Source organism: Zingiber officinale, chromosome 1B (genome assembly GCF_018446385.1).
Source record: "Zingiber officinale cultivar Zhangliang chromosome 1B, Zo_v1.1, whole genome shotgun sequence".
Classification (NCBI taxonomy): Eukaryota; Viridiplantae; Streptophyta; class Magnoliopsida; order Zingiberales; family Zingiberaceae; genus Zingiber; species Zingiber officinale.
The window spans coordinates 129,269,428-129,413,606 of NC_055986.1; the positions used below are offsets into that span (position 1 = coordinate 129,269,428).

The following is a 144,179-nucleotide window of genomic DNA, read 5'->3' on the forward strand; positions in this document are numbered from 1 at the left end:
ACTTTTTATAAAATAATTTTTAATAATTCAGATAAAATTTTAAAAAAGTCAAACATTTTTATTATGATAGAGAACATCATGATTCATCAGAAAAAAATAAAAGTTTTGAAAAATATTTTGTAAAATATTTTTAATTTTTAAAATACTATTTTTATTAATGAATTCATAAAAAATAACTTAATGGTCATAAAATTATAAAAATAGTTATTTTGACAGAGAATAATATATTCTATCACATAAAAATAAAATTTTTAAAAAATAAGTCTAAGGAATAATTTTAAATTTTAAAATATAATCTTTGTTAATAATTTTATAGAAAATAACTCAACGGTCAAATTTTTTTTTTTAAAATATTTCTATTTGTAGATCATATTTGCATTTTGCACAAATAAAATTTTTAGCAAAGAATATCAACAGAAAAATTACTTAAAAATTATTTTTATATTTTAAATAATTTCTATCCTAGTAAATTAAAAATTAAGAAATTTAATCTAAAAAGAATTTTGAACCCAATATAGGTTCGGATTCACTAAAAATTTTGGTAGTACATAATTTCTAGGGATTTTCCTGATCTGTCTCTGGTGATTTCTAATGTACTAGTTGATTCTACTATACTTTCTAAATTTTAATTTTTGAAAATTGTTTGAACATGCATGGTCATTTTTTAATTTTTCTATTTATACTTTTAATTTTTTATTTTCTATTTTTAAATTATCTAACATATCTAAGGGGTATGAATTTGCTAAGTTTAATTTTAACTTAACACTATCTTTTTCTAATTGTACTATTTTTTTAAAGTATTTTAATAAATTCAAAAAACTGCTTGGGAGATAGTACGTATATCTCACTTACCTCATAGTTTGTTCCTCCCCCTTCATCACTACTTTCCTCTAAAGATCCTCCCCCTTCGTCGATGTTTATCTATAAGGAACTTTCGGCGTCCCTCTAGTGGTCTGCCATCAGGGCTAGTTTGGCGTACGCCTCGATCTCAGACTCAGAAGACGAAGATTTATCCTACATTGCCTTCAAATTCTTGTACTTCGATCTTATTAGTCTTTTGCCCTTGTCTTTCTCCTTTTTTTTCTTCAATTTCGGACAGTTGTCCTTGATGTGTCCTTCTTCTTGACAATTGTAACATCGAACCTTCCTTTTACTCCGAAAGTGTTTTTTCACCTGCGACTTATTAAATTTATTAGATTTAATAAACTTACTAAATTTTCTTACCATTATGGTCGCTTCTTCTTCATCGATTGATGCTTCGAAGTCTTGTTCATCCTTTTGGGCTTTCAGGGCAAGATTGTCGTTCGACTTCTAGGTTTCTTTGGGATTTACACATCGAGTTTTGTGAAGTTTGAAAGTTGAAAACAAGTTTTCTAGGGTACTTACTTCGAAATTCTTAGAGATGTAGTATGCATCTACTAAAGATGGCCATTCAGGAGTTCTCGGAAAAGCGTTGAGCGCGTATCGGATAGAATCACGATTCGTTACCGATTCTCTGAGATTGTTGAGCTGAGTGATGAGTTCTTTGATCCTTGATTGGAGTTGAGCTACCTTCTCTCCCTTGTTAATCTAGAGGTTCGTTAGCTGGGTTCGGAGGATGTCCCATCTTGCTAACTTGGCTTCCGAAGTGTCTTCATGTAGTTCTAGGAATTTCTCCCAAAGCTCTTTGGCGGAGTCATAGCCAATGGCAGATCCAGAAATTCTAGCATGGAGGGGTGATTTTTATGTGAAACAAGGGGCGATATCCTCTATCTCAACTAGTGGAACCCCATAATGCTAGGGGTTTCGCTGCCAGTAGGGGGGCGGCCGTCGATGTCATCCCCCCCCCCGCTGGATCCGCCCCTGGTCATAGTTGTCGATCTGATTGATCTCCTGGTGCGGAAGAATGTTCAACATATGGAACTCTGCTTCGCTGTTCGCCACGAAATTGGTTTGTTCTTTCTTTGTCCATGAGTATTCTTTTCAGTTCTTTGTTGGTCTTTGGGGGCTACAAAATCATATTTCCATGAAATCCTAAGTCGAACAGATACCTACTGTTCTCTCTTTGGGGAATGCATCTTCACCTACTCCTCTTAGGAGAGTTTACCTTATGTCAAACTGGTCCTTTAGACTATTTGGACTTTTTCTTAGCAATCTTGACTTGGGGCTTCAGTTGAACGTCAGATCCCCGACCTGTCCAGACTTTCGCCTGGTGTCCGCGACTCCTAGGGCTTCCATCTACTATCCTCGACATGTAGGATTTTTCGTCTGATGTCCTCGATCTTCTAAGACTTCTGTCCAGTCCTTTGAACCAGAACTTCCTTGCCTAGCTGCAGCTAGGGCTTTCCACATGCTTTCTTAAACTCACTTAGGACTTTCCTGCACACTTAGTCAGACTTATTAGAACCCATAATAACCCTTAACTTTGAACCTTTTCCATTATCAAAACTTAAGTTTGATCATCTAATACTTTCTGCACCAACAATCTCCTCCTTTTTTATTATGATAACATAATTCAAGGTTAAATAAAGCATAACTAGTTAAGAATACATGAAGACCTATACAAGTAAGAATTTTAAATTGCTTTTTCAAAGTTTAAAATTTCTAAGTATAGAATTCCCCAAAATGATAACTTTAAGCTCTCCTAAAAAATAGTACTTAATTTTGATAAATTTCTTTTCTTTTTGAAAAATACTTAGTTTTAAACTAGCAACTTAACTTTTAATCTTTTTTCTCCCCCTCTGACATATATTAAAAATAATTCATAAAGAAATGTAAAGAACTCCCCCTAAATTAATGCATTATAATTGTTCAATCCAAGTTAGGTAGAGCTTTTTCTATAGTCTTGGGTTCAATCTTGAAAATAAGGGCTATTTAACTTAAATTTCTATAGGATGACTGTGTTTAAACTCCTAGGTTTGGGTCACCCAAAATTTAGTCAAGTGGGTTGTTGGATCTTACCCTAGGTGTTCTTTTGTTAGAGTTAGCAATTGGTTCTTCTGATTTACTTGAGTCAAGTCAAATTTTGTCATCTTCTATGTTTCTAGTATTCCGATTATTTACATTAATTAAGTTAGATAGATTATTTTCTTCATTAAAGATTATATTAGTTGTTTCTTCAACTTTTAGGGTGCTTTTATTGTAGACTCTATAAAAAAGGTGGATTCGGTACCTTTACAACCCCTAGTGTTAACCCCATTGATATGGAGAGAGGTAAATGCAGGGACACAAGCATTAGACGCATGGTGAGGTAAACCCCAAGTCGTTGATTCTTGAGAATCGACCCCTGATCATTATGTCATAGATGTCATGCGTCCACCATCTACGCTACGCCTTGGGGGCTTTATTGTAAACTTGATAGGTCCTACTAGTTATGGAGTACCCTGGGAAAATACCAGTTGTTGATTTAGATGTAAATTTATCTACGTAATCTTTAGTGTTTAATATGTATACTTTACACCCAAATACTTTTAGATAACTTAAGTTGGGTATTTTATTATAATACATTTCATAAGGGGGTTTCTTGTAAAATTTATTAAAGAAAATTCTATTTTAAATATAACATGTTATATTTATTGCTTCTGTCCAAAATTGATTACTTAAGTTATATTCATTTAACATGATTCTAGCAACTCCTTGTAATGTCCTATTTTTCTTTCCACTAGTCCATTTTGTTGAGGGGTTCTAAGGCATGAAAATTCATGGTGATATCCATTTATTTGGAAAAATTTGGTAAACCTATGATTTTCAAATCCCCCCCCCCCCCATCACTTCTTATTCTTTTAATTTTTATATCTTTTTCATTTTCTATTAATTTATAGAAATTGTTGAAAATTTCAAAGGTTTCATCTTTAGTTTTTTAAAATTTTACCCATATAAATCTTGAGTAGTCATCAATTATTACTAAATAGTATTGGTTTCTGCTTAGTGACATAGCTCCGTGTGAATAAAAAAGGTCTAAATGTAAGAGCTCAAGTATTAAGTTGGTTTGATTTAGGTTTGTTGGTTTGTGAGTTGATTTGGTTTGTTTTACTCCTCCAATTACATTAGAGATAACACAAGAATATCTTGACTCACTACTCCCACTGATATGCAATATCCAAAATGTACAATATGAAAATCATATTGCTACTAATTGCATAGTAGCAATAACAGGAGGATCACTAACACTTTCCTCAAAAGATACTTCCCTGACTATTATCACTCCCACTATCCTCAATAAATTTGACATTTTTCATTTTGAAGAAGGATCTCTTAGAAGGATTGTAAAATTTATACCCCTTGATTTCTTAGAGTAACTTATAAAATTATAATTAATTGTTCTTAAATCCAGTTTCCTTTCGATAGGCCTATAAAGCCTAGCCTCAGCTGGACAACTCCAGACATGTAAATGTCTAATGCTAGGCTATCTATTCGTCTACATCTCGAATGAGGTTTTGATTTCTACCTTACTAGATACTCTATTGAGTAGGTAAACTACAGTCTTGAGTGTCTCACTCCATAAAAATTCCGGTAGAGAAGTAAAGGTCAACATACTTCTCACCATGTATTTTAGAATTTCATTATGACGCTCAGCTACACATTATGACTAGGTGTATCAAACATAGTATATTGAGGCACAATCTCACACTCAGCAAAGTAGTTTGCAAAAGGTCATGAATGTTGTTCACCTGATCCATCATATCGACCATAATATTCACTTCCACGGTTGGATCAGATGACTTTAATTTTCTTACCTAGTTGATTTTTAACTTTAGCTTTAAAAATTTTGAGCATGTCCAATGATTGTGACTTCTCGTGAATAAGGTATAGATAGTTGAATCGAGAGTAACCGTTTATGAAGCTAATAAAATATGTTTGATCATTCCAAGATGCATTAGGGAATGATCCATAAATATTCGTATGTATTCGCTCTAATATGTCACTACATTGATTTGCTCCCTTATTCATTTTGTTAGTTATTTTCCCCTTAACACATTCTATACAAACATCAAAGTCTGACATGTCAAGAGAATCAAAAATTCCATATAATATTATCCTTTCTACGCGTTGTTTGGATATATGTCCTAAATACCTGTGCCGCAACATGGACTAATTCTAGTCAGTCAATTTGCATTTCGTACCTATATTATGCATAATCATATTGTCAACCATAGGAGTTATGGTATTTAATTTATAAAGCTTATTACCATCAAGCATAAGTCGGCTCTTGAGACAACTTTGTATAGTGACATTTATGTAAATAGTAGTACTGATATCTATCCATCAAGTGTTAGTGGATACAATAGCCAAATTGACTTCTAAACTAACAAAATTAAAAAGTATATCTTTCTTTACATGCTAGTTGGTATATTTGGGACAATCTTTCTTCATATGGCATTTCTTCTTGTAGAAGAAATACGTGTACTCCTTATCCTGCCTTTTGCTTCTTATGGCCAAAATCCTTAGAATCTATAGTTTGCTTTCCCTTTCCTTTATTGATCCTCTCTTTCTTTTTTTTCCCCCAAACCTTGAAAACTAGATGCTAGTTGAACACTTTCAGGTGTCTCACGCCTCAGTCTTTCCTCCTCTTGCACACACTGAGCTATAAGCTCATTCAATATTCACTTTTCCTTTTAAGTATTATATGAAATTTTAAAAGTGGTGAACCATGTAGAAGAGACATAAAGAAGAAATGCACTAAAATAGATTCAAACATATCGAGTTTAAGTGCTTTCAGACTTGTGGCGATATTGGACATCTCTATAATATACTCCCTTATGTTCCTTTGTCGTTATACCGCATAGTTACTAACTTTGAAAGAAGTGTGGTAGTCTAAAACTTTTCATTTGCTATGAAATAGTTTGCTAATTGGCTAAGGAAACTCCTATCATCCTCTCCCTCAGTTATTGAGTCTTTAATTGGTACTAGAATAGAAAGTCTCATGATACTTAGACACATACAGTTCGATAGCTCCCACTTTTCAAATTCAGTCCTTTGCTCTATAGTGCTAGCACCGGTAAGGGTGTCAAACAATCATGTCTCAATACACAGTCCAAGTCCATGCAGCCTAAGACTACAAGAACGTATTCTTTCCACTTAACAAAATTTAAACCAATTAGTATGAGGATGTTATTCATACTAGTAGTAACAGATTGATTGTACTGAAATTAAAAAAGTATAGATTGTGTAAGTTCACGATTTAATTAAAGCTAAGAACATGAATAAGTAAAACATAAGATTATGTAAATAAAATAAAATTTTAAATATATATAAATGAGTTCTTTCTGAAATATCAAATATAACATTGTATTTTACTCTGTGAACTAAAATAAAATTTATTAGCGGTGTTTTCTAATATAACTCAACCTTTAATTGACCACATAATGAGTCTTCCTTTGGGTCGACTCATTATGTGCATAATTTGATACGTTATATGAGTTATAAATTGGTTCATAGCTTATAATAACTTTAATTTACCACATAATATACTTTCCTTTAGACCGATATATTTTATACATGAGCTAAAAAAAAAAACTATTATATAGTTGTAAGCTACCTAGAAACATATATCTGGTATAAAAGTAATTTTTCTTTGAATCAATTACTTTTAACATAGATATACGTCTACTGATATAAAATGTACTAAATCTACCTAAAATATTTTTCTTTGGGCCGACACATTAGTCTAATTTAGTAGCATATGTGTAGATAAATCCAAGAAACCTTAAGAACTTTAATCGAACATATAATTACTTAATTAATTTTAATACTTCAAAATTAGATTTATTAATTAATTAATATCATATAATAATTGATTGGTTTTACCAGATCAATTATTATAAGTAATTTGACAGTCTACTGTATGTAATTATCATTCTCATGCAATAATTGTTACAATTGTTTAATGCCAATTAATTATCATTCTCATGCTACAATTACTTTAATTGATTAATGTCATTTAACTGCCATTATCATTTCACATAGAAAGCAATTGTTAATCGATGTGAATAATTCTGATAGATTGATAATTAATTTTGTCACAAGTTTAAGGTTCAAATCGAGTAATCTTCTCAGGCAGCAATTATTACAATTGTTTAATTCCAAGTATTATTTCATGTAGAAAGTAATTGTTAATTGATGGGAATAATTCTAATCAATTGATAATTGATTTTTTTTTCATAAATTTAAGATTGTTAATCGATTGAATTTTTTTTTTAATTGATTAATATCATCAATCAATTAGACTGATTGATTTCAATCGATTAGGTTGATCGATCCAATTGATTTTATCATGATTTTCTTCTATTAATCGATTGGATAAAATTCCTAATCCATTGATGGTATCAATCCATTAAGCTAATCAATTCTAATTGATTTGTCGCAATTTTAAGTTGTTAATAGATTGACAAAAATTGCCAATCAATTGGTAACATGGAATCAATTGACCTAATTAATTAAAATTGATCTCATATTCAATCCAATCATGTTAATAGATTAGAGAAATTCACCAATCAATTGGTGTCAATTGAATCGATTGAGTAATCAATTCAGCTTAGTTCTGTTTGCAATTTCAGATTTGATAATCAATTAGTCGACTAAGTCAATCGATTAAACTATCACGACTTGATCTAAATTAGGTTAAACGTGATAGTTCTTCCTGAAAACGGTGGTAGTTCACTCGTTTTCTTTATGACAATCACTAAAAACTTGGAAAACAAGCATTTTTTAGGTTTTCTTACACAAGATTTTTGACAATCAAATACTAACAAGCCTAATCTAGCATGTAAACAAAGATCTATGAAAAACAAATAGTATTGTCATAATATCGAAGAAACAGAGTAGTGGCTCTGATATCAATTGAAAGGAATTTGTTTCTGTTGGATCGTGATCGTCGATAGAGGGGGTGAATATCGATAACAAAAAAATTGTTAAGTAAAGTACGCAGCAAAAAAATAAAAACAATGCTAACATAGGTCGATTTACTTGGTTCGGAGCCTGTGTCGACTCCTACTCCAAGGTCAGCACACAAAGGTGCTTTCGAAGGGCAATTCACTAGCAGTTCGAAAGTTATTACAAACTAAGTACAGATAAATGCCAATGAAAAATTAAAGCAATACCGACAAAGTAAGAGACTAAAAAGAGCAGTGCGTTTGTCGGAGCTTCGTAGCGTCGCAGGAGCACAGGAGAGCGAATTCTAAGTTGTATTGGAGCTTCAGCCTTGACCCTCCTTATATAGGAGGTTCGAGGGTGCCTAGAACCTTCAGGGCGCCCCGGTGTGACGTAGCTGGCCCAATCAGGAGCCTCCATGTCGCGTTGACGCTAAGGGGATAAAACTTTGCCTCCGGGCGCCTAGGTACCTCCCGGGCGCCCGGACCCAAGTTTTCCAGCAGACTTCTTCCTGCAAGAAACACGTTAGTCCGAGGTAATTATACCCTGCAAAACAAATTATTAGCACAATTCATTGTTTAACAGAAATGAGTATGACTTAGATTCCGTCTTTCCGAGACCGGAATCTAATCACGATCTCAACTTAAATTTTTGAAATGGATCTAAGTTGGATCAACGCCTAAGTTTCCTTCCCGGGAACGCGTCCTCACAGTCACTCCCCTCGAGTGACTTATCTTTACGTACCTGCCAGACACCCGGTCAGCCCTTCGACCCGTCTGGACTTCGCGCCAGCTATCCGGTCAGCCCGTTGACCTAGCTAGACTTCGTGTCAAACGTCTGGTCAGCCTGTCGACCCGTTTGAGCTTCGTGTCAGCTATCCGGTCGACCCGTTGACCTAGTTGGCCTTCGTGCCAGACATCAGGTCAGCCCGTCGACCTGTCTGAACTTCTCCTGCACACTCGATCAGAGTGTTAGATCATTTTTAAGTTAAAAAATTAAATTTAATTTAAAAATAAATTTTTAAGTTAAAAAACATTAAGTTTAATTTTAAAATAAGTTTTTAAGTTAAAAAAGTTAAGTTTAATTTTAAAATAAATTTTTAAGTTTAAAAAAAATTAAGTTTAATTTTAAAATAAGTTAAAAAAAACTAAGTTTAATAAATTTTAAATTTTAAAGAAAGATTAAAAAAAATTAAGTTTAAATTTTAAAAAATAAATTTAAGTTTTAAAAATAAAATTAAGTTTACTTTAATTTAATTTTCTTTGACTCAATTTAATTTTATTTCATTTGATTTAATTTAATTTAATTTAATTTTGATTTAATTTAATTTTATTTTTAATTCGATTTAATTTAATTTAATTTAATTTTATTTTATTTTTAATTCGATTTAATTTAATTTAATTTAATTTTTTTTGAATTTTAATTCGATTAATTTAATTTAATTTTATTTCGATTTAATTTAATTTTGATTTAATTTAATTTTATTTTATTTTGATTTAATTTAATTTGAATTTGAATTTAATTTAATTTAATTTAATTTAAATTGGGTCCTTAGTCATCTCACATGATCTACGTTTTCAATCAGGGAATCCTATAATTTTGTGAGATGAATTAGGTTCAATTTTAGGGTTTTGATTTTAACTTGTGCTAGATTCAGGTTTAGCTTTGGATTCAATAGATAGATATTCTCTGGATAAACTTCTGTGCTATGGTGAGTCACTTGGACATCATTAAAGTAACCATGCCTTCGAGGTTTTCCAAATAGTCCTATCCACTGGACTTAATACAAAACCTTGGTCTAATTGGTTATGATCCATAAAAGGTAGCTTCGGTCAGTTCCACTTAGCCAAATGCACCAAATCGAAGTCATATCTTCCTAAACATACATAGACTAAGCTTCCCTAACGTACTATCATCCAAAACCTCACCAGTACCATTTTTCAAGTTAAACTTGAGTCCCCTTCCTAATTGGTCCTAAGTACCCTGCCGGGTATTTTAGTTTGGGTTACCCTTCTAGGTACGTTAGTTTTGGAGGTGCCAGCTATTCTGGAGCCTCCCCCTGAATTATTGGCCTTTAATTTAATTTTTCGTTCTAGGTTTATGTCTATTTCTTTTATAGTTATAATTTACTTAGATGATAGTCTAAGTTTTGGTGAGTTTTAGAATATTTAGATTTTGAGTTTTTTTGTCTAGGTTTATATTCTGATTTTTTATTTGGTTTATTTGACTTTACATAATATATTTTATTTTTAGGTATGTAATATTGGTTAAGTCCTACTTGCGTGGTTAAGCACGCTTTCGAAACCCAAGCTTTTCTTGTTGGTTTATGTTGGGTTATTAATGACTTAAATATTTTATTTGAACTTGACTTATAGCCAAGTCTGGTTTTGTTGTAACTTGCTTTTTGATTATTTAAGATTAAGTCTAAATTTTTTGATCTTGTAGTAAATTTTTCTAACATACCTTTTAAATTGTTAATTTCTAATTTTAATGATGAATTCTCCTCCTCAAGTGTTAGATCTTGAGTTGGTTTGTTATTTGTGATTTGTTCCTTGAGGTTTTGATTTTCCTCAAGGAGCAATTTATGCTCTTTTTCAATTTTCATTAATTTATTATTTAGATACGAAATAATTTTAAAAAACTTATTGTTCAAATTAAAGTATACCTCTTCGGAACATTCGGAAACGAGTACGGACTCGTGGCTCGATTCGGGTTCAGACCCGTCTTCCAATTCTTCCTTCGACTCTGCTTCGCGGGCCATCAGCGCGAGGTAACTCTGGTTCTTCTGATCTTCGTCCTCTGATTCTTCCGAAGATGAGTCGTCCCACGTTGCTTTGAGGGCCTTCTTTTTTGGTCGGCTTCATTTTGTCGTTCTTCGATCTCAGACACTCATTCTTGTAGTGCCCTTTTTTGTTGCATCCGAAGCACGTCACGTTCCTCAATTCGGTTGGAGTGTTGATCTTCTGAAGATCCTTCTTGCTGAAGCTCCTTTTCTTCCTGGTGAACATCTTCCTTACTAGGTTCACCAGGTGATCTTCATCTTCGGAGTTCTGGTCAGAATCTTTTTCAGGTTCAGGCTTGTTCTTCTTTTCCTTGGAGGAACCTGCAAACAAAGCTATACCTTTCTCGGATCTAGCATTAGTTTGTTCGTGTAGTTCTAATTCACAAAAAAGTTCATCTAATTTTAGTTTAGATAAGTTTTTAGAAATCTTGTAGGCATCCACGATGGATGCCCACAAACTATTGCGTGGAAATGCGTTTAACGTGTACCTTATCAAATCTCTGTTATCCATCTGGTGGCCTATCGCGTGGAGCCCGTTGAGGATGTCCTTGATCCTCGCGTGAAGATGACTTGTCGTTTCTCCTTCCTGCATTTTTATATTAAATATTATATTTAATAGTAAATCTCGTTTCGTTACCTTTGCGTCACTGGTCCCTTCGTGCAGCTCGATCAACTTGTCCCGGTTCAGCGTTCTGGTGCGATCCTACCCGGTTCAGCTCTTCCCTTGTCAATCTGCATTGTAACGTGTTGATCGCCTTGTTCTCCGTTGACGCTTTCTTCTTTATGTCTGACGTCCATTGTTCTGGATCAAGAAGATTTCCGGAGTTGTCAACTGGCAGTTTGTAGGCTTTTGTGACGCTGAGCCATTGGTCGAAGTCTGTCTTCAGGTAGACCTCCATCCTTTTCTTCCAGTACGGAAAATCATCCCCGTTGAATAGCGGAGGACGCACCGTACTGAAGCCTTCGATCTGAGACATCCTGCACACAAGAGAGTAGATAGACACACAAAGTCCCAAGACTTGATCTTGGATTAGTAGTACGGGAGGAAATAGAAATAATAGAGAAAAACTAAATTGGTGTTGCACCAATTTAGATAAACTACAACGAGAAAATATTTCTAAAAAGGTAATAATACCAGTTTGAAATTATGCGAAAAACTGAAAAGCCGAGAAAAAAATGAAAAAAAATGTCACCCCTTGTCTGATTGGTGGTTGCACCAAATCAGAGCGGTACCTGCTCTGATACCACTTGTTGGATCGTGATCGTCGATAGAGGGGGGATGAATATCGATAACAAAAAAATTGTCGAGTAAAGTACGCAGCGGAAAAATAAAAACAATGCTAACACATGTCGATTTACTTGGTTCGGAGCCTGTGTCGACTCCTACTCCAAGGCCCGCACACAAGGGTGCTTTTGATTGGTAATTCACTAGCAGTTCGAAAGTTATTACAAACTAAGTACAGAGAAATGTCAATGAAAAATTAAAGCAATACCGACAAAGTAAGAGACTAAAAAGAGCAGTGTGTTTGTCGGAGCTTCGTAGCGTCGCAGGAGCACAAGAGAGCGAATTCTAAGTTGTATTGGAGCTTCAGCCTTGACCCTCCTTATATAGGAGGTTCGGGGCGCCTGGAACCTTCAGGGCGCCCCGGTGTGACGTAGCTGACCTAATCAGGAGCCTCCATGTCGCGTTGACGCTAAGGGGATAAAACTTTGCCTCCGGGCGCCCGGGTACCTCCGGGCGCCTAGGTACCTCCCGGGCGCCCAAACCCAAGTTTTCCAGCAGACTCCTTCCTGCAAGAAACACGTTAGTCCGAGGCAATTATACCCTGTAAAACAAATTATTAGCACAATTTATTGTTTAATAGAAATGAGTATGACTTAGATTCCGTCTTTCCGAGACCGGAATCTAGTCACGATCTCAACTTAGATTTCCGAAATGGATCTAAGTTGGATCAACGCCTAAGTTCCCTTCCCGGGAACGCGTCCTCACAGTCACTCCCCTCCAGTGACTTACCTTTACTTACCTACCAGACGCTCGGTCAGCCCTTCGACCCGTCTGGACTTCACGCCAGCTATCCGGTCAGCCCGTCGACCTAGCTGGACTTCGTGCCAAACGTCCGGTGAGCCTGTCGACCCGTTTGGACTTCGTGCCAACTATCCGGTCGACCCATTGACCTAGCTGGGCTTCGTGCCAGACATCAGGTCAGCCCGTCGACCTGTCTGGACTTCTCCTGCACACTCGGTCAGAGTGTTAGATCAACAACAAACTAACTTAACCTATTTTATTATTCATCAAAATCTGGGTTAGACCGTTAGTGCTAACCGCACCAACAGTTTCTTCTAACTACATGAATTCTAAGAACAAAAGGAATTCTACAGAGAAAATAATCCTATACATGAAGATCTAGTTTCATCGAAAATATGGCATAACAACGTTGATCTTGTCCGAAAATCATGGAAACGGAAAGCTAGGGATGTGGTTGCTACGTCGACTGGATGTAGACCACGCTTCGATCTACAATCACAAGAAATGTCAGTGTCGAGCCAGAGAATGGGTCTCCGACATTGGCCCTCCGACGCTTAAGTCAATCACCAGCATGAAGAAGAAGATGGAACAACAGTAGCACAAGCATAAATAGTGAATAATACGTACCTGCGCGGCATACGAACCCCCTTTTATATAATGCCCCGGTGGGCGATATATGCACTTTTTGAGGCATGAGCACGTTCTCCCACTGTTCGCGGACAAGTTCTCCAATTGGTCCTGGACACGTGGTCATGGGCACATTCTCCAATTGGTCATGGGCATGCATGTCCTCAGATTTATCGTCGTACAATCCGCCTATTGACCATGCCCTGTGTCAGCGCTCCCAAAAGGATATCCCAAGACACGTCAATGATCCCTCTGATCGGCTGAGCAAGGAAGCCGCTCGGCTGATACTCTTCCGCTCGGTTGACCTTTGTTGTAATTCCTTATGGTGATTGGGTATAGTAGCTTGTCTCCTTTCGCTCGGGCAAGCGCTCTGGTCTCCTTGGCATTCTACCGCTCCATACTGAGTGTTGGGAGATCTTACCATATTGTTTCGAGCTGGATGGGCGGTCAACTCAGACAGGCCTGTTACCGGTCAGACATAATTTGGCCTTATCGGCCATTGTAGTTGATCTCGGCTCGGCCTCCATAGGTGACAGGTCTCGGTAGTTAGTTTTCGCCCAACCGGACTAACGCTCCTGTCATACGCACACTCCTCTGCTTTGTGACGACCGTATAATGGTCTTAGCTGAATGGACGCTTCGCTTGGATCGACCCTTTGTCGATGACCACCTTGACTTTGACCTCCACATCGACTTCCCTATCCATCCTTTGACCCGCACTTAGTGGAATACCTTTTATAATTGTATTACAAGTCTTCCCCTCAATTCCAGTTGAAGGAGACTGCAAGTTTTGTCTGATTGACTATACAAGTAGGGTCTTCGTGATCTCCACGTTTGATCTGACCATCTGTGTCCTCGAGTTTCTGATTAACTTACATATCTTCACCGTTCAGCTTCATTTTGTTGTCTTGGGATTGTCGTTGCCGCTCGGGACATACCTCATAAGGCTGATGTGAATCGGCCATTCGGCTATGTGATAATTAAATATCTATGCCACTTGGGACGGTTGACGACTACAATTATTTTTCGAAGTATAATTCCCCGCTTTTCTGATCGTCAGTGTAGATACTCTCAAAGATTTCCTCATGCTCATTCCAACATAAGCCGAACGGTTGTATCATAGCGACGCGACCCTGCTTCGATCACTACTCGACCTGTTAACTTTACTTTATGACTCTAGGAAGTCACTCAACCTTGTTCATCATCGACTCAGTTTCAGAGTCATTGCTTGGCTGTTATTCATCATAGTCTCGAGTTTATAGTCGTTGCTTGGATGTTAATGAAGACAGGGTTTATAGTTATCGCTCGACTGTTGATGTAAACTAGGGTTTAAAGTCACCACTTGACTGTTGACATAAACAAGGGTTTATAGTCGCTGCTCGACTGTTGACGTAGACAAGGGTTTAAAGTCGTCGCTCAACTATTAGTGAAGACTAGGGTTTATAGTCGTCGCTTGACTATTGATGTAGATAGGGGTTTATAGTCGTCGCTCGACTGTTGACATAGATAAAGGTTTATAGTCGCAGCTCGACTGTTGACGTAGATAAGGGTTTAAAGTTGTCGCTCGACTATTGGTAAAGACTAGGATTTATAGTCGCCGCTCGACTGTTGACGTAGACGGGGGTTTATAGTCGCCACTCGACTGTTGACGTAGATAAGGGTTTATAGTCGTCACTCGACTGTTGACGTAGATAGGGGTTTATAGTCGCCACTCGACTGTTGGTGAAGACTAGGGTTTATAGTCGCCACTCGACTTTTAACTTAGCCGAACGACACAAGAGTCTGGAACACTTAGGATTTTTATTCATTGTCTTTCTGTATTCACAAGGCATACACTTACACAAGTACATTTAGATTTAACTACGCACCTCTCACCCGACCCTATATGGCTGGAGAAGGTTCGTGCTCCAAGGCTGCTCAAGCTTTCTCTCATCTTCGTCCTGTAAGTAGTAGGTTCCTGAGCGGAGATTCTGAAGGTGATGGCCTCCGATCGACTGGGATGAATCTGAACTTCTTCCTTTTCTTTGTAGACCAGCATGGGAGATTCTTCCCTGAAGGTGTTCACTTTGAATCACGGGGCCTTCTACGCGGCTCTTACTTCAAACTTGACTATCTCGACATAGCACCGCCAAGCGACCAGCTGATCACCTTTAATTTCGCCCACCTTGTTGTCCAAAGGAAACTTGATCTTCTGGCAGAAAGTGAACACTACCGCTCGGAACTCATTAAGGACAGGTCGACCTAATATAGCATTGTAGGCGGAAGACGCGTCCACCGCAATGAATTTTGTGGTCCTTGTCCTCTTGAGCGACTCTTCTCCGAGCGAAATGGCCAGCCGAATCTAGCCGATCGACAGTAATTCATTGCCTGTGAACCCATAGAGTGGGGTCGTCATTGGCTGCAAATCGCTTCGATCAATTTGTAGTTGGTCGAACGCCTTCTTGAATATAATATTCACTGAGCTTTCTGTATCAACAAAGGTTCGATGAATAGTATAATTAGCTATTACTGCTCAGATGATCAGGGCATCGTCGTGAGGGATCTCCGCTCCCTCTAGGTCTCAAGGGTCGAAACTGATCTCAGGCCTCTCGGCTTTTTCCTTACTACATCCGACAGTATGTATTTCTAGGCGTCGAGCGTGCGACTTCCTTGCTTGGTTTTAGTCACTGTCGGTCGACCCATCGACGATCATTCAAATCTCTCCCCGAGCAACATTTTTTTGATTCTCTTCTTCTCGAGTAGAGGGCCGACTTCGTTCAGCAGAAGCTCAGGCGGGACTCGTGTTGTTTCTCTTTTGAGGCTGATATGACGCCACTCAGATGCCACTCGATTGTCATCTTGCCACCCCACTGATCGGCGACTCTTATACTAATCAGATGATGGTGATCGACGGCGATATCCTCGAGGATCCAATTGGCTCGCAATTGGCGTCAGATTGTAGCAATCACATGTGTTGTGCGTTGCCAACTGATGGAACGAGCAGAACATTGATGCCCATAACTTGCCTTTTGCAACTTTTGGCAATCGACTGCTACATGATGTACAGTGTGTGTTCTAGGCTCCTGGTATTGCTGTGCTCCTCCCGCTCGAGGCCCCTTGGGTGGTTGATGGTTGCTCGGTGGTCACCGCTCGAGCGCTAATGTGGGCTCGACCGACGCCTCCTTTCTTCTTGATGCTTGGACTTCTTCCACGTTTATGTACTTTATGGCCCTCTTGAGTAGGCGTTCGAAGTCCTTCTGCGGCCTCCGGATGAGTGAGCGGAAGAACTCTCCTTCTGTAAGCCCCTGGCAAAGGCGTTCACTAATATTTCCAAGGAGATCGATAGAATATCCATGACCATCTGGTTGAAGCGCTTGATGTAGGTCCTTAGTGCCTCCTTGGGTCCTTGCTTCAAGGAGAATAGGTTAACGTTCGTCTTCTGGTAGCAGCGGCTACTAGCGAAGTGTTGTAAGAATGCCGCTCGGAAGTATTTAAAGCTATGACTCGAGCCGATCGACATTCGTCTGAACCAGCGCTACGTGAACCCGGAAAGTGTAGTGAGGAAGACTCAACACTTCACCCCGTCGGTGTACTGATGAAGTGTGGCCGCGTTATCAAACTGGGTCAGGTGGTCATCCGGATCGATAATTTCGTTGTACTCACCGATCATCAACGGGGTGTAGTACTTTGGCAGAGGGTCTTCCAAGATTCCCCGAGAGAACTGTTAATTAATTTGCTCGAGCGAATCATCATTCCTTGATTCTTTCCCTTTACACGTGTCTCGAATAGGCGCATCATCCGAGGAGAATCCTCGTTCCTTATCCGCTCGGCCTAGCTCCTCTACTGGAGTGTGGAACAGTACTTGATGGAAGAGGATCGACACGTGGGGCGCGTCTCCGCAGGTGCCAATCGGTTTCTTACTCTGTCCCCGAACAGATACATGATCCGCTTGGTCTCCATATCCGACTTGATGACCCGCTGTTAAGACCGTGTGCTCCTGTAACTAGTGATCGGCTAGCGCATGTTGCTGTTGTTATTCCACATTTTTTGCTATTCGGGCTTGTATCAGCATATCCAAGCCCTCCTTTGTTAAAGTAATTGTGGTAAGTCGTCCAGCGTCCTCCATCTTCTCATTTCGGATTCAGGCTATGTTCCCACAAACGGTGCTAATATGATCCTGTCCAAAAATCATGGAGACAAAAAGCTGGAAATATAACTGCTGCGTTGTCTAGATGTAAACCATTCTCCGATCTGCAAGTACAAGAAAAGTCAGTGCCAAGCCAGTGAAGGGGTCTCCGGCGTTGGCCCTCCGACGCTCAAGTCAATCACCGGCACGAAGAAGAAGATGAAAAAATAGTATCACAAGCATAAATAGTGAATAATGCGTACCTACGCCAATGTACGAACCCCCTTTATATAATGCCCTAGTGGGTGATGTGCGCGCTTTTTGAGACGTGAGCATGTTCTCCCATTGGTCACAGACACGTTCTCCAATTGGTTCTAGACACGTGGTCATGGACACGTTCTCCAATTGGTTCTAGACACGTGGTCATGGACACGTTCTCCAATTGGTCGTGGGCACGCCCTCCAATTTATCATCGTACGATCCGTCTGTTGACAATGTCTTGTGTCAGCACTCCCAAAAGGATATCCCGAGACACGTCAATGATCCCTCTGATTGGCCAAGCGAGGAAGTCGTTCGGCTGATACTCTTCCGCTCGATCGGCCTCGGTTGTTCTTCCTTGTGGTGATTGGGTATAGTAGCTTGTCTCCTTCCGCTCGGGCAAGCGCTCTGGTCTCCTTGGCATTCTGTCGCTCCGTACTGAGCGTCTAGCGATCTTATCATATTGTTCCAAGCTAGATAAGCAGTCAGCTCAGACAGGCCCGTTGCCGATCAGACATAATCTGGCCCAACTAGCTATTGTAGTCGACCTCCGCTCGGCCTCTATAGGCAACAGGTTTCGGTAGTTAGTTTCCGCCCGATCGGATAAACGCTCCGGTCATACGCACGCTCCTCTGCTTTGTGACGACCGTCTGATGGTCTTGGCTAAACGGGCGCTTCGCTTGGAGCGGCCCTTTGTCGATGACCACCTTAACTTTGCCCTCCACGTCGGCTACTCTATCCATCCTTTGACCCGCACTTAGTGGGCCCCCTTTATCACCACATCAAACGTAAAAGCATAAACCAACCATAAGGAACATGATTGAAAAGTCATGGTCTTTGTCTTTTAGTATCGTCAGCAATCCCTATGGAAGAAGATGAAGTGGAAGTAATAGGAGAAACCTTCCATGGGTGTTAGTGTTGACAACGCCGCAAACTCTCATTAATGGGAAATAAAGGTTTTGTCAAGATGATTCTTTAAATCCTTGGGACCTCTCCTTATATAAGACAGCAAATCCGTTATCAGTTTATAGATAATAATAGATCAGGATAAAAAGTTCTATATATTAACTCACATCTAATAATCTCAAATCTAATAACTTTAAGTTATATCACTTAAACAAATTTGATTCGCATTCATATGCATAGTTTAGCAATAATGAAAAAAAATGATAATTTTAGTTAGTCTCATTGACTATTTCTGGGGTGACCGGTCCAATCCCACGAAACCAAGAGTGTAATAACTTACAAATGTATTTTTTTTTTTTTGCATAACTTACAAATAAAAAAAATAATGATCCCAGTTAGCCTCATTGACTATCCTTGGGGGTGACCAACCCGACTCCATGGAAGTTTCCCATCAACCACCAGGGTAAATCGGGAAGCGCATGTGGTGGTTAGTCCAGAAGCCCAACATCCTTCGGTTACGCCCTCCCATTTGGAGGAAAAATTTCTACAAATACGTCGTAGCTGGGTTCAAACCGCGAGTGTCTGCGTGACAACCTAGATATCCTGCATAACTTACAAATAAAAAACTGATAATCCCAATTAGCCTCATTAACTATCCCTGGGAGTGACCGACCCGGTCCCATGAAAGTTTCCCACCGGCCACCAAGGTAAATCGAGAAGGGCACACGACGGCGAGCCCAGAAGCCTAGCATCCTTTGATTACGGCTCCCCCCATAATCCCAGTTAGCCTCATTAACTATCCCTGGGGTGACCGACCCGACCCCACGAAAGTTTCCACTAGTTGCCAGGGTAAATCGGGAATCGCACGCGACGGCTAACCCAGAAGCTCAGCATCCTTTGGTTACCCCCCCCCCCCATTTGGAGAAAAAATTCTTGCAAATACGCCATAATTGGGGTTCGAACCGCGGGTGTCTGGATGACAACCTGAATGTCCTACCGCGGCACCATAGCCTCGGGGATGCATAACTTACAAATAAAAAAATAATAATCCCAGTTAGTATCATTGATTATCTCTGGGGGTGATCGGTCAGACCCCACAGAATTTTCCCACGAGTCACCAGGGTAAATCGGGAAGCGCACGCGGTGGCCAGCCAGAAGCCCAGCATCCTTTGGTTACACCCCCCATTTAGAAGACAAATTTCTACAAATACATCATAGCTGGGGTTTGAACCGTGAATACCTGGATGACAACTTGAATGTCCTACCACGAGATCATAACTCCAAGGACCGCATAACTTACAAATAAGCTCATATGAAGAGTGTAATATCTAACATTATTAATATGAATAGTAATAAATCAAATTCTTGATTCATAGTCACTAGTCCATCGGTGCACGATGGAACCAAGAATTTCATATTAGAATGGTGAAAGATGTTTGTTTACGTTGAAACGAGCGCTCATGTTGTTGCCCATCATTCGCCCCTAATTTATATACCCCTACACACCAGAGGAGGCATGACGTGGAGGAACCTAGCAGCTGTACGATCACGTAAACGACGCACTGCCCCCTATCCTCGTATTACACCCTGTCCGTCACATGCTCGCTCGGATGTTGCGATTTACCTCCCTCGTGATGGCCTTGGGTCGGGTACGGCGGGGGCGCTAGGGGCGAGCGTTTCACCTTTTTGCCACAACGTAAACGACGCACTGGACTACCATTACGCGCCCTCCGGCCGCAAGCCCAATCGCCACGACCGGGTTCATGTGCCCGGCCAACACATCAAGGCCGACGACCGTCATCATCGCCTCTAACATCGCCTGCGCCGCCACCGTCTCCACAAGCCCCTTGATCGGTTCCTTCTCACTCGCCGCCTTCTCTGCCACCATCACCGATCGAATCTAACCAAGGCTCTTGAAATCGAAAGCAGCTGCTGTTAACTAATCACTCAACCACAGTCGCGGCAGCCGAAACGCTGACGAAGACAAAGAGAAAGGTGAGGAGCAGCTCGGAGACGACAGAGCGGAGCAAGTCTGGCTCTGCCAACTACATTGGGCAATCAACGCGGTGAGTGTTAAAATTGAACATAATTCTAAATGAGCTAATTTTGAATTTCAGATTCTCAGTTGTTCGAGTGTTCAGATTAAGACAGGATGTCATCTGTCGACTAGTTCAGTTGGTTAGATTCTTCTTGATTATTCAATGCATGAGATTTGAGATCAAACTTTTAACTTCATCATTTTTGATCTTGTCGATGCTCGTTTGAAGAAATCAGTGACAAGTGAAACAAGTTTGTTTTAATGTAGAAGTCACTGCAATTAGATTGATTGATCTTTCATCTGAAACAAGTTAGTTTGATGTTGGACGCCGGCGGCCGGCTTAGTTGACCTGCACCCAGACGCCATAGCTGGGCACGCCGCGGTTCACCACGAACAACAAGTAGTACCCGGGGGGAGCAAACACACCCGACGGCGGCGCAGCCACCACCAAGCGGTACCTTCCGATACCGTTGACGAAGAAGCGCTCGACGTTGAGCACCAGCATCCTCTGATTCATAGAGAAGCCGTGCGTGGTGAAGGGAGGCGCGTACAGGGTCACCCTGATGTCCGTCTCGACCACCAGCATGTCGAAGAGGGAGAATTCCATGTCGAACGGCTGGCCGTAGCTGATTCCGCGCACCGAGTCTTCCACGATCCGCGGCCGGTGCATCACCAGCAGAGGGTCGAAGTAGGGCGGGTAGAACTTCTCCACGCTCACCTCAGTCCGGAACATCACCTTGGTGTACTTGTAGCCGTCGTTGGGGTTACTGCCGGAGACGAGGATGCTGGTGTCGGGCAGCACGGCGCTGCTGGAGTGGTACATTCGCGGCGTGTTGCTGCCCTCCAGCACCTGGAACCTTCTCTTCTTCGGCGCGCTGAGGCGGTAGAGGACCGGCTCCAGCGCCGGCTCGCGGGCGAACCACCACGCGGAGCACCCCTTCTTGGCGCCGTTGATGATGAGCAAGTCGGCGGTGGGGAGGATGAGCATGTCGCCCATAATGCGCGGAATCGGCATCTTCTCCATCTTCCACTTGGCGTTGCGATCGGTGATGACCAGCCGTCCGCAGCTTGCCTCCGCCGGCTGGAACACGCCCTTCTCTGCCTTCGAGAAGGCGTCCTTAGTGCTACCGCCGCAGACGATGACCTCCGCGGGGACGGGGCCATTGCGGCCCACCGCTGGCGAAGCAATGGGGAGCAGCGCGGACATGCCGGAGGCGGGGTAGTTCCGGGAGCCTCCGGCGAGAACAGGGAACTTGCGAACGACCTTGTCGTTCTTGTAGTCGAGAAGGATGGCGCGGTTGTTGGCGAAGATGAAGAGGTTGCCGTCGGTGGAGAGATGGACGAAAGGGTAGAGATTGTTCTCAACGTTGTCAGTGGTGTCGACGAGGAACTGGAGGCGGAAGGCCTTGGGGTTGGTTTTCCCTGCCTTGGGGATGAATTCATAGCTGAACTGGTGGCGGCCGCCTACGGTAATAAACCCGCCGTCCGGTAGCGTCGCCTGAGTAGCGTACCATCGATCGACGGAGAAACTCTTGGGGTGCTCTTCCCAATCGCAGGTATCGCACAACTTGTACAATCTCACGGCGCGAGCTCCGTCCATAAATCCACCGGATTGGACGAGATTGCCGTCGGCGTCGAAGCCCCCCGACGAACACCACGTGTCCGTCAACACCTACGCGATGCACTTCGTTCGCATCAGAGAATCAAGAGAAAAGAACGATCGAATTGAATGGCGGAACAGATCGAGTACTCTGAGAGGACGGCTCTTCGCGGTTTCGAAATCGAATTCGACGGCGTGGACGCTGCAGTCGAGGGCGTTGGGATTATTCTTGGCGGGGGCAGAGCGGCAACGGCCGGCGGGGAGCTTGAGCGGGGGAACATTCATGATGGTGGAGTCGAACATGATGGCCTTGTTGTTGCGGGTGATGGCGAGGTGCATGGCCGACACTCCCGCGTTGGGGGTCACCAGCTTCCACTCGCCGCCGTAGTTAGTCTCGAAGTCCGGCTTCTGCCAGAACAAGTCGCCGAACAGAGACTGACCGGCGGCGGAGGAGGCTAAGAGGAAGAGGAGGAAGGCGAGGCGTAGGACAAGGTGGCGAGCCTTCGCCATGGCGATGATGAGGAGCTGCTCGACGCAATGCCTCCTGCCGTCTCCCCTCCTCCGTAGAGACTAACTTGCTTGCTCTTGCCGATTCCTCTCCCCCTCCTATTCATGCCGCCGCGGCTATGGCTATTTTAGTGACGCATGCTAAATTTAGAGGGTCGAGCTGTTGTTAGCTACGATCGTCGTCGAGCTTAAAATAGAATTTGCTAAAATTTGGGAGACAATTTAGATTCACTAAATCTTCTATAAACGCAGACAATACCAAACTTAGACTTTCTATACAAATCGGAGCATAGATCAAATCTCGAACACGCTACTACCACAACTGCTACGGGATCAGTAAGTAGCATCGGAAATACAATGAACACGCTAGTGCGTTAATAACAAGTTCACGGTTGGTTCATCTTTCATGGTTCATCATCTTGCTCTTAGTTCCTGATCTTGGACCCGATGGCCTTTGGAGCTGCAACACATTTACAAATACATTAATTAGCATACAAATAAAATAAAATAAATCTGAATGTTCTTCGAAGAAATTCTGACTACTTTTACCAATTCCAACTGTATCTGAACCTTTCATAATCCTCAGCCTCCTACAGGAGTCAGCAAACATACTGCAATGGAAAAGAATAGTGATTCTGAAAAGAAAAAAATTTTGTGCAACTGTGGAGTTGCATAGAAACAATTCCATTTGAACCACTCTGAGATTTTCACTTACAGCCACGGAACATCGCCAACGAGCATCCAATCCCCATCCTTGTCCTCGTAGGTAAGAACATGTTCAGATCCTTGAAGAAGCTCAGTAATCGTCTCTCTAGCACTCATTCCATTTGAACCACACTGGCCTGAAAATAACAAAGAAAGACTAGTGAAGTCATTTGATGAAATGAAAGAAAGAATGTCATGCAACATTAGTGTGTCCTAGTCTCAATCTTTTTTCTAAAATCATCAATCTCGTAGAAAATACAAGCATTCGCTGAATGAAATGTCGATAAAAAAGAGCTCACCAATGGTGAAGCTAGTAAACATCTCCTCCAGTGCTAGTGACAGCTCCTTGTAGTTGGAGTACATATTAAGGTTAACTTTTCTCAAATAGGGAGCTCCATCCATGCTGACCTTCACATAGTGGCATTCATTCCCTTGCTTCCTATCGGCATCATCTTCATCATTGTTCTTTGAAGTATTTGATGCGATTGTATTTTTTCGGTAACTATGGATCGGTGGCCAACCAACAATCTGTGTCCTGTCATATAAATTAATTTCAGAAGTTAATTTATGAGCAAGTGGGCAATGATTCCATATTTTGAAATCCATGAACATATGATACATCTAAGACATCAAGTAGTCAACATTGCCAAATTTTTAACCCAAGCGAGTTTTCTTCAATTAGACATCTTTAAGCACACTCCTACATTCCACTTCTATTCTTCTTTCTAAGCTCTCATTTGGTATATTTTTGTAAGGATAATTAATTTATATATATATATATCTTGAATTTACAGTTAGAATTGATGTCTTCATAGAAATAACAGCATGAACAAATCCTCAAAGAGATGAAAAATCAAATCAAGAATCGTAATAGAATTAACAATACGTGAGCTAAACGTCAGAAGTAACAAAAATTATTAAAAACTAATCTCGATAAGCATTATTTTTTTATGCATTTTCCAAACAATTTGCAGCCAAAACTAGTACCAAAAGGGGAAAGACTTACTTCGCCGCAGGAGGTAGTGGCGGCGGTGGCGTTTTGGTTGCTCCACCGGCACCGTCCCCTACCTCCGAGAAAGAATCCCCATGAATGACATCGGAGAAAACCCTTTTCGTGCCGCCCAATGTGAGGCCCACGGTGGCGCATTCGTCGACCAACCGGCCGTCGGAGCCAGGCAGGCCGAGCCGGAGCTCGGTATCCTTAGCACCCATGTAGTCGTGCTCCATTGGCGGCGTCATCGAATGAAACTATACAAGGGAGATTAGAGACAGCTGCCAGCTGAGACAGAGATGGAGAATAATGGTGAAGGAATCGAGTAGGAGGAAACCAGAGGCCGGTTCACTACATATTATGAATGCACTCGTTGTGAAATTTAGATGAAATGTTGAGAGCAGTTGAGTGTTGGAAAAAGAGAATACGCACACCTACCGACAAGGAATCTAATTTCCCGACAAGGTACCAGACAACTCCCAACTAAATATTTCTCAGCTGCTTTTCTTCCCCTCTTGCAGAATCTGACAGATACATTATTTTTTTTTTTCACCTCCAATCGACAGATTAATCTCTATGGGCATGAACAAAATTGAAGAAGGATCGAGTCTCCTGTGGGCATCGAAGGATTAAAAATTAGATGCTGCAGGCATTCATCAACTTGTCTTTGAGCACAGGCTACGGCAGTTTATCGAGTCAACCAATAAGTCCAATCCAGGTAGTGAAGAGCAGTCTACATCCTTGCTTGACCTGTTTTTAGTCAAGTCATCGATGCGGTTTGTCTTGGTTTCAGGCAGCAGAGCGTGGTGTCTGGCGACTCCCTTCAGGCTTCAGGTACAGTTCTATTGGTTCTCTTCCTATTTGTTTTCCTGTTCTGCAACACTCGCAGAATAAAGTCAGCAAAGATTCTATGTACGCATATCAAAGTTAAATCAAACAAAAACACACAAGGAGGACGAATCAGTAAGTCACGGACAAATGTGAGTGAGAGTGATGGGACGACATGCCCACCATAAGTTGTCTCTTTAATTCCAAGGCCTTATGTCCATGCCCAGGCAAAAGTTCCAATTCCAATTGTTGAAACAGATTATATAGAAATTAAGCATCATCATGTTGTATAGCACATAAATCTACCAATTTGAAAATGGTCGATAATAGTGTTCCACATTGCACAAATATGATATGTTTTTCCTTTTCATATTGTAGGATTCAGAGACCTGAGTCCTTCTTGAGTGCCAACGCATCTGAAGGTTATGTAGGCTTTTGACCTTCACAAAAATCTGCGAGTCAATTTACATGCAAGGGAAAACGACGCCCGTTTTAGCAATTTTTCCTTTATTTTGAAAAGGACAGACCGCAATTACTGTAATAAATATAAAAGAATAGATGGTTCTCTTCAAATGTCTAACTGCGAGAGGCTAAACAAGATTTATTAAAGAAAATGCTAGCTAGATAAGTTGATGGAGCAAGCGAGTAATCTTCGTGAGTATACTTGTGATATGCTCCAGCATCGGCCGCCGCTGATGAGTCAATCTGATCATAGTCGTTGTTCTAGTAATTTCCTCATGTCCTTCTTGTTTACCTGGAGAATTTTGGAGGAACCAAAAAGCAAAAGAACACAAGCGAAGAGCTTATTGTGGATATTCACGCAAAACACAGGCACACAAGGAACTCGATAGGGAGAATGTTAACCTTTCCCATAGCATTTCGAGGAAGAGAATCCCATAAGAACAGCTTTGTTGGTAGCTGAATGAATGCAAATAATATAAACCAATAAGAAATAGGCTTCACTGTTTAAAATCATAAGCTCAAACACTAATCACTCCTACTGTTCTACTATGGATCTATGCTAACATAGGATTAAATTATATTGACAGATATGATTAAGTATAATTGGCCAAGTATTATCAATTAATCTTTATATGACTAACACCGGAAAGACAGAGTAGAAAAAAAAAAATCCTAAACGATGCATTACTGAAGAACAAGTACCTTATATGGAGCAAGTTTCTCCTTGGCCCAATTACGTAGATCTTCTAGTGTAATAATTGGCTTTAGTTCTAGCTCTGCGCTTCTCTTTGCATCTGTGTGAGGCACAATTACCACACTCACAACTTCCCCATAATCCTCATCAGGTAAGCCCAGAACACAACACTCTAACACAGCCTCATGCTGGAGACAGAGCAAAACATTAATGTCAGAGCAACAATACAAAATCATAACAGCTAGATAAGCATTTGTCCAATGAACACATCTTTGGATGAATAGGTAACTTTACCTAAAAACGGAAAAGAGCAATTTTTTACAAAGAAAGTACAAAATAGGATGAATCAGATTAAAAAAAAATTAAATTCCCTCAAGAAAGAGAGGCTAGAGTGAATTTGCAAATTTGGAAGCCAAAGTTTTGAAATAGCATTCTCTCTCTTTGTGTGTTCAACTCCCTCAAGGCGAAGGAGGCAGGAGGGCACTGGAAAGACATTTGAAAAGTGCCAAAAACCAGAAATGTCAATGTTTAAGAAGCATTCAACCACATACCAAGATTTTCAGTGCCGAGCTTCATATATATTATTATGTTATTTGGTTCTATTTGAAAACCATATATATGAGTGTTATGTTCTTCTCTGATTGCAATGATATAATTTTAGCCCTCTCATCTGTAGCCAATCATATAAACACAATAGCAAGGTAACATTTTGATGATTTGAAGTGCAAAAAGAACAAGATGATTGGAGATGCACAGTGCACTAACTGGAAGATGGTTTATGTATGTTCCAAATGTAGCAAACTATTGTTATTCAAGATATGTGCGATTTACTTGCCTCTAACAGGACTGCTTCGATTTCTAGTGCTGATAACTTGTAACCACCAACTTTCATAATATCAGCATTAGTACCTGGAAAGAGTAAAAACGGATGCCATCATGATCTTTGCAGAGTAGGCTTAGAGCTTCTCTTAGAAATATGCTATAACACTTAGGACTTGACTTGCATGTCATTGTTATCAATATGGAGAAGAAAAAAATGAGTTTTTCCTATAACATTTTTGTCAAGACTAACAAAAGTTACTGCTTTGCATTGCTCAAAATGCTTGACAGGAATATCTTCTTTTGAATATGACACACATCTACAATCTTAATGAGAATAAAGCAAATTAACAGGTGGAAACAGGATGAAAATATCAGGTATAGAGACTATCTATCACCATTGATGAGGTGAGATTTTTTATGGTATATGTGTCAAGCATGTAGCATTTGTATATTGGCAAATGCAGCGTTTAGAATGCAATTCAGAATTATTTCGACTTTCTTTTCATGCACAGTGAATTTTGAAATGTGCAATTAAGGTTAGGTTCTAGCAAAATTGTTTTATGTTTGGTATAAAATAGTGTTTCTTGATATTCATATGGATTATTCTCAATTGAAATACAGTGAGACAATTTCAGTTGGCATTTGACAAAGCATGGTATCATGATCCTTAGTTTCGAGAATTATAGTGGAAATGAAGAAAAATCATCGCTGAATTAAATTGATGAAGAAGTGGAAACAGTGCACTGCTAAATTTTCATTGACTAGGCTTTTTCTCAACTTATGCTGCTAGTGTAGCATGGCCACATAACAAAAGGCCAAGAGAAACTCATTCACATTATGGAATATCTAGATTCTTTGCCAATCCTTTCTTGTGTTAAGCAATGATCATTCGAGAACTAAAAAAGTAACCAACACAATTAAATGAGTGAACCATCAAAAGAACTTCTTACGTCCCAAAATTATGTAATATCCATCTTCATCCACTGTGACTGTATCTCCAGTTTTGAAGAATCCATCATCAATAAATGAATCCTTATTTGCCTAAATCAAAATAGAAGAATCAAAAGATGAGAAAAAAAGGGTAAAGTCAATTACAGGAAAAGTATCTAAAAACTTTTAGTCAAACTTATTACCTGCTTTATTCAAAACTCCTACAAGATTAGTCATTTTTAAGTAAACTCAATCTACAAGTTCAAAAATCTCCTTGGCTTAACATGGTCATAGTGTATGTTAAGCAGAGGAGAACTTATAGCACAGCCATCAATGGAAGATAAACTCTGACAGTGAAAGAGAGAGGACAGAAGAGAAAGAATAGAGTGACTCCAAGGCAAAAGAAACCAACCACAAAATGCTGTACGGAATCCCCTCAAACTATGGTTAGTGAAAGAAAGCAGGTTCATGCTGTTAATACTATTTGATTATTCATGTAAAATAGATAATAATATTTAGAGGGAAGACATTAAGTGGTTCATAATATGACACCGGATGGGATAGCGATTATTACGGACTATTAAATCTGTTGATTCGTGAATGAATACCAGAAGCAATCTTCTACCACACATTAATTCAAAGAGGAATACCAAAAAATAAGAAAATAAACAGCACTGTCGAAAATATTATTAATCCAAAAACTTCCCTTACATCAACAGATAATTATTTATATAGACTACAAATCTTAAGACACTGAAAAAGGAGAGAAATCCTAAGACCTCAATTCATAAGATGCAAAAAAAAAGAAAGAAATCCTAATATAAAGGAAAAATTGTTAACAGACTCACAATCCTAAAATTCCTAAATGGACTCAAAATCTAAAAATCTAAAAGATAGAAATTACCAAAAATACCTAAAATACCAAAACCCAAAAATTACAAAAAAGAATAATTTACTAAAAAAATAAAAAAGATCCAATGAATCCTCCTGCATCAGTCGTCCCGAGTTGAAAAAAAACTCATCCTAGAATTTAGAATAGTATCAGGTGGTAGCCCAAGAGGAAGATGACATCCACGTGACAATCTTCAAAATAGCATTCTTCATAATCAACTTGGCAATCGTCAAAATAGTAGTCTTCATAATAAATTGGTCCAAACCAACCACGACCACCGTATTTCCACAAGGAACATTCTCCTCGGACTCTTGATTCTTGCCCATCCAGATAACAATTTTCCTCACACACTTAATGTCAAGGTTTAAAATCTCGACCCATGCCGAGGTTTCAGTCCCGGATTAAAATGATACAGTTTTGGTATCATCTCGTGTCGTGTCAATATAGTTTCAGTATTTTTTAAATATAAATATATATTAATATTTGAATATTAAAGATATTTTATATTTTGAGATGTTTTATATTTTAATATTTTCGCATAAGATAATGCCTACTAAAATTTTATAAAAATATTTTTAAAAAAATATTAATTCTTAAAATTCCAAACTAAATTTAAAAATATAAAAATAATTATAAAATAATTTGAAATTTTAAATTATTTTTTTAATATATTTGTAAATTTTAATTTTAAAAATAATAATAATAAATTATCAGAATATAAATGTAATTTTTTTGAAATTTTTAAATAAAATTTAAAATAGTAAAAATAATTTTCAGAATATTAATTAATAAAATTTATTTAATTTTTAAAATTTTAAATATATTTTTATATTTTTTGAGGATAATTTAATTAGAGTTTATAAAAGCCTCTTCGAAATATCACACCTAGTTGGAAAATGTTTGAATTATTTAAATCTTTTGTGTTTTTTTCGCTGAACAGAAACGCGAACATGCGACACAGGAGGCATCCCACGTTGTGTTCGGTGGCGTCGGAGGCGTCCGGCTACACTTCGGGCAACACTTCCGGCGGTGTCGGAGGCGTCCTGCGTCTCCTATTGTGGCGCCTACAACGCCACAACTCCGTGGCTTTCGCGATCAAAGGCGCCTTCGAGACACTTGGTCCCAACGCTTCGGCGGCTCCGGAGGAGTCCCGTGACATCTCCGAAGCCTCCAGTACGCCTCCATCGCCTCCGATAAGTCGCCTACTCGTTTAGGTTAGTGGCAGATCCAAGAATTCAAGCATAGAGGAGCGATCGCGATCTGAGCTAAGCATGGCCATTTTTTTTTTTTGAACGGTTAATAAATTATATGTAATTAAAAAAATATTTTTTAAATAACTTGGCATACAGGAGAAAAAGGTACAATATTATGAAAAACTCCGTACAATAATATTAAAGCAGTCTACTAACAAATACATGACAATTGCGTTCTTCGAAACTCCATGTTCCAAAAACGCTGCAAAATTGGCTCATTGTCTACCGTATTAAAAACATCTTTCTCGATATAGACTACCAAACTGTCATTCATCCATTCATCTCTAATCCTGTTTCGCAAATCTGTTTTGACAATATTCATTGCCGAAAACACGTTGTCAACCGTTACAATAGCAACAGGAAGAAGTAAGGCTAGCTCAATCATCCGATAAACAAAAGGAAGCACATGGTTCTCCATTGTTTCAATCATTTTCTTTGCAAGAGCTCCCAAATCTGAAATGCCTTCAAACCGTTCATCTGATCTGACATCATTAATTTATGTTTCAAGCTCTTGTTCAACCAACATACGCTCATTCCAAGAAAAACCATCCTCATAAAAATGAGTCAAACGCACTAACTTCTGTACATCAAATCTAGAGAATGAGTTCCTAAGGTCAAGGCATGACATATAAATCAGCAAATCTGCAGTTGTTTCAGAGAAACGACTATCCATCTCCTGTAGAATAATATCGATAACCTACAATTTAAAAACCAAACAACAAAAGTAAAAATTAATAAATATGTTACTGTTTAAAAGAATTTAATTGACTGTAAATAAAAAAAAGAATTATGAAGTTACCTCACAAAGATTTCAACATGGTAATAGTGATAAAAATTAACATTTTTTCCATCTCTCTTCAAATGACTATGGTTGTTGATGGTATCTGTCATATTAATTATTTCAATGAAATGAGTGTTACAAAACTTCTTCACATCCTCAAGTAAAAATCTCATCCAAAATCTCTCAACTTTTGCAAACGCATCGCATTCACAATATTTTGATCTTTCTCTTGTAGAACTGTTGACAAATGATTTGTGATTGCCAATATACGTTACATCAATAGTAGAATAAACACAAATTCATACCTCTCCATTCTTTCAACCAAAGTTCTCATCATCAATCAAATTTTGAAGAACCTCTATAACAGATGGCCACATTTGTTCTATACGACATAAAGTTGAATGATGAGACCCCCATCGTGTATCTCCAGGTCTAGCTAGACTAGTTTCTTGGTTTAGTCCTCTACCAGAACTAATCTCTCCTCTTTCAAGAAGTTCAACTTTTCTATCATGTTCAAGTTATCGAAGTTTGTCGGCCCGTTTGCAAGATGATGCAGATGTGCTCACAATCGAACCAACAATCCACATGAAATCACAAACATATTGATTTTCTTGAGTAATAGCTACAACCACTAGCTGGAGTTGACGAGCAAAACAATGAGCATACCTTGTATACGGATTTTCTTTCATTATCAGTGACTTTAAGCCATTAAATTCTCCAGACATATTTGAAGCACCATCGTATCCTTGACCCCTCATTCTCGCCACTGACAAACTGTACTTAACAAATAAAGAGTCGATTGCCTCCTTCAAACAAGCAGTTGTAGTTGTTGCAACATGAACTACAACCATAAATCGTTCAATCATCTCTCCATGTTTGTTCACATATTTAATAACAACTGTCATTTGCTCTTTATGAGCATCATCAAGTAGTAAAGTGAACCACCTATCTCCCAGATCAGCTAGAATAACATTTGTGGTCTCAACTACACAAGCATTCACCGGTTGCTTTTGAATTTTTGAGGCAATCATTTGATTATTTCAAGGTGCATTTATTCCAACAACTGCCGCAACTTTTGGACACTCTAAGTTATACCATTTGAGCAATTCTAAAAAATTGCCTCTATTGGATGATGTCGAAGACTCATCATGCCCCAAAAAGGCAATCCTTGTAGCAACAAAAATCGAATTACTTTTAAAATAGCAGCCTGGCATTTGCGATAAGCAACTTTAATCTCATGTTTCCCTGATGAAAATGAATACTCCACACTTTGTCTTTAATTCTTGAAACCCTCAAACTGTATTCTTGCCTCATTGTGCGCACTACCAACTCCACCTACATGCTCATTGAATTTTTCAATTAGTTTTTTCCAATTTACGAAACCAGATCTCGTAAACACATCATCTCCTCCAAACCCTATATTACTAGGTCTAAAAAGATAACACCAGAAACAAAAGACTGCATCCTTTGAAACACTATACTCCAACCAATCATGGTCTTTAAACCAAACCTCTCTGAAACATCTATTGTCTTTATTCATTTTTTTCTTGGAAAATTATGGCCTCGAGGTTTACAAGGACCCATAGCAACGTATTCTTTTTGAATATAATCTCTAACACCAACATCATACCCTTCAATCAGTTTTCGTAAACCAAGATTAGTAACAATTTCTACTTCACTACTCATATTTCCAATATTTTCAAATAAAATTTGCGGAGGAGAAGGAGGTGGTGGTTGTGGTGGAGTAGACTCTTTATCGGGAACACTAGACGATTCAATTGAACTCCTAGGCCTCTTTATAAAATATTTCAACATTTTCTACAAATTATAATATATGAGAAAAAATTATCAACATAAAGTATTATTTTTTACTAAACTTAATGTGAACAATTTAACAATAACACAATTAAATTATTTAGCATCATTCATCGACACAATTCTTTTAAAAAAATAAAATTAATTTAGCATAAATTATCAATATTCACAAATCACAATTAACTAACAACTAATAAAAAAAATTAATTACATCAGAGATTCTAAGTTTATACAAAAACTAAATTACAAATTATCCAACAATCAAATATACAAAATCTAAATTTTCAATAATCCAACAATCAAATATACAAAATCTAAATTTTCAATAATCCAACAATCAAATATACAAAAGCAACTAAACATTTAAACAATTAAACTTTTCAATTGCTAATTGTATATAAGATAAGAAGCAATCAAAAAATTAAAAATAAAATAAAATAAAACCCACTTACCTGAAGCTGCAACGATGCGTGTGGTCGGCAAGGGAGCTCCAGGACCAATAGCAGCTAGGAGGCGGTGGCACTACGGCGGCGCTGCGGCGACACAATAGCCTGCTAGCGGCGGCGAACAGTTTCTATCCACCGACTCCCTTACGTCAAGCGGCGGGGTTTGGTCGGAGATCCTGCTAGCCGACAAGAGCTGCTGGTCGGTAGGAGGTGGGTGGCGGCATCGTAGCAGAAAGGTGGCTTCACGACTTCACCTTTGGTTGATAGAAGAAAAAAAAGGGCAGACTTTTTCTTCGTGAGCGATGGAAAGCAAAAAGGAGAGAGAAAAAGGGGGGGAAAATCTAATTTATATATGTAACTTTGGTTCAAAATTTAAAAAGTGAAACTGTCTTAGTTATTTTTTCTTCGGCAGCTGGGAAGAGTTTTTTACAGCCCCAAATTTTTTTTCTGGTTCCGGGGGGGGGTGACCGCCGACCCCGCCCCTGGTTTAGGTTAAATTGAAATCATACTAGTTCGCCTCACCTCGCCATTGCCTCCCCTTTTGTCGCGATTCCTTCCGTTTGCGATGTGCGATCCTTTTATCGTGCAACGTGACGTGATTCGTGACGCGATTCTTTTGTCTTCTAAGTTCTATGATCTGTCCATGACGCACGAAATTACCCCGCCTCTTGTGACGGTTTTGCTCCGGAGGTGGAACGATAAAATCTGTCTATGCTGATGGCACGGAATAGTATTTTAATAGGTTGCTTAACGCACAAATCTTTCTTTTGACCTGGAACATAGTTGGGTCCCATAATCCTTACTTTCATACCCGTTGAAACATTCCTGAGAAAACTCGACCAAAAGCAAAGAACCTACCCTTGTCAGAAGTTAGAATCATCTTTGAGACATACAACATAAGAGGACCCTTTGGATCACAATTTCTGATTGCATTTGCATAAATATCATCAAGTGGACCTTCGTACAAGTTCTCCACATGCTACTTCTGTGCCTTGGAAGGAGAAGGAAGCTGGAAGATCGTCATTTCATGAATGGTGCTACTTGCCGGCAACCAAGTCTGCCCTCTTTATTAATGTCTTTCCAATCAACTCTTTCTCATCAGACTTCATGGTGACACCAAGCTTTTGCAACATTGGCTATAATTTATCCTTTTGATCATTCATGCAGGTGGCAATAATCTGCTTAATTTGCTCGTAAAAGAATTGAATGAATCCACGTTTACATGGGGGAGACCCACTACTCTTACTAGTCCATTTCTTAGTGGCCAGGTCAAAGAAGTTCTCACCCCAAAGCCTCTCCATCATCTTGGTCTCGTCAACTCCAAACTTAGTTGCGTACATCTCAGCAAAGTTAGTCAAAGTGAAAGCCCAACCATGCAATCCAGCAGAAAAGGCAACTATTCCCTTTTCTGGGTAAACTTGGACATCACCAAGAAGGGCATCCTCATAAGTAGCCATTATGACATTTGCATTCTCTGTCAATCACTCTAGGAAAAGTTTGATATGATTCTTCTCCATCAACAACTTATCGATAATTTCATCCACCTCATCATCGTCATAAACTAGCTCACTAGTTGACTCGGTCTCTCATCATAAATTTGATCATCAACTATTTCGATCTTGTTGTGCACATCTTTCTCAAGAAAATTTTTATCCAAATTAAAATAAAACAACTTACGACCTTTAAGATCTCGAGCACAACAATCACAGTGTGAGGTTGGAACTTGCCTGTCACAACCTCGACCACGTACATCACGATCTTCAAGATCTTGCGCCGCTATGCTAGGATAACTCCGTGAGTTGTCTCTATAGATCTTCAAGTATCTCGTCTTGGGTTCTATGATCACGGTGTGATGCTTCCTCAGTCAGAACCTGCACATCACGATCACAACTACGACGATCATCCATGGAATCTAAAAGAGCTCTAATACTTCAGAGTCCATGCCTCAGATTGCCAGCAGGATCTGACACTTCGTCAGAACCGGCTGGACGTCCTAGGGCATGTAGATTGTACACTTTTCTTGATGATATATAATTTACCTTTCATCAAAAAAATAAAAGAGCTCTAATACCAATTAACGTCGAGGGGGATAACGATTATCCCAAGGGCTATTGAATCTGTTAATTTGCGCATGAATATCGGAAGCAATCTTCTACCACCTATTGATTCGAAGAGGAATACAAAAAAATAGAAAAATAAACGACACTGCCGAAAATATTATTAATCCAAAAACTTCCCTTATATCAACCCAGACAATTGTTTATATAGACTCCAAACCCTAAGACATAAAAAAAGGAAAAAAATCCTAACATATAAACCCTCAATTCATAAGATACAAAAAAGGAAAGAAATCCTAACAAAAAATGAAAAAATTCTTAACGGACTCACAATTCTAAAATCCCTAAATGAACTAAAAATTCAAAATGTAAAAGATAGAAATTATCAAAAATAGCAAAAAAAATCCAAAAATTATAAAAAAATAATAATTTACTAAAAATAATAAAAAAAAATCTAATGAATCCTCCTGCATCATAATACTTGCTGGGAACAAATACAAAATCGAAAAGTGGGCAAAGGGCAAATTTCAATAACTTAAAATATGGTATTCATAATAACCACCAGCTCATATGACAATAGGCAATCACGGATGTCCCCTCGGATGGGTCTAGTGGCTAGTGCATGAGGTGTTGTCACAATGAGGTCTGAGGTTCGAATCTCGGCAAAGTCGAGGTAAATACCTCCCTTATGTGCTAGTCACTATTCCTAAGGTTAATAGCCGCCCGTAATTTACCTCCTCCATGTTAGCGGTGGGACGGGTTGGCGGGGGCGCTGGGGGCGAGCGTATTCGCCTTTTGCCACAATAGGCAATCACGGATACTCCATGATAACTATATTAATTATCAGAGTATGGACAAAGCAAATAACTAGCAAATTGCTTATAGGGGAACTGCATCTACATCAGCAAGCATGAAAAACCAATATATAACTGTCATCAAAACAAGAGCTAAAACTCAACAAACCTCAGGTTTTTTCCAGTATTCCTTGAATAAAGAGGGACTTCTTACACAAAGCTCTCCCACTCCATTTGCACCAACAGGACTACCATCTTCTGCAAGAATCTTGACCTAGACAGGAGCAGCCAGAGTTATGTTCAAATTGTTTGATATACATTTTTCTAAAAAATTACAGTACTACCATAAGATTAAGCAATATGTCCTCAGCAGTTAGGCAAAAGCTGATTAAGCAACAAAGTGTTACATATGTTAGTGGTTTTCCTTGGAGACCACAACGAGGAACCAACTAAAACCCAGAGGGAAGCATAATCCAGACAATCACATAAAAGAGATTGAATTGAAAGATAAGACAAAAAAGTACATGTAAAGTAATATCTCCAACTGCTAGAGGATTCTACTTCTAATTTCGAACAACTTTAAAAATTAGAATTCTGCTCAAACTTTGTGCCAAAGATAGTACTCGTACAAATTTACATCAAATTAAGTTAGACCATTTTTTCCATTGCAGTAAACAAAGAATTCCAATTCTGGCTCAACAATAAGTAACACTATCACCATAATAAAACATGCATGACATTCTTGTAATACAGAGAAACATGAAGTACTTCCATGTCCAACCTAATACTTCACATACCTCCACTCGAGGAAGGGGTTTCCCAACAGTGCCTGCCTTTCGTGCACCATGCAAAGGATTGGATAGTGCCATAACAAACTACAAAGTACCATAATAATCAGTACAAACCATAGCTTACACTTGTTGGCATTTATAAGGTTAGTGCAACTGATATAGATTAAAAACCATCTTTTAAGGAGTAAAATAGTAGGCTGGAAAACACAAAGGGAGAATGAATATGGAGAAAACCTCAGTCATTCCGTAGCGTTCTAGCAGGCGATGACCTGTAATATCTTCCCATTGTTTCATAACAGGATATGGAAGAGCTGAAGAACCGCACATCTAGATGAAAACTCGTGTAAATTCTCTATTAATAGATTTAATGTTTTTATTCTGATTTAAAATAAACATGCAAACATAGAAATGGAAAAAACTTAATCTTGGAGTCATGTATCTTCAAAGAGCAAGCCTACCTGAAATACATCCAAATTAAAACAAAAAAAAAATTACAAAAAACAAGGCAATCATACAATGTACTGCAAACACAAAATGAACTAAGCTGTTATAATCTCCACAGTCTATTCTTTCTTTTAGAATCCAATCAATAAACACAACTTTTTTACTTTAAATTTTTTGTATGCATATGAGTTACTTTTGGCAGATTCATAATTTTTTCTTGCATTTTTTCAGTTGGGAACAATTATGTATTTTTCACAAACTATCAAGTTCAGGAATTTCATTTAGAAATTGTATACAAAAAATAAGAAGAAAAAAAACAATTACCATTAAACGCAGTTGTTTAGCCGCAGAAGCAGCTGCCTTTTGCTGATCAGGATCCATAGTTTTATATCCTTGCAGTAGCCTGGCGTACATAGTTGGAACCTGAAATTTCACAATGCACATGAACTTGATCAGTAAAAGACAGATTCTGAGTTCAGAACTGCCACAAACACATTTTAATTCACACAACAAGTTGATTGATTTTTTTTTTTAAAAAAAAAGAAGAGATTAAAATAAAGTTAGACACTTTAACTCAAGAAACTGTACATTCTGTTAAAGGACAAATTCTAACTTACATTATGTTCACATACATAATTTTACAAGTTATTCTTATTTCTTAGGCCCTTTTGGTTGCTAAAGTTATAGTACTGAAGATAGTAGGACTGAAGATAATGAGCTTGTAGTAAAAATTGAATGTTTCAGATTGCAGGCCAAAATAGGATCTTTTATTTTCTGGGATATTATAAACTTGTGGTGTTGAAGTTGGAAACAAAAAAGGTCAGGAACCTTTCTAGATGCTTGAACTTATCCATCACAAGATTGTTGAAAAAGTATGTTTTCCTTTCATTAACTAGCATATCAAGCTTAAGGATATTGGATGTGCATATATAAAGAAAAAAAGGAAGTAACCCACATTTGTTCAGAATGCCAAAATTATAAAAATGTAGAATTATTCAAGATCTTTGACACGAAACAATTTGTTCATCCAATCTGGTAATTGTGTCAATGATTTACTATCTCCCAATTCAACTTTTTGCTATAAATAAAATGTCTGAAGGAAAGTTACAGAGATTTCACTTCTATAGTCAAGATTGCCATACTGTACTCAAGCAACCAGTTTGCAACTTTGTTTTCGTGGCACATACCTAATATTTCTGTTTAGAGATACCCAAAATCACTGTTCACAATCACATTTTTGTAGTAACACAATACAAACACATTCCTAAAGCATTACTACTTACTAATCTTGGCAATTATGAGAAACCTTTGGTATAAAATATGTAAAAACAGTAAACGAATAAATTATGTAAAGTACCTGTGCCTAATGCTTTTAGAATGACTGACTAATTCATTCAGTAGTTATTTCTATAAACAACAGAAATGGGGAATATGTCCTTTTCTTATTCTTTGTTTTTATGGCATGATTGCACTAGAATAGCTCCTCAATCTCAAAGCACCAGAGCCATCTGTCAGCTTTACATTCTGTCCTATAAGAAAGGAAACACTCTTGAGAAGCCAGAAATATTCATCCATCAATAAGACTGGTACCATATCTTGGGGTTCACTTGGAGGTTGCTATGAAGACAGTAGAAGAGGTGACTGTGGAGGGCACAAGTCCAACAGATGAAAGATCAAATCCTTAATAGTGTATTAGACAGTCTGACCAAACAGGACTCTTTGCATCTATGCACTTTCCATAACTTATTGAGGGGACAAAAAGTTTGCACAATAAGAACCTAGTAGCACTTCTTTTCTTCACTTTACAAAAAAAAACAATCATTGATTTCATGAGAATAATTATACAAAGAGCATAAGAGTTTCCGTTGGGTAAGTACTGCTTAATGAAAGTTGACCAAGGTCAAACTACTTTAGATGGCAATCAACAATCTGATACTTAAGTTACGAAGTTCATTTACATGTCTGATCATGTAATTGAACCAAAATTACAAAAACAATATAAGCCCAAGAACCTGTTGCTCTTCAAGGGCAGTGACTATTTCATCTTTAAGGTTGCTTTACTTAACTTCAATCAAATTGTGTTGCTCTCAGTAAAATTTAATCCATCGAATATATTAGTTCTGTTATTTTTACAAGAATCTGCAAATTGTAACTTTGTTTAATCGTACTTTTTTTAAATTTGCAACTAGCTATGTACACTTACACCGGTAAAGACAGTAATGGCATCTTCTGCTTTGCTTCCATCTTTAGGGTCTGAATCACACCATCTTTGCCACACACCTCGGACGCTAAATTTTGGCATAAACTCAACCTGTAAATTGGATATTAATAAGAAAAGCATTTCAACAAGATAAGATGATCAACACACATTTTTTAACCTAGATTTCCAAAGAAAAAAGATAGCATCCATTACAAAGAGTTCTTACTAATCTTTGTCACTGCATCTAGTGTCTAGATCATATTGTGCAAGTTATGACACTACCATTAACAGATGAAATTGTTTAAGACTACAGTTTAAACTACAGAAATGTTGGATTTGAATGTCAACCTAACATAATGAAATGCAGAATCTAGAGACCATTGTAATGACAGAAAGGATTATCGAGTAGACACCTACCACTGATCCCGCATAAAGAGGTGCAAATAAAGCATTGAAGAGGCCATGCACATGTAAACTACAGGTTAAGGAAGAAATAGAATGGTGTGCATAAAGTAATGAATCAACATGGTATACTCATAATTTGATGCATCATGGATAAAAGGGAAGCCGGTGCACGAAACTCCCACCAATACGAGACCTCATGGAAGGATCAAACCACATTAGGTCAGACAAGGTCACACGACAACAACTTTTCTATTGCACCAAGACTCCCCTTTGATGCATCGTGGATATTAGGAAATAATAAAGAGCATATGCTTGATGCTTTTGTATACAAGACTAAGCTGGAATTTAATGAACAAAATTTCAAACAAAGTTTCATATTATATCAACAAAAAGTAGACAAATTTGGATATGGTGCAATGGCAGGCAATGCATAAAGCGATCATGACATGTGTACTCCCAAGCTTCAGTCAGAATTTGAACCTGAAAAAAAACAAAAGGGAGCAGTTCATTTTGTCATGTCATAGAAATAGAAAGATAGAACATCACATCATTAAACTAGTTCAGAAAATTGTGCGAGAAAAAAATCTTCTAGAAAGAGAACAATCAACAATAGAAAAGTAAATCACAGAATTAGAGAATGGGTAGTAAAAGCATTGGTGCTATTTTTGTTGGGTTTGGTGGTGGTGCAATCTAAGTGCGGGCAGAATGATGGTATAACACCGTTTTGGCGAAGTCGAGGCTAGAGTTGGACTCTATCTCTTTAAGATGAATTTGCCCATCACTCTGCGCTCAGAATACAACAATCGTCTCCCAAGATACAATGACTTTATCTTGCAATAGCAGCACTGCAAATCCCAAGACCTTCGAACCGAAGAAACTTCTCGAACTCTCCAAATGCAAGTATGGAATACAATGCTTGTTTTGCTTTGAATTGGAATGAAAAATGAAAATGTGAGGGATCTTATTTATACCAAATGAAAGGGTATAAGAACCTCTTGGTTCAATTAGATCTCATCCATCCAACTTGAATTGGATAGTCTAGATTGCATCCCTTCCCAAGAGACACAATACCTCTTCATTAGATGCCTTCTTTTTTTGAAATCAATGGTTCAGATTGAACCAATGAAGAGGCACTTAAACCTTTCAAGATGGATGAACAAGATTTGTCAATCTTGATCCAACGACCTAGATTTAATTTCTCATTCACATTAAATTTCCAACAATCCCCCGCATGAATGAAAATTAATACATGCATGTTATCACCTAAGGAGAGTTTAATAAAAAAAAATTACATTAGGAGAGATAGCTTGTGGCTTTATACCTTCCATAGTAGAGTATCATCAGATTTACTAGGCTGCTTAGTGAATGTGATGTCTTGAACTATTTAGTTGTTCGTGTAAACTAAGACAATAGTACCTACACAAAAACATTGCTCACTTCTTTATAGTTTTCACTCTTTTGGCCGTTTTGGCCATGGACAATATCTTGGATTCATAAGTATTTCATTGAAGCAGTCCGTCTTCACACTTATATAGGTGACCTCCTATAAAGAGTATCATACCATACTCTACTTTTTCCAGTATAAAATCCATTAAAAGTTTATAACTTAACCTCACTATAGATTGTAGGTAGCACTTTTCCATCCTAGGAATGAGAGGGGAACTAGTTCAAATGCTTACACAAACTTTTATAATTTCGTTGTCCCATTGAACCAAGATCTTGGGATCTCCAATCAACAAGGTTGGATTACCATATGAATGTTCTTGTTTGCAGATTTTTAATCTCATTCCTCTTGATGTGCAGTAGATTTGATCTTTATTCAAACCTTTTGTAAATGGATCTGCCAAATTATCTTTTGATTTGACATAATCGACAGAGATAACTTCATTAAAAATCAACTGTCTAATGATATTGTATCGTCGATGAATATGTTGTGACTTACCATTATACATGTTATTTTATGCACTTGCAATTGCCGATTTATTATCACAATGTTTCATCACTGCAACTGCTTTTCCCAACATAGGATAACTTCTAAGAGATTACGAAGCCATTCAGCTTCTTCTGCATCTTTATCTAAGGCTATAAACTCAGATTTCATGATTGATCGAGCTATGCACGTTTGTTTCGTGGATTTCCATGACATGCTCCACCACCAATGGTAAATACATATCCATTGATGGATTTAGTGTCTTTTGTATTAGATATCCAATTTGCATCACAATAGCCTTCTAGTACCACTGGATATCTCATATAATATAATCCATACTCTTAGGTGTACCTTAAATATTTAAGAACCCTTATTAATGTCTTCCAATGGTCATCATTTGGATTACTTATAAAACTACTTAATTTGTTGACCGCATAGGCAATATCCGGACATGTGCAATTAGTGATATACATCAAGTTGCCAATTATCCTTGAATATTCCAATTGGGATACAGGTTCACCATGCCAAATGCAAGCTTAAATCCATTGGTATTTTTACAGAAGAAAGATCCTATGCATTAAATTTACTTAATACTATCTCAATATAATAAAACTATGAAAGAATAATTTCATCTAATGTCTTATCGATCTTAATTCCGAGTATAACGTCCGCTATACTCATATCTTTTATATCAAAGTTCTTAGTCAACATCTTCTTAGTAATCATGATTATATCATGATTACTACCCATGATAAGCATATCATCTAACGAGTTAGGTGTGCTTTTGATATATATGCATTTATAGCACTTGTTTATTTTAAATCCATTTGACATCATAGTTTTGTCAAATTTTTCGTACCACTATTTCGATGCTTGTTTTAGCCCATATAGTGACTTCACGAGTCTACACACCTTATTTTCTTGTCTTAGAATCACAAACCCTTCAGGTTGCTCCATATATATTTCTTCTTCTAATTCACCATTTAGAAAGGTTATTTTCACATCCATTTAATGTATCTCAAGGATATGTATTGTAGCAATAGCAATGAGTTCTCAAATGGATGTGATCCTTATTGCTGGTGAATAGGTATCAAAGAAGTCAAAGTCTTCCTTTTGTTCGAATTCCTTTGCCACTAGTCTTGCCTTGTACTTTTCAATAGTTCCATCAACCTTATATTTCTTCTTTAGGATCTATTTACATCCTAAAGGCTTGATTTCAAGTAGAATATCCACCAATTCCCAAGCATGGCAATGGAATTTATTTCACTATTAATGACTTCTTTCCAAAAGGGAGCCTCGGGACTTAATAAGGCTTCACTTATTGCCCTTGGTTCATTTTCCAACATATAAGTTATGAAATCAAGACCAAATGAATTTACTATTTTGGTTCTCTTACTGTGTCTTAGTTCTTCATTATTTCCAAGATTATCCATATTTGTAGTTTCATAAGTTCTTTTATTTAAACTTTCTTCCTTCCTATCTTTGAAAAGAAAGATATTTTCAAAAAATATAGCATTCATTGATTCAATTGTTGTTCCAATATGTACATCAAGAACTGCTAATTTATGTACCAAAAATCGATATGCGCTAGTATTATTGGCATATCCAATAAAAATGCAATCAATTATCTTTGGTCCTATTTTGGTTTGCTTTAGCTTAGGTACTTCCACCTTAACCAAACACCCTCACACTTTCAGATATTTATAAGAAGGCTTATAACTCTTCCATAACTCCTAAGGAGTTTTATCTTTCCTTTTATGAGGGATTTTATTTAGAATACGATTTGCCGATAAAATAACTTCCCCCACAAATTTTGGGGTAAGCCCAAACTTATCAATATAGCATTCATCATTTCTTTAAGAGTTTGATTTTTACGTTCGGTAATCTCATTTGATTGAGGAGAGTAAGGAGCTATCGTTTGATGAACAATGCCAGATTCCGCACAAAATTCAGCAAATGAACCATCATATTCTCCTCCTCGATCACTTCGAATTCTTTTAATTCGTTGACCAATTTGATTATCAACTTCATTCTTATAATTTTTTAATGTTTCTAAGGCTACATCTTTGTCTTTCAATAGATACACATAATATTATCTAATGCAATCATCAATAAGTAACAAAGTACTTTTTGCCTTCTCTAGTTGCACAAATTTTAAATCACATGTCACTGTGAATTAATACTAAAGGGGTCGTGCTCCTTTCCACTGAATAGAAAGATAACTTTGTCATTTTAGCTTCAACACATATTTAACATTTATGTGTTAGATCAACATTAAATGTTAGCAATAAATTTAAATTCACAAGTTGTCGTAAAGTGTTATAATTTACATGTTCAAGTCTAACATGCCATAAATTAGAACACTCAACCAAATAAGCAAAATTTAGTGTACAACCATTACATTCATTTTAAATAAACCATTCTCCATGAACCCTCTACTTATGAATTGACCATTTTTTTGTCAATACTGTTAGGACCAAAAGTAGCTAGAGGGGGGGTGAATAGCTCGTCGCGTGCCCGTTGTTCGGCGTTGCTTGTTTCTTCGAAGATGTGCAGCGGAAAATACAGAAACAACTCACGCAACGCTAACACGGTTGGTTTACTTGGTATCCACCTCACAAGAGGTGACTAGTCCAAGGATCCACACCTACACACACACCCTCCACTAAATAAAACTCTCCTTTATGGTAACTACCAAGGGCGGAGAAGCCCTACAAGACTCAATACAAGAAGAAGAAAGGGTAGTAAAGAAATACAAGCTTACAAGCTTACAATGAGTGTACAAACCCTAACCCTAGTTTCTTCTTCTTGCTTTGATCCGCCTCTTGACTTGGAAGAGCCTCCAAGAACCTTCAAGAGCTGGCGATCTCGAGCTTGAGAAGATCTGTGGAGGAGCTGGTGAAGATCTGAAATGAATCGGGGAAGAAGTGATGAAGACAACGCCGCGGCTCAAATACGACTCAACGGCCGGATCCCAATCGATTCGAAAACTCCCAATCGATCGGGGAGGCTTTGATCGATTCACGGATCGATCCGGAGCGCCTCTGCTCGAACGCTCGATCGATCCACGGATCGATCCAGCCATTCCGAAAGCGTCCCAATCGATCGGTGATCGATTGGGACCTCCGGATCGATCCACCGATCGATCTGGAGGGTCTCTGGGACCTTGACGTCCGCTGAGGGGGTGAATAGCGGCTCACCCAAATCGTTCGCTTCCTACGCTGTTAGCAGCAGAATAATACAAAAATAAACAAGCTAAACAAAATACAAGACAAGAAAGAATGCAAACCAAGCTACACGATCATTTACGTGGTTCGAGATAAAGCTCTACTCCACGGCGTCGTAAGGTGGACGATCCCTATCCGTCGGTGGATTACTCCCTGAAGACCTCCGGCTAGCTCAAACTCCTTGCGGGTGGAGAAACCTCACCACAAACTCACCAAGACCTCTTGGACACAAGGAAAACTCTTGAGCACTTGTAGACTACTAATTAGACCTTAACCAAGTCTAATTTCGTCAAACCAAGCTCCCAAATAGCTTGGAAATCAACTTCACCATCCTATTCGCGATGACATTATGTGTTTATATTACTAGGTGGAATTTTCGACTTTCACATATTCCTACGTGGCAATCAAGTTCTGTACTTGACTCTCAGCCTCCCAACGATTGCATCACAAAGGCACGAAAAAATCTCAAGGCAGCGCCACAAGAACGCCACAAGAAAGTCACAGCAAAGCAACACCAACGATTACGGGAAAACTCCCAACCTTTACTATCACAATAAAGGAATACAAGTGACCAATGTAGAGCCTCTTCCAAATCCCTCCAGATCCACCCATGCCCATCTTTCATGCCTTGCTCACACCTCGTCACAATCCGCCTTCACAAGAGGTCCCCAGACTTCATCCACAATGCTACACTCTTGCACACTACCTTGGCACACCCAAGCATCCTTGACTTCCTCTTGCCAAGACTCACCTCGACTTTTTCCTGCCAAGATCACACACTGTACCTGCATCCCGCACACTCACAACCGCATATCAAATACAACAATAAACCTAACTTAAACCTTTGCCCAAACATCAAACCTAGGGTCACTAGATCGCCCAACAATCTCCCTTTGATGTTTCGCAAACCGCTTAAGTTAGGGAAACAATATATCAATAATAATGCAAATAAACACGCAATCTACACATGATAAATCATGGAACCTAATCCTAGGCTCCCCTTCACCTAAGCTCCCTCGAGCTAGGAAACAATATATCAATAATAATGCAAATAAACATGCAATCTACACATGATATATCATGGAACCTAATCCTAGGCTCCCCTTCACCTAAGCTCCCCTCGAGTTAGATTTTCTGCAAAGGTAAACTTCTCCCTTTGCTAATAAATGAGCAATCGCTCCCCCTTCACCTAAGCTCCCCTCGAGCTAGGATTTCTTGCAAAGGTATGTAAGTTTCCCACTTAAACCTAAACTTCTCCCCCTTTGCCATACATCAAAAAGAGCTCCAATAATATCCCAATTATTAGACTCTTTGAATCTAATGACTATAAAATCATGTATTAATCCCCATAAGATTACATACATGTCCACCTCTCTTAGTCATTTCTAGTGCCGAAAACAATTTTAGACTCATATCATCGATCGCAAGAAGTACCAGTCGACCGCCTTATCGAAACGAGCTTACAGAGACATTCTGTGCTGGAATGTTGTTACCAATCGATCGGTAACTGTACCAATCGACCGGTACACTATTCTAGAAAAATCAGCCTTTTCTGGCCAACTTCAGAAATGCGCTAGAAATTCCACAGACCTCCAAAAATCCCCAAATTTTGTGGAGAGGTCTATTATATCAATATCTACTTGGGAAAAATATATATAAAAATATATCTATCACCAATCCCAAGATTGACACAAAACACAAAACTAGCTAAAAAGTTCAATTGAACCTTGACCTAAAGTCCTAGTTTTGGCTTCCTCTTGATGTATTTGCCCATACTAAACCATAATGCATCACTAGCATTAGTTTATATGGCATCTATATATTAAAAACTAATTTTCATGCAATATGAACCCAATTCATATTTCTATGCATGAAACTCAACTCAATTGTGCCAACCCACTATGTTAGAGACTTAAGTCCGTCTCCTAACCACTTGGCACATTTGATAACCCATCTACCATGGGTCCCAAAGACTCTTCCTAACCTTAGGAATCTTAACCTTAGTCACCTCCCTTGGTGACTCATCCACTATAGCTAGGTCACTTCGATGCACCTCGGGTGACACTTGGCCTACTAAACTCACCTTCTTAACCTTACACATTGTCTTTGATTAATTACTTCTTGTCCTTAATCTTGGACACCTCATCCTTGCTATAATTATATGCTACCCTAGCTTATTACTTCTTATTTGCCTTGGATGACTCTCCCTTGTCCTTTGCAACGCCTCCCATACCAATGTCATGTGCTACCTTAACATTTGACGTCCTTTTGGTCTTGGAAAAGATTTTTATGTTTTAAAGGAGTAACTCCCCCTAAAAACATGGTTAAACTTCTATCATTGCACCAACAATGACTTGGGGTTCCTAAATAATTAGGAAAGCCAAAACTTGAAGTTTTGAGGTTAAAAATTCAATAATGAAACTAACTTCAACCGAAACTTCACTTTGGTTTTTCTTAACCAAACCATACTTGTTTTCATCATGAAAACTCATGTAGACATTATTTAGATTATACTTTATCAAGGAAAAATAGTTTTCTATGAAAATACTTCCTATTTTCAAAGATTGACACAAATTTGAAAACTCTTGAAATTTCAATGTTTTCTCCTAGTTTGTGTCTAACTTTCCAATGATGATTACTATCAAAAGATAGTCTTCACCAAGGTTTTTCAAAAGTATTTTGAAATCATTTTTAAAACCAATATCCAACCATGTTCTTTGGGCTCAATGCACATGACTTGTACATTAGCTTTCCCAATGATTGGAAGACACATAACTATGTGTTTTGATGAACCTAAAACTCAACAAGATGCACTAGATCAACATTTTGAGTTTAGTTCACCATCTTAACATCTCACTTGTATATAACGTGTATTAAAACACATACAAGTCACCTTATAGTTCTTTGTGAGATGTATATTTGGTCTTGCCCTAAACTAAGGGATCATGCATCTCTATCTAGGCATTGTAAAAATCATGATCATCCATCTAGGATGCCACTTGATATAATCCCTCTTGTTGGGATATTTACCATTTATAATAGATGCCATTTGTCCTTAAATAACAAGGGAATTAAAGTAATGCATGATGTTACATGGCATACATCAAAATAAGTAATTTTCAAAATGAAAAGCAAGCTATAGCTACATGATGTATGTATGACATGACATGGTATTTTTGTATTTTTCATAATAAAATATGAATGCTAAATATAAATATGATGTCATGACATATGATAGGCAAACAAAACATGGCAAGTTAGCATAAATAAAATTTACCTAGATTACCTATCTAAGTATTCTTAACCCTAGCTAACTCAAAATTTAACCCTAAATTGCCCATGATTTTCCATGAAAATGCCAAAACCCAATTTTGACATTTATTTTTCCTTTCTAAATTTGTGCCATTTTAACTTAAACAAATTTCTCAAAGTATGGTACATTTTACTCTTTCCAAGTGTAAATGAAATCAAATTAAAACTTAGATTTGCCTTTTACCTTTTAAGAAAATATCAAAACCCCAACTTGGCATTTCTTATCCTTTTCTAAATGTGTCAATTTAAATTAAGTTCAAAACCTCAAAGTTTGACACATTTCACTCTTCCAAAGAGTGAACATCTTACATTATGACCTAGATTTTTCTTTAATTACTCTAAGAAGATACCAAAATCCCAATTTGATATTTCTTATGTTTTTCCACATTGCGCCAATTTAATTCAAACATAATTCCTTAAGATTTGCCACATGTTACTCTTTTCCAAGAGTGACAATTTGGATTAAGGTTTACATTTCCCTTAATTCCATAAGAAAATGTCGAATTCTAAATTTGGCATCACTTTTGCTTCTCTCTAGTGTGTCAATTTAAATTAGATTTAACTCCTCAAATTTTGACACATTTTACTCTTTCAAAGAGTAACACTTATCATCCTTTTCATTTTCAAAGGTTAACAATCACTTTGAAAATGCTCTCAAGTGTCAACTTTCCCAAGGTTGGGTTAACTACCTTTCCAATTGGAGTTGACACTCTCTAAACCCATCTAGGGTGTAGAGAATATGTTCCTAGGAACCCAATACCTATTGGTGCTCCTTGGATGCTCTAGGTACTCACTAGGGATGACTTCCCTAGATACCTTCCTAACGACCTTTCTTGGCTTCTTAGAAGCCTTGGTCACTTCCACTAGGTCACTTCTAGAGTTAACTCCCTTTGTAACCTTATTTGTGACTTTATTAGGCCTTTTTGGAGCCTTAGTCACATTGGTCTTGCCAAAAATACTCTTAGGGATTCCTTCCCTAGTATCTTTAACTTGACCTCTAAACCTAGGGTTGGTTCCATAACTATATGGAACCCTATGAAAGGAAGTCACATCCTTCTTGACTTTAGGTTTGTATCCCAAACCTCTATAGTCATTGGATGGCTCTTGTCTAGCTTTTCTTAGGTTATGCTCATTTTGACCCCTAAGAATATTTTCCATTCTTGTTAAGGTCCTTTCTAAATTATCAAGTCTTGTCCTCAAGACTTGATTTTCACCCCATAAATCTCTAGATTTTGGTTTTTCATTGAATCCTTGAGCATTTCTATTTTTAGGCATATATCTAAAATCCTTGGTGTTATTGCTTATGGTGTTATTTACCTTCCTAACCGTTGTTGTGGTGAAGCTAGCATAGGGAGGAATATATTTATCCTTAAGGTTATCATGCCTCCTATTCTCATGATAAATAGCATTAAGATGATAAGAGTTATTTCTAGCATGCTTTTATCATATGTCAACGGAATGGATTCATTAAACGATACCTTGGTTTTTACCTTGGAAGCTCCCCCTACTTCTCTTCCTCCAATTTCTTGAGCTCACCTCTCCTTGGGCACCTTGTGTGGTAATGAACCCACTCACCACATGTAAAGCACCTAATGTGCTTCTTCTCCTTCTTCTTCTTCCTACAACCCACATTAGTTTCTAAATTAACTTTAGTGAGTTTAGGGTTTACCTTCTTGAGCGAAGGACACCTACTCTTGTAGAAGTGCCCATCTTACCACACTCAAAACATTGACGTGGTCCTCAGGCTTCTGGTAGTTGAACTAGAGGGTTGAACTTCCAAGATCTCCTCTTCCTCGGATTTCTCTTCTTCCTCTTCACTTCGATGTGGACTCTTCCACTTCTTCATCTCTTGAGGATGTGGAAGATCTCCTCTTCCACCTCTTCCTTCTCTTCTTCCTCCTCTTCCTTTTCCTCCTCGAATGTCGACCTCTTGTCAACATCGGATGGTCCTTCTCTTCTTGGACCAACGAGCCATTTTCCTTGGGCTCTTCCACTTCTTGGATTTTTATAGGGTCTTCACGATAGGCAATGATCTTTTTCCAAAGATCACTTGCATTTGTGGTTTCACCTACACTCAACAAAATATTAGAAGGTAGCAAATTATTCAAAATTCTCATTACCTCCTTGTCGCCTCCGATTGCTCTCGTTGCTCTTCGGTCCAATGCCGAGGTCGGAGGCATTTACCCTTCTTGTCGTAGGAGCTTCAAATGGGTCACCAAGACAACCCATTGGTTCCAATCCATTTGGAACCATGTCTCCAACCGCTTCCTCCAATAAAGTCTTTGTCGTACGGAGGTGGAATTCGGATATCCCATCCGAGCGGTCCTTCGACTCCATCTTCTTCTTCCTCTAGCTTCTTGCTCTCTTGGCGGTTAAGTCGAAGCGACCCCGCTCCGATACCAATTGTTGGGACCTCGACGTCCGCTAGGGGGTGAATAGCGGCTCACCCAAATCGTTCGCTTCTACGTTGTTGTTCACAGTGAATAATACAAAAATAAACAAGCTAAACAAAATACAAGACAAGAAAGAATGCAAACCAAGCTACACGATGATTTACGTGGTTCGGAGATAAAGCTCCTACTCCACGGCTATCCGTAAGGTGGACGATCCCTATCCGTCGGTGGATTACTCCCCGGAAGACCTCCGCTAGCTCAAACCTCCTTGTGGGTGGAGAAACCTCACCACAAACTCACCAAGACCTCTTGGACACAAGGGAAACTCTTGAGCACTTGTAGACTACTAATTAGACCTTAACCAAGTCTAATTTAACTCAAACCAAGCTCCCAAGCTTGTTTTATAGCCCATGGTTGAAAACCCGCTTACCACCGATCGCTAAAACACGCAATGATCGCCTCCGTGGAAATTCGACCGCTACACCTCAACGGCTCGATTTCACACATTCTGCTCACGCCACCGATCGCCTCGCCGATCGCACCAATGATCGCTAAAACACGCAATGATCACATAAGATCGCTACAAGAACGCCACAAGATCGCTAAGAACGCCACAAGATCACATAAGATCTGCCACAAGAAACCCTAATTTTATATTTTACTCCGAGTACAATCTCTCAAGACTCGTCCTCGCCCGACCAACCTAGACCTAGCCTTCTAGCCTCCTCCATCGCCTTGCGTCCCTCGGATGCCTCCCCATCCTTCACGCCTTGCCTTGGAGCTTCCTTGTCATATTGTTGGGTCTTCCTTTGCCAAGAGGTCGCGCCTCCGAGACTTCATCCATTGCCAAGCTACACTTGGACTTACGTTGCCAAGACTACATGCTTGGACTTACACCGCCAAGACTCATCCTTGGACTTTCCTCCTTTGCCAAGATCACACTTGGACTTCCTTGTTGTACCTGTATCCTGCACACTCACACTGCATATCAAATACAACAATAAACCTAACTTAAACCTTTGCCCAAACATCAAAACCTAGGGTCACTAGATTGCTCCAACACTCTGTTCGCTAGAAAAGGCCTGGATCGATCCACTGATCGATCCAGCTCTTGATTGTTGCCCAAAACCAAGTCCCAAGCCTCTCAAACCAACATCCGGTCAACCTTGACCTGTTGGTACATCATACCTAGCATCTGGTCACTCCCTTGACCTGCCAGAAACCCCACCAAGTGTCCGGTCAATCCCTTTGACCCACTTGGACTTTTCTCTTCGTGCCAAGTATCCAGTCAATCCTTTGACCTACTTGGACTTCCCAACACCAGATGTCTGATCATCCTTGATCCATCTGGATTTTCCCTTGCCTAGCTTCACTCACCAGGGCTTTCACCTAGCTTCACTCACTAGGGTTTTCCATGTGCCTAGCTTCACCACTCAGACTTTCACCGCTTCACTCACCAGATTTCCTCCGCCTAGCTTCACCACTCAGACTTTCACCCCGCTCACTCACTGGTTTTCCATTCCGCCTAGCTTCACCACTAGGACTTTCACCGGCTTCACTCACCGTGATTTCCTTCCGCCTAACTTCACTCACTAGACTTTCACCGGCTCACTTACTGTGGTTTTCCATTCTGCCTAGCTTCACCACTAGGACTTTCACCGGCTTCACTCACCGTGATTTCCTCCACTGCATCAACCTTGACCTACCTGACTCTTCTTCATCCACACCGATCAGTCCCCGATCGGAACCTTCCCATACGAACACCTGCAATGTCCATGTGTGTCTACATGTATTGTCAAACATCGAAACTACACATCAAGACTCAAGCTTGGTCAAACCATCAACCTCGACCTAGGGATATTGCACCCTCTTTTTGATGTTTGACAATACCTTTAAATTTGGTCCATTCTGAGTTAAGCTAATCTCATAGCCTTAACTCCATTCATGCCAAAGTATGAATGTTGGTTCCCTTCATTCTCCCCCTATGACCTCCCCCATAGGTAATGAAGGCCTAACTTAAACCACACATTCTCCCCCTATTGGCACACATCAACCCATCTTTGAGCACACATCAACCCGTGCCTCAATTTTGGGCACACTTCAACAAATGCCCCATTGTTGAGAACTCTCCCCCTGAAGAGTTGCTCAGCTTTGTTCACAACTTCACTCGTTGTGACCAACACGATAATGAAAGACCCATTCCCTTCCTTTTTAAACAATGCTCGCCCTGGAGCATTAACATGGTCTAATGACCCAAATGAAGGTCACATACCCTTCATTTATCCTTTACCCTACATTCTCCCTCAATGTAGGCAACTGCCCATCCTTAAGCATTATCCACTTAACGGAAGGTTAACCACCTTCCAAGGTTCATGAAAAATAATTTTCATGCCTTTAAAGAGTCCCTCCCCCTAAAGACATGGTGGTAACTTCTGTCATTGCACCAACAATGACTTGGAATCCCTAATCCTTTAGGAAACCCCAAATTTAGAAGCTTTGAGGTTCAAATATTCAAAATTTGAAACAAACCTCACCATAGACTTCAATATAGTCTTCCTTAACCAATCCATCCTTGTTTTCAACACGAAACCACCCTTTTTATGTATACAGATGTATTTTGAGGGGTTTAGAATGGTTACCTAGACTAAAATAGGTTTAAAGATGCTGAAATCAGGCTTTCCCAGCCAAAATCAACAACTTGGATCGATTGGAGTTGGGTTCCAATCGATTGAACCTTTCTGAATCGATCCACTGATCGATTCAGACTTCCTGGATCGATCCAGCGAGCTTCTGCTCGCGGGAGACTTGCCTTCTGAATCGATCCATGGATCGATTCAGGCACTCCAATCGATCCATGGATCGATCGGAGCTATGATAGTTGCTGAATTTCAAAATCAGCCAACTTCAGAAACCCCTAGAAAATTCTACAAAAATCCAAAAATCATGAAATTTCGTGTAGGCATTATTTAGGGCATATACTATCAAGGAAAAATAGTTTTCTATGAAAATACTTCATATTTTCAAAGATTGACACAAACTTGAAAACTTGCAAAAACTTTAGTGTTTTCTTCAAGTTTGTGTCTAACTGTTCAATGGTGATTACTATCAAAAGATAGCCTTCACCAAGGTTTTCCAAAATCATTTTGAAAACATTTTCAAAACCAATATCCCACCATGTTCCTTGGGCTTAATGCACGACTTGTACATTAGCTTTCCCAATGATGGGAAAACACATAACTATGTGTTTTGATGAACTTAAAACTCAAAAGAATGCACTAAATCAACATATTGAGTTTTGTTCATCATCCTAACATCTCACTTGTATCTAATGTGCACTAAAACACATACAAGTCATCTTATAGGTCTTTGTGAGATGTGAGATTTTGGTTTTGCCCTATTCTAGGGATCATGCATATCTATCTAGGCATTTTAGAGATATTAGACATCCACCTAGGATGTCACTTGTTAATAAGTGTTGTTAAATGTCATTTGTCCTTAATTACAAGGAATTAAACTTAATGCATGATTATGTTATGGCATACATCAAAAGAAAATAATTTTTCAAAAGAAAATATCCTATAACTACATGATGTATGAATGTCATGACATGGTATTTTTGGATTTTTCATAATAAAACATGAATGCAAAAATAGACATGATGTCATGGCATATGATGGGCAAACAATCATAGCAAGGTTTAGCATAAATAAAATATACCTAGATTTCCTATCTAAGTATCCTTAACCACTTAGCTATTTCCACTTGTTTTAACTTAACACGTTAAACCTAGATTGCCCTAAATGCTTCAAAGAAGTGCCAAAACCTAAATTGGCATTTCTATTTCTCTTGATTTGTTTATGCCACTCAAAAATTAAGCATATCCTCAAATGTGGCATATTCCACTTTTCCTCAAGAGTAAACACTTTAAATTAAGGCTTAGATTTGCCTTAAATTCCTAAGACAATACCAAAGTCCCAATTTGGTATTTCTTAACACTTGATTTCTTGTGCCATTTAAAGTCATCTCAAATTTCTTCCTTTATAGCACATTTTACTCTTTCCAAGAGTAAATAATCATTTCATTTCATTTTCAAAGGTTAGCAAAAACCTTGAAAATGCTCCTTGAGTGTCAATTTCCTCAAAGTTGGGTTAACTACCCTTCTAATCGGAGTTGACACTCTCTAACCCATCTATGGGGTAGAGAAGATGCTCCTAGGAACCCAACACCTATTGGTGCTCCTTGGATGCTCTAGGTACTCACTAGGGATTACTTCCCTAGATACCTTCCTAGTGACCTTGTTGGGCTTCTTAAGCCTCGTCACATTTTCTAGGTCAACTCTAGGATAGCCTCCCTTGTGACCTTGTTAGTGACTTTCTTAGACTTTTGAAGTCTTAGTCACATTTATCGCAAAATACTCTTGGGATGACTTCCTAGTATTCTTGGCTCGACCATCGACTGGGTTTGCTCCATAACTATACGGAACTCTATGGTAAGAGGCACATCCTTCTTAGCCTTTGGTTTGTATCCCATGGCCATTGGATGGCTTTGATTTTCCTAGCCCTAGGTATTGCTCATTTTGCCCTCAGAGGATATTTTCCATCCTTTTAGGGTCTTTTCTATTTTATCAAGTCTTGACCTCAAGACTTGATTTTCTATCATTAAATCCTTAGGTTTTGGTCCATGAGCATTTTTGTTCTTGAGCTTGTATCTATTATCCTTAGTGTTATCTACCTTCTAACCTTAGGTTGGGTAGTTTTGGCATGTAGGGCCACATGCTTTTCCTTAAAGCCCTCATGCTTTCTATTCTTATGGTAAATTGCATTAAAATGATAAAAATTAGAACTATCATGCTTTTACCATAATGTAAAGGGGTAGGCTCAATAAAAGTTACCTTACATTTTCCCTTTGAAGCTCCTCCTTGACTTGAGCTTCCTCCTTTAACTTTGGCCACTTTCTTCCCCTTAGGACATTGGCTCTTGTAATGTCCCTTTCGATTGCAAGAGAAACACACAATGTGCTCCTTGCTCTTCTTTGTCATTAAAGCGGTCTCCTTGGGCTTCTCCTTGCCCTTTGGTGTCATTTGACCCTTCTTCTTGGCCAATTTAGGGCACTTACTCTTGCAGTGCCCATGTTCCCTACACTCAAAATATATAATATAATTTTTATTATTAATTGAACTACTTATACCTTCACGTATAAGGATGACACTTGATCCTCCATTTGATGTTTCTTAATTTTTGGAGGATGCCCCATCTTCCTCTTTATTTGACCTGGACGTGGAAGCTTTTTCTTCCTCCGGTGTCAACGAATGATGCTCCCCCTTAATCCTAGAGGTGGAGGACTCTTCATCTTCATCATCTTGTAAATGGAACAAAGAGTATGCTCCCTCTTTACCCTTCTCATTGCATTCCGTTGAGGATGAAGATTCTTCTTCTTCTTCTTCCGAGGTTGAGCATCTCTCAACCTCAGAGTCCTCCTCCTTTTGGTCTTGCTCCAAAGAGTCACCCTCTCCGGATTTCTCTTGCTTTGGTGTAGTGGAGGGATTCTCATGGACTTTAGCCAATTTGCTCCAAAACTCCTTCGTCTTCAAATTCTCCAATTTTGCAAAGGATGGTGCTTGGCAATAAATTTACCAAAAGCTTGGTCACTTTGTCATTGACCTCGCACCTTTGGACTTGCTCTGAGCTCCATTTGCTTTTCTTAAGAAGCTTGCCCTTGGAGTTTGTTGGAGCCTTGAAGCCTTCCATAAGAGCAAACCATTGCTCTATCTCCATCATAAGAAAATTTTCAATTCTTGATTTCCAAGAGTCGAAGCTCGTGGAAGTGTATGGTGGAGCCACCCTTGTGTCGAATCCGAGCCCATCTCGGAATTCCATTTGTAGAAGTTGAGCTTTTGAATTTCTTTGACTTTGACAATTTTGCTTCAACTTCTTCACCCTCTAGCTTTTCTTGTTATGCTTGACCCTTCCGGCGATGATATAGTGAAAAGTGTTAGGACCAAAAGTAGCTAGAGGGGGTGAATAGCTCGTCGCGTGCCCGTTGTTCGGCGTTGCTTGTTTCTTCGAAGATGTGCAGCGGAAAATACAGAAACAACTCACGCAACGCTAACACGGTTGGTTTACTTGGTATCCACCTCACAAGAGGTGACTAGTCCAAGGATCCACACCTACACACACACCCTCCACTAAATAAAACTCTCCTTTATGGTAACTACCAAGGGCGGAGAAGCCCTACAAGACTCAATACAAGAAGAAGAAAGGGTAGTAAAGAAATACAAGCTTACAAGCTTACAATGAGTGTACAAACCCTAACCCTAGTTTCTTCTTCTTGCTTTGATCCGCCTCTTGACTTGGAAGAGCCTCCAAGAACCTTCAAGAACTGGCGATCTCGAGCTTGAGAAGATCTGTGGAGGAGCTGGTGAAGATCTGAAATGAATCGGTGAAGAAGTGAGGAAGACAACGCTCGCCTGCGGCTCAAATACGACTCAACGGTCGAATCCCAATCGATTCGAAAACTCCCAATCGATCGGGGAGGCTTTGGATCGATTCACGGATCGATCCAGAGCGCCTCCCGCTAGCGCTGATCGATCCACGAATCGATCCAACTTATCGCTCGGAAGCCCCAATCGATCTCCGATCGATTGAGACTCTGATCGATCCACCGATCGATCTGGTGAGTCCCGGAAAGGCCGGATCGATCCATCGATCGATCCAGCTCTTGGTTTTGCCCAAACCAAGTCCTAAGCCTCTCAAACCAACATCCGTCAACCTCGACTGCTGGTACATCATACCCAGCATCCGGTCACCCTCGACCGCCAGAACCCCACCAAGTGTCCGGTCAATCCCTTTGACCCACTTGGACTTTTCTCTTCGTGTCAAGTATCCAGTCAATCCTTTGACCTACTTGGACTTCCCAACACCAGATGTCTGATCATCCTTGATCCATCTGGATTTTTCCTTGCCTAGCTTCACTCACCAGGGCTTTCACCTAGCTTCACTCACTAGGGTTTTCCATCTGCCTAGCTTCACTCACTAGGACTTTCACCTGGCTTCACTCACCAGGATTTCCTTCTGCCTAGCTTCACTCACTAGGACTTTCACCTGGCTTCACTCACCAGGGTTTTCCATTCTGCCTAGCTTCACTCACTAGGACTTTCACCTGGCTTCACTCACCATGATTTCCTTCCAGTCAGGTATCCGATCACTTTTGACCTACTTGACTCTTCTTCATCCACACTAATCAGTCCCTGATCAGAACCTTCCCATATGAACAACTGCAACTGCATTGTCCATGTGTCTACATGTATTGTCAAACATCGAAACTATGACCAAGACTCAAGCTTGGTCAAACCAGTCAACCTTGACCTAAGGGATATTGCACCAACAAATACATACTTATTTGACTCAAACACTGACATGAAACCAGCTTTGACAAGAGTTAACCCTGACACTAGATTCTTTCGGATGTTGGGAATATGAAGCACATCGATTAGTATCACTTCTTTGCCTGACATCATCTTCAATACCACCTTGCTAATACCAACAATGTTGGAAGTTGCAGAATTACCCATGATTAGTTTTCTCTCATTAACAGGTGTATAAGTTGAAAATTGGACCTTGCCAGAGTAAATGTGTCGTGTGGCACCAGTATCAACCCACCGCTCCTTAGATTGTCCACCAAGTTGGCTTCTAATTTTGGCATGTCTATTGGCACTAACTTATCTTCAGTCATGTGCACTTGAGTGGCTTTTTTTGGACATTAGCAGTCTTTGGCCTTATGATTCGATTTGCTTGTGACATGTTCCTTGGAACTTCTTGACCCTCCCTTGGCTCTGCCCTTTGCCAGGATACTTTCTCTTCTTGCCCATGTTTGGTTCCATCAAATTTGTCTTTGAAAATATAGGCATTTTTGTTGATTTTGATTGTTTGCGATTGTCTTCTTCAATCCACAGTCTTACAATCAGATCCTCAAGTCTCATCTCCTTTCACTTTAGCTTTAGATAATTTTTAAATTCCCTCCACAAAGGTGGAAGTTTCTCGATTATCATGACAACTTGAAAGGACTCATTCATTGTCATGCCCTCGGCATGCAAATTATACAAGGATCAATTGCAACTCTTGGAATTGAGTTGTCACAGTTTTGGAATCAATTATCTTGAAGTCTAAGAATTTGTCGACAATGAATTTATTCAATCTGGTATCTTCTGTTTTGTACTTCCTTTCGAGAGATTCTCATAACTCCTTTGCAGTTGACATTGGACTATACATGTTGTATAATGTGTTGTCCAAGCTATTAAGGACATAATTTCGATATAAGAAGTCATTATGGCCCCAAGCATCATATGTCGCTCTCTTTTCTTTATCAATCTCACCTTGAGATATCGAGGGGACATCTTCACGTAAGAGCCTCGCAAAGTTTAATGTGGTTAGGTAAAACAGCATCTTTTGCTGCCATCTCCAATTTTTCATCATGCGCCGGTGGAACAGGAGTCATCGATGATAAATCTATCAAGATTGCACAGAAAAGGTTCGTCTTAAAATTGTTGGGTCCGATGGTGGTGTAATCTAAGTGCGGGCAGAATGACGGTATAGCACCGCTTTAACGAATTCGTGGCTAGAGTTGAACTCTATCTCTTTAAGACCAATTTGCCGCGCACACGGTGCTCACGGAACACAGCAATCATCTCCCAAGATACAACTTTATCTTGCGATAGTAGTATTGCAAATTGCAAGACCTCCAGAAGAAGCTTCTCAAACTCTCTAAATGCAAATATGGAATGCAATGCTGTTTTACTTTGAATTGAAATGAAAAATGAGAATGTGAGGGATCTTATTTATACCAAATAAAAGGGTATAAGAATCTCTTGGTTCAATTAGATTTTATCCATCTAACTTGAATTAGATGGTCTAGATTGCATCTTTTTCCAAGAGACGCAATACCTCTTTATTAGATGCCTTCTTTTTTGAAATCAATGGTTCAGATTGAACCAATGAAGAGGCACTTAAAGCTTTCAAGTTGGATGAACAAGATTTGTTAATTTTGATCCAACGATCTAGATTTAAGTTCTCATTCACATTAAATTTCCAACAATTTTTGAAATGGAAAAAATTCATTTAATAATTGACAAGAAGCAAAGTTTTGAATGGTAAGACAGTGCCAATGCTATGGCATGTAGAGTAAAACTTAGCCTCTACAAACAAAATTGCGGCTTCATTTAGTGAAGTAGATATGGAAAAATGGATATTTTTCCTAATATTTCAGATTAGCCATCCCAAACATATCTTGCTACCATTGTTGTGGAGAGGAGCCTAACAATGTATGCCCATGGAAGTTGGGAGTCAATCAAAGAAAGGGGAGCAGAGACCCAACAAATAAGGCAAGGAAATGTTGGTAGGAAACAAATTTAGCCACTAGACTTTGGTTTACAAATAATAATACTTAAAAATATCATAAACATATTTAGCTCACAAATTAGAATTTTTGAAGCAGCAAAAATGAATTAAGATCACAAATAGCACATCAATAAACAATATTAACAGGCAATGGAGCTAAAGAAGTCTGAACTGTGGAACTTAACTAAACTCCCTAGTTAGTAAAAACAACCTCTCTATTACTTCTGAAAAAATAAAATCAGTTATTCTGCTTCATGACTTCCATATGCCACATTTATATCTAACAGTTGGATTCCTTAAAAATCAACAGTTACATATGAAAGCAAAATCCTTACTTGAGAAGTTATGCTGTTGTGAGTGTGGACAACACCTTTAGGTTTACCAGTTGTGCCACTTGTATAAAGAATCAGAGCAGGATCATCTCCTGAGTAATAAGAGTCAAGTGAACATGGAGAATTAAGAGAAAAGAGTCTAGAAGCTATCTACATCAGATGTTTAATAAGATCTATTGATGTGGGATAAACGATAAAAAAAATTATTAGAAAGCATATTAGCAATTGTCCAAAAGACTGAAAAAAACAGCAGTAAAAATACATAATCATCTAGATAAAATATATTAGATAGTTTTAACAAAATATACCCCAAAAAACAAAAACATAAACGGAATCTTCAGATGACTACATCATGGTGAAGACAAATAAACAAAAAGGATGGACAGCAAGAAATGTATTACCTTTCAGCTTGTTTGAATCCTCAATTTTTCTGATCACCTTAGCAACCAAATCAGCAGCCCTTTCCCCTGAATGTTCATTCAAACTATCTCTTAATGGCATACCGGTAAGTGTCGGAAGTAGGGAAAGATTAGCAAAGCACTTAGCAGCCACATTCTCCATGATTTTTTGATGGTCTTGAGTGCTAAGTATCATGGATATGTCCTGAAAACTAGAACAAGTTAAATCTCTTATGGTGTCATCAATATGCAACAAGTCATACAAAAAAAAGGAGAGAGATTGAGCGAGAGAGAGAAGAGAATGTGAGATTCACATAGTTTACCTACATAAGGAGAAATTTGTATGAAGTCATTCAAGAATAATAAGTACTCTAAGATTTTAGCTCACTTGAGGTTTTGAGCATAAGTAGGTCTACTTTTAGCAGACAATTCTTCTTCATTAGTGTTATTAATAACTAGCTATTGCACTAACATCACAGATTCACAGCACTACAGGTTGCAAGTCAGAGGTCATGCAACCAAGATGTCCATCTTGAACTTTCAGAGACACATAAATATAAATTAAATATTATTGGTTTATAGTTTAAAAGCCACTCACAGAATTAATGTAAAATATTTATAGAATAAAAGTGATTGACATATAACAGAAAAAACAGACACAAATACAGGATAAAGGGAGGGGAAAAAAAGATATGATGGCTTCTATTGTAACAGGAATAGTAGTCCCATCTCAAACTAAATTAAAATAATAGATAAATGAACTTTCACTAAACTTATTGTTTCTTCCAACTTTTAACTGGCAGAGAAATGAAACTTTTTTAACCAGGTACTAATTCATATGTACAAAAAAGAAGGGTATGAAACATACTGAATCATTCATCACATGCAAAATCTCTGATTCTGGATAGCTGAGTGCTAGAGGAACTGCAACTCCTCCACTAATCCATGTACCAAAGATTGCTGCAACAAATTCAGCAGAAGGTTTAGCCACAATCCCCACCCGAGCACCATGAAGACATTTTGGACCATTAACAGGTCCAATTGTTTTTCCACGCTCTTCTTTCACCTATATCAATGGCTAAACTTTAGCAAAGATTTTGTAGATCAACAACCAGCATTTCAAAAAATATTTGATCTCATTTAAACGGATTCAGTATCCATAGGCTGTCATCCATGTCAGGAGATGAAATAGAAACCTTAATGATTTATGCAAGGCAGCATAGGAACAATTCATAACATGACACTTACATTTATGGCATCTGCATCAAGCAATAAGTTTGAGATGTTTAAAGCAGAAGCAATGAGTTGAACATGGCTATAATTTTTCTGCTCAGCCCTTATAGCAGCACGTTCTTGAGTTGCAGAGCCATAGGTAAGAACTGCTTTAACAGCCTCCATGAATGTACGAGATGGTTTAGTAGCTTGAACTACACAAAGGACATTATAAACCTTAGAATTATGACATTTATGAGGATATATTATCATATGGTTAGTAAAATTGATGGTTAATCATCTCTAAGTTACCTTCTACAAAATTAAGAGTAATACATCAGATATAGAAATATTTTCCTTTTTTACAAAAAAAAAAAAAGAAGAAGAAGAAGAATAAGAAAAGAAAAAAGATATGACAAACATTGTACTCTGGTGTGGAAGAAAACTAAAATAAAACTGGACCAATTGAGTAAATTTAAGGGAAGATGAGGATTTCACTCCATATGTTTAAAGCATGGTGCTCCTTTCTAGTGGTTTATGATATAAATTGACCTATAAAACGACTAATTGCATGCATATTTCTTTAGCCGCTCAAACTCTATCTATTAGATATAAAACTCCAACAACAGTTGCAATGAATAAAAACTAATCCAAAAGTTCCATCTCCAGCCCGACAGGATCATGCAAACTGTGCAAAATGAAGTACTAACCTAATCAAGAACAAAGTAGCTCAGAGACAGAGAACAGCACGAGTGGAGAGCAACGGCAAGAGGTTTCTAGGTTGCAAGGAAAGTGAGTATAAAGAGAGAAGAGAGGTATGGCTGGAGGCTTTATACTGTTCCACTCACTTTTTTCACCAAAATTGTCTCCTGACGAAATGATGTAACCCTACAACAAAGAAGTTCAGTAACAGCTTAATGGCAACTGGGAAATTGCGGCAACAGCTGACAGTAATCGCCCACCACTTATTTTTTCCGCTCATTTATTCACCTCAACTGTCTAGTAAATGCAACACCGTAAGCCTATGATAAGGAAGTTCCTCTACAAGATTAAAATTGAACTTCTTTTCTCAATTTGCATAATCGAGAATCCTATCGCATATCGCATATTTCAGATTTCAGAAACGAGTAAGTATCTGATCAGTAGAGAAGTTCGCTTTCTTGGTCTTAAAAATATGTTCTTTTACTGCATTGTGACATAAAATCAATAAGCGATCACATAAAAAGACCAATCCAAATGCTTCTCGAACAAAAATCACAAATTTCTTAAACGCCAATATATCATTAACTCCGTCTCGAACAAAGCAGGGAAAGACGAAACATCCAATAACACGATCCCTAATCAGAATTAAGAAGCTCGCAACCCTAAGGAAAAAAAGGCTGATCGAGTGTGAATGCGCACCGGAGAAGAGGCGAGACCGAGAGAGGCAAGGCGAAGCGATTCCAGATCGCAAGCAGAGCAAGCTGGCGCGGTGACACGGGAGAGGAGAGGCACTGTTGGAAGCCAAGCTCAGAACGCATCCTATCGAAGCTGGCGCAGTAATCGTCCATCCACCTACTTTTCCACCCATTTATGGCTTGTTCACCAAATACAAAAAAGAGTCCCATCCCTCCGCCATTGCATTAAACAGACGTAACGAAGACCATGACAGACGAGGTAAAAAATCGAGAAAAACAAAAACGAGCGGCGGCGACCTTTGTCCACGCGCCGCGTGTTCGCAGGTTGCGTCCTGGTTCTTGGGTTCCAGCGGATTGGGAAGCAAAGTGAGAATTTTAGCTTTTAAAAAAAAAAATTAATTAATTAGATTGAATTTTCTAGACTGAATAAATTTAATATTTAAGTCAAACTGAATTTTTAAATTTTTTTTAAAAAAATTGAATTTTATTAAGTAAAACTGAATTTTTCATGCATACTTAAAAATTTTTAATTAATTTGTTTAATTTGATTTTTACTAAATTAATTAATATTTTATCAGTTCAATTTATTCAATTATTTTAAAAAATTTAATCCATTCGATTAGTAAAAATAAAATAAGTTCAATTTAATTGAATTCTATTTTAAATAAATAAATGAGAAGAGATGAAGCATAAAAGGTGAATTCGAATTCATAGACTAAGACCACTTAAAGAGGTTCATATTTTCTCTTACAATTTTTTAAAATTGTGACAAAAGGTGAATACATTTGTTCCCAGTGTTTCCTCGTCAACTTGTCCTAAGGTCAACATAGAGGAGGTAAATCACGGACGACTACTAACTTTTGAAATAGTGACTAGATTCGAACCCCAGATTTCATTATGGCAACACCTCATGCGCTAGCCACTAGACCCATCCGAAGGGATATACAGACAGTGGGTGATAATTTTTCTAATTAGCTTTGATACTTTTTAGAAATAAATCAGGCTCCTTTCCTATATAGAAATCAAAAGAGCCGCATTTTTATTAACAATAAACATATAAATAAATTTTAATTTAATATATTATACGTTTGAACTATATTGTTCCATATCAATTGTTCAAAAATATATTATTCAATATTACTATCTCCTATCACACGTATTAAATTTTGAACTGATTAATTAGTTGTATGAATAGGATGAATTCGTATTATAATAACTAAGAAATTATAGTTGTTACAAATGTTATATAGCAGCTATGATCTCCTAGATGCTATTGTGGTTATAGTAATTACAGTTTTGTAACTACTACAACATAAATATTGTTGAACAAGATAAATCTGTGTTATAACAATTATAAAAATATGAGGGGTGTATTCAATCAAGAAATTGAATGACTTTCATTGACTTTTTTTAAATGATAAATTTTTGTTGAGTTGATAGATTTTTAATGATAATTTTTTGTGGAATTGATAGATTTTTATAGAGTCTCACATAGTTGTGAAAAGAATTTTATCGAATTCTATAGACTTTTTTGCATGACTTTTACAAATATTTGTAAACTTCATAGAAATTGTATTCTTGACACAGTAGATAGTATTAACTCTGTTGATTCACACACGAATACCAGAATTTGATATCAACTAATGCAGTGGATACTATCGACTTCGTTGATTAACACATAAATACCGAAATTGATAGTTCAACAAACAGAATACTATGCAATAGAAAAAAAAAACCTAGTTCCAAGAGAGAGGCAACAACTCAAAATAGAATTAAACAAAAACTCTCTTTAAAATAACTAAACATGATGCATATATAGACTCCAGCAATAAATATGTAAAAGACTAAAATACCCTCAAAATCTAACTCGACAAATATAATAAAAAATAAAAAAATAATAAAAAAACTAAAATTACTCTTATGTTCCTCGAATTTAGAATAACATAAGATGATAGTCACATGTGACATTAACTTGATAAAATATACTGTTGACAGCTATTTAACTTTGGGATTCCTCATCAATCCACTGATGATCATGGCATATCGTAGATGTTGCACTTGTCCATCTTTGCAACCCTCAAGCACTTCTGCATTGGCTCCCTCACTTCTCATCTCCCAACCTTGGAGTACAAAGTCACCATGAGAAGGTGCACTCAAGTTCACTCTACGACAGGTGTTCAAAGGTAAGCCACCCGAGCTCAACATCACCATGTAGGGGTAGATCCTTCGGTCCACAAAAAAGTAGATCAAGGGATGAATCATTTGTAATTGCGGTCGAATCGTGATCGTGATTCAACCGTAATTGGTTGTGATCCCTCCCTGGGTTCACTGTCCCCCAGGTTCTAGTTTGGGTGGGGACGAATGGGTAAGGGGGTGGCCTAGCATCGAGCAACGTGCCCCAAGTCCAAGGAGTTGCCTTTGGGTCCAGTCATCCGCCCATACCCAAACTATAATATGAGGGATGGTGAAAACATAAAGGGATCACAATCAATTAAGACCAGATTACAGTCACGATCCGATCACAATTACAAATGATCCATCCCTTGATCTAATTTTTTTTTTTTTAATTCAAGAGATATGAGCTTCATCATGTACCGTTGCTCCATTGAGCAGCGCACCCAGGCCTTGCAGTTTGGCTCAATTGATCTTTTCAATGAACTCAGTAGCCTCTTTAACATATCTTTCAAGTAGGAGATGACATCTTTATGATGTCCATCAACAACAAGCAACTCTGCCAACGCTAATGTAACTCCTTAAAAGCCAAGTTCAAATCGTAGAGCAGATTCAAGTCTTAGGTTCATTCTGACCATTTTCTCTTTTCCCTGACATTAGCATGGTTCTGTTTTGGTATTATCTTTCTGGACATCTAATGTACCAACATCAACAATTTGAGTTTCCATTGTATTAAACTCGTGGGAACTAGTTGTGGCCCTCATGTCCTTGGGTCGAGATGTCAAACAAGCTAATTTCTTCATCTGTAGAAAATCATCCATAAGTTCCATATTTGTCTTTTTTCTGACTTTAATTGTGATTGATCTAGCAATAATATTGTTGCCAAAGATTCAGAATAAGTTGTATCCACATCAATTTCATCTTCAGACGTGAAGGTGAAGCTTCAAGGGTTGCATTCATATTAATACAAATTAATAGATTAATAGATAAACACAAATAATGAAATTCAAATGAGATGACCTAGAAAGAAAAACACACGTAAAGAGAGAAAAAAAATAGAGAAACTCAAAATGAAATATCCAAGCTCATGGATTATCGGGGTCAGCTATAGTAGGTTGTGAGTTGATGGAGAACGAATGATATAAATCAGTCCTTTAAGATTAAACAAATAATCAAAATCGAAAAGTGGAAAGAGAAACGACTTATTCATAAGAAATTAAGGTGATTTGAAAGTCTATAGAAATTTCAATGGTGAGGAGAAGACTTTTTATTTTATTTTTAAAGTTGTACTAAGTGTTTTGGAAAGCTTTCATTGATTACAATTTGTATTCAAAGAATTATAAAAGAATTCATAAAAATTTATTGAAATTTTGGATATAAAAAAATTTTCATAGAATTTTAAAAAGTTAAATTTGAATACCACGTGATTTTTTTAAAACTCTATAAAAGTCTAGATTGAATAGACCTAGACTTTTAAAATTCATAAAAATTATTTGAAGTAATTAAAAGTCTTAACATTTTAAATATACTAAGTCCAAATCGATTGAGTTCCATTTTAAATGAATAACAGTGAAAGTGAGAAGAGAGGAAGCATAAAAGGCGAATTCGAATTCATGGACTAAGGCTGACTTAAAGGATGTTCATATTTTCTCTTACGGTTTTGTAAAATGAGTCCGCGGATAATGAGTGATGCTTTTTCTAATTAGCTCAGATACATTTTAGAAATAAATCAAGCTCCTTTCCTATATGAAAATCAAAAGCACCGTATTTTTATTAACAATAAATCTATCAATAAATTTTAATTTAATATATTATACATTGAACTATGTTGTTCCGTATCAATTGTTCTAAAATATATTATTCAACATTACTATCTCCTATCACACTTATTAAATTTTGAACTGATTAACTAGTTGTATGAATAGGATGAATCCGCATGATAATGATTAAGAAATTATAATTGCTACAAATGTTATATAGTAATTATGATCTCGTAGTTGTTATCATAATTATAATAATTACAATTTTATAACTGTTATAATGTAAATATTATTGAACAACATACACCTATGTTATAACAGTTATAAAAACGTAATCGTTATAATATGAATATAATATGAACATGTCAAATTCATATTATAGTAATTATGATTTTATTTATGAAATATAATAATTATAAAATTATAGTTATTATAATATGAATGTTGTTGAATAGATTAAGTCGGACTAATTTAAGGTTTAAATCTAAAATTAACATTGTCAACGAATAAAAAGAGGCCGAACGTATACTCGAGGTTAAGTGTATTATTTCACGAGGATTAGGTTGCAGTGCTCTTGTGATAAAAAAACAAAAAAAAAACATCTAAGAGAGGGCGTTGATGATTAAAAAAGCAGGTACTAATTTGTCTTTGTCCTATTTTCAAAACGTCTTTTACTGAATCAGCCACTCTAAACATTTTCAAATTCGTAAAATAAACCTCCTCCGACTTTTTAAATTCTCAAAAGCATCCTTTTATCCAAAATACTTCAAATCTTTTTTTTTTAAAAAAAAATATCTATCCACAATGGATAAGCCAATCGTAACGCGGAACACATGGCACTTTGTCAGTGGTTGTTTGGTCGTGGCGCGCCATCCAGGACACTCGAATGCCACACAGCTTTGTGTCTGGGTCGGAGAAATCGCGGATAAAGATTCTCGCGGCAGCGTGAAGCGAGGCAAGGCTCGCAGCCGCCCCTCCGCTTAGCGAAGCAGCAGGAATGGCCTCCCTCACTGCCGTGGCAGCCGTGCAACCGGCGACCGTGAAGGGCCTCGCTGGGAGCTCCTTCGGCGGCAAGCGGCTCGCCGTCAAGCGCTCCTGCCTCGCCCCCTCTCGCGCCAACCTCAGGTGACTGCAAATTCTCTCATTTTCTTGTCGAATCCGCCTCCTGCATCTGCGGGACGAACAGGGTGTGATCAAGTGCCGTTCTTCATAGGTCCGGCGCGGTGGTAGCCAAGTACGGCGAGAACAGCGTGTACTTTGACCTCGATGACATTGGCAACACCACCGGGCAGTGGGACGTCTACGGAACCGATGCCTCCTCGCCTTACAACTCTCTTCAGGTAGGTCCAAAGCGAGCTGGATATTGTCCTTACTGTTTGCTCGTTAGCTCTTCAATTAATGCCGGCGAAGTGTCTGATAAATTGCAGAGCAAGTTCTTCGAGACGTTTGCAGCTCCTTTCACCAAGAGAGGTCTGTTGCTAAAGTTCTTGCTTCTCGGTGGTGCCTTCACGATAGCGTACCTGGGTTCCACTGCCTCGGGCGACCTGCTTCCCATCAAGAAAGGCCCTCAGCTACCACCAACAATAGGCCCTCGTGACAAGATATAAGTGGTCGCTGTTAATAAATCAAGTTTAGTTATTTTCTCGTTTCTATTGCTTATACCTACTTAATTATCTCTGTAATCTATTGGCATGTGTGATTATACAAGTATGATGCATAGAATTGAAGTTGATCTTAAACATGACTTCTTTTTTTGTTCAGTTCCTATACTCTGATTACCTCTTCTAGATCTCACCTATTAGTTTTTCTCCTCTGTTTCTCCTTTTTTATTTAAGAAACTATGATTGCCTGAATTTGATTTTAGTTGGTTGACGACTAATCTGTTGTGTTCTTGTCAATATACGAAACATTGGTGATTCAACTTCCAAGTTTTATTTATGCAATCTATCTTAACAAACCATTTCTTGTTTGAGCAATTGAGTTCACAGTTGAAGTATTCGCGAGAATCAACCTGTGCTGCATCTTTTAATTGTTACTGTGTCAAAACAATATAGCCACATTAGTTAAGGAAATTGCCTCCTTGGTTTATGTACTTGCATGATATCTCTCAGGTTTAATTTAACAAAGCAGTTACTGATCAATCGGTTTTTGCTTACTTCTATAATAAGTTCCTCAGTGAGGCAAAGGTTAAAATAGTTAAGTTCATCATAAGAAGATTATCCATCATTCCATCATCTTAACATTCTCTGAGCAAATGTTCATATATATATGTGTGTGTGTTCAAATACATATATGCCACTGTATTAGTTTAATTACTTTTTTCTAAACAAAATATCCTTGCATTATTTCATTGAACTTGACTTGCAATTTCTATGGAGTTTTTTGATGCAAAAGAACCTATAAAAGAAAGGAAAACACATGTACATAAAGTGATCTTTATGAAATAAGGAATTGATGTTTGTATTCTCATTGTCAGTCATTATGGTCATTATACAAAAATTCTATAGCTTTGGCTAGAGTTCGTTCAATAATCCAAAATTGCATGTCGCAACGGTATGAAATGTGTAAGTAATTACAAAACAACTACTATATCTTCGTTTGTTAGTCCTCCATATTTGTTCCTTCTGAGGTGCTTAAGCCTCACATGTCTCAAGTTTGAATATGCTGATAAATTTCTTGTTGACCATAATGTTAAGAGGCTTCCTCATGAATTTTTGGTCGTCTGACTTTGACACTTTCTCTCCATCAATTGTATCTTCCTTCTTATCTTGATCCATTTGCCAGCCCATGAAATCTGAAAGTGTCATGGCATTGTTTGCTTCCGATGTGTTGCCCTTGTCGACTTCGGATTGTGTTGAATCTATTGTTGAAGGCGGACCTCTAGCAAGAGCATCTGCACGGAGTACATCTTCTATCCGGGACATGACGGTGAAAGCTAAACTTTCTAGCACTCTAGAGTAGCTCTCCAAGATAGCAAATCCCACATCCTAATAGAGAAAGCGAAAATTCATCAGTGAATAAGAAATTTCAGTATATTTTCCAAGCAGTAGTTGGACATAGTTTTTCCAAGCAGTAGTTAGTTTGTCATTGATACCTTGTTATCTTGGATTTTACTGATATCCAAAGAAGATTGAGGAATACCAGGAAATCTATGCTTCATAATGAGCAATATAGTCTCTGCTCTATCTTCAAACTGTTCTCGTTTCTCCATGCTAATACCTGAACTCCATGATGATTTGGAATCTTTATTAATCATCTTTCTCCTCCAAATGACAACAGATGCTTCGATTCTGTCTTTGAGCTCTAGAATCTTGTGTTCATTTGATAAATCAATGGATGAGAGGAATCCCTCAGCATCAAAATCATCATCTGTGATGTTTTTATAGTGGGATTCTCCAAGGCTTGACCTTCCATTCTATCATGAGAACAATTAATGCCAATGGCAAGGTCAAATAGAGAGAAGAGGTTGATATTCAAACAAAGATATTGCTTCCAAAAGATTTAAGTGTTTCGATAAGAGCATCACAAGTGTTAGTGTTGCAAAATATGGTTGTTGAACACTGGCTAGTGTGGAATCATTGTTATGTTTCTTAATTATGTGTCATTTCATTTACTTTCTTGAACTAGTTAGTGACCAAAGAAATAATACTAATGTCTACCTTGGGAAGGTTCTCAATATAGTCTTCTGGAATTTCCATTTCCATAATAACATTAGCATTGATGGCCATAGCTGCTTTGAGCACTTGATTTACTAGTTCTTTCTGATGCTGGATCCATTTTCTTGATTGGTCTGATAACCCATTATCCGGTACTCTCACGGTCGGAAGCCACCACTTATGATCAGTCCTCTTTGCATTGCCCTTCTCAGATTCATCAGCATCTCTGGATACATACCAGAACTCATTCTTATCCTTAAAGTTGTCTAGATATTCCTGTATCATTAATCATAGTATCAGAACTGATTCAAGCTTTTTTTTTTCTTGCAAACCATATGATCTTTCTTACGATAAGCATGGCATCAAGCTTCCTTAAAGCAGGAATGTTCATGCGCAGATCTTTTCGTTGTTGATTTGTCATCACCTATAAAGAGAATTGTAAAAATGCTCATCACTTGACTAGATTCAACTTGGCATGGAATAACTAGGTAGAGGATTTAAGTATTACCTCCATTGTTCTTCCATCTTCTAATACTTGTTTGGAGGGGACAAATTCTACAATATGATCAGTGACACATAATAACCAATCAACTTCTCTTCTCCACCTCCCCTTTCTTTCTGCCGACATGGGTTCTAAGCGATACTGCTCTCCGAAAACAGAAGCTGAACAACAACAAATGGTGAACGTAGCCATCACAGAAAATATCAATAGATTATTTGAATGAAGTTGTAGGTGCCCATTTTATAGATGAATTATTTGATAAATATTAGATAGAACCTGCAAGATTGGTGATGGCATTAGAGAGAGCTAGAGAAGATGAAACTCCAGTTCCATGCCCTGACATGTCTTCACCCAACAGAAGTTTTGCAAACTTCTCCTTCATCATCTCCATTTCTGCCATGCATGGTTCAATCATCAATCTTAGATAACTGCACAACATCATCTCATTCATGAACAAATGCATCTATCTATATATTTTTTCTTAATTACCAGATGGCGGACCGCCTCTCTCCCTTGGCTTCGACTTGGGTCCTTCGTCATAGTTGAAGGTCGTGCTGGTTTGCTGGCCATCGTTGTGGCTTTTCGGCTCAGGACTCAGTCCTCCTGGACTCGGTAGTGGACTCGGTAGTGGGCTCGGTCCTGGACTCGGCGCCCGACTTGGTCCTGGACTTGGACCCTTGCTCTGTCCAGGACTCTTGAAGAGCCCATTCTCCTCTTTGAAATTAGCATTGCCATCTTCCCCGTCTAGAATTAAGCTATGAGCTCTACGCTTTATTCTGTCAAACATTGTCTCACGTAATGTGAACCTACGAAGGCTGTATGTTCTCCCCTTCTACAATGCAATGGTACGTTGAGCTCACAAGATTATGATCAGGTGACAGAGGAGCTGTGACAGATCTCTTTCTAGGCCAATTAAGAGAGGCGAGCTAGTTTTTACCTTCCAATTGGAGTAAAGAGGAAGGGAAACTAGCTCACCCCTCTGATGACAGAAAGAGATTGAAATGGGGATTGGGAGCTCAAGTCGACCTGCAACAGAATCAAGGAAGAAGAGGAAGTTGAAGGGAATGGAGGTTGGGTAATGCTAGGAACCGGGGCACATGTTCATGAGAGGAAGATTGGTCAGGGGAGGTATAAAATAGAAGAGAGGGGGGGATTAGGTGGATGGCTAACATCGTTGTCTCAAGAACTTGAGGATGAGAATTTCTCCTGAAAACATGGATTGGTAGAGAGATTGTGGTCTTTTTAGATTAATTATTCGAATATTAGTAGAGGAGAATGTTGGCAGAAGAGCATTTGTTATTCTTGGAGACTAATGAATGAATTTTATTTAAATAACCGAAGCAAACCGAATTAAATATTGCATTTGTTTTCGTTTTCATTTTTTAAAACAAATAATAATCGTATTTGTTGTCGTAACTTTCCATGCTGGCGTAGTTTCAGGAATTTTCTCATAATTCTTTTCCGAAAAAATTACATTGAAAAAACGTGCGAGGTTTTTTTAATTAAATAGGCTTCTACCGTTAGCATTTCGCAAACCGACCTTAGTTCAGTTGGTAGAGCGGAGGACTGTAGTGGTTGTAGATGATCCTTAGGTCGCTGGTTCGAATCCGGCAGGTCGGATTTTTAAAATTGTTTTTTTATATGTTACTACAATAGTTTCAGGAATTTTCTCATAATTCTTTTAAAAAACGTGCGCAGGTTTTTTAATTAAATGGGCTTCTACCGTTGCAATTTCGCAAGCCGACCTTAGCTCAGTTGGTAGAGCGGAGGACTGTAGTGGTTGCAGATGATCCTTAGGTCGCTGGTTCGAATCCGGCAGGTCGGATCTTTTTAATATGTTACTATTATATCAGGAATAATTCTTTTCGGAAAATTACATTGAAAAAACGTGCGCGGGTTTTTTAATTAAATGGGCTTCTAACGTTGCCATTTCGTAAACCGACCTTAGCTCAGTTGGTAGAGCGGAGGACTGTAGTGGTTGCAGATAATCCTTAGGTCGCTGGTTCGAATCCGGCAGGTCGGATTTTTAAAATTAATTTTTTATATGTTACTATTATATCAATCCCGCATCGTGAATAAAAGTTATGAAAAAAACAGTTTTTTAAAATCCGGGTATTCAGTTCGAATTACAAAGTTCGATATTTTTTTTATGTAGATATTCAGTTCGAATTATAAAAAAATTTCCTGCTTCCGGCATAATTCTAGCGTAATGAAATGTTCCCCAGTCCATCTAATAATAGGAATTTTATATATATATAATTTAGAAATATATGTAGTTTAATTGGACACAATATTTAAAATCAAGTATATATTTAATTTAATTAGACATAATTATCTAAGATTGTGCACATATAGTGAATTAAATAAATTAATATGGATTTGTAAGTTCAATAAATATTCTCTGACACATAGACTGATATCAAAATTAAAATTTTGCATGAAGATTTTAAGATAATTTACCGAATAAAAAAATGCTAGAGTTTAAATTATAAATACCATTAAATTATCACAGAAATTTCAACAGGTCAAATGCATGATTCATTTGTGTTGAAAATTAGTTTTCTTAATTAAATGATTCAATAGGAATATACATAAACTATATTAGAATAGACTCGTATGTTAATATCTGGAATGAGTGAAAAACTAAAATATAAAAAATATTAGAACGATGGATTAAACCGTGAGATTATCAGCTTGGCCTACCTTTATGGAATAAAAGCATGGGCATTGGTGCCAACTTGGTCAGAGATATGAATGTCAGGATTTTAAGTATGATACTTGTAGACTAGTAAATATGAAAATAAAAAATAGTAAAGGATCATATTAGTGAATAATGTAGGCCCAAATTTAAGATTCCCATGCCTTAATTTTGACTCTAAATCTCTGTTTACTCTGAATCATGGATAAGAAACAAAAAAAAAAAATTATAGGAAAAATTATCAAAACAGAAAAGAGAAAGGATGAAAAAATATCTTCTTTTATATATTTATTTATCTTGATAAAGAAAAATGGATACATGCAACATAATTTTATAAATAAAAAAAAGACACCAACGTCATTTGTTTAGGCACATAGTATAATTTTATGAGTTAAAAAAAATATTTTTAATTAAAAAGAACAATGTTCCTCGGATGAACATTTGTTTAGGCACATAGTCATTTAATTTTGAGGTGATAAATTTTGACTCTAAAATCAACCGTTGATGAATTTCATTTATCTTCCATCTAAAAATTTTAATGAAATAAACGATAAAAACTTTTTTCACTACGATTTTTTTTTTTCTTAAATTTTATGATTTTTTTTTAAAATTTTGATTTCCGCTTTCTCAAATAAACTGATCATAAAGTACACAGGCAAAAGTACAGTGAAATTCAACAATGTTCAATAAGGAACTAAGTGGATTTTGTTTTAAAAGCAGCAAATGACCATATCGTACAGTCAGATGCAAGCTTGTTGTGGATTGATCCTTGCATCCAAAGACATATCTTGAGGTAGCATAATTGTTCTTGAGCACTCCTTCACGGCGATTGATCCTTGGCTCAAAATAGTGAAGTAAATAGAAAGGGTAATAGAAATCAACTATTTCAATTTAAGCTTAAGAAATCGCAACTAAACCCCGGGAGCCAACAAAGCCAAGGACATTCTGTTTAGTGCTTATAGTCCAAGAAGCAGCGAGTAACAACGACACATCAACTGAGACATTTTCACGATGGAGGTACATATTACATAGCCATGTCTTTTATGCCTTAGTTGCAGACTGCAAGCAGTCAATGCCACTTGCTCTTCCAGAAGCTCACTTGTGACCATCCCCAAACAGAAATCCCAGGGATGAACCTCCTCCGGGAGCAGCTTGCACTTTAGTTGAAGGTCGTTCCTGCACAGGTAGGAATTCACAAATAGCTCCAAAATGTAGATGGAACAGCATGTGATACATCAACCAAGTGTAATTAGCCAGTCACTACTGTGTTTCTGTTACATTATGATTATTGAAGATCATGACATTAAAACTTAATGCAAAAATATGAGGTTGTTGTAGCCTATTGTTCAGCTAACTGCAATACCACTCCCTCCATCTGGAATATGGTTTTACTTGCATTGTTCTACATGTGACTTGTTGTAGCTACTTTAATCGGTTTGAGTGTGGAACACCAATATAGTACAGATTAATTGTGTTCTTCATTGCACAGCAATGAAATTTCAGTTATTGATGGAATCCTGCATAGCCTATTTGAAGTTGGGCAAGAGGGAGCAACAGTCCTAGTCAAAAGTTGATACTTGCAATATAAATTAACCTAAGTTCATCTAACACTGGTATACAGTTACAAAAATAAAAGTAAGCATCATTCTCCTCAGACCCTCCTGAACTGACTAGCTAAGCAAGTTTTATAGCTCCTCCCTTGTAACTCCCCTAGCTTCCTATCCACCACTCGCACCATCCTCAATATAACCCTTCACCACAATCTCCATCCAAATCACCAATGGCATCATCTATGCAACCATCTCCACTGGCACCCATTTTCTCTCACATCCACTCTTCTCTCTTTTTCTTGTAAATAAACTGCATATGGAAGCAAATTCCCATGTAGGCGAAAGTGGATTTAGAAATGAGGAATTTGCCCATGATAAGTTCGAGCTTGGAGAGAAATGGGAAGAAAGAAATTAGGGATGATAAAAAAATAACTTGTCAGGAATAGTTAGCTTTTCCCTCCCATTTCTCCAAGTAAAGGTGCCCTAAAAGATGGTCTGAAATAGTTAATGGCTCACATCCAAGCCCACAATAGGAGCTCAATCAATCCTTACTTGGTCTACAAGCTACATGGTATGACACACCTTGAACTCCTTGTTCGCCTCACGGGAATGGCCATGGTCAATTCTGATTTCAAGAACAGATGTGAAATAGACTATCCGTTACTGTGTTGTCCTGCAGAACTCAAATGCTGACTACTGAGCATCGCAAGTTGAAGGAACGGGGTTACGGATGTCTGACTTGAAGGTCATGTTTGTATTAGTATGGAATAAGCTTAGATTCAAATTAACTGGTGCGACTAATACAGTTAGCCAATCCATATCAGCAAGTCAAATTAGTAACTAACTGCTATTGACGCTGCGTATGGTTAAATAATCCAGCATAAAGCCAAAACCATGTTAGCCCCAATATTTGAGGTCATAACAAGGATCTTTTCCCTTCATTGATATCTTGATATCACTACTAATATTTAGATTCTTAAGTCAATTCCACCCATGTTAACTTCAACTTTCTTTGATCTACCATTACTTCTCATATCTTAAACTCAAATTGATTCAATACAAAAACATAGATTTTAGTACTATGATAAATGATACTTTAGCCTACTAACATTTCCATTTAAAAATAGTTACTTAAACTAAGGTACAAATGGAAAATGAAAAGTAACAATTACAATAGGTTCAAGCACAGGAAAGTAAAATATTGACAAGAAAGCACACGTTAAACCAACTATCATAGCTTATAAATATACAAAAAAATCCAATAAAGTTTATAAAAGAAGATAGAATTAAGAATCTCATAACTCATAATAAGAGCAAATAAAGCATAGGATGCTTACAGTGATAAAGTTTCCAGAGTTCTGCCCATCAGCTCTATGGTAATTGTTAGCTAGGTTCCCATGGATACCGGCAGGAATTTTCTTGTCATCAGCCTCTGTTGGAGGAGCTAGTTTCTGAACTGGTTCAGCAGCACGCTCAGCAGAAGACTTAGGAGCTTCACCACTACCAAATAAGTAGCCCAAAGAACTTTGACCACCTCCACAGCTTACTCCACGATGCATTTTCACCTTGCAATCTGCAGATTTAAGAGGATCCCATTTCCGTAAAACAATGGCAAATAATGCTCAGCTTTCATCAAAGTTATCTGTTTTAAAAGAATACTCAGAACCGTGCAAACCTAGTAACTTCATATGAACTAAGATAATGTTATTTATGCCACAACTTCATGACAACCATACAATCGGATGGATAGTCTCAAATTCCCAAAAAAATGTTTTTTTAAAAAATAAAAAATCAAACAAAAGCTAGTTTTTCCTCTTTGAAAAATGCATATGAATCTGTCCCTTTCGCTTCGAAATTCATACAGCACGAACGACCAAGGCCAGCACTATAGGACCTTAATCTTTTTAGACAATCATAGTGTTGCAGAAGAAAGTACCAAAAATCCATCCAAAGGAATCAACATTTTAGCTGATGACCGATTACCCTACCACAACGGCGAGCAGAAAAGCCCAAAAGCACGATTTCGAAGGTATCCGAGAGAAATCAAGATCCACATGCAACAAAAAAGAGAGGCAACAGCGACAAATCCGAGAGGCGGATTAATATATCTAAACTAGAGCTCCATTCCTCTTGCTTCACGATCTGGAAGGCTATCAAAACGCCCAAAAAAAAAAGGAAAAGGAAAACAAAATGCGAAAAATTAAACAAGAAACAAAAATTAGGGCTTCTGACCTCTTCCTCGCCGACTCCGATCTAACGGGGCTTCGATCGCTCGGCAGGTGGAGAATAAATGAACTGGCCCTCAGTTCGACTTCCTTTTCTTCTCTATTTATAGAGGGGAAATTTTTTTTTCTGATAGCGTAATCTCTAGCCCGCCTAAATAACCCAAAGTCTACACAGGGAAATTCGGGCCCCACTCAGTTTTTCGGACATAATCCAACAAAAGCAAGACTACGAACTTGGGTAGGCTGAGTGAGGAACGCGATGTTTGCTATTTATGAGATAAAAAAAATCCATGAGCTTTCGCATTTCATGCGCACTGCGCCGGCTCGGCTGATCTCGGTTCGGTTCGGTTCGGCTCGGTTCACCTCGGCTCGGCTCACCTCGGCTCTGTTGGTTGCTACTCGGAAAACCTAGAGGTTCCATTGTACAAAAATTTTGTACAAAGGTCTGAACCTTTTCCTAGCTACCATGTGTTCTTTTAAATTAAATTTTGGATCGCCTGCGGAACTTAACACGTTTGATCCAAAACTTAATCTATTTGTTCTTTAAGGTTTAGACTTGGATCTCCTGCGGAACTTAACACGTTTGATCCAAATCACCTAAGTTATTAATTCCATTAAATATTAATTTCCATAATTGGTTCCCAGTACTGACGTGGCGAGGCACATGACCTTCTTAGATATGGGAACAACCACCACCGACTAGACAAAATCTTTTATGGAAAGCTAATATTTAATTTCCTAAAATAACTTTAGGTCAACCAAAAAGAACAATCAAATCACAAGGAAAAGAAAAATAAAAGAACACAACTTCGAAAAACATATTCGAAATACTAGAATCGTAAGCCTCTTGTATTTGGTATTATTTCCATAAATAACTAGCATGATGCAGAAAGGAAAAATTACTAGTTATACCTTCTAAAAAGACCTCTTGATCTTCCGTATTCCTCTTCTAACCCTGGACGTTGTGTGGGCAACGATCTTCCGAGATGAGAACCACCACACCTTCTTCTTCCTTGCAGTTTCGGCCACCACATTCTCCAAGAAGTAGAGGTCCTAGCCACCACCAAGCTCAAGAGATGCAAGAAACAAAACCACCTTTCTCTCCTTCTTCTCCTAGCTAGAACCGCCACCATCAAGAGCTCCAAGAGAGGTTGCATAAGAAAGAGAAGAGAAGAGGAAGAAGCTAGGGCTGGCCACACCAAGGAGGAAAAGAGAGGAAGAAGAATAATAGAGTTGATCACCCTGAAGGCACCTCTACCCCTCTTTTATAATCCTTGGTCTTGACAAATAAGGAAATTTTAATAAAAGTTCCTTAATTCTTTTGTCATAAAAAAAAATTATTTTAATTAAAAACAATTTTCTTCTTTTAATAATAATGGTCGGCCACTTAATTCCCAAAACAAGGAAAATTTAATTCACACAAGAATTAAAACTTCCTAATTTGTTTCTAGAAATTTATAAAAATTTCTCCAATAATTTTATCCTTCATGATTGGTTAATAAAAAGGAAATTTTATAAATTGAAATTCTTCTTCTAAACATGTGGATAATTTTCAAAGGAAAGTTATCTCTAAAAATTAAAATCTCTTTTCAATCTACAAATAAGGAAGATATCAAATCTTTTCTTAATCTTTTGTAGAAACTAATAAAAGAGAATATTTAATTTTTAAACTTCTCTTTTAAATTATTATCATGGTCAAAAAGGAAAGTTTTTCTTAAAATAAAATCTCCTTTCAATCTACAAATAAGGAAAGATTTCAAATCTTTTCTTAATCTTTTGTAGAAAGCTTTAAAGGAAAGATTTAATTTTAAACTCTCTTTAAAACTATGATATCCACATAGAAATAATTTTAATAAAAATCCTTTTTAATATGATGTGGCCGGCCACCTAAACTTGGGCTCAAGCTATTGGCCGGCCACCTTAAGGCCAACCTTTAGGCTTGGCCGGCCCTAAGCTTCAAGCTTAGCTTGGCCGACCCCTATTGGTTGGGTAAGAATGTGGGTATGTGGTGGGTATAAATCTCTATATACAAGAGGCTACGATAGGGAGAGGAGGAATGGTTTTGGTCTCCAGGAAATTAAGCTTCCGTGTTGACACTGACTAATTCCATCAATAATAATTCATTCCACTAAAGAACTATTATTGAACTACGCACCAATCCCAAATTACATTTGGGCTCCTTCTTATTATGAGTGTGTTAGTCTCCTGTGTTTAAGATGTCAAATGTCCACTAATTAAGCGAGTTCTGACAACTCATTTAATTAATATCTTAGTCCAAGAGTAGTACCACTCAACCTTATCGTCATGTCGGACTAAGTCCACCTGCAGGGTTTAACATGACAATCCTTATGAGCTCCTCTTGAGGACATTCTCAACCTAGATCACTAGGACACAGTTTCCTTCTATAATCAACAATACACACTATAAGTGATATCATTTCCCAACTTATCGGGCTTATTGATTCATCGAACTAAATCTCACCCATTGATAAATTAAAGAAATAAATATAAAATATATGTGCTTGTTATTATATTAGGATTAAGAGCACACACTTCCATAATAACTGAGGTCTTTGTTTCTTTATAAAGTCAGTATAAAAGAAACGACCTCTAATGGTCCTACTCAATACACTCTAAGTGTACTAGTGTAATTATATAGTTAAGATAAACTAATACCTAATTATACTACGACCTTCCAATGGTTTGTTCCTTTCCATTATGGTTGTGAGTTACTGTTTATAATTTATAAGGTACTGATAACATGATCCTCTGTGTGTGACACCACACACCATGTTATCTACAATATAAATTAATTGAACAACTACATTTATCATAAATGTAGACATTTGACCAATGTGATTCTTATTTCTATATAAATGTTTATACCAAAAGGTAGGCTTTTAGTATACACTCTAACAGGCTCGGCTCGGCTCGGCTCGGCTCACCTCGGCTCGGCTCGGCTCGGCTCGGCTCGGCTCAAGTTTTTTAGCTCTTTTTATAGGCCGGTCAAATACAACGATAAATTTCTAAATACAAGGGATATATAGTGTTATTCGCTATAGTACTTTTGACTCGATCTGCCAATGCAAGTCGCAAAGTATTGAAATGTATACTTGAAGCTCACTAGATAGTGATAGATTTTTAAATCCCGATAGCAGAAGACTTGTACTGATCTAGACTTGATCATGATTCAAAATTGACGGTTCAATAATTTAGAATCATCGGTTCGACGATTTTAAAGAGGTCGACCCTTAATCTTAACCGTCCAAAACGGTTACACTTCACGGTTCGGAACCGCCGGTTCACGATTCGAAACCGTCGATTCACGGTTTGATTCACTGTTCGTCACGGTTCAAGATTATTATGTTAAAAAAAATTAAAATTAAAAATTAAACATTACAAATTACAAATTAAAAATTACAAATTAGAAATTAAAAATTAAAAATTAAAATTTATTGGAAAAAAGAGCTTGCACTTATTTAAGTTGTCTACGTATCCCTTTAGGGGAATCAAAGTCCACGTAGTTCTTTTACATTTTCACTCACTTACATTTCTTGTTCTTGTCGTATTTATTCCTTCAGTATCAAAATCTTCAGCTTCGTCATCTGAAAGTTGCATTGATTGGATTCTTTTCTCCACTCTGGTCCAATCGTTCAGTAATATTTGGACTTCCAATGAGTCGGGAGACAAAGTTGATCGTCGTTCATCTAATATGTTGTCGCTGACACTGAACGTCTGCTCCACAACAACAGTTGACACTAGACAAGCTAATATTTCTTTGGCGATCACGGAGAAGACGGGAAAACTTTGAGCCTTCTGTGACCACCACTTTAAGATATCGAAATTTTCACTATCTGCTTCATTAAAATCAAAAGAACTCGTAAAATAATTCTCAAGTTCCTGTGTGGAACTTGAGAATCCTCGCGGACATTTTGTCCGTTCTTTTTATAAGAGTTATGCTTTTGTAAGTTTTAAATTACTACTAGTAGTTTATTATATTTTAGAAATATTAATTTGTGTTCCATATTTTGTATAATATTGATTATAAATATTATATAAATAAATTCTAACATTATATATAATATTAACTGGATTAGGGAAGAAGAATCTTTAATTGAAATTAAAGCGTCATAATATTTAGTTAACATTTCTTGTAAAACTTCTAATTTAAATTTAGGATCTAAAGCAAATGTAATTAAATAAATTTCAGGAATTAAATAAAAATATTTTTCTCATTTAGTTTTCATAGCTAAGATGCAAGGAGATAAAGATTCATTGTTAATATGTTCATTTAAAACTAATACTATATTAGAAAAATTTTCTAAAACTAATTTACCAGTGAGATAATAAATACCGGAAAGTTGTTCGGTTGCATCATTAAATACTTTTAAAATTTCACAAATATTACTACAAATATTCCATTGTTGTGAAAATAAATATATATTAGTATTAGTATTTTGTAAAAAAAAATGAACATAATAATTCTTTATATTGAAATGAATCTTGTAATAATTGGTATGTTAAATTCCAACGTGTTGGTACATCACGTGGAAATTTTTTAGGTCTCATTCCATTAATTTTACAAAACATACCCCATTGTTTCATTATAGATGGATGACACCATAAATAAGAAATTACAATTCTAATTTGTTTAATATAACTTTCTAAAATTTTTAAATCATATTAAACGCATAAATTTAAAACATGGCATACACAACGAATATGAAAAAATAAACCGTCAATAATAGGTTGACAAACAAATTTTAGATCATCTATACAAGTTGTATTGGAACTAGCATTATCTAATGATATTGAAAATATTTTATGAGTTAAGTCATATTTTCTAAAATTAAACATAATAATTGTGCGATGTTATGAGCATTATGTGTTTCATCAAAAACTCTATAAGCTAACAATCTTTTTTGGAGATTCCAAGAGTTATCGATTCAATGGCAAGTCATACCCATATACAAATGTGTTTGCCAATGATCACTCAAAATATCAGAATATAAAGAAACTTTATTATCTAATTTATTAAATTCATCAATTAAATTCTTTTTTCCTTGTTTTACTAATTTTTTAATTGTATGAGTAAATGTAGTTCTAGGAACACGTTTAGCATATGGAGTAAGAGATTCTTTACAAAAATCTTCAAATGTGCATTAGATCCAAAAATAAAAGAAAAATGTTCTACGGAAACAAATTTAGCTAATGATTCTCTTAATTTATTATCCGAATATAAAAATAAACTGGAATCGGTACTACCGCTAGTTGAAGAAAATTTTGATAATTGTGTTTGAGAACGATCGAGTCCATATTCTATCGGATGCTTCGTTTCTACATGTCAGTGGAAATGAAATAAAGACAAGCACAAGGGATACCAAGATTTACTTGGTTCGGAGTCTTGGGCGACTCCTACTCCAAGACCCGCGATCGTTGATCGCATTCTGTGGGCAACAACTATAATCTTGGAAATCTTTTACAAGCAAGTATAATTACAGTAGTAAAAGTATACCAACGACACGAAAAATGGAAGATTATGAGCTCCGGGTCGTCGACGTCAAGTCGTAGCTTCGTCGGAACTTCTCGTTAGAAGCTCGTTGCAGAAAGATCGCTTTTCAATTGATGCCTTTAGCTGTTGGTCGAAGAAGCCTTAAATAGGCTGTTGGAGGCGCCTCCAATGCCCCATGGAGGCGCCTCAAACATAAAAGTCTATCCCTCTTCCTGCGCTTCGATAAGCCTTCGCTGCCTGCTGCTTATCCAGCCTGGAGGCGCCTCAATCAACCATCTGAGGCGCCTCAAAGGCAGTGTCCAAGGCGCCTCAGACTCCCTTGAGGCGCCTCCAGCTCCACTTCGCAACCTACTTACCCCTTTGCACCTGAGGCACCTCCAAGCTCTATATGTGACACAACGTGTTATCCGGCAGGGATTCCTCCCCGTCATCGTGTACCGGGAGTTGAGAGCATTGTGCTCCCCCATTTATGATTTGGGGTAGGAGGATAGGTGTACTCCGACAACATCCCGTCCACTCGGTCACTCATCAGGAGTAGTGACGACAGAGTGCACGGTTGTCACAGCCCTACCCACTCGGCCTCACTATTCTGTGAGGTGATCGACTGGCGTCGCTGCTGCCTTGGTGACCAGTTGATCATACAATGCATTTATTTCTTTATATCTCATATTGTTGCATGTTTTTGGATCCAAACTACCTTTGTTCGCAATTTGACCTTATACTCGGTCTGGTTAGTCTGTTTCTCTCTATTTTATGATGCATTTTATCTTTCTTATATCGAGTGTACGCATGATTAGTGCTAGGTGTTATTTCCTACTTTGTATATCAATTGTACTGCTGAGTGTTGGACTCACCCCTCCATTGTTGATATTTTGGTTGATCTTGTCAGGAGAGAGTTCGATTGTTGGTCCTCGGACCTCGAGGATATGATTGGTTTTCTTTTGGTTTTCTTTTCTGTTCTAGACTGTTTTGAACTTGTTATGTTTTGGATTATTTTACTTATGGACATTGTATGGATTTTATTATGTCGATGGATTTGGATTTGGATTTATTCTACTACATGCCTGCCTGGATGGCAAAAGAGGTGAGTTCGTCGGATTTGAGCTTTACGAGTGTAGTGGAGTAGGGTGGATTTGAGTCAGAGTACTATTGTTTTTGTTTACTATTATTAACTACATGGTTGTGACAGCCAGAGGCTGATTAAATTATATTAACTCCGTGGTGTTTGCTATTATTTATTATTATGATGCCAGCCGCCTGTGGCTGAGGTATATGTGTTATGTAGAAGTTTCAGATTGCCCGTCGTACAGGGGAGATGCTGCCGAAATTTCTTTGGACAGGGACTCCTCCGGGGCGTGACAATGGAGGCGCCTCGGATACTGTTCATCCGAGGGGAAACCTTGTTCTTTTGTACCTGCAAGACATGTTAGTCCCAAAACACAAACATATCCTGCAAAACAAAGTTAGCACATATAAATTTATTAAATGAATTGTTCGACAATCTCCAGACTGTCCGGTTCTGACTTCGAATTTCCAACCGGAAATCCTAGGTCTAACCGACGTCTACAGTTCCCTCTTCCGGGGAATGCGTCCTCACCTACTCCACTCAGGAGAGTTTACCTTTTGCTAGTTCGGTCCTCCAGACCGACTAGACTTTTGCTCGGCGCTCGAGTCTTCCGGTCTTCATGCTGGACGCCCGGTCCACGACCCGTCCAGTCTTCCACCCGGTTCGCGACACCAGGATTTCAACCTAGGGTTACCGCCCCCTAGGATTTTTGCCCGAAGACGTCGACCCGCCAAAGCTTTCCGCATAGGATTACCACCCCCTATGACCTAGGATTACCGCCCCCTAGGGTTTTCCACTTGCCTAACCGCAGTTAGGACTTTTGCCTAAGTACACTTAGGAATTTTCCTGCAATGCTCATTCAACATATTAGTAAACAAAACACTTTAACTTTGAACCCTTTGACATAATCAAAACATAGGTTCGATCATCGGATGCTTCCCGCGCCAACAGTTTCAATGACCCATAGCCGCCGTCGGCTTGGAATTTGTAGGAAGCATTGCAGTGCTTACATTTTGCACGCATTTCTCCCGACGAAAGAGTGACCTTCTCAAAATGTTTAGTGAAAATAGAAGACTTTATAGGAGGAAGTTCCTGAACCTTAGAAGTAATTGCTGTTGGTGCAATATTCCCCAGGTCAAGGTTGACCGTGTTGACTAAGCTTGAATTGAGTCAAGCTCGAGTCTTGATGTTGTGGTTTCGATGTTTGACAATTCAATACATGAAGATTGCAGTGCAATTGTTCATGTGTGAAGGAGAGTCAAGTAGGTCAAGGTTGACTAGATACTTGACGGGAAAATCCTGGTAAGTGAAGCCAGGTGAAAGACCTAGTGAGTGAAGCTAGGCAGAAGGAAATCCTAGTAAATGAAGCCAGGTGAAAATCCTGGTGAGTGAAGTCAGGTGAAAATCCTGGTGAGTGAAGTCAGGTGAAAGACCTAGTGAGTGAAGCTAGGCAGAAGGAAATCCTGGTGAGTGAAGCCAGGTGAAAATCCTGGTGAGTGAAGTCAGGTGAAAGACCTAGTGAGTGAAGCTAGGCAGAAGGAAACTCTGATGAGTGAAGCCAGGTGAAAGACCTAGTGAGTGAAGATAGGCAGAAGGAAACTCTGGTGAATGAAGCCAGGTGGAAGTCCTGGTGAGTGAAGTCAGGCACGAGGAAATCCAGATAGATCAAGGATGATCGAACATCTAGTGTTGAAAAGTCCAAGTAGGTCAAAGGGATTGACTGGATACTTGGCACAAGGAGAAAAGTCCAAGTAGGTCAAAGGGATTGACCGGACACTTGGTGAGGGTGTCCTAGCAGGTCAAGGGTTGACCAGATGTTGGTTTAGGAGGCTTTAGACTTGATTTTAGGAGAAATCATGAGCTGGATCGATCAGCCGATCGATTGGGTGAGTCTTCGCGACAAGCCTCCTCCCAATCGATCAGTGGATCGATTGGGAGCTGCGATTTCGCGCGATAAGCCTTGGATCGATCAACCGATCGATCCATGCAATTCCCGAGAGCACAGAGGCGCTCTGGATCGATCAACCGATCGATCCAAAGCCTCCCCGATCGATTGGGAGCAATCTAATCGATCGGGATCCGACCGTTGGCATCATATTTAGCTACAGGCGTTCGATTCCTTCGGTAGAACTTCCTGATTTCATTTCAGATCTTCACAGCAACTCGACAGATTCTCCAAAAAGTTCAGATCGCCAGTTCTTGAAAGTTCTTAGAGGTTTTTCCAAGTCAAGAGGCGGATCTACAACTGAAGAAGAAAGTTAGGGTTAGGGTTTCCGTGTGCAAACTTGTAAGCTCTTGCTTGTATTTTGTACCCTTTCTTTTCTTCTTATAGTGTGAACTTATAGGGCTTCTCCGCCTTCGGTAGTTACCGAAAAGGAGTGTTTTATTAGTGGAGGGTGCGTGAGTATGTGGATCCTTAGACTAGTCACCTTTTCTTGAGGTGGATACCAAGTAAATCCTTAGTGTTAGCGTTGTGTTTGTTTCCTTTGTTTTTCCGCCGCATATCTTTGAAGAAACAAGCAACGAAGAGCACGACGAGCGCACCGAGCTATTCACCCCCCTCTAACTACATAATCGGTTCCAACAAGTGGTATCAGAGCGAGTGGCTCTTCACCGGAATCATCGCCGGAAGGGTCAACAAGCTAGAGGGTGAAGAAGTTGGAGCAAAATTTTTTCAAGTCGAAGATTTCATCACAAGAAGCTCAACTTCAAATGGAATTCCAAGACAGGCTTGGATTCAATACAAGGGTGCCTCCATCATTTATTTCAACAAGCTTCGATTCTTGGAAATCAAGAATCAAAAATTTTCTTATGATCAAGATAGAGCAATTGTTTGCTCTCATGGAAGGATTTGAAGCTCCAACAAACTCCAAGGGCAAGCCTCTCAAGAAAAGCAAATGGAGTCAAGAGCAAGTTCAAAGGAGCAAGGCAAATGATAAAGTGACCAAGCTTTTGGTCAATTTATTGCCAAGCAATATTTTGGCTCAAGTTGGAGAATTCAAGGATGCCAAGGAGTTATGGAGCAAATTGGCATTGCTTCATGAAGAACCCTCCACTATACCAATTCAAAATAAATCCAAAGAGGGTGACTCATTGGAGCAAGACCAAGAGGAGGAGGACTCCGAGGTTGAGAGATGCTCAACTTCCGAAGAAGAAGTCCAAGAAGCTTCATCTTCAAAGGAGTACAATGAAAAGGACAAAGAGGGAGCATACTCTTTGTTCAATATACAAGACGAAGATGAAGAAGCCTCCACCTCTAGGATTGAGGGGGAGCAACTTTCATTGACACCGGATCAAGAAGAAGGAGAAGTTTCCACATCCGGGTCAAGAGGAGAAGAGGATGAAGAAGTTTCCACCTCCACGAGTCAAGTAAAATCAATGGGAGGAAAATCGTTTTCGGATCAAGAGGAAGTTTCTACCTCCAGATCAAAAGGCGAAGATGTCATCCCTACACATGAAGGTATAAATATTTCAATTAAAAATAAAAATCACATTATATGTTTTGAGTGTAGGGTGCATGGGCATTATAAGAGAAAATGCCTTAAATTGGCCAAGTGGCACCAAAGGGCAAGGAGAAGCCCAAAGAGACTGCTCCCTCAACAAAGAAGAGCAAGGAGCACATTGTGTGCTTTTTGTGCAACCAAAAGGGACATTATAGAAGTCAATGTCCCAAAGGGAAGAAAGCGGTCAAGGCTCAAGGACGAAGCACAATTCAAGGGGATGCCTCCAAGGTAAAAAGAAAGGTATCATTTATTGAGCCTACTCCTTTAAATAATGGTAAAAAGCATGCTAATTCAAGTTTGTATCATTTTAATGCTATTTACCATGAAGATAGAAAGCATGATAGCATTAAAGAAAAACATGTGGCTCTTCATGCTAAAACCACTCAATCTAGGGCTAAGAAGGTAGATAACCAACTAGGAAGTATTCCTAAGGATGTTAGGTATTTACCCAAGAAAAAGAAAAATCAAGGTTTGAGTGAAAGATACAAGGTTGAGGATTTAATGATAGAAAATCAAGCCTTAAGGTCAAGGCTTGATAAAATGGAAAAGGCCCTAAAAAGGATGGAAAATATCCTAAAAGGGCAAAATGAGCAAAACCTAGGTCTAGGAGTACAACAAGGGTCATCCAAGGGCCATAGAGGTTTGGGATACAAACTTAAGGCTAAGAAGGATGTAATATCTTACCATAGGGTTCCATATAGTTATGGAACCAACCCTAGGTCAAGTGATCAAGTCAAAAATACAAGGGAAGTTATCCCTAGAAGTATCTTTGCAACAAACATGACTAAGACTTCTAAGAAGTCTAAGAAAGTCACTAACAAGGTCACAAGGGAGACAATCCCTAGGGTTAACCTAGAAAAAGTGACCAAGGCTTCTAAGAAGCCTAACAAGGTCACTAGGAAGGTATCTAGGGAGGTTATCCCTAGTGAGTACCTAGAGCATCCAAGGAGCACCAATAGGTTTTGGGTTCCTAGGAGCATTTTCTCTACCCCGTAGATGGGTTAGAGAGTGTCAACTCCGATTAGAAGGGTAGTTAACCCAACTTTGATGAAGTTGACACTCGGAGAGCATTTTCAAGGTTATTGTTAATCTTTGAAAATGAAAAGAATTTTTATTTACTCTTATAAGAGTAAAATGTGTCATAATTCGATAAATTGGATGATATTTTAAGTGACACAAATTGGGAAAATCATAAGAACTACTAAGTTGGGATTTTGATATGTTCTTGGGAAATTAAAGGCAAGTTATGCCTTAACTTAAAGTGGTTACTCTTTAAAAGAGTAAATTGTGCCAAAAATTTGGGGAATATATTTAATTTAAATTGGCACAAATTAGGAAAAGCAAAAGAAATGTCAAAATTGGATTATTGGCATTTTTCTTGGGAAATAGTGGGCAATCTAGGTTTTAAATCTTAATTTAGCTAAGGCTTAAGGATACTTAGGTAGACAACCTATGTGTTTCATTAATGCTAAAACTTGTCATGCTTTGTTTGCCCATCATATGTCATGACATCATGTTTATTTTTTCCTTCATTCATATTTTATTATGAAAAACACAAAAATATCATGTCATGTTATACATACATCATGTAGTTATAGAAATTTTCTTTTGAAAATTATTTCTTTTTGATGTATGCCATAACATCATCATGCATTATTTTATTCCTTGCAAATTAAGGACTAATGACATTTATTAACAAGTAACATCCTTGGTAGATGTTCACAACTCAAAATGCCTAGATAGATATGCATTATCCCTAGATTAGGGCAAAACCAAAGTTTACATCTCACTAAAGAACTATAAGGTGACTTGTATGTGTTTTAGTACACATTAGATACAAGTGAGATGTTAGAATGATGAACAAAACTCAAGATATTGATTTAGTGCATTCTTTTGAGTTTTTAGTTCATCAAAACACATAGTTATGTGTTTTCCAATCATTGGGAAAGCTAATGTACAAGTCATGTGCATTGAGCCCAAGGAACATGGTTGGATATTGGTTTTGAAAATCATTTTAAAATACTTTTGGAAAACTTTGATGAAGATCATCTTTTGATAGTAATCATCATTGAAGAGTTAGACACAAACTTGAAGAAAACACTAAAATTTTTACAAGTTTTCAAGTTTGTGTCCATCTTTGAAAGTATGGTGTATTTTCTTAGAAAACTATTTTTTTTCATGATACTATATGCCCTAAATAATGTCTACAATAATTTTTATAATTTTTAGAATTTTGTAGATTTTTCTAGGGGGTTCTGAAATTGACTGAAATGGAATTTCAGCTTTTTCAGAGCTTCAATCGATCACCCGATCGATTGAAGGGTCTCAATCGATCGGGCGATCGATTGAGAGCAAGCTTCTCTCGAACAGAAGCTTCTTGGATCGATCCACCGATCGATCCAGCCCTCCTGAATTGATCAATGGATCGATTCAAGCAGGTTCAATCGATTGGGACCCAACTCCAATCGATTTGGAATGCTGATTTTGACTGGTAAAGCCTGATTTCAGCATTTTGGACCATCTTTAGTCTAGGTAACCATTCCTTACCCCTCAAAACATATTTGTATACATTTAGGGGGAGTTTTCATGTTGAAAACAAGAATGGATTGGTTAAGGAAGACTAATTAGAAGTTTAGGTTGAGGTTTGGTTTCAATATTGAATTTATGAACCTCAAAACTTCTAAATTTGGGTTTCCTAAAGGTTTAAGGATTCCAAGTCATTGTTGGTGCAATGACAGAAGTTACGTGCATGTCTTTAGGGGGAGTTACTCTTTAAGGACATGAAAATTATTTTTTATACACCTTGGAAGGTGGTTAACCTTCTTTAGTGAGAATGCTCAAGGTTGGGCATTTGACTTCAATGGAGAGTGGATATCTTCATTGTTTCAGTGATATATGCTCAAGGATGAGCATGTCATGGAAATGAAGGGTATGAGACCTTCATTTGAATCGTGTGAATATACCAAGTGGTATATGCTCAAGGATAAGCGTTGAGAATAATGAAGGGTATGAGACCTTCATTATTGTGTTGAGAGCAACGAGTGAAGTTGTAAACAACGAAGGGTAACTCTTCAGGAGGAGAGTTTGTTTTGATGTGTGCCCAAAGATGGGGATTGTTTGTGATGTGTGCCAATAGGGGGAGAATGAAGAGTTTAAGTTAGGCCTTCATTATCTAAGAGGGAGTTCACCCTCTTAGGGGGGAGAATGTAGGGTTTAACTTACGTCTTCATTACCTAATGGCATGAAGGAGATTGAGGCTATGAGATTAGCCTAACTTAAAGAAGGTATTGTCAAACATCAAAAAGGGGAAGATTGTTGGTGCAATATTCCCCAGGTCAAGGTTGACCATGTTGACTAAGCTTGAATTGAGTCAAGCTCGAGTCTTGATGTTGTGGTTTCGATGTTTGACAATTCAATACATGAAGATTGCAGGTGCAATTGTTCATGTGTGAAGGAGAGTCAAGTAGGTCAAGGTTGACTGGATATTTGACGGGAAAATCCTGGTAAGTGAAGTCAGGTGAAAGACCTAGTGAGTGAAGCTAGGCAGAAGGAAATCATGGTGAGTGAAGCTAGGTGAAAATCCTGGTGAGTGAAGCCAGGTGAAAGACCTAGTGAGTGAAGCTAGGCAGAAGGAAATTCTGGTGAGTGAAGCCAGGTGAAAATCCTGGTGAGTGAAGCCAGGTGAAAGACCTAGTGAGTGAAGCTAGGCAGAAGGAAACCCTGGTGAGTGAAGCCAGGTGAAAGACCTAGTGAGTGAAGCTAGGCAGAAGGAAACCCTAGTGAGTGAAGCAAGGTGAAAGACCTAGTGAGTGAAGCTAGGCAGAAGGAAATCCTGGTGAGTGAAGCCAGGTGGAAGTCCTGGTGAGTTAAGCCAGGCACGAGGAAATCCAGATGGATCAAGGCTGATCGAACATCTAGTGTTGGAAAGTCCAAGTAGGTCAAAGGGATTGATTGGATACTTGGCACAAGGAGAAAAGTCCAAGTAGGTCAAAGGGATTGACTGGCCACTTGGTGAGGGTGTCCTAGCAGGTCAAGGGTGACCGGATGCCAGGCACGATGAACCAACAGGTCATGGTTGACCAGATGTTGTTTAGGAGGCTTTAGACTTGATTTTGGGAGAAATCATGAGCTAGATCGATCAGCCGATCGATTGGCTCATGCCCAATCGATCGGCCGATCGATTGGGCGAGTCTTCGCGACAAGCCTCCTCCTAATCGATCAGTGGATCGATTGGGACAAGTGCGCGATCGCAAAGAACAGTGCTAGATCGATCTGTCGATCGATCCAGAGCCCCCAATCGATCAATGGATCGATTGGGAGCTACGATTTCGCGCGATAAGCCCTGGATCGATCAGCCAATCGATCCAGGCAATTCTCGAGAGCACAGAGGCGCTCTCGATCGATCAGCCGATCGATCCAAAGCCTCCCCGATCGATTGGGAGCAATCCAATCGATCGGGATCCGACCGTTGGCATCATATTTAGCTGCAGGCGTTCGATTCCTTCGGTAGAACTTCCAGATTTCATTTCAGATCTTCACAGCAACTCCACAGCTTCTCCACAAAGTTCAGATCGCCAGTTCTTGAAGGTTCTTGGAGGTTTTTCCAAGTCAAGAGGCGGATCTACAGCTGAAGAAGAAAGTTAGGGTTAGGGTTTCGGTGTGCAAACTTGTAAGCTCTTGCTTGTATTTTGTACCCTTTTCTTTCTTCTTGTAGTGTGAACTTGTAGAGCTTCTCCGCCTTCGGTAGTTACCGAAAAGGAGTATTTTATTAGTGAAGGGTGCGTGAGTGTGTGGATCCTTGGACTAGTCACCTCTTCTTGAGGTGGATACCAAGTAAATCCTTAGTGTTAGCGTTGTGTTTGTTTCATTTGTATTTTCCGCTGCATATCTTTGAAGAAACAAGCAAGGAAGAGCACGACGAGTGCACCGAGCTATTCACCCCCCTCTAGCTACATAATTGGTTCCAACAATCACATCGGTACTTTCTTGTGTTTTGAGTATCAGATTCGGAAGATGCTTGATCTCATCATCGGTGGATTGAATGTTGGGGTCCTTCGCAGATTCATTATCGCAGATTCATTATTTGCTTTCCCTTCCGAGTTCGAGATGATGCACCTCCGCGGCCTCCTTGCATTGTAATTGAAAATTGGAAACGAAAGCGTGTAGAGAATACGAAATTGAGATTAAGAGTAAGAGTAGAGAAGATGTGTGTGAAAATAATGAAATGAGCTCTCTATTTATAGAGTTTTGATAATAACGGATACTAAATCATAGACATTGATAAAAAAAACGGTCAAATGATCCTAACCGTTGAAAAAAATATCCAAAAAAACCTCAAACGGTTATGAACTGTCGGTTAACCGACGATTCCAACGGCTATGAACCGCCGGTTAACTGGCGGTTCAAGTCATTAAAAAAAAATTACGGCTGAACCGATGGGTTGAACCGCCGGTTAACTGGTTTTACAACAGCTGAACCGGAACCGGCCCGGCAACTTGCCGAGTCGGTTCCGGTTCGACTCGGCGTACCGGGTCAACGGGCAACCAACCCGTTGACACGGTTACGGGCCCGGGCCGGGTCCGAGCCAGACCCGGCCCGGGGTCGGGTCTACCTCTTGCATGAGGACGGATCATATGAATCACACTTTGCGATCTAGAGGATGGACCGCTCTATTCATTGGTGGAATCCCTTGGATCCCACCTGCTATACAAGTGAGGTCCAGGGAATCCCACCAATGAGATACCCTGGGGTCCAGGAATGGACCAGGGGTACGTGTCCAGAGGATCCCGTCCACTCTTGCACATGTTGCCTTTTTCCGGTGGGTATATTGTTTTTTTCTTTGATTGGTTCAGGGAAAAGAAAGAAAATGCGAACAAAAGAACCATAGATAGTCCTAAATCCCTAATAGCAAAGTTAAAATTGTATTAAGTCTCTATGTGAGAAAAAAATTATTCTTATTCCCTACATACAAACTTTTTTTTGTTTCAACTCCCTTCCAACTTCCTGATACACAACGATTTATCTAATTGCCCTCATTTTTCTGGTAAAAAAGTCTAAAATAAAATATAATTTCTCCTAAATGCAGCACATTTAAACTAGAATAGAAAAAATTGGATCAGTAAAATTTTTTATGGAAAATATATTTTTATTTTGACCAAAATACATATTTTAATCATAAATAATAATCATAAATTGTAACCAGAACCACCTTCCATGATCCTCTGATCCTCTTCAACAAGTCCTCTAGCGTCAATTCCTTGCCGAAATAAGTGATGGTCGATGCCTACACCACGAGGAGAATGAAGAGGAGGGAGAAGAGACTAAATAAACTCCCAGTATACCTTGAAACTCCTAATATGAGACTAAAATTTCATTCACAGGACTTCTTTTATCTCCCTTTCCATCTCTTTTTCATTCATATTTCTAACACTAAATAAAAAAACTTTTAAAATGAACAAATAAATTTGTATTATTAAGTTCAATAATTAATCAAATAAATTTCGAACAATCAAACAATCTTGAATTGAGAATTCGATAACATATAAACAAACCAAACTGAAGTCAAGCTCAAACTCATAAAAACATAAATCAAATCAAACTTGAACAATCATTTTAACGATTTGATTCATTTTAGGCTTGGATTGACTACCTTATCAAATAAACTTAAACACCCTAAAACTTGACTTGACTCAATTTGTTTACAGCCCTAACCGCAGCAATGCCAGCATTTCCAATTAACTGCCTCGCTAAAGAATGTGTAGGGTTAGTGAGGTGCATTGGAGTTCCCATTTGTGTAATGTTGTTTGCTCCTCTTCTGTTCTGATTTCTCTCCAGGGTTTCAAGTAAACCATACTAACTGATAAGTGATAAACCGATGAACCCTCAGTTTCCATTTTTTTCCCCTACTAAACTGAATTCAATTTGGTTCAGCCTGAAGTTAATCTGGTCTAATTTTGAAAATACTGATTTCCTAGATTTTCTGAAACATCATTTAACTGCATCTTTAAGAAAAAGATAAGGGCTAAAAATATTTTTTTTGTAAACAAAAAACACGAGCAGATGGCTTTAGCAAACAGAATTATAATTGTTCAATGTGTATTTTCATCAGAATTAGGTATTCGAGTTAAATTTGCGATACTCTCTACTGCATCATGAGCAACAGCACAAGAAACCACATCAGATACAACATGGTCACTTTCCAGATCATTCTCTACCTGCAGGTCGTCTTCAGCAGGATCATCAGGAAAAGGACGTGGCTTCTCCAGGGAAGCCGAGTGACAGCCATCCTGGACTACCTCATTTTCTGAAGCTGCTGAAACCGATATTTTGGTTTCTTCAGAACAAACCGTTTCTGTGGCCACGGGTTTCACATATCTTGTGGTTTGTTTACGATAAAGGGACATAGCTTTCTGCAAGGAATAAAAATCATAAATGTATAATTAGTCCATCCAGAAACGGAACCATCATAGTCACAAGCATATAAAGGGCAGCCGGTGCAAACTTTAAAATGTAGGCATAGCCTGATTTCATGTATCAAGCACGCACCGTGGCTGAGAGTTGCATCTGGCCAAGCATGGCATGGTTGGATGGATTGTATTTAACACAGACTATGTCATATAGTGCTGAGTTGGGCAATTTATGCATCATGATTCATATGACACCTCTACCATGGGGTGTTGTGTAAAATCACATTTGAGTTGTCCAATGCATGATCAGATAATTTTGAGTTGTATACAAAACATAAATCCAATGTAATAATCAGCCCAATGTATCATTTACAATTATTTATGAAATAAGCAAAAAAAATTCATGATTCATAATCCTAGGAAATAGCATGACAGAATGACTTCTAAAATGAAGAAAGAATTAGGTTTGTCCGGAAAAAGAAAAAACGATTGGAATGTCCCACTGAATTAATGGTGAGAAAATTTATGAAAATAAGAATATACCTTGAATACATCATCTTTGGCAGTGGCATAGAATGATTTCAAAATAGAGCGTGTGTCCATTTTTTCTATCTTGTCATCTTTCTTCATCTGAAAAATAAAAAAAAATATTGCAAGTTATGGTACATACAACATAACCAAATAAGGCATATTTCTATTTTTTTTTTGGTCAATATCGGGTACACTATATACCTGAAAGCATCCAGAATTAGTCAAACTGCAGATATTTTTAGTATTCAATACTCCCGCTTCGGATGTGCATCTTTCATACAACTCCAAACCAGCAAGATCAGATGAGATATCAATCCTGGAAAGGTAATTAGCAACATAATTCACTTTATTCTCCAACATGTGAGAGAACTTGAATGTCTTCTTGGTTACAGCCTTGTGGGGAGACTCCATATCATTCTTAGAAGTGGTTGTGTCACTTGATTGCTTTCCACCAATGCTTTCAGTTGGCAAACACTTTGATTGGACTAGTTCATCTGTCAAAGATTGTGTTGAAGACTGTTCTTTCCTCAATGCTGAATCCATATCGTTGACATTGTGATCCTTCCACATTTCAGAACCCATTTCCCAACCTCTACTGCCCATTAGTTGTCCATTCTCATCCCATTCTTGCCTCCCATATATATGGGTTTCATTACCAAATATACCATTGGTTCTATCCCACATCTGCATCTGAGGATGGCATAATTGTTCAACAGAATTATGCCAACCAAATGGCCGTCCATGACCAGAAAATCTCTCGGCCATCTCATGCATGTGATACGAAACACCGCCATGTGCCAAATCCATAGGTCTAACTCCAAACAAGGGTGGAGGTGGAAAGTGGGACATTGCTGGATGAAATCCAGGAGGTGGTCCATGTTGTAAAGGCATAAAAACATTTGTTGCTGGGGCAGACCAATTAGGAGCACCTTTCCGGGCATTTCCATGTCCCCTTTCAAATCCAAGTTCACTTGTGCGTTTGTAACGACCATAAGATCTGCGGTCATTACTATGAGCTTTATTATCCTCTTGATATGGACCCAAGACAGAAGGGCTGTCAATCCCGACCCTTGAAGATGATGGAGGGCGTAGGTGATTAGGTGAACGGTCTGAAATATTACTACTTCTGTAGATAGATGATGACCCAAGAGGTGTTGTTTCCCTAGCACTACCAATAGCCTGGGACATATCATCTGGAATTGGCTTTTCTGAATCGTACACTCCTCTGTCTCCCTCATTATAGCTAGCATTCCTTTGTATAATTTCAGTGTCAAGGCTTTGTCGATAAGCTCGTTCATATTTAGATGGCGATCTTTCATAAATTCGATGACTACTTTTAGTTGAAGATCTTCCCTTTGACTGATTCGGCGAGCTACAATCATCTGATCTTGAAGCCCTATCATACTTTGAAGAAGCAACAGTTTCTACCAATAGTTCACCTGAATGGATGTCATCCTTCGTAGTTAGTTTCCCAGATCGTGGTACAGTGTTTCTGTCACGAAATCCTGAAGAAGTCATAGAATCTCCTTTAGCAATTGTGTTGGGACGTCTTTCTTCAGGTGACAATACTCTATGACCCGAGTCTTCATACCTCATGTTCCTGCAAAGAAGAAAGATTAGTAAAAATTGAACAGGTTAACTGAGACCAAGATCAAATTCCCAGCGAAAAAGCCTCAAATACTAAATGATGTAATTGTAGACAACAGAACTAGGCTATATGCATCACTTTCCACCAAACAGAACTATCAACAAAGGTTCAACTATTTGCTCAACTACATGCCCACGAAGAGAAAGAGGCAATAGACAGTCATAATGCATAGCTCAGTAAGAAATGGAACTAACAAGCCTATGAAACTACTGTCAAATCAATATCTTAACCAAAAATGAAATTAAACACACACATACACACATCAATTATTGTCAGTTTCAAAGTAAGCCCAAGATCTATCACTAGTCAACCAGTAACCTAGAAATAAAACTTATGCGCTTTCAAGTAAAGAAGAAATTCAAAAGAAAAAAAAACAATGAAGACAGCTGAAATCATAGATAGATGTCACATTTTAATTGCAATCATTGTTCATTTAGGTGCAACATTGCTGTTCATAAAGAAGGCGAAATGGATGAAGACATAGCCCACTGTTAGCTACAATTACCAAGGAAATAGCTAAAAAATATATGAGAGGTTAGATAAAAAATGAGTACCTGTTAATATCATTACCAGTATGATTGATGGAGCTGGCAAAGCCTTTAAATTGTTTATTCTTTGGACTTGATTCACTCTTCTCTGTTCGATATACTGATCTAGGTTTATCGTTGTAAGTAGTCCTACTGGCACTTGATGCATTTTTCTCAGCTTCCTGTTGTAGTTTTGTACCTCTCAGCTTTGAGTCACCAGGATCATCATTGGAATACCGTCTCCTCCTATCTTTCAGTTTGGTGTCACGAGCATCAACATAAGTATCATCCTGATTAGTGTCCTGAAGTTTAATTTTCCTATAACCATCCAAAGATTTGTTTTCATCTCTGAGATGGAATCTGTCAGATTTATCACTCGAGCGATCTTTAGATAGTCGCTCATCTTGGTTCTTGTCATCATGGTGATTTTGATCTCTATCATTTTCATTCTTGTATTTACCTTTGTACTTGGTGTTTTCATGCCTTTCATCTTTATGGCTTCGGCTTCTGCTATGATCTCGTGAAGATAGTCTTCTACCATCAGCGTCCCTACTATCCTCCAATCGTTTGTCCTTGTCTTCATTGTCATCCCTTCTTGTGTGTTTCTGAGACCCTTTCTCTGTCTCAGCACCAGCCAGCAAATCCTGAACTTGACTTTCTGTAGCTGAATAAATTGAAAATACAAGCAAAAATATGAGACGACAAAGGTGACAAACCACTAAGATCAAAAAAGGAATAAGTATGCATATAAATAGTACTAAACCACAATACAGAACATTATTATAAACATCAAAAAAGGAATAAGTATCCACAAGGCAGGTGATTAAAAAAATAGTTAAAAGCCCATTGAAGAAGATCATTTCAAATGCAAGCATTAAAATCCAAAGATAAGAAAAAATGAAAATGACTTTATTTGACTTTCAATCAGAAAAATCAGTTATGAAAGAATTTCCGCAGAGAAAAAATAAAAGTGCAAATGATATACACTGATAAGATAAACAGAATAATACTGCAGAAAACCTTTTCTATTTAAATGACATCTCAAATCATTTTCATGTAGCCCATAAAAGCAATGTGCAAAGGCACGGAAACATAATTAAGCCACCACGCAAGTTCAGTGAAGCTATCAGAAGGTGCTTGTTTTTCTTAATTCTTAGTGGGAAACGTGGTGGAGATGAGCAATCATTACAGCTCATTCTTGATGCAACTGAACTATGATTAACCATTACACAAATCATAAGAGGATCCTAAAATAGAATAATTAATTCTAAAGCCTATAGAACAAGATGAAAATACATCCAAGGAACACCTCAAACTTCCCAGTTGGGAACATACCATATCCTCACGAGCCACCGTGGCACTTTAAATGCAATATATGTAATTGGGGTTTATAAAATATAAAGATTTACCAAATATGTTCCTCAAGCTTCATAGCAACTAATAACTTGCTTGGGCAAGAAACAATATTTCACACAAATGACATCATAGTTCGAGAAAAAAATTAAACGTGTCAATGTCGGGTTATGATGAGTAAGTGCCTGTAGAAAATCCAAATAAACTTGAATCCTTAACCGCCTTTTGCTACTACCAAACATCAAACCAAATCTTGAAATGAAACAGCAAAGCCAAAATCAACCAGTACAAATTTTGTTTCATACAAGAAAATAGTGAAGAAAATAATGATGCTGTTCGTACAAGAAATTTTGTTAGAGAACTTTCAACAATCCAATTGCTGGGTTTCTTTTATATCGATATGAGGCATAAATATGAAAATTTTCACCATTAATAAATAAGGATAGCAAAGTCATCATTTGAGCCAAACTTTCTTTCTTCCGCTCTCATGCATATTCTATACTAACTATGTTCAACTTCCACCTCCACAAAATCAACCTCAGACTCTGTAACTTTGTTCATAAAATTTTGATTTTAATTTTTACATTATCTAACCATTGACAACCTGATCCACAAGGCAAGATAAAGGGGAAAATAAATGAATGATATAACAGTATTTTTACCACTACTCCAATAATCGTCAGCCATCCATTTAAACTTACTGGAACTACAAGAAGCTTTCATCTTTTTATGATAATGTAATATAAAATTCTTTTCAGCCGCACTATCATATACCAGTGTAACTGTTATAACAAATTCCAATCAAAGCTGATTAGCCTCTGATTTGAGAAACATATTTCTGAGTAACCTCTAAACATAAGAAATTTGGATTTTAATATTTTTAGGCAGCAACATTAGGACAAAGACACTGTTGCAAGACACAAAATGTATGATGCATTTAATATCTTCCAGATATATAGGCATGCATGCATTTGAGAATGAAAGTAACATTTTCAGGCACATTTGCCCAAATTAAATTAGGTTGGTGATGACTTTTATTTGGTGAATCCATTAAACAAACAACTCCCAAGACAACAACATGCTGTTCTAGTTCCATACAGTGTGTAACAAACCAAAAACCTTATATCAACAATAAGATGACTACGAATGGTATATAAAGAATGTGTCCATGATGTGCTAGCCAACCTACACAATGATTGGTAGGTCATATTAAATTTTCTTTTGATAGAGAAGAAAAAATAGCATAATTTATCTCATATATATTATCTCACGTTAGTTTCTACTAATCTCAACTGAATATATGGATTGGAAATCCAGAACTTGCTTGACATTCTCATTGTATGTCAGAAAACTTCTCCACTGCTCATAGTTGTGGTAATAATTAACTGTTTAAGATCAGGCAAGGATCACACTATCGGTAAAGCCTCAAGAAACATGCTCTATAACTATTACTACTACCAGTCTACAATGTTGCCAAGATTAAAAAAAACGTTTCTACTGGATCAGTTAGTTAAATGTAAAAGTATTAGAATCCTATATCATTAAATTAGAAAAGTATTAGACCATCGTATCATTAATTAGCAAAATGATGTGTCTTCCTTACCATTGATTTTTGCATTTTTCTTCAGGCAATATTCTTCATTGTTTGAGAGAGTTTTAGCACCATTTTTCCTGTTGTACTGGTCTTCAGATTTCTCGTGCCTGGAATCTTGAACCTCCCTGTCCTTATTATTGACCCTCTCCTTTCCATCCTTGTAGTGATAACTTCGTTCTCTCTGGTTTGAATCTTTCTCAGACTTTCCCTTCATGGAGTCATTCCTTCCCCCACGATCCTCATTCCTTTCATTAGAACCATCATCTCGTCTGCTTGACCTATTCTTGGTATCATTAGTCTTTGCTTTTGAACTTTTATCTGGCTCCATGGGACCAAAATCCTCACTTTTTAACTTTTTCCCGTCGTTTTCCATGCCACCATTCCACCGATCAGCAACCACCACCTCCTCATCCCCTCTTGTTTTCCGCTTCTTCTCACTGGAGACATCGCCATTGCTACTGCTCACCATCTCTTTCCCAACATGCTCATGCGAGGATCTCTGTTTCTCCGGCATCAGATCCCTAGAAACCCTGCCTCCCGTAGTCTCCTCCTCCCTGGTCCTCCTCTCCCGCAGGCTCTCCTCCTCCTCGGAGTCGGAACAGCCCCTCGAGCGCTTACGCGACCGGTGCGACCTGTGTCGTGAATTTCTCGGCATCTTCAAGAATCACCCAAAACCCTAATTTCTCAAAAACGCCCTATCGAGCGAGCGACCAACCGACCGGGAACCTACAAAAAGTAAACAAACACGTTACAGAAAACCTCCGCCGAGAAACTTCAACCAATCCACCGGGAACTGGATTAACCGAGATGTCTCCCAAAGCGAGGGCAGCGAGCGAGCGAGCGAGAGAATCGACGGTCTCCAAGACGTCGACGCAGAGCGATCGAAGAGGAAAAGAACTATAATCCGATGCTAGGGAGGCAGGCGATCGAGAAGGAAAAAAAATTTAGGGGAGGAGGCCGCAGTGGCGGCGGCGGCGGCAGGGAGAGAGAGGAGGACGATGAGGAGAAGTGAAAAGAGGGGGCGACAAGGAAGGCGAAGAAATGGGGTTCGGGTAATAGACACCTTAAATGACAAAAACACCCTCACGTTCCCTAATCGCTATGCGCGAAGACTTCTCACACTCCTCTCCTGGTAACAAAGAAACAACTGTAAGGGCATATTTGTAAACGTCGATTTAACTGCTTTGCTTTGCGGTGGATCCGCTAAGAGACACGGTGGTAACTGAATGTCGTAATTTTAACATACTCGATAAACATACCCAAATTGAAACCCGTCAGTTTATTAGGTAGACCACTCGTACCCAAACGGACCGTGTCGGAGAAGGCCGTGCTGTAGGGTTGACTGGACGTATGACAATTACAAACAAATGAATTAGTAAAAAGCTTGCCAACTTTATTGTTATATATATTGTTAAGAAAAAAGAACCTTCAAATTTCATTTAATTTAGTTTCCAAATAATGATGCCTGTCAGGAATAAATTGATTAAAAATTATTTAACTCGGAAAGTGGAAAATATTTTCTAAGAAAAACATTTTTCATTTATAATTTTTTAATACGAAAAAATAAGTTAGTTCAAGTTTAGTGGTTCTGGAGAAATTTGTTGAAAGTAAATAAGTTGAGAAGAAAAAAAAATTGAAGAATGTTTTCCAAATTGTGTTTTGCTAAAAGGAAAGAAGAAAAAAATGATAATTTATCAAACCGTCTAATTATCCTTTAAGATTAATTAAATTAGGCACGACACTTTACTATTTGCTAAATTAATTAAAAGCTTATGGTAATAAGTCAACGCCTTAGTTACCACACTTGCTTGCTCATTTGAGGCATCAAACTACTACTCTCTTCGTCACGCCCGCAGCACACTACATGTAGTTATCGAAGTCTCATCCAAAATATTCACACAAAATATATATATTTTATTGTTAAAAATTATTATTCATCATTTAATTAACATGTGATTTGTCTTTCAATCATAGTCATAAAAAAAAATTCCTTTGAGCAAACTTATAACATCACTTTTGGGGTATATTTAGTTGAAGATTATTATTGTTATTTTTAATTATCTATTTAAAATTATATTATTTAATATTAGTAATTCTAAGTAATAGAGCAGATAGGAATGTGATTATAAGGTAAATTTGGTTGGAGGTTATTCTTTATAATTTTAATTATTTATTTAATATTATCAACGAAAATCCTATTTAATTTAGGTAATCGACGATTTATAAGTAATAATTCATGTCTGACATGTCAACAAATGGGGTATGGAATCCAAAATCAGAAAATATCGAAAAAGTTAGGTTTTTCTTGATTATGAGATTAATAAAATTTTTTGACCAAAAATATCAGATGATATTTATACTTTGGGATAAAAATATCCCTAAAATTTTATAATGAAAATTTTATTTTAAATTATAAAAATTAAATAAAAATAAAAAATGTGATATTTAAAAAACTATTTAGTTTAGGTAATCGATGATTTAGTAATAATTCATGTTTGACGTGTCAACAAACGGGGGTATGTAATCCAAAATCAGAAAATATCAAAAAAGTTAGGTTTTTCTTGATTCCGAGATTAATAAAAATTTTTGATCAAAAATATCATCCGATATTTATACTTTGGGATAAAAATATCCCTAAAATTTTATAATGAAAATTTTATTTTAAATTATAAAAATTAAATAAAAATAAAAAATGTGATATTTTATTTTCAAATATAAGGTTGGTATATGTATATATATATATATATAATACTAAAAAATCAAATTAAAAAAAGTAAGTTAAAAGAAAAAATAATAATAATATGTACCGTTTTATAACAGAGAGTAATATAATAAAATATTAAATTATATTATAAATTTAAATCTTTAAACAATAAATTTTTACTATATTATCTATATTGAATCAAATAATATTAAATTATATTTTATTCCTCATAATTTTAATTATGTGATTACTAGATAATCACATATCTAAAGTTATACATGATAACTTAAACACATGCTAAAAAGATGAGGTTTTAGGTGATTCCAAAGTAAAAAAAAATCAAAATTTATTTTCTAAATATTATTCTCATCATAAGTATTCCAAAGTTTCAACAAAATAATATTAGATTATATTGTATTACTCATAATTAAAATTATATACGATAATGAAATGCATCCTTAAAAATTATTTGAAGAGTTTGATTATCAGTAAATCCTAGAATTCTTCCTATTATGCCCTATTATTTTATATTATTCCTAGCAATGTTTCTTGTGAGTTTTCATGGCGCGGCCACAGGCGATAGGAGAATTGGGCCCACAATCCCCGACACAGTTCGTTTACTTGGATGGAAAGTAAGAAGACAGAAACAATACAAAATTGATGGCATTCATTTATGCACGTTCCACTTTCCTTTTGGCCTTTTAAAGGGATCTATTGGAGTATGTTCGAAATGAAATTAAATATAAATAATTACATCGATGGATAGCCGACAAATCGTGTTCTTCCTACTTTACCAACGAAAGAGTAATCACAGGTGAATTGAAGAGCTCTTCAAATTTTCACAAATCAAATCCTGATTTTGAGTCACACCGTGTCCTTCCTCTTCCGATCCTTTTATAACTTGGATGTTATGTGTTACTTGCATACAATAAAAGGTTGTAGTTGCCTTACATGACTGCCGCAGCAGTAACTTCATGGAGGCGAGCTCGGCAAGAAGCGTTTCAAGCACAAGGTAATTTCAACATCGCATACTCGTCCAAATTAAATTATAAAAGTCATTTATTCACAAAGACTATAGAAAAACATTCAATTCATATTTCAAGGAAAATGATTCGTGTGGCAACAAACATATTTAACAATTATGACTAAGAAAGTTGTTACACTTAACTTAGCTGCTCTATAAAATAAATATGAGACATTAATATCTTGCTTTTACTCTAGATTTGATTATTACATCAATATGAAGATTTCTAATCCATCATAATGACTACTATATCAAGAGCATATTTAACATCTCCAATTATATAATCAATCACAATCACATTTTAAGTATTCTACGAAAAATGTAACTAGTCAACTAATGAATAAATATTAAAAATATAAATCAATATTAATTTTCCTTTTTAGCTAGAATATATTTATTCTAATTAGTCACTTTCCTAGTTATGCTCCATAAACTGAATCATCCATAACCAATAGAAAACATGTTAAAGTAGCAGATACTGATCAGAACTTCAAGTAGACAGTTAAATAGTCACTTAGTGTAAGATTAAAATTAACTTATAATCTCAAAGATCTCACATAGTAGAGAAGTAGAGATCTATTCTCCTACTACTCTTATTATTGTTATAACACATATGGTATGAATCACATGGTATGATATTTTTATCTTTACTAAAAAGAGCACATTTTTTTCTTTAAAATTTAACATTATACAGATTTCGATCTAGATATACATAATATCTAATCCTAAATTCAACATATGAATTCCAATCTAGCCTTAAGTAGATTTAGTAAATGGTGAGTTCATTTACTCCGATCATTACATAAATGATCTCATCTTGACACAATTATCAAGGTGACCTTAACTTATGGGTATGCCTTTAATCATAGCTAGATAAGCTATCACATTAGTAACGGTCTTACCTCTATTTATACTTAACAAAAAGATATAATTGTCCATATAAGTGAACTAATCTCCACCTACCAACATATTTATAGAGACTTTATTCAAATGTAACAAACACATATACACTGAATAGATCATGTCATTTTCATATATCTAATTGTATTTACAATATATTACATTCTTCGAAGTCCTAAAGACTTCACATATCCTTGAAATGACTTAGTAAAAGGATCTGTAAGCATATTACATGTAAAGATGTACTAAAAAACTATCTTTTTTTTGTCAATAATATCTATTACAAAATTATACTTCATTTCTATTTATTTGTCTTTACTATGATATTTGAGATCTTTGGAAAAAATATAGCAGTTTGACTGTCACAATACATTGTAATATGACTCCCACTACCCTCAACAATCTTCAGGTACTTCAGGAACCTTCTTAACCAGATAATCTTTTGCATAATTGCTGCATAAGTCATATACTTAGCTTCCATTGTCGACAGTGCTACACAAGTCTGTTTCTTGTTATTCCTTGAGATGTCACCACCATTTAGCAAGAAGGTATAGCTAGATATGGATATTATATCATCAAAGTCTCTCATCCAATCTGCATCTGTGTAGCCACTCATACTCATATTTGATCCTTGAAAACAGAGACAATAATCTGTTGTCCCTTTGAGATATCTAAATATCTTCTTCATCGCTTTCCAATGTCTCGATCCTGGGTTTGACTGAAAATGACTAACTAAGCCAACAACATAGCTTATATCAGGACGAGTATACAACATAGTGTACATTAAACTACCAATAGCACTGGCATATAGTTTTTTCTTCATTTCGACTATTTCTTCAGAAGTCTTGGGATATATACTTTTGCTCAGAATAGTACCTTTCGCTGTAAGTGTTTGTTTAATCGGCTATTTCTTCAGAAGTCTTGGGACATATACTTTTGCTCAGAACAGTACCTTTCACTGCAAGTATTTGTTCAATGTTACAATCTGATATATTGAAGTGTTGTAGCATCTTAGTGATATAAGGCTCTTGAAACAAACCTAAAAGCCTTTTTGATCAATCTCTAATGATCTTCACTGTTAAGATGTACTCAGCTTCTCCTATATCTATTATGGCAAGTTGTGATTAAAGTCATGATTTGACTTCTATCACACACTTTATGTTACTTCCAGTTATTAGCATATCATCAATATATAATGATAAGATGACAAACTTTTTATTCCTTTCTTAGATAAACACAATGATCCTCATTGATCATTGCAAAATCATAAGATAAAATGAATTCATTAAATCTTATATTCCATTATATTGATGCTTATTTTAGCTCATATATAGACTTCTCAAGTCTATATACTCTATTCTCTTGGCCTTCAGTAATGTAACCTTCGAGTTGTACTATATAATTTCCTCGTCAAGATTACCATTAAAGAAAGTTAGTTTCACATTCATCTGATGTAATTGCATGTCAACTTGTGATACTATAGCTGGAATGACACATATTGATACAAACTTAACAACTGGAGAAATGCCTCTCTCCATTTGGGTATATCCTTTTGCAACTAAATAAGTTTTGTATCGATTAATCAATGCTTCTGTTTTTCTCCTGATTTTAAGAATCCACTTATTCCCGATAACCTTTCGGCCCGAAGGAAGATCAACTAAATCTCAAAATTGATTCTTTCTCATAGACTTCATTTCCTCATGCATTGTAATTTTCCTTTCTTCTTTAACTAAGCATCTCAAAAGCTTCCATAACCATTCGAGGTTCTTCATCGTCAACTGGAAGAATTATCAATGTCTTATTCTTAATGTCAAACCTTCTCCGAGGAATGATCTGACGACTAGTTCTTCGTAGGTTAGACTATTGAGAAACTGACTCATTCATTGGCAAATCACTCCCACTAAGTTGACTAAATTCAGGCATCTCTCGTGATACTTAATTTATTGATAAAGGAATATTATCAATAGAGGAATCACTTTATTAATTACACCTCATGTTAGAAACTCAATTTCAAGAAAAGTAGTATCTCTTGACTTCATTTCATAGATGGGTTCATCTGGTCAATCACCAATAAATATATAACTCTTAGAAGTCTCAGAATATCTTATAAAGATACACTTACCTCTGGATCCTAATTTTCTATATTTGTAAGTCTTATCATGAATGTAGGCAGCTGACCCCTAATGTCTCAGGTTACTCAAATCTAATTTTCCACCTGTCCAATGTTCATATGGAGTAGATGAAATAGATTTAAAAGACACTCCCTTAAGTATATAGGTTGCAGCTAATAATGTATCTTTCTAATAGAAAATAGGCAAATTAACTTGAGACATCATAGACATAATCATATCTAGAATAGTTTGATTTCTTCTTTCAACAACCTAATTTACTGTAGAGTTCTAAGGATAGTGAGCTATTTAATAATCTTTTTATCATTACATATTATCTTGAATTAATCAGATAAATATTCACCTCTACGTTTAGTGCGTAAAGTTTTGACCTTATTTTTCAATTGATTCTCAACTTTATTCAAGTAATGATTAAAGCAATCTAATGCTTCAAATTTATGAGAAATCCAATGCACGTGATAAAATTGTGTGAAATCATCAATAAATGTAATAAAATATGAACTTCCATTTCTAGCCTTCACATTCATTGAACCATAAATATCCAAATGAATTAATTGCAATGTTGACTCAACTCTAATAGTTTTACTAAATGATTTCCTAGTTATTTTTCCAGCAAGACAATGCTCATATACAGATAAGTTAATCTTAGCATTAGCACCTAAAAGACCTTCTTTAGCTAATCTATTTATTCGTTCTTGTCCTATATGTCCTAATCTAGCATGTCAAACTTCATCATTAATATCAATATCACTAGTAAGAGTAATGCTTTAAAAACAACCATCATTTCATAATTATTATTTGGTTCTACATTAAGAATCATGAAACTATTTCTTATCTAATCATACTCAATTAACACAAAGTTAATCCAAAGTTCCACGCAACGACTATAAAAGTTTATATAATAACCTTAATCAAGAAGACTAGTAACAGAAATCAGATTTCGTCGAATCTTAGGAGTATACAAAATAACATGTTAAAACAAGGTACCCACCGTGTATGTTGAATTTGTAAGTGTCAATTCCTTTTACTTCAATCCTTGCATTATTTTCCACATATATCCATTTGTTGCCAGCTGGTACCCGACGATACTCCACATATGCAGCTCGATCATAAGTTACATCATTCGTTGCTCCTGAATTTATAATCCACAGAGGATATGAATAAGCAAATATCACTGAACTCGCAACATAATGCTCATGGAAAGAAGATAAACATGGATCTACCTTTTTGGGCTCAGTATAATCTTGAGTAAAATGTCTCTTATTACCACAATTATAGCAAGTCAGCTTGCTCTTAGGTTTTTGTCCATATTTCTTTCCTTTCCTCTTGATTTGGTCTTGCCCAGTAATAGTACTAATTTCTTTTCCCTTTCCCTTTCTTCTCTTAAACCATCTTTTCTTATTCTTAGAATTAGAACCTTTAACTACAAAAACCTGACCAGAAATCCTTGCTGATTATATTCTCTCTACCTCAAGTTCTACATGACATGAGACATCAATGAAAGTTTTGATACTTTCACTGTGTGTAAGGTTCTATTTCATCGTCTCCCAAGAATCAGAAAAGGAACGAATTACTGCTTAAACCTATTATTCATTAGTTAATTCATGACCAACAACCTTAAGCTCTCGAATCATATTAGCAATTTCCCTTAGATGTTGGGCCATAGTAACATTCGAACACTTTTTATAGCTATCAAACTTAATTATCAGCAAACGAAGCTTATTGAGACTTACTCCATTGTACTTCTCTCTAAGAGCTGCCAAGACAGCATCAGCCGATGGCAATGGCTCATGTAGGATCGAAAGCGCTAGAGGAGGGGTGAATAACACTCGTGACTTTTGTTAGATCGATATGCATGTGAGAGGGGGAGGGGTGAATCACGTGGTCTTCAAAAACTCGCCTTTTCTATTTTCAAATCACGAGTATGTGCAGCGGAAAATAAGAGCGAATAACACAGGAAAACACGAGTGATTTTACTTGATTTGGAGCCTTCGGTGACTCCTACTTCAAGACTCAGGTCCCACGGACCTATCGATGAGTAATCCACTAAAAAAAAATTTTGGTACCTCCGGAAGAGGGAATCAAGTACAATAAAGGTTGAACAAGTGCAATACACTGCACTTGTCCTTTTGCAGTAATTAATTACAAAAATTTACTAACACTTTAAAGGTTGAAGTGAGAGTGCTCGTGTCGATGTCGGTCTGTCGGTCGCGATTGAAAGTCCTCTAAGTAGTCATCGGGCGCAGCAGCTTTGCAATAGCGTCGTAGCAGGAGCCCGCAACAATCAGAACCTCAGAAGAATGCGTAGTAGCTCGTATGGTAGTTGATCTTGATTGTTTGGTCGATCCTGCCTTATATAGGTTGTGGAAGGCGCCTTCCATAAGCGTGGAAGACCCCTTCAACTGGTCAAACTTTATCTTGAATGGTTCAACTCTTATCCGTGACGACGTCCAAGTTTATCCTACGGAAGGTGCCTTCCATGGTCATAGAAGATGCCTTCTATGAACAGTGCGAAGGTGCCTTCCATAGCCATGGAAGGCGCCTTCGGGCATTGTTCACCTGAAGGTAAATTTTCTTCTTTTGTTCTGCAAAACAATGTTAGTCTAATAAACCTGTAAGATAAGTGTTAGCATAATTAAAGAGTAGTATTAATTAATTCTTGTCCTCCCAAGATTAGGAATTAGTCAAGGTCTCAACTTAGGGATCCCAAATGGACCTAAACTGAACCGACACTTACTGTCCCTTCAACCGGGATGCGTCCTCATATGGTCACTCTCCTCCAGTGACTTACCTTAACTTACCAATTTACCAGACATTCGGTCAGCCCGTCGGCCTGTCTGGACTTCGTGTTAGCTATCCGGTCGGTCCGTTGACCTAGTTGGACTTCGTGCCATCTATCCGGTCAGTTCGTTGACCTAGCTGGACTTCTTGCAAGATATTCGGTTAGCCTGTCGACTTATATGGACTTCATACTAGCTATCTGGTTGGTCCGTCGACCTAGTTGGATTTTGTACCAGCTATCCGGTTGGCCTGTCGACCTAGCTGAATTTCGTACCAACTATCCGGTCGGCCCGTCGCCTAGCAAGATTCTGCACCAGCTATTTGGTCGGCCCGTTGACCTACCTAGATTTTCTGTACACTTAATCAAGTGGTTAGATCACAACAAAGTCTAACTTAACTTGCTTGTTATTCATCAAAACCTGAGTTAGACCGTTAATACAAATTGCACTAACAATCTCTCCCTTTTTGATGCAATGGCAATCTGGATTAAGTTAGGAAAAAAAATAAGCATAGACAAATGATATGGTTATTGTTTAAGTTGCCCGGATTTCAATTTGTTTGTTTCAACTTAACCCTTTAATCCTCCCCCCTTGGCGTTCATCAAAAAAAAAAAGGAGTAAATAAGACAGTGCAAAAAAATTTGTTAAAACTTGTTGATACCACTGATTGAACAAGTAGGGACATTTTAGCAATAGTAAAAATTTCAATATAATTAGAGGAGTTTGACAAAATAGCTGTTAAGAAACTTTAAAATAATTTTTAACATGTACTTTTTGTTGGAAATTATTTGTAAAGTAATTTTAAAAAACTTTCTAATGAAGATTTTTAAAAATTCTTCAACGTAATTTTTTCTAACATTTTAAGAGTAATTTTACATAGAATAACATTGTTAAAGAGTATTTCAAAATATTTTCAAGGAAACTTTCAAAAAAGTTTTTAAGGCAAATAAAATATTAGGTCGACTTGCAGTTAAGTATAGAAGGCTACCTATGACACTTCTATATTATTTTAGGTCAAATCATTTTCCAGTTGGGCCATTATCTAAGATTGTGTTAGTTGTCATTGGAGTTTTTATTTCTTTGGTGTTTTCCATTCCAAATTTTTTAAGTAATTCCTTAATATATTTTTGTTGGTGGACATAATTTCCTTCATTAGTTTGTTTAATTTGTAGACCTAAAAAGTAAGTTAGTTTACCTACTAAGCTCATTTCAAATTCTTGTTCCATTAAGGTTATGAATTCTTATAAGAATTCTGAATTAGTTGAATTAAAGATTATGTCGTCTACATATACTTGAGCTATAAATATATCTTATTTGATTGACTTTACAAATAAGGTTGGGTCAATTTATCCTTGACTAAATCCTTTGGAAATTAGATAGGAGGTCAACTGTTGATACCAGGCTCTAGGTGCTTGCTTAAAACCATACAAGGCCTTTTTAAGCTTAAAGACATAGGTAGGATGATCTAGACTCTCAAATCTAAGTGGTTGATCTATATATACTTCTTGTTTTATTAGTCATTTAAAAAGACGGATTTAACATCCATTTGATAAAGTTTAAATCCTTTATGGGCTGCATAGCTAAGTAGCATTCTAATATATTCAAGTCTAGCTACAGGGGCATAGATTTTATCATAGTCAAGTCCCTCAACTTGACTAAATCCTTTAGCCACTAGCCTAGCCTTATTTCTAATAATTTTCCCATTTTCACTTAGTTTATTTTTGAAAACCCATTTTGTTTCTATTACTTTTTTATTGTTAGGTGGTGGTACTAGGTCCCAGACTTTATTTCTTTCAAATTGGGTTAGTTCTTCCTGTATGGCTATGATCCAGTCTAGGTCATGTAAGGATTTTTCTATCATTTTGGTTTTAATTTTTTAGATCAAGGATATTTGACTTAAATTTCTAAAGGATGACCTAGTATAAACTCTTTAGGTCTGGGTCACCAATTATTTGGTCAATTGGATGATTTGGATTTATTCTTATGGTTCTAGTAGGTTCATTCAGTTGAAGTTAATGTTTTTCTTCATGACTTAGGTTTTCACTGGCTCCCCCTTGACTAGTGGTACCTCGAACAAGTTCGATTGTTTAATTCTGGGGTTGTCTAGGTTTTGATTGGACTCTTCAAGTTTTACATTTGAGCCTTCTTCAATTCTTAGTGTAACTTTGTTATATACTCTGTAACCTCTACTATTTAGTGAGTAGCCTAAAAAGATACTATTTTCTATTTTTGAGGTAAATTTTCCTAAGTATTCTCTGGTATTTAGTATATAGACTGGGCATCCAAATACTTTAAAGTATTTAATATTGGGTTGTTTATTAAAATAGAGTTCAAACGATGTTTTATTATGAGTTTTGTTTATATTGATCCTATTTTGTACATAGCAAGCTGTGCTAACAGCTTCTGTCCCAAAGTATTTTGGCAGGTTATACTTATTTAGCATTGTCCTAGAGACTTCATGTAGAGTTTTATTCTTTCTTTCTACTATTCCATTTTGTTAGAGTGTCTTAGGGCAAGGATATTCATGATGATAACCATTTTCAAGGCAGAATTGATTAAAGTTGTGATATCTAAATTCGCTTCCGTTGTCACTTCTGATTCTTTTAATTTTTTAGCCTTTTTCATTTTCAATTTGTTTGCAAAAATTAATAAAGATTTCAAATGTTTCATCCTTATTTTTTAAGAATTTTACCCAGGTAAATCTAGAGTAATCATCTATTATTACTAGGCAATATAGACTTCTATTTATTAATTTGATCCCATGGGAGTTAAATAGGTCTAAATGCAATAGTTCTAGTATTGAATTTGTTTGAAGTTGATTAGTTGATTTGTGAGTAGACTTTGTTTGTTTTCCTTGTTGACAGGTATTACAAATTGTTGAGTCTAAGTTAGGTAATTTTGGTAAGCCTCTAGCTAATCCATTTAATTTACTTAAACTTCTAAAGTTTGTGTATGACATTCTTTTATGCCATAATCAAATTTCTTTCTTTTGTGTTAAATAACACTTATGTGAGGAAGTGGTTAGGTTAATTGCATACATATTATCTTTTCTAAACCCTTTTAAACTTATGAAGGGTTATCTAAGTGCTTAATTAGGCATTCAGAGGATAGAAATCTAACCTTATATTCTGAATCACACAATTGACTAATGCTAAGAAGGTTGTATTTCAGATTTTCAACAAGAATACTTTCTTAATAGTAAAGTCAGTTTTAAGTTCAATATTACCTACTCCAATTACCTTGAGTTTGTCGTTGTTTCTAAAGACAACTATTCCTAAGCTTTTATATGTTAATTGGGTGCACTTGGTGTGATCCCCTGTCATGTGTTTGGAATAACCACTGTCCAATATCCACTTGGTTTCCTATAATAGGTAGGAGCTAATATCAAATTAGATTTTATATTTAAATTTTAAGTTTTATGTTTAATTTTAATTTTAATATTAATATTTAATTTTAATTTTAATTTTAAGATAATTAATTTTAAATTTTAAATTTTAATTTTAAATTTAGATATTAAATTTTAAATTTTAAATTTAATTTTAAGTTTAAGTTTAAGTTTAATTTTAATTGTAATTTTAAGTTTAAGTTTAATTTTAATTTTAAATATTAATATTAATATTAAATTTAAATTTAAATTTAAATTTCTTAGTAATCTCACCCAATCTATTTTTTCAATCATGGAATCCTATGATTTTATGAGATGAATTAAATTCAATTTTAGTGTTGGGTTTAACTTTATATTAGATTCAAGTTTAGCTTTGGGCTCAACAAATAAGTATTCTTTGGATAAACTTCTGAAATATGGTGAGCCACTTGGACATCATTAGAGCAGCCATGCCTTCGAGGTTTTTCAAATAGTCCACTGAACTTAATACAAAACCTTGGTCTAACTAGTTAGGATCCGTAAAGGGAAGCTTCAGTTAGTTTCACTAAGCCAAATGTACCAGGCCGAAGTCATATTTTCCTAGACATGCATAGACATAGTTTCCCTTATTAGGGTTAAAATATGCTAGAGGGGGGGATGAATAGCTCGTCGCACTTGATTACTTGCTTCTTTGATGATGATATGCAGCGAAATGAACTCAAAGCAAACTTACAATGCTAACACAAAGGATTTACTTGGTATCCACCTCAAGAAGAGGTGACTAATTTAAAAATCCACACACGACACACTCTCTACTAATAAAAACACTCCTTCTCGGTTGCAGCCGGAGGCAGAGAAACCTCGTACAAAATCACACAACAATATACAACACTCATAAGAAGAAAATACAAAAGATACAAATGGAAACTCTTTCTTCTTGCTTACTTGTTGCCTCTTGAACCTTGGAAGTGTAACTACACTTGTCTCTAAGAGCCTTCAAGAACTGGCCGTGAAAGTGTGGAGAAGCTCGTGAATCGTCGCTGAAATAGCACTATAGTCGTTGGAGAGGAATTCCTGAGGAGAACGCTCGCCAATAGCTATAACCTACGCAACAGTCAGATTCCAATCGATTGAATGAGTCTCAATCGATTGGGGAGGCTTTGAATCGATCGGCTAATCGATTCAGAGCACCTCTATGCTCTGCTGGAAATGGCTGAATTGATCGACTAATCGATCCAGCCTTTCTTGTGTCTGCGCGTGAGAAATCCAGTCTCCAATCGATCGACCGATTGATTGGAGATGTCGAATCGATCAGTTGATCGATTCGGAAAGGTTCTATGCTCGCGACAATTGCTCCCAATTGATCGACCGATCGATTGGGCCAAACCTTCTTAGCGGTACACATCCAATCGATTAACTAATCGATTAGACTAGGGTTCAATCGATCGGTTGATCAATTGACCCACTTTTGACTTGCCTAAATCAAGTCCAAGGTTCCCAAACCCAACATCCGATCAACCATAACCTGTTGGGACATCATGCTTAGTATCCGGTCACCCTTGACTTGCTAGGGCTTCTTCACCAAGTGTCCGGTCAATCACTTTGACCCACTTGAACTTTTTTCCTTGTGCCAAATATCCGGTCACCCTTGACCCACTTGGACTTACCATCTCATGCCAAGCGTCTGGTCCTCCATGACCCACTTGGACTTCCACCAGATGTCCGGTCACCCTTGACTCACCTGGATTTCCACATGCCTTGCTTCACTCACCAGGTCTTTCTATCTGTCTGGCTTCACTCACCAGGACTTTCCATCTGCCTGGCTTCATTCACCAGGACTTTCACCTAGCTTCACTCACTAGGATTTCCCCACTGCCTAGCTTCACTCACTGGGACTTTCACCTGCCTGGCTTCACTCACCAGGACTTTCAGCTAGCTTCACTCACTAGGATTTTCCAACTACCTAGTTTCACTCACTAGGTCTTTCACTTGACTTCACTCACCAGGACTTCCTATATGCCTAGCTTCACTCACCAAGACTTTCACCTAGCTTCACTCACTAGGGTTTTCACCTGGCTTCACTTAACAAGATTTTTCCATTGCCCAGCTTCACTCACCGGGACTTTCACCTACCTAGCTTCACTCACCAGGACTTTCACCTACCTTCACTGACTAGGATTTTCACCTGCCTTCACTTACCAAGATTTCCCTTTCCTAACATCCAGTTAGGACTTTTCCAATCAAGTATCCGGTCAACCTTGACCTACTTGACTCTTCTTCACACTAATCTAGTCAAACCCTGGCCAGAGGAGAATTGCACCAGCAATCTCCCCGGTCGGACGATTGCATCCGCAATCTCTGTAATGCCCCAAATTTCCTCAATTAGAATCCTAAAAGTAATTTAAAAATATTTAAAAATGCTATAGAAATATTCTAGGGATTTTTAGAAATTTTTAGAGTATTTTTATGTAATTTTTGGAGGTCGTTTGGTATTTTTACTAAACGAAAGAAGTTTCGACAAAAAAATGTCCATGCCGAGATTCGAACCGGAGACCTCCGGCCGAACCAACTCTTAAGCGAATCCAGCTGACCAAGTGTTCCAGCGAGCGTTGCTGATTAAAAGAAGCATGAAATGTATTTAAGTAGTAGAAGTTAATAACAGGAAATAATAGGAAGAAAAGGGTTGCAGTCGAGATTTGAACCCACGAGCCAAACCTTAAGAAACGAAGATAGTTAACAGAATATTAAGGTTATAAGAAGAGAACTTAGGGCTTAATCTTCCCGTGACCTAAACTCCTCCCTTCCTCTTCTCTCTCGCTCGCGACGGCAGGGCTCGGGCGGAAGCAAGCCAGAGCTAGGGTTTTCACCTCCGGCGGTCGGCGAGGGGCTAACATTAAGAGTTCTTCACCATTTCGGATCCTCTCGTCGAAGGGAAGCTGTGGACGCAAGGAGAGGTCGGAGATTTGAGTTTTCCCGAAGCCCTAGCTACCCCTCTTCGGCTGTGAGTCCAAGGAACCGTGTAAGTGCTTCCTCACCTGCGGTAGGGTAGCTCCGGGTTCTTGTTCTTTCTTGTTTTCGAATTTACGTGAGTTCTTTTCGATTGGCCTCTTTCCGGATGTGTTTTTGGAATTGGCTCGAGGTTTCACAGGGGTTCTTGCTCATGTGATTTGGCTTCGGTATTTAGCTAGTGTTTGTTGTATGAAAGAAGCTCGATGTTCTTTTGAAGGTTTTCCGTGGCTCTGTGGCGATCGATTTATCTACGGTTGAGCTCAGTTCCGATTTCCTTAACTGGAAGAATGAGATTTGGATTGGGTTTCTTATGAAGTTCTAGCTTTGGTCTAATGATGTTATGCAGGTTCTTTCCTTGAGATAGCATGGGTATATAGGAAAGATTTGGAATAGATATTGGTTCTTATGCATTTGGTCGTTTAATGTTGAAATTCTTTTCCTTTTTTTTTCAAGATGAGCATGGTTAAGGGAATCGTGGTCTTGATGTCATGATCATGTTTGTCTTCGATTTAGTTTGGGATAGCTTAATAGTATTGTACGGAATTATGCTGTAAGGTTGATTTTATTCTAGTTCCCCTTTCATGTGTACAAGCTCTTAGTTGTCTCTTCCAAAAGTTGTTATGTGAACCATATGTTGAATAACAGTATAGCTCCCCTACATGTTTGCATGTTTCAGCTTTCAACTTTCTTAATAGTTATGCTTACGAAATTTATGCTATAGGTGTTGGACTTTACTCCAGTTCTCTACCATGTGTGCTAGCTTCTAGATTGAATTTTGATGAGTTCTTGTTTTCCTTGATAGGCTTGAAACTCTAGACAGGATTAAGTAAGTTGAGACTTGATTTCTAAGTTGAGTTTAGTTCTTCAAGATAACTTAAAACTTCTAGATAGATTTGGGTGCACGTACCATGAACCAATAGTTTGCTTATGTTTATCCCTACAGAATTTTAGTGTAGATTTTATTAAGTATTAGTGTGCATATTTTATTAAGCATTAGTGTACAGATTTTTATTAAGCATTAGTGTGCAGATTTTATTAAGTATTAGTGCAGATTTCTGTTGAGCATTAGTATGCAGAATTTTAATTAGTATAGTATGCAGATTTATTTTTGTCTAAACACTACAACAAAATTGTTAAAAGACAACACCACAAAGACAACGGTTTTAGAAGGAACTGTTGTTAATTTGGTAAAAGACAACAGTTTTTGACAAAACCGTTGTCTTTGAGCGCCCCAAAAAAATAAAAGACAACAGTTTGTAAAAACCGTTGTTGTTGAACGACTTTTTGTAAAATCAACAACACCTTTTACAACAGTTTTCTAAAACTGTTGTCTTTAAGTGTTTTTTTAGGGGTCAAAGACAACAGCTTATTAAACTGTTGTCTTTGACTTTATTTATTCGCCGTTTTTCTCATTGGTCGTTTTTGTTGTAGCAATGGTTTGCTTCCCTCTCTCCGAAAATTTTTTGACGCCCTATTTTCCCCCCTTAGCCTATCCAAACCCTAAACCTCTCTCGTCATACGAGATCTTCATACGGCTCTCCTCATACGATCTTGGCGAGTGTGGAAGTATGCCCCTTTTTTAAAACGCGAGGTAGGAGCGTGGGTGGTTGCTGCTGCTTGTGCAGATTGCTGGGTGGAGGTGGAGATGGAAGCGGAGGCGACCTTCTCGGTCCTGGGTTCTCTCCGCCTTGGGGGGTCTTCTCCATGATCGCCTTCCAAGTTGCTTCCATAGAGTCGTTCTCCTCCGAGTTCTCCGCCTCCTTGTCCAATGGATCGCCATCGAAATCTGGATCTAGGAGTTTAGGCGTTGCTGGCGTAGGTCGGGGCGAGAGAGGGACGGCTTGAGCAGTGGGAGGAGGAGGGGCACTCTCGAAAGACTTGATTTTCACGGCTTCCTTCGCCTCCGGTGGCCCGTGGTGGTGCTTTTGGTCGGAGAGCTTCCATATGATGAGGACGATGAGATGGATGACGACGAAGAGATATGGCGGTGAGAGGCAGGAGCAGAGGGGAGGGGGCAGGGCGGCGCCGCTGTCGGTCTGTCGTCATCGTCGGCCAAGAGCTGGGCGCAGCAGGCTGAGGAGATGTACCAGCTCTAGCTAGCTCTGGCGCTTCGGCTCTGCTCTGAGGCGGCCTGCGCGGAGGACCCTAATTTCTTGGACGCTACAGATCAAATGGTGCTGCCGGAAGGTGCTGCTCCTACTTCCTTGTCCCATCGATTCTGGGTTTGGAGACAGTTTCATCCTCTCTGTACAATCTGAACTGGGCGGCGCAAGTGGCCTTCCCCGGCGAAGAGATATTGGCGAGAGCTAAGAGCTTCTCCTATGCCTTCTTGCGAGAGAAACAAGCTACACACCAGCTGCTCGACAAATGGATCATCACCAAGGATTTGCCCAGGGAGGTAATTGTCCAACTAAAATAGATTAATTTCAATTTCTACTTGTGTCGAATTAGTACCATATCCTAGTTTGATCAACGGAGCAGGTGGAGTATGCTCTGGATTTCCCCTGGTACGCGAGCCTGCCTCGCATTTAGGCAAGACTCTACTTGGAGCAGTATGGAGGGGGAAGTGATATTTGGATTGGCAAGACTCTCTACAGGTAAGCTCATCTACTGATCGCAGTTCCTTACTTTAAGCTATCTACTTACTAAACTTGTTTACTTAACTGAATGATTAACTGAAAGAGTGATATGGCAGGATGCCTCTGGTAAACAATGATATGTATTTGGAGTTGGCTAAGTTGGACTTTAACCATTGCCAAGCTCACCATCAGCTGGAGTGGCTCTATCTTCAAAAGTATGTCAAATATTTCTTATTCTAGTTGAGACCTGCATTGGTTCAGTGTTGTACAAGTAGTCAACCTATTCAAGTTTCAATTGTGTGGTTCCACTCAAGGTGGTACGAGGAGGCAGGCCTTGGATGGCATGGTGTGAGCAGAAGAACCCTGTTGGAGGACTTCTTCTTAGCAGCCTCTTGCATATTCGAACCCGAACGCAAGACTGAGAGGTTGGGTTGGGTTCGAACCCTGGTTTTCTCGAAGGCCATTTCAGCCTACTTTGGCAGGGACTCATGCATTGATACTATGAGACAAGCACTGATACTGAACTTCCTCAATGCTGATGACTGCTACAGCAATGAGCATGGCACCAACAGGTCAGTGCTAGACATCATCCCATTCAAATTTAAGAATCGAAAACTCTCGAAACAGGCCAGTGCTAGGCACCAACATTTCAGCTTACTGTTCTGTCTGAATTTACTAATGGTGGCAATTATTCTGTGCACGCGTGTTATGCATCCCCAGCCTATTTCTTTGGAGGTGGTGAATTGTATTGAAGATTGCTTGGTCACTGCACTTATATGCAATCTTTTGTTCCTAGCTATATAAATGTCATTTATGTTGCATTCTTCATGTTATGATCAGGCTGTCAAAGATTGGAATGATTACTCCACGTATGTGAATCAATGCTACAACCATCATATTCAGGAACAATCTATCTGAGTGGTCAATGAAACTGAGAACTCTCAGGAGCCCTTACAGGTTTCTGACATTATTTTGCGGCAGCATGCGGAAAAATAGTATGTGAATTTCCTTCTAGTCATTTATTGTTGAAATTATGGATTACATAATTATGGGTTTATTTGTTGCATTCTGATAGTTACCAAAATACATTTTTAGGGAATGTCTTCTTGTGAGACAATTATTTTTTCAAAACAATCCTAAAAACTTTATTGACCTTGGTGGTGGAGTCATGGGATACGGAGGTTTTCCTTCTAATTTGAGGACTTCACAAGGAGGTCTTTCTTTGAGTATTGGTAAGAACTTACAATATCTCTACACCTTTGCTATTTGCTTTTGCTTGCATTGCCATTCAATCACTTTATTGTTTTAAAAATATTATTATCTTTCTTATTTGTTGAACATAGATGTCTCTACTACTATGACTGTGTGTCCTGGACTATTGGTTGGTTTTCTACTTGCAAATCAAAATGTCAAGGATGCATACCAACTGGACTGAAACAAGGTGATTAATAATTTGTTCTTTATTTTTATTTTCTAGGTTATTGAATGCCTATATATAATATACCTATTGAGGTAACTTATTTTAGCTTGCTTGTTTCATTCTTCATATTGTGTCTACTAAAATTATTTTTTCACTGTTTGTTGTTGCTAAGCTAGAAGAGTTTTGAAAATTCGAGAGTGAAGACAACTCATACAAATCAAGAATTTAAAATCATTGGGATAAGTGGCAAGCCTTGCAAAGATGAAACCTAACTAGTTGAGGGGATAATGACCTTGTTTTGGATATTTTTATTTTCTAATATATGTTTATATTTTGCAGGTTCTATTGACAAAGTTTCCTAGCGTGCCACCAACGTTCCAAGTAACATCAAATGTTGTCCAGGATTTGACAACATACATAATATTTTGCAGGTTCTGTCCTTCATTGGCCTATTTCCTATGCAAACATACATAATCAATTAGTAGATAGGATGAGTGGTGCATCAATTAATCAATTAGTTTTGGTGCCAAGTTGCAATGGGTAATGAACATCTTTAATATCATTTTCAATTGACTATTTTAGTGAATTGTATGCACTAATTTTGTATTTGTGTGTAGTTTCCATTGGAATTTGACTGTCATTAAATCTCATAAGGAGATTGTTTATGTGTTGGATTCTTTAAATCATCGCATTTGTGATGAAGATTGGAAATATGTTATGGAAATGTGAGTTTATATATGCTTTTTATTATGTATTTAATTTAGTCATAAAACACTTATATATCAACTATGTTGAATGTATATATGAAGGGCATTAAGATTATTAAATTCGAACAATGGAAGGAAAGGAAGAAATCATGTACAATGGGAAGTAATCAAGGTATGGGTACTTCTATTTCAATCAAATATTTTAATGTGTATATTTATCATTAACAATATGAATTGCCTTTAACGTAGGCTCCTAGGCAGCCAGATGCGAAACAATGTGGTTATTACGTGATGAGATTTATGAGACAAATTACTGAAGAAATTGCAATGATCGAGGGGGATACACTACCATCAATAGTAATATTATCTTTATCATCTCAAATAATTAGAAGTTATTTAGTTATTATTTTTTTCCAATTAATTATATTTTTTTCTTTAAGATCATATAATTTATGTGTGTTCACAGTTCACAAAAGCGGAATACTCTCAAGAAGAAATTGATGAAGTGCGCTCTGAAATAGCCGAATGCATACAAGATCATATTTATGAATAGGTATATACATGAGTTCATCTTATTGCATTTGACAATGATAATATTCAGTTAAATTGAAACAAATTGGCAATGTTTCAACATAGCAAACCAACGTTTATTTTTTAGGATCTGCTATATGAAAATACTATATGAGAAGTTTAATTTACAGTATATCACAATGAAGAAAATAATAAACCTTGTTAGCCAGTTGTTGTTATATACTTTACAAACTCTAAAGCTCTATATTACTGGAGACTAGCTAGACTTCTTGTTGTTGAATTGGATTAAAATCATGTGTTTTTATTTTCACAGGAAGTAAAAGGGTGTTTAATATTAATAAGACAAGAGCAGCTTATTAAGAAAAACAGAAACTCAAGTTGAGAAGGAATTTGAGCAATACTGAACAATTCAAGAACTATAATCTGAAACTAAATTGTTTAGAATTTTGTATCCAGTATTAAGACTGGGTACCTAATTTGGAAATTATTGTGTTCAAGATTAAATTGAAAGAAATGTGATGTGAGAATCATTATGTGACCGAATGGTAAAAGGAGATCAGAAGTTAGCTAGATTGTAGAATTATAGTACTGCAGAATCTGAATATAGAAGCCAATTTATAGGAATCAGAATTGAATTGCAGAATGGAAGGAGTTATAGGTTCATAAATTAGCAAATTAAGGAAACAATTGGAAAAGAACTTGGAGTCTGAGTTTTGGAACTGAAAACAGTGAAGACAACATTTGCAGTATAGTGCAAATTCTATGCAGTGCAGATTCTGTGCAAGTCTTGTAAAGGATGATAATTGAATTGAAATGAAGGAAGTATACTTTAACTGAGAATTAATGAAATGTTTCCCTAGGCATATATCTAAGGAAATCAAGCTCAGGTTTTGAGAACATTAGAAAAAAAAAATCAGCTTGAATAATATTGAGATTTTGAGATAAGTTTGTTGTAATACAATGGAAACCAAAATAAAGTTTGTCTTATTAATTTGTTGTTGTTGTTTGTGCCTAGAAAGAAATATTGTTATCATATTCAATTGTGTACAACATCTTTGTCATCATCATCTTTATGCCATTTACTCTGGGGAAATGACTTAACTTGCAATCATATGCTATTTACTTCAGGGAAAAGATAATGACCATACCCAGAAAGGAGAAGAAAAGAGAAGCTAGGAGGGAGGAGAAAGCACAGGGTGTTTAGAAAGCATATATAAACTCTGCATAATACCTCAGGGAAAAGGCTGCAGTTCTCGATATGGTGTTTAGAAGATGCACAAGGTATTTAGAAGATGCACAGGGTATTTAGAAGATGCACAGGTAGAGAAGATTTGATCCAACAAAACAAGATATTTTGGACTTCATATATATGTGTGATATATTGTTATGGGTACTATCTAGTTTTGTAAACTTTTGTGATGTTTGGATGTTGATGTTTGGTACTTTAATGATGTTTGGATGATGATGTTTGGTACTTTAATGAAATTTGCACTGGATGATGATGTTTGGATCGGATTGTAGGTTTTTGATATATGATATTTTGTAGATATATTATTTAAATAAAATAATGGTTATTAAATGATGGAAAAAATCAGTTTTTTATTTATTGTCAAAATATTGTATATTGTACCCAAAGACATCAGTTTAAATATGTGAAACTGTTGTCAATGGCATTAAAAGACAACAGTGAAAAATCATTGTTAAACTGATGTTAAATAACATTGTTGGCTAAAAAGACAACGATTTTTAACCGTTGTCAAACCATTGTCATTGGCTAAAAAGACAACAGTTTTTAGCCGTTGTCGTAGACAGTTCAAAACTGTTGTTGAAGAGCCTATTATTAAAGGCATACGTTCAAAGACAATGGTGAAAAACTATTGTCAATGACAAGACAACGAGTTTTTACCGTTGTAAAACTGTTGTCTGTCTTCAAAGACAACGGTTAAAAACTGTTGTCTTTGTCTTCAAAGACAACGGTTAAAAACTGTTGTCTTTGAGCACCCCCTTTAACAACACAGCCTTTAACAACAGTCCGAAAGGGGCTACGACAACGGTGAAAAACCATTGTTGTAAGGCTTTTTTCTTGTAGTGAAACTAGGGCTGACATTTGAGATAAAATTCCCGACCCTTCCCGAATCCCAACCCGTTCCCGACCCGAATTTTTCCCTACCCGAATTTTACCCGACCTGAGTTATCGAGATTTTTCCCGACCCGATCAAAATAGGGAAAAGGATCGGGAACCCAGCTCTACCCGGCGGGATTCCCGACCCGACCCGACCCAAATATAATTAAAAAATATTAGTATTACTAATATTTTTAATTTGACTTTTTAAAAAATGCCTAGGGTTAAAGACGTGTAACACACTAACACATATGGATTCTCATATTCTCGTTCAAGGTTCAACAGCCGCACGCCTTCGCCGTTCACTCCTTCGCCGTTCACGCCTTCGCCGTTCAACTGTTTAAGGCTTTAAGATCTACATCCATATTGTGATGGTGACACTCGTTTTCAACTACCGAAGGGGTCTCGCTCGGGATCGCTTCCTTTGACGATGACCATATCTCCCACGGAAGACGAAGGGTAAAAGGAATAGAGAGTTTGGACTTACGATCTCTTTGTTTTCCCACTGGATCTACTGCAACAGGTTGCTTTTCACTGCCTCCTCATTGTGGATTAAGCCACAAAATACAGATCTGCTGAAAATTGAGGTAAAGCTCCCTACCATTCTTCGTGCATCATTATCTCATTCTCGATCTCCATCTCACCATTGTGAATCTGCACTCTAGCAATTAATAATTTTTGTGCTAAATAAAAAATATGAACTTGCAGAAGATAAGATCTTGGTTTTATTTTTGTCTAACTGCAGACCTTGTTACTTAACAGCCGCATTCAACGGTCATTCAACAACTGTACAACAGCCCCTCTCGTTCAACATCATTCAACTACGTTTAAAATCGTTCATTCATGGATGCATCTAGTGGAAGTGGTAGCTCTCCTTCCACCACTCAACCTCACACATCATCTCCATCCAAAACACCAATCATTCATGAAGAAGTAGTAGATATTGGAGGCAAAAGGAAAAAAGTAGCAGATGTATGGTCACATGCCAAGAAAATTATAAAGAGAAATGACAAAAATGAGGTAATTGTTGTTGTTGCTATTTGCAATTATTGCAAAACTGAAGTTCCTGCCCATAGCAGAACACATGGGAATAATGGCATTGATGGGCATGTGAAGAAATGCAAAAAGAATCCTCATAATGCGGTGAAGTCAGGCTCTTCTCAACCAATCTTAACACAGTCATCCATGAATAATGCTTTGACACCCCACATCTTTAACCAAAAAAAAGCTTGAAGAAAAGGTTGTCGCATTTGTTGTTAAAGATGAGATGTCGTTTAGGGTAGTGGAAGGGGCAGGGTTTGTAGAGATGATGAAGGAAGCTCAACCTCGATTCAAGATTCCCAACAGAAAGAAAATTGCATCTCTTGTATGGGAATTATATGCAGTGGAAGCGGCTAAGATAAAGAGTGTCATTGGTGATCAAAGGGTAAGTATCACGACTGATACTTGGACCTCAATTCAGAATATCAATTACATGGTAATCACAGCTCATTTCTTAGACAATGATTGGAAGTTGCATAAGCGAATAATAAATTTCACCAAGATTACCTCTCACAAAGGAGATGACATTGGCAAAGTTTTAGAAACATGCTTGAGCAATTGGGGGATAGATAAAATTTTCACTATCACAGTTGATAATACTAGCACGAATAATAAAGCAGTGGTGATCCGGTGGTAAGAACAGGGGACCCCCGTTCGGGGAAGTCAATGCCACGTGGAAGTCAAAGGGTCCGGTGCCCGATCGGAGAAGAATGGACCGACCGGACGCCCGAGAACAAGTTGGATCGATAGGCCGACCGGCCGACCAAGGTCTAACTGATGGCAAAAGGCGCCCCGGCAGGAGTCGGGGTTCCGGCGCTCATGGAACAGGATCGTAGGGCTGACCGGATGGCACGTTCGGCCGAAGACATAAGGTAGCATACTGCTAACAGTCTCCACAGAGCACCTTACCGAGAATCTCCCAAGTAGACCACTATATATGACCGGCCGGACGTAAGGCGCGTGCTGGCCAGTCGGACGCTCGGCAGGGAATAAGGAGAAAAAGACAAGGGACATCTTCTGACAGCGGGCATGCTCTATAATCCGGCCATACTCCAAATCTTACGACAAGGGGTTTCACTGTCCCATCGAAGACGTGCTTGGACTGTAGCAGTATGGTGTCAGGTAAGCTTGCTGACAAGCCCTTACTGAGGTATGGGCTGGGGACACGTATCCGCCTCGGTATGTGTGCATGGACTCCTTCCCAGCTCTATATAAGAAGCCTCGCACTTCACCGGAGGTACGCAATCTCTGATACTTGGAGCCACTTCTTCGTTGTTAGCTTATCTGACTTGAGCGTCGGAGGGTCATCGCCGGGAACCCCTTCCCGGCCCGACTTCTGTGCAGGTTCGCCGGAGGTCTGTGCGAACAGTCAAGAGATCTGCGTCAGCCGCTTGGAGAGCGCCACGTGCCCAGTGTCCGTTGATTCAGCTTTCGGACAGGATCAATTTGGCGCCGTCTGTGGGAACGCTCCTGCATCCGATCGGAAGAAATGGTCGAGGCTGTACAATCGCACTCGGTGATGCTCTCCACAGAGGAGCTCGACGCTTTGATTGAGATCAGAGCCGCTAAGCTTGTGGAACAAAGACAAAAGTCGCAAGCCGAGCGGATTGAGCAGCAAGCAACATCAGCATCAGGTGGCCGAGCGGAAGCACCACCGGCCACAGTTCCATTCCACCGGGCTCTATTCCGCACTCCCGAGCCGTAGCAGTTAATCATGATCAAGGATCTTCTTCAGATGAAGTACCAAGACGAGACAGCAGAAAAGGCAAAGCTCCCCGAGCGGACGCCTCTCCCGAGCGGATCAACCGTCAGTTTTCGGAGGCCATCTTGCGGGACCCTCTGCCGAAGCACTATGTGCCCCCGGCGATCGGTGAATACAATGGAACCACCGACCCGGACGACCATTTGGGTAAGTTCGATAACACGGCTACCCTTCATCAATACACATATGGAGTGAAGTGTCGAGTTTTTCTTACCACCCTCTCGGGATCGGCTCAACGGTGGTTTCGGAGGCTTCCGGACGGATCCATCACAAGTTTCAAAGACTTCCGAATGGCCTTCCTCCACCATTTTGCAAGTAGTCGGCGCTACCAGAAGACTAGCGTGAGTTTATTCGCCATCAAGCAAGAACCCAGAGAGTCGCTCAGAGCTTATATCCAGCGATTCAACCAAGTGGCCATGGACATTCCAACGGCCACCTCCGAGACAATGATGAACGCATTTACGCAAGGCCTTGTGGACGGGGATTTCTTCCGCTCGCTCATTCGGAAGCCGCCCCGAGACTATGATCATATGCTACACCGGGCTAATGAATATATCAATGTGGAGGAAGCCCAGGCGGCCCGGAGGAAGGAAGCTCCGACTGAGCGTCCACCACCTTCCGAGCGGAAGCCGCACACTGCTCATCACCCGCCCAGAGGACCTATGGCCGAAGCAATCCGCTCCCCCCATACTAGGTCCCAGGTGCAAGAGGTAGCTGCCGAACGGGCCAAGCAAAAGAAGAGATGGACCCCAATGTTCTGCTCATTCCACCGGACGGACACGCATAACACCAGAGATTGCCGAAGTCTTCCTCTAATCGCCCACCCCGCTCCCCGGAGTGGCGGCCGTCGATCGCCATCATCCGACAGGCGACAAAGACCTCGTGAAGTCGAGCGGACGAAACTCGACAAGCGACAAAGACAGACTCCCGAGCAGCGTCATACTCCGAGGTGTGAAGACAATCCCCGGAGGTCTAGGGAGCTGTGAAGGCCATCCGCTCGGGAAGAAGAAAATAGAAGCAACACTTCCCGAGGCGAAATCAACATTATTGCCGGGGGCCAACCGGGGGCGATTCCAACCGAGCAAGGAAAGCGAGCGTAAGACAGCTCCAGATTCATGCGGTCGGCTGTAGCCAGGAACGGGCGAGCGGACCCGAAATCAGCTTCGGGCCTAAGGACTTGGAGGGAGTTGAAGTGTCGCATGACGATGCTCTCCTCATCAAAGCGGTAATAGCCAACTACACCATTCACCGCGTTTTCATTGATACAGGAAGCTCGGTCAATATCATATTCAAAAAAGCCTTCGACCAACTACAAATCAATCGAGCCGAGCTACTGCCCATGACAACCCCCCTTTATGGGTTTACGGGCAATGAAGTTCTGCCGGTCGGACAGATCCGGCTGGCAATTTCGCTGGGAGAGGAGCCGCTCAGAAGGACGCGGACAGCAAATTTCGTCGTGGTCAACTCTCCTTCAGCATACAATGTCATTTTGGGGCGACTGGCGCTCAGCGAGTTCCGAGCGGCCGTCTACACCTTCCACCAGAAAATCAAGTTCCCTGTCGAAGACAAAGTGGGAGAAGTACGTGGAGATCAACTGTCAGCTCGGCGATGCTACGTCGAGATGGTACGAGCAGAAGCCAATTCTGCTCGGAAGGCGCCCCGGATTGAGGTAAACGCCATAATTGAAAAACCTCCCTCTTTGGTGTATGAGGAAAAAGAGGAAGTGCATATTCACCCGACCCGACCGGAGGCTACCACGTTCGTTGCGGCCGATCTGGAGGCGAGCCAGAAAGAGGAAGTGATCAAATGCCTCCATAGAAACTGTGATGTCTTCGTCTGGTCGACGCACGAGCTGCCCGAAATTTCACCGAGTATAGCGCAGCACGAGCTCCACGTCCGACCGGACGCTCGGCCGGTAAAGCAAAGAAAAAGGGATTTTAGCGCTGAACAGAATGCCATCATCCAAGCGGAGGTTGAGAAGCTCCTGGAGGCCGGCCATATACGCGAGGTTCAGTTCCCGAGCTGGCTGGCGAATGTAGTATTAGCCCCCAAGCCGGACAACAAGTGGAGAGTGTGCATAGATTTTCGGGATCTCAACAAAGCTTGCCCGAAGGATTTTTATCCTCTGCCTCGGATCGATCAACTGGTGGACTCCACAGCTGGCTGCGAGTTGATATGTATGCTCGACCCTTATCAAGGCTATCATCAAGTGCCGCTCGCCCGAGAAGACCAAGAAAAAGTCAGATTCGTTACAACTGACAACACCTATTGCTATAAGGTGATGCCGTTCGGACTGAAGAACGCGGGAGCCACTTATCAGCGCTTAATGAACAAAGTGTTCAGGGGAGCAGATCGGGCGAAACCTTGAAGTATATGTGGATGACATTCTCATCAAGTCAGTCCGAGCGGCCGATCTCTTCGAAGACATGGAGGAAACTTTCCGAACGCTACGAAAATATGGAGTTAAGCTAAACTCTCAGAAGTGCCTGTTCGGAGCAAAAGGCGGGCATTTCTTGGGATATATAGTGATCGAGCGGGGCATCGAGGCAAATCCCAGCAAAGTGAAAGCGTTACAAGATATGCCGCCCCCAAGAAATCTGAGGGAAGTGCAGCGTTTGACCGGTCGGATAACTGCTTTGTCCAGATTCATCTCCAAGACCGCCGACCGGAGCCTACCTTTTTTCAAAATATTGCGCAAAGCCACTAAGTTTCACTGGGACACAGAATGCGATCGGGCGTTCGAAGAACTGAAGGTAAATTTGAATTCTCTGCCTGTGCTAGCCAAGCCAACCGTAGGTGAGCCGCTTTGTATCTATTTATCTTCAAATGAGCAAGCAGTCGGCTCGACACTAGTGAGGGCGAACGGAGAAGAGCCTGTATATTTTCTGAGCCATATTTTAAAAGATGCTGAATCTCGCTACACCGGGCTCGAGAAGCTGGCTTTCGCTTTGGTCCTCGCCGCTCGGCGCCTCCGTCCCTATTTCTTGGCTCATACTATCATCGTCCGGACGAATAGCCCATTGGTAAGAGTGCTGTTGAATCTAGAAGCGTCCGGGCGGCTCATTAAATGGACAACGGAGTTGAGCGAATTCGACATTCAATACCAGCCCCGATCAGCAATAAAAGCTCAGTCCTTGGCAGATTTTATCACTGAAGTGCAAAGGCCAGAGCCCGAAGCCATGTGGAAGATATTTGTGGACGGATCATCCACCCGGCTCGGTAACGGGATTGGCGTGCTATTGCTCTCCCCACAAGAAGAAAAGATGTACTTATCCGTCCGGCTGGATTATAGAGCTACAAACAATGAAGCGGAGTATGAAGCCCTCATAGCCGGCTTGCAGGCAGCTCGACATGTTGGGGCCGGTCAGGTAACGCTTCATTCGGATTCGCAACTGGCCGCTCAGCAGCTCTCTGGTACTTTTGAGATTAACAACGCTCGGCTCAAACTCTATGCTGAGGCCTTTGAAAAGCTCAAGGCCAATTTCAGAGAAGTCATTATCCAGAAGATATCCCGAGCGGAAAACCAGGCTGCAGATGATTTAGCTAAACTCGCAAGTTCAATAACGTCGGTCGTCATCCAGCAGCCAATTGAGCAAGTATCTTTGCTGGCGCACGTTGACCGGATGGAGGGCCTCGAGTTTCCGAGCGACTGGAGAACAACCATCATGGAGTTTCTTCGATCGGGGAAAACACCATCCGATCGGGATGAAGCCCAGCTGCTGAGGAGGAGAGCCGGTCGGTTCACACTCATTGGAGACTAACTCTACAAGAAGGCTTTCTCCCGCCCGCTTTTGAAATGTGTGAGCTCGGAAGACGCAGCGTACATCCTCCAAGAAGTGCATCAAGGATCGTGTGGAGGACATCCGGGCGGACGATCGCTGGCTAAGAAGATCCTGCTGGCCGGATACTTTTGGCCCACCCTGCAAGCAGACGCCGCTCGGACTATCGCGACGTGCCTTTCTTGCCAAAAGTACCATAACTTCTCCCACCGACCGGCGGAGGAAATGAAAGCAGCCACCGTGTCCTGTCCGTTCGACCAATGGGGAATGGATATTGTGGGTTCGTTTCCTATGGTGACCGGGCAGCAGAAATTTCTACTAGTGGTGGTCGATTACTTTTCCAAGTGGGTGGAGGCCGAGCCGCTAGCCAGAATCACCGAGCAGATGGTCAAGAAGTTTATCTGGGAGCACATCATCTGCCGATTTGGCATCCCTCGTCGACTTGTTTCCGATAACGGGCGGCAGTTCGCGGGAAAGTTGCTCGAAGATTGGTGCAAAAGCTATGGCATCGAGCAACACTTCACGTCCGTGGCGTACCCCCAAAGCAATGGTCAAGCCGAAGTAGCCAATCGGGAAATTCGACCATTTAGGAGGAAGCTGGGTGGATGAAGTGCCGGGCGTCCTATGGGCCATCCGAACGACCCCGAAGGAGGGAACGGGCGTCACACCATTTCACTTGGTATATGGTGGCGAAGCAGTGATCCCGGTTGAAGTTGGGATCGAGTCCGTCCGGGTCCAGAATTATGACGATGATAACGCCGAGCGTAGGAACTTGGAGCTAGATTTGGTCGACGAGGAGCGAGCCAAGGCATCCGTCCGGCTGATGGCGTACCGGCAAAGAATGAAGCAGAATTACAACCGGCGCGTAATCCCTAGAGCATTCCAAGTTGGCGATCTTTTCTGGAAGAAAGTAAAGTCGGTCGGTGACGTCGGCAAACTGGAGGCTCCTTGGGCGGGACCCTTCAAAGTCATTGAAAAACTCCGCTCGGGTGCTTATTACTTGGAGGATGAAGACGGATGGCGGCTAGATCGACCATGGAGCGCGAATCATCTCCAGCCGTACCGGGTTGGGTGAGAGGTGCGCTGATGTAATTTATATATATGTTTTGGTCGCCTATGTCCTTGTAATGCAGGAAGCAGAAATGATAAAGGAGGGAAGATAGCTTCGCCGAACGGCTGTGTTAAAATTAGCCTTAAAGGCCGTCGAGCTCCGACGTTAAAAATTGAGAGACGAGCCGGCGTCTATAAACCCTCCGAGCGGAAGACCGTCGAGCTCCGACGTTAAAAATCGAGAGACGAGCCGGCGTCTATAAACCCTCCGAGCGGAAGGCCGTCGAGCTCCGACGTTAAAAATCGAGAGACGAGCCGGCGTCTATAAACCCTCCGAGCGGAAGGCCGTCGAGCTCCGACGTTAAAAATCGAGAGACGAGCCGGCGTCTATAAACCCTCCGAGCGGAAGACCGTCGAGCTCCGACGTTAAAAATCGAGAGACGAGCCGGCGTCTATAAACCCTCCGAGCGGAAGACCGTCGAGCTCCGACGTTAAAAATCAAGAGACGCGGCGTCTATAAACCCTTCGAGCGGAAGACCGTTGAGCTCGACGTTAAAATTGAGAGACGAGCCGGCCTATAAACCCTCCGAAGGAAGGCCGCCGAGCCCGACGTTAACAATCGAGACGAGCCGGCCTATAAACCCTCCGAGCGGAAGGCCGCCGAGCTCCGACGTTAAAAATCGAGACGAGCCGGCGTCTAACCCTCCGAGCGGAAGACCGCCGAGCTCCGACGTTAAAAATCGAGACGAGCCGCGCCTATAAACCCTCCGAGCGGAAGACCGTCGAGCTCCGACGTTTAAAATCGAGAGACGAGCCGGCGTCTATAAACCCTCCGAGCGGAAGACCGTCGAGCTCCGACGTTAAAAATCGAGAGACGAGCCGGCGTCTATAAACCCTCCGAGCGGAAGACCGTCGAGCTCCGACGTTAAAAATCGAGAGACGAGCCGGCGTCTATAAACCCTCTGAGCGGAAGACCGTCGAGCTCCGACGTTAAAAATCGAGAGACGAGCCGGCGTCTATAAACCCTCCGAGCGGAAGACCGTCGAGCTCCGACGTTAAAAATCGAGAGACGAGCCGGCGTCTATAAACCCTCCGAGCGGAAGACCGTCGAGCTCCGACGTTAAAAATCGAGAGATGAGCCGGCGTCTATAAACCCTCCGAGCGAAAGACCGTCGAGCTCCGACGTTAAAAATCGAGAGACGAGCCGGCGTCTATAAACCCTCCGAGCGGAAGACCGTCGAGCTCCGACGTTAAAAATCGAGAGACGAGCCGACGTCTATAAACCCTCCGAGCGAATGAGGGCAATAAGGACTGCAAGTGTCCGAGGAACTCTGCTATCAAAGCGTCAATATCGTTCGACCGCCTCTACGTTCCGTTCGACCCTGTGCCCAAAGGTACTTCATCGGCAGCTAGCGAACGACCTCTGCTATCAAAGCGGAACATTATATATTTAGCCGAGCGGAAAGGTTACGCAAAATACTTCGTGAAAATCCCTTTCGAGATACTAGGTGTGATAAAAGGCGAGCGGACAACACACATATAAACTTCTATGCAAGATATCATATCAAAAGAACAGCAAGCAAAAGGAAATTACATTAAAGAAAATAAGGCCGAGCAGCCCAATTACAAAAAGGGGTAGTTTATAGCCGAGCGGCTAGATTACATTTAAGCTTTACTCTAAATAATCATAAAGATCCTTAGGGATATTATCAAGGAGCGTCACTTGATCTGCAGCCGGGATGACGAGGGACTCGGGGAGTTGCCCCTTGGACTTCAAGTAGGTAGTGGTGGCGGTCATGGCAAGGTCGAAAGCAGTGTACATCCGCTCGCAAACTTTTTCTGAAAATCCGGGCGAGCGGATGTAATTCTGTCTCAGAGCAGCAACCCGGCTCGGCTCGGCCTCTTGGTATTCTTTGAAGGCCAATTGGGACGCGGCGAGGGACTCCTGCAAAGTTTTCAGCTCTTCTACATGCTTGAGTGCGTCAGCCGAGCGGCCCGTTTTCTCGCCATCGAGCTGATCCATCAGCTCCTTTATTTTCTGCTCTAGGCCCCGAGCCTCCACATTCTTTTTCTCCAGGTCGGAGATAGCCGTGTTCTTCCGCTCGGTCGCCAAGCTTATCTTGTGATCCAGTGATTTTTTCACTCGCTCGAGCTCGGCCAGATGGTGAGCCTGGTCGGCTGTCCTCTTCTGCTCAGCCGCCAGCAAATCCTGAGCCTTCTTAAGCTCCTTTTGCAGCTCAGAGTATGATAGGCCTCGAGAGCCGGACGGACCGACTGCCGCCTTCAGTTGCCTTAGTTCTTCATCCACCATGGCTAGGCGGTTGGAGACAGCAATCTCCTCCACCCATCTCTGACAAAAGAAATTAAAAGTTGCTAGTGGCCGATCAGAATGAAGGCATACAAAACTTCGGAGAAAATAAACTTACCCCTGTGGCCTCCTGCATATGGCTATTGGCCAAATTTCGGAGGGGGATCAGCGCGACGCGCGCCCGAGCGTCGGCCCACATCTCAGCTAGGGGCCCCTTCAAGGTGATGGTATGCTCGGGCGTGGTTGGTCGGTCGGCCTCTGGTAGCAGCTCTTCAGTCGGGAGGTGAAGAGTGACCCGAACCGTGCGGCCATGACCGGGGCTCGTCTGACCGGCGGTCGAAAGAGGATCAGAGGCTGGCGCCGAAAATTGAGATCGGATGGTTGAACGCTGGACTGATTAAGTAATAGGCGGAAGGTTGCTGACCGGAATAGCCTCAATAGGGGCAGCCGGCTCGTCCCATTCAGAGGGAGTCCAGTCGGACGAAATAGCTTCGACCTCTGGAGCCTTGCCGTGAGCACTTGTAGTGGCTCGAGCGGACGGTTGAACCGCAGACCTAGCTGATCGGAGGGGAGTCTCCACTCGGCACCTTTTTTGTTGGAGAGGTCGCTCTTCTTCCGGAGCGGAGCCTTCATCCTGAGCGGAAGGCTCTTGGCTGATAGTTGCTCCAGCCGCTGGCTCTTGGAGAGAAGCCTGAGCGGCCGACTCCCTAGCATGTGTCCCGCTCTCTTCTTCGTTTGAGTCGACTGGCTGGATGCCGAGCGTCTCCATTTCTTTGGCTGCCGCGACTTCGAGCGCCGTCGCCTTTTTCTTCAGAATGCCAGCCATCACTGACTCCATGACGGTGTTCGCTGCAAAGGAAAAACAGAGAAAATCAGTTAGCAATTAAAGTGAATTTACCAAGTTAAATTCTTATCAAAGCCGTTCGGTAGTGGGGCTCTGATCGGACTCAAGCCGAAGATGTACATAACCCCTTCTGGAAGGAACTTGTGGATGTCAAGCCGTGGACCGGATAGCATGTTGGCGGCGTCGAGATAATCCGGTCGGTTCTTGAACCTTTTGAGCTCTGGAGAAAGAGGAAGGCCGACTTGCCACTGGGTTCGGAAGGTAGGCCGTTCGGGAAGGCGAATGTAGAAGTAGAATTCCTTCCAATGCTTATTGGAGGAAGGCAGTTATTGAACAAGACCAAGCCGGGCCGAGCTTGGAACATATAGGTGCCCGGCTCAGATTGTTTAGGGTAATAGAAGTAGTAGAAGACCTCCGGCCGGAGGGGAATGTTATGGATTTTGAAGAGGACGACTACACCTCATAAGAGGCGGAAAGTATTGGGGACCAGGCTGCCGAGCGAAATTCCAAAAAAGTTGCAAACTTATACAAAGAAGGGATGAATGGGGAGTCGCAAACCGGCAGTGAACTAGTCACGGAAAACACAAAACGCGTCGCGCGGCGGTTTGTTTGGTCAAGCGGAATCTGTGGGTAAGATGATTTCAAGGTTGGAGGGGAGGTCGAAACTGTTAATCAAAACATCGGCATCGCGCGGATCGAAGCGTGACTCCATGGTAGTGTACCATGGGCCGAAAGTTTCATCTTCGAGTTGAGAAGATTGGGTTATTGTCCGAGCGGATGAAACCAAAAAAGATGAGGGTAGAGGACAAAAACAAGAAGAGGGCACCCGAACAGTACCCCGAGGGCGAAAACTGGGGAAAGCAACGCAAAGAAAGCGAAAGGACTAAAAGGAGAAAGAAGGAGAGTCTTACGACGAGGAAAAGGATCGAGGAAGGGACGCCGGAGATCGTCGGAGAGCAGGAGCGGGATCGCCGGAGCACCGAAACACCAGGGACAGAGGTCAAAATCGCCAACGCATATGCGGTGAAGACGGGAGGGCGAAGATTTTATAGGGTGGAGGTCGAGCGGCCTTCACCGTTGGATCCAGGTCTCGCGAATTAGAGCGCGCATCGCGCCGTCCATTTCGAACCGCCTCGATCCCATCAGAAGCACCACGCCGCCGCCGTACGATTACGACAGCACCGCCACGTGGCAGCCAGCCGCTGGAACACATTTAATGGGCGCGTGCTCGACCTTAATGATAGAGATTGGCGAAAACTTCGAAGAGACGCCGAGTAAGGCGACCGTTGACTGGCGTTTTAGCTACCCCCTATGTTTCCGATCGGATGGTGGTTGCAGAAGGCCGCTCAGTTCAACTAATGGTCCAGTCAGTCGGACTAATCGCCTCCTTCGACTAGACTTGAAGGGGAGGCAAGTGATCCGGCGGTAAGAACAGGGGACCCCCGTTCGGGGAAGTCAATGCCGCGTGGAAGTCAAAGGGCCCGCTGTCTGATCGAAGAAGGATGGACCGACCGGACGCCCGAGAACAAGTTGGATCGATAGGCCGACCGGCCGACCAGGGTCTAACTGATGGCAAAAGGCGCCCCGGCAGGAGTCGGGGTTCCGGTGCTCATGGAACAGGATCGTAGGGCCGACCGGATGGCACGTTCGGCCGAAGACATAAGGTAGCATACTGCTAACAGTCTCCACAGAGCACCTTACCGAGAATCTCCCAAGTAGACCACTATATATGACCGGCCGAACGTAAGGCGCGTGCTGGCCGGCCGGACGCTCGGCAGGGAATAAGGAGAAAAGGACAAGGGACATCTTCTGACAGCGGGCATGCTCTATAATCCGGCCATACTCCAAATCTTACGACAAGGGGTTTCACTGTCCCATCGAAGACGTGCTTGGACTGTAGCAGTATGGTGTCAGGTAAGCTTGCTGACAAGCCCTTACTGAGGTATGGGCTGGGGACATGTATCCGCCTCGGTATGTGTGCATGGACTCCTTCCCAGCTCTATATAAGAAGCCTCGCACTTCACCGGAGGTACGCAATCTCTGATACTTGGAGCCACTTCTTCGTTGTTCGCTTATCTGACTTGAGCGTCGGAGGGTCGTCGTCGAGAACCCCTTCCCGGCTCGACTTTTGTGCAGGTTCGCCGAAGGTCCGTGCGGACAGTCAAGAGATCTGCGTTAGCCGCTTGGAGAGCGCCACGTGCCCAGTGTCCGTTGATTCAGCTTTCGGACAGGATCAAGTGGAGTACATGGGAAAGAGGCTAAAGGAAATGGGTACTCTATTATTTGATAGTAAGTACTTGCATTTGAGATGTTATTGTCATATTATAAATTTAATTGTCAAGAGTGGGTTGAAGTTTCTTAATGAATCAGTTGAGTCCATTAGAAACTGTGTGAAGTATATTCACTCTTCTGGGGCACGGTTGGACCAATTTAGAGAGTGTGCTATCCTATTAAAGATGGATAAAATGTCAACCGTTCCAATGGATGTGCCTACGAGATGGAATTCCACCTATACAATGCTTTTTGTTGCATACAAGTTTAAGAAAGTGTTTGGTAGGATGACAGAGAATGTTCAATTTGTTGAATACTTTGAAGAGGTAGATGGTTTGTAGAAGAAAAAGAGAGTGGGGCCTCCTATGGAAAAAGATTGGGAGAAGGCACAAGTCTTTGTGAATTTTCTTAAGAGGTTTCATGATACTACATTGCAACTTAGTGCTACCAAGAAAACTACATCACCCTTGATTTGGGAGGAAATAGTTGCAATGAGAATGATTATTGATGAGACAATACTTGACACTACTGATCCTTCATTGCAAGAAGTTGCTAAGAGAATGGAGAGTAAATTCAAGAAGTATTGGGGTAATCTTGAGAAGGTGAACAAGCTTATTTTCCTAGGTCACATTCTAGATCCTCGTTATAAACTTCAAATGATTGGAATCCATTTGGGAGATATGAAATTGGATGCTAGTAAAATACAATCCTTTGTTGACAGTTTAAAGAATTGTCTAATGGAGTTGTATCATACATATAAAGGGAATTCACCTTTGGATGATATTAATGGGATTGATGATGGTGATATAGACAAAGATTTGATGGAAATGTATAAGAATGATCCCATTAAACTAAACTACCATTTGAAAATGGCTCAAGTAAGAAAAACTCAAAAGCAAGCAGAGATAACCAATGAGGTGGACAAGTACTTCTCAGATCCTTTTGTGAAATGGAGTTTAAGTTTTGATATTTTGGAATGGTGGAAAGGGAATACAATGACATTTCCAGTCATTTCTAAGATTGCCAAGGATATTTTTTCAATCCCTTCATCTACCGTTGCTAGTGAGAATGCTTTTAGCCTTGGGAGGAGAGTTGTAGATCCATTTAGGGCATCATTGCATCCTAAAATGGTTGAGGCACTAGTGTGTACTAGTGACTGGCTTAGAGGTGAAGAAATTAACTTATACAAGGAGCCGACAGAAGATGAATTCAACTTTTATAAGGATTGTGAAGAAGTGGTCACAAGTAAGTAAATATTTAACTTGTTTATTAATTTTATTTTTTATGAGTACTTTGATTTATTGTTGGTGCTTGGTATATAATATATATTTATGGTTTTATGTAATTTTTGTATTTCTAGCTACTCTTTAGTTGGGTAAACCTAGTAATCAGTAACTATAAAAGATGGCATGTTCATTTGGATTTATTGTTTGATTAGATAATTGCTTTAGTTTTTCATTTGTAATTTTTAATCTTGGTATAGACTATAGATTATGCTTATATGATAGTTATTGTTTGTAGGTACCCTCATTGACACGACAAAGTAATGCATCCTTCTTAAGTGTAAACTCCAAAGTCCAAAGATCTCATGAAGTTATGGTAAAAGAATAACTAATTGATATAGTTGTTTAACGAGACAATGACTTGATATGTTAAATTTTATTTTAGATTTTCTTGGATTAAGTGATTAACTAAAAAATTGTTTCATCTTAGTGCTATCATCATCAGCTGAAGATCAGTAAATTTTTTACATATTTACTCATTATTGCTTGAATTTATCATTGCAATGATTTTCATTGTGAATCATTCTGGGTTGGTGCTCATTTTTTTTGTGAATATGAAGAGACACCGGTGCAATTTCCTTGGTAGTCCAATGCATAAGAATATTTTGTTACCTATTTCCCATAGCAGGTGCTTTCCTTAGTATTATGCATTCAAGTTTTGCATGTTAAACATTTTGCAGTTTGTGGTTCATTAAACATATGCAAAATGATATGGTATCATAGAAGTTATGGGCCATCTAATCTATTGGATACTTATGCATTGACTGTATTCAGATTTATTGTACCATGTAAATTGTGATTGTAGAAACTGAAGCTCATGTCAGCTTAAGAAATTTCTCTGAACGAACTTCAGATACGAATTGTGCATTTTTGTCCTGTTTCGCATAGCCTTCTCTAAGGTCATTGTCTTGGATGTAATCAAATGTAACATTTTAGACTTCAATTTGTCCAAAAGTATTACTTCAATCTCTACAGGCTCAGTGATCAATGTCCTCTATTTTGGTTGCAGGTTTTGATTTGTGTTTAAGGTGAAGCAGATTGATTTTCCTACCAGCTCCATGCCATAAAACTAGTGGTCCAGTTCATGTTTCAAACATCATCATTGGCATACAAACTACATCAAAATGTAACACTAGACTGGATTAGTTTGATTGAGCTAACTTCCTTGACAATGGAGTTTGACAATATATAATGGTTGTTATCTTGGACTCAAAGTCATATGCGGATATCATTGTCTTTCACTGCTTATGCACTGTTATTGGATAGTTTGAGCCATTTTATGTTGTGAGCGAGCTATTGATATGTATCTCTATTATTTTTCTTGCATGCAAATTGGTCACGGACTCATTAAGCAATGTGAAATGTGAATCTAGTAGGAGGCAAAATGCTACTGCATAATGAAATGCAGCTCATAATTTAGTCAATGGCCAACTGATTTTTTTTGATTAAATTTAAGACCAGCGCCATGTTTTCATTGGTTTTTTTTGAAAATATTTAAACATTCGGGATATCATCTCCCTACCCAACGGGATCCCGAACATTCGGGATCCCGAACATTCGGGATCCCGAACATTCGGGATCCCGAACATTCGGGTCCCGACACATGTCGTGTACGGGATCGGGAGAAAAAAAAAATTCCCAATTATTATCGAGACGGGGATTGGGTAAGATGGTTACGGGACGGGTCCCTACCCGATTCCACCCCTAAGTGAAACTGCAGTTTTGGAACTTCTCAAGCACAGCGGATTTAGTTTGCTTAAGTATTCAATTTTAGTTTGTTTAAGCATTCAATTCTAGGTTGTTTAAGCATTTACATTTCAGTTTTGTAAGAAAAAATCTTTTATTAGAAGTATTAACAAGAACAAGTATAAGAAAGATAAAGAAAAGAAAGAAAAAGGCCAAGGCCTTAAGTAGATCCCAAAGTCAAGACTTTAGGGATTTTTGGCACACAAGGTGCTTGTTAAAATGCCGAGGCATTATATATTAGAAGTATTAAAAGATAACAAGTATTTTACTTTTATCAGTGGCACTGTGCTCGACTCTCAGTTGTCCTTAGGTTGGGCTCCCATAGTCGTCCTTAGGTTTAGATAACCTAGTATGCTGGACTCTCAGTTGTCCTTAGGTTGAGCTCCCATAGTCGTCCCTAGGTTTAGATAACCTAGTAAACCCTACTAGATTCGGGACTAGCTACCTCGGGTCTAGTTAGGGATGCGCGCATAGCAAGTATAGTTGTCGGGCCGATCAGCAGCATGATTATTATTTTATCTATTATGAAAATAGTTTTCAAAACTTCACAAATCAGTTACGTGAATACAGTTTAGATCCAGCAATAGCCTAACAGCTTATGTATCAGTTCAGTTAAACTTATTATTCTGAAGAATTAAAGTATAAGTTTTTAAACAAATAAAATAAGCTTCACATAAGTTTAAAATCCAGCAAGTTCAGTTTTCATTTATGCTAGCGTGTTTGTTTAGATTTGCTTTACATGTTTAGCATTCCAGTATGCTTTGTTTCCTTTGCTGTTAGATGAGTATGAGTAGTATTTCTTTCTGAGCATTCAGTTTTAGATTTCTTCCAGTTACATGCATATTCGAGTTTTGTGAGTTAGATAGCGCTTACTAAGCAATTTTGCTTATAGTTGCATTTTCCTCTTACTGCAGATAAAGGAAAGGAAAAGCTATAGCAAAGGAAGGCGACAAGGAGGTGCGGATGGATGTGTGATGCCCGGACTATAGAAGCCTTGGGAATTAGTTTAAGATTTTATTAAGATACTTTGTATTTAGATTACTGGGATTGTTTATTCATGTAGATAATTTAATTCATAAGATGGCTTTATGTACTTAGAATTCCTGCATTGTTATGCACATTAGACATATCATCTGAGTCGTATAATGGATACATGCATGTTTAGATTAATACATATATTTCCGCATGATTAGATTGATATGTAGATTTAGATGTGAACGTATACTTGAGTAGTATGTGTAGATTAGTCATTTAGTTTTCCGCTGCTAGTTAATTGCATGTTTAGAGAATTTATGTATTGATATTCATATGTGTGCAATGTTAGTTAAGATAAGTTAGTAGTCCAGTAACGCTCCGCTCCCTCATGGACTAGTAGTGAGGAGGGTGGGGTGTTATAATCTCCATGTATTATTAAACATCGAAACCCAAAACATCAAGACTCAAGCTTGAGTCAACTCAAGCCTAGTCAACCTGGTCAACCTTTACCCAGGGGATATTGTACCAACATCCCTAACCTACTATCATCTAAAACTTCACCAGTACTTTTGTCAAGTTAAACTGTTGTCTTATTTTAGCTAATCCTAATTGTTGGACCTCGGCTGACTGCTAGAAGGGAGGTTGAATAGCCCTGCATAAATTAAAAAGACCCTTCTCAGACTTTTAAAGTAACACTTGCATAAATTAAATAAAGAACGAAATTAAAAAGATGAGGCTCACAGACTTGACTTGGTTACAACCGGGGAGATTGTTAATCCAAGGAAGATAATCGCACTAAATTCTCTTTCAGGCGGAGAAGCCTCTTACAGCAGTGAAAGCACATAAAAGAGAAGCTAAACAAAATAGGAAAGCGCACAAGTGTTGTATGGCTAATTGCTTGTTGAATTGAAAAGCTTCTGGACCAAGGCTGCATTTATAGCCTAGGTCGGGGTGCCTGAAAGGGTTCCAAGCGCCTAGAGTGGGATAAAATGTTATCTCCGACGCAATGGTCAAAATCAAAATCATTGTGGATAAAAACAGGGTTTCAGGCGCCCGGAATCGCTCCGAGCGCCCGGATTGGTCCGAGCGCCCCGAACTATTCTGGGCGCCCCGGACTGGTCTGGGCACCCCGGACTGGTCCGGGCGCCCCGAATGAAAAAGTCAACATTTTGTTCACTTTTCTCCAGGCCACCATCTTCGGCTCCGCTCGCTTCTGTCCGAGTCTTTCACTCCGGCTCTGCTCGCTTGGGTGATCTCAGCCATCCGGAATAGAGCTCAGCCGAACCCAACTTCCTGCCTTCTCGAGCAACCTTCTGCTCCGGCTTCTCGTCCCTTGGAAACGTCGCATGCTTCCTTCTCATCTGCCCTGTACTCTTCCGCAGCACCTCGTCCCTCAGATGCACCGAGCCCGTTGGCTCTCTCCCATGCTGTCCTTCTCGTGAGCTGCGTCTTTTGCTCGACTTCTTATGTGTAGGATCGAAAAGAATTTAGATATCTCCACAATAGCATGATATTGTCCACTTTGGGCCTAGACCCTCATGGCTTTGCTCTTGGGCTTTCCCCAAAAGACCTCATACCAATGGAGATATCTTTTCTCTTATAAACCCATGATCTTTCCCATGTGTTTCCAATATGGGACTATGTTTGCAACCTTGCAAACCCAACAATCCCCCCCTCAAACAAATGACCATAGGCTTCCCATGTCCGATCCTCGACCCACCAGGTCTTCCTGCCCCTCGGTCCACCCGACCTACTAGGACTTCCTTGCCTAGTCGCAACTAGGACTTCCTGCCTGGTGTCTGGTCCTCTTGATCCGAATATAGGAGCCCCCACTTTCTTTGTTCGAGGTCAATATTGTACCCACATGGCTCAATCAGACCATAGCTCTTGTGCACAGTCGGCGATTAAACCTTCTGGCAGTCTAGGCTCTGATACCAATTGTAGGATCGAAAAGAATTTAGATATCTCCACAATAGCATGATATTATCCACTTTGGGCCTAGACCTTCATGGCTTTGCTCTTGGGTTTTCCCCAAAATGCCTCATACCAATGGAGATATCTTTTCTCTTATAAACTCATGATCTTTCCCATATGTTTCCAATATGGGACTATGTTTGCAACCTTGCAATCCCAACATTATGTTCCTAAGCTCCTGCACACTTAGACACAAGGTTAAAACACCACATGACCTAACTTAACTTGTTGATCACATCAAAACAACCTTGGGGTTCCAACAATCTCCCTCTTTTTGATGTGAGCAACCCAAGTTAAGCTAGGGTAAATAGACATAAAAGTAAAATAAATAATATTACAATAAAGTGCAAAAAAAGATAAAAATTGTGGTCTAGCTCCCCCTAGACTTATACTTTTCCTTCTCCCCCTTTGATCACATAAAAAATGGGGTTCCAAGAAAAATCTAAGGATAATAATTTTGAAAACTTTGATATTACTAAAAATTTGCAATAATTTTAGAAAAAAAATTCTAAGTAAAAATGCTTTAAAGAATATTTTTTATAAATTGTTCTAAGTTTTTGCAAGCAAAATTATTTT

General features: G+C 38.9%; 7 protein-coding genes, 3 non-coding genes and 1 pseudogene across 11 annotated transcripts; 5 read left to right on the top strand and 6 right to left on the bottom strand.

Moving 5' to 3' along the window:
• Positions 1 to 20,929: 20,929 nt before the first annotated feature.
• On the bottom strand, positions 20,930 to 22,699 carry LOC122042125 (aldehyde oxidase GLOX1-like). The gene is made up of 2 exons (XM_042602077.1): positions 22,340 to 22,699; positions 20,930 to 22,261 (listed from the first exon to the last, which is right to left on the bottom strand). Exons 1-2 carry the CDS (start codon positions 22,697 to 22,699, stop codon positions 20,930 to 20,932), a joined length of 1,692 nt encoding a protein of 563 aa, XP_042458011.1.
• A 179-nt stretch (positions 22,700 to 22,878) lies between these two features.
• LOC121978816 (auxin-responsive protein IAA21-like) lies at positions 22,879 to 25,513 on the bottom strand. 2 transcript variants are annotated; one of them, XM_042531085.1, is made up of 5 exons: positions 24,408 to 25,513; positions 23,701 to 23,936; positions 23,412 to 23,538; positions 23,246 to 23,307; positions 22,879 to 23,156 (listed from the first exon to the last, which is right to left on the bottom strand). In XM_042531085.1, exons 1-5 carry the CDS (start codon positions 24,638 to 24,640, stop codon positions 23,122 to 23,124), a joined length of 693 nt encoding a protein of 230 aa, XP_042387019.1. In that variant the 5' UTR covers positions 24,641 to 25,513; the 3' UTR covers positions 22,879 to 23,121. The 2 variants fall into 2 exon arrangements, with proteins under 2 accessions (XP_042387019.1, XP_042387018.1); XM_042531084.1 differs by having other exon boundaries at positions 23,240 to 23,307.
• Positions 25,514 to 25,637: 124 nt separating this feature from the next.
• On the bottom strand, positions 25,638 to 63,831 carry LOC121978800 (probable CoA ligase CCL8). Its single transcript, XM_042531083.1, has 17 exons — positions 63,604 to 63,831; positions 62,239 to 62,417; positions 61,859 to 62,056; positions 60,994 to 61,195; positions 60,596 to 60,684; positions 40,417 to 40,486; positions 40,019 to 40,071; positions 39,605 to 39,712; positions 37,726 to 37,824; positions 37,192 to 37,284; positions 36,964 to 37,041; positions 36,336 to 36,440; positions 28,149 to 28,239; positions 27,212 to 27,285; positions 26,385 to 26,564; positions 26,085 to 26,138; positions 25,638 to 25,974 (listed from the first exon to the last, which is right to left on the bottom strand). The coding sequence occupies exons 1-17, from the start codon at positions 63,770 to 63,772 to the stop codon at positions 25,930 to 25,932; spliced, it is 1,887 nt and encodes a 628-aa protein (XP_042387017.1). The 5' UTR covers positions 63,773 to 63,831; the 3' UTR covers positions 25,638 to 25,929.
• Positions 63,832 to 68,438: 4,607 nt separating this feature from the next.
• On the top strand, positions 68,439 to 69,291 carry LOC121978842 (photosystem I reaction center subunit VI, chloroplastic-like). Its single transcript, XM_042531086.1, has 3 exons — positions 68,439 to 68,656; positions 68,745 to 68,871; positions 68,959 to 69,291. Exons 1-3 carry the CDS (start codon positions 68,529 to 68,531, stop codon positions 69,136 to 69,138), a joined length of 435 nt encoding a protein of 144 aa, XP_042387020.1. The 5' UTR covers positions 68,439 to 68,528; the 3' UTR covers positions 69,139 to 69,291.
• LOC121978858 lies at positions 69,172 to 73,004 on the bottom strand (annotated as a pseudogene).
• Positions 73,005 to 73,224: 220 nt separating this feature from the next.
• On the top strand, positions 73,225 to 73,309 carry TRNAY-GUA. Its single transcript is given in 2 exon segments — positions 73,225 to 73,261; positions 73,274 to 73,309. It is a non-coding gene; the product is annotated as a tRNA-Tyr (tRNA).
• Positions 73,310 to 73,429: 120 nt separating this feature from the next.
• TRNAY-GUA lies at positions 73,430 to 73,514 on the top strand. The gene is given in 2 exon segments: positions 73,430 to 73,466; positions 73,479 to 73,514. It is a non-coding gene; the product is annotated as a tRNA-Tyr (tRNA).
• A 113-nt stretch (positions 73,515 to 73,627) lies between these two features.
• Positions 73,628 to 73,712, top strand: TRNAY-GUA. Its single transcript is given in 2 exon segments — positions 73,628 to 73,664; positions 73,677 to 73,712. It is a non-coding gene; the product is annotated as a tRNA-Tyr (tRNA).
• Positions 73,713 to 75,255: 1,543 nt separating this feature from the next.
• Positions 75,256 to 78,291, bottom strand: LOC121978874 (protein SPIRAL1-like 3). Its single transcript, XM_042531087.1, has 3 exons — positions 78,170 to 78,291; positions 77,275 to 77,510; positions 75,256 to 75,563 (listed from the first exon to the last, which is right to left on the bottom strand). The coding sequence occupies exons 2-3, from the start codon at positions 77,494 to 77,496 to the stop codon at positions 75,483 to 75,485; spliced, it is 303 nt and encodes a 100-aa protein (XP_042387021.1). The 5' UTR covers positions 77,497 to 77,510; positions 78,170 to 78,291; the 3' UTR covers positions 75,256 to 75,482.
• A 17,015-nt stretch (positions 78,292 to 95,306) lies between these two features.
• Positions 95,307 to 102,330, bottom strand: LOC121978890 (dentin sialophosphoprotein-like). Its single transcript, XM_042531088.1, has 6 exons — positions 102,105 to 102,330; positions 101,311 to 102,027; positions 98,382 to 99,018; positions 96,381 to 97,779; positions 96,192 to 96,278; positions 95,307 to 95,651 (listed from the first exon to the last, which is right to left on the bottom strand). Exons 2-6 carry the CDS (start codon positions 101,954 to 101,956, stop codon positions 95,331 to 95,333), a joined length of 3,090 nt encoding a protein of 1,029 aa, XP_042387022.1. The 5' UTR covers positions 101,957 to 102,027; positions 102,105 to 102,330; the 3' UTR covers positions 95,307 to 95,330.
• A 17,052-nt stretch (positions 102,331 to 119,382) lies between these two features.
• LOC122042132 ((-)-kolavenyl diphosphate synthase TPS28, chloroplastic-like) lies at positions 119,383 to 120,667 on the top strand. Its single transcript, XM_042602090.1, has 6 exons — positions 119,383 to 119,398; positions 119,446 to 119,609; positions 119,744 to 119,808; positions 119,907 to 120,005; positions 120,105 to 120,362; positions 120,631 to 120,667. The coding sequence occupies exons 1-6, from the start codon at positions 119,383 to 119,385 to the stop codon at positions 120,665 to 120,667; spliced, it is 639 nt and encodes a 212-aa protein (XP_042458024.1).
• Positions 120,668 to 144,179: the final 23,512 nt, after the last annotated feature.

Excerpts from the sequence above, each read along its gene's own strand:
- LOC122042125 (XM_042602077.1), bottom strand. The coding sequence starts at position 22,699 with ATGGCGAAGGCTCGCCACCTTGTCCTACGCCTCGCCTTCCTCCTCTTC. Across the intron at positions 22,262-22,339 it reads CGAAGAGCCGTCCTCTCAGA|GTGTTGACGGACACGTGGTG; the intron begins GTACTCGATCTG and ends TGCATCGCGTAG.
- LOC121978816 (XM_042531084.1), bottom strand. The coding sequence starts at position 24,640 with ATGACGCCGCCAATGGAGCACGACTACATGGGTGCTAAGGATACCGAG. Across the intron at positions 23,308-23,411 it reads GTTGGCGATGTTCCGTGGCT|TATGTTTGCTGACTCCTGTA; the intron begins GTAAGTGAAAAT and ends TTTCCATTGCAG. Across the intron at positions 23,157-23,239 it reads TACAGTTGGAATTGGTAAAA|CTCCAAAGGCCATCGGGTCC; the intron begins GTAGTCAGAATT and ends AATGTGTTGCAG.
- LOC121978800 (XM_042531083.1), bottom strand. The coding sequence starts at position 63,772 with ATGGGTGGAAAAGTAGGTGGATGGACGATTACTGCGCCAGCTTCGATA. Across the intron at positions 60,685-60,993 it reads GGATTCAAACAAGCTGAAAG|GAGATGATCCTGCTCTGATT; the intron begins GTAATACATTTC and ends CTTATTACTCAG. Across the intron at positions 25,975-26,084 it reads CTCGAAATGCTATGGGAAAG|GTAAACAAGAAGGACATGAG; the intron begins GTTAACATTCTC and ends AAAATTCTCCAG.
- LOC121978842 (XM_042531086.1), top strand. The coding sequence starts at position 68,529 with ATGGCCTCCCTCACTGCCGTGGCAGCCGTGCAACCGGCGACCGTGAAG. Across the intron at positions 68,657-68,744 it reads CCCTCTCGCGCCAACCTCAG|GTCCGGCGCGGTGGTAGCCA; the intron begins GTGACTGCAAAT and ends CGTTCTTCATAG. Across the intron at positions 68,872-68,958 it reads CGCCTTACAACTCTCTTCAG|AGCAAGTTCTTCGAGACGTT; the intron begins GTAGGTCCAAAG and ends GATAAATTGCAG.
- LOC121978874 (XM_042531087.1), bottom strand. The coding sequence starts at position 77,496 with ATGCATCGTGGAGTAAGCTGTGGAGGTGGTCAAAGTTCTTTGGGCTAC. Across the intron at positions 75,564-77,274 it reads ACTCTGGAAACTTTATCACT|GAACGACCTTCAACTAAAGT; the intron begins GTAAGCATCCTA and ends CTACCTGTGCAG.
- LOC121978890 (XM_042531088.1), bottom strand. The coding sequence starts at position 101,956 with ATGCCGAGAAATTCACGACACAGGTCGCACCGGTCGCGTAAGCGCTCG. Across the intron at positions 99,019-101,310 it reads GAAAAATGCAAAAATCAATG|CTACAGAAAGTCAAGTTCAG; the intron begins GTAAGGAAGACA and ends CAATTTATTCAG. Across the intron at positions 96,279-96,380 it reads CTAATTCTGGATGCTTTCAG|ATGAAGAAAGATGACAAGAT; the intron begins GTATATAGTGTA and ends TTTATTTTTCAG.
- LOC122042132 (XM_042602090.1), top strand. Across the intron at positions 120,006-120,104 it reads GAGTGGCTCTATCTTCAAAA|GTGGTACGAGGAGGCAGGCC; the intron begins GTATGTCAAATA and ends GTTCCACTCAAG. Across the intron at positions 120,363-120,630 it reads AATGAGCATGGCACCAACAG|GCTGTCAAAGATTGGAATGA; the intron begins GTCAGTGCTAGA and ends TGTTATGATCAG.